The sequence below is a fragment of the Arachis hypogaea genome, chromosome 19, assembly GCF_003086295.3.
Source record: "Arachis hypogaea cultivar Tifrunner chromosome 19, arahy.Tifrunner.gnm2.J5K5, whole genome shotgun sequence".
Classification (NCBI taxonomy): Eukaryota; Viridiplantae; Streptophyta; class Magnoliopsida; order Fabales; family Fabaceae; genus Arachis; species Arachis hypogaea.
In genome coordinates this window covers 10,163,672-10,307,850 of record NC_092054.1, presented here as the reverse complement: position 1 = coordinate 10,307,850, position 144,179 = coordinate 10,163,672, and the positions used below count along the sequence as shown (strand labels likewise).

Sequence of the window (144,179 nt, the reverse complement as noted above, 5' to 3'; positions counted from 1 at the left end):
AAGCTCGTGTATATATCCATGAAGTATATATATCACAATTTTAATTTGAGCTCACAGTGATTCAATATTTTATTATGAGATTAAAAATCTTAATTAAATTCATCGTGTTATTGGTTAATTATTATTCTATTAATATTAAAATTTTGAAAAAATAATTAAATTAAAAATGTAATTTTAAAAAAATTATTATTATTATTAATCAATATACAACAATAATAATTATTAAAATTTTATATTTTTAAGGGTAAAATGCATATATAAACCAATTAGAGGCCAATATTATACATGTCTACCGAAACGAAAAATATTATAAGGATCTACCAAGTATTTTTATGTAATTCGAACGAGACCCATTCGAATTATAAAATCTAAAACTAATTCGAAGCAGTGTAATTCGAATTATGCATGGACGAAATGTTTTAGTAATTCGCATAAGGATGAAACCAACAACATGCACATGAATATAGCTCTAATTCGAAATGGACTAATTCGAATTACCACAAGTAGCAGCTCAAGGTAATTCGAATTGGTCTCATTCGAATTATCAATGAATGCCCTATAAGTGCTTGTTTGGACGCCATTATTTTGATAAAAAAAAATCTTTTTTCAATGAAAAAATATCTTTTTTTATTTTTTAGTGTGTTTGGCAAATTTCTAGTAGTAAAGTAAAAGTACTAGAAAAATAAAAAAAAAACATCTTTTTTTAAAAGATATTTTTCTCTTAAAAAAAGATGTTTTTCATGTAATAAATAAACAAAAAAGTACTTTTATATTGTTATACCCAAACATAATTAATAGATAAAAAGATCTTTTGGCATGAGATAACCAAACATAAAATTACTTTTACTTTTCCATAAGATCTTTTAAAAAAAAATAACTCAAAAAAAAATCTTTTTTTAGAAACTCATCCAAACAAGCTCTAAATATAGTTCGAATTCAGCTTCTTTTTTAATGCATGAAATATAAAATATATTTTTTAATTTTTAAATTATTAATATTTTTTAATAAATTTATTTAAATTATATCATAAAAAATATTTTATTCCATGTAAAATAATTAAAAAATAGCTTAAAAAATGTTAGAAGTACTATAAAAATTTGTAATGTCCCAATGACTTAGGTAAATACATGCATCTACTCAAATTTTAAATAAAATACTCTACATAGTCAATAATAATTTAAAAATAAAAAATAAATTTAAATGCAAATATTCATGCATGTACTCAAATTTTAAATAAAATACTCTACATAATCAATAATAATTTAAAAATTTAAAAAAAAATTATTCCATGAAAAATAATTTTAAAAAAATGGCTTAAAAGATATTAGGAGTACTATAAAAATTTGTAATGTCTGAGTGACATAGGTAAGTAGATGATAAAAATATATTTTTTTAATTTTTAAATTATTATTGACTATGTCAAGTATTTTATTTAAAGTTTGAGTACATGCATGTATTTACCTAAATCACTGGACATTACAAATTTTTATAATACTCTTAACATCTTTTAAACCATTTTTAAAATTATTTTGCATAGAATAAAATATTTTTTTGTGATATAATTTAAATAAATTTATTAAAAAATTAATAATTTAAAAATTTAAAAATATATTTTATATTCCATGCATTAAAAAAAAAGTTGAACTCAGAATTATATTTATAGAACATTCATTAGTAATTCGAATGAGACCAGTTCGAATTATCTTGCTACTTGTGGTAATTCGAATTAGTCCCCTTCGAATGAGAGTGATATTCACGTGCATGTAGTTCGTTTCACCCTCATTTGAATTACTAAAACATCTCGTCTCGAATTAGTATTGGATTTTATAATTCGAATGGGTCTCATTCGAATTACATAAAAACACTTAGTAGATCCTTGTAATATTTTTCATTTTGGTAGATATGTGTAATATTGGCCTCCAATTGGTTTATATATACATTTTGCCCTATTTTTAATGTATTATATTCATATATTCTCGAATTGGTTTATATATACATTTTGCCCTATTTTTAATGTATTATATTCATATATTCTTATCAGGGATGCTACACATATATTTAACCATGTAACCAAGTTGGCCCAACACCAAAAAAACTAATACCATTAAATAAAACGTGAAATACACGCGCCCAACACACACGAAATCGCTCTTACCCAACGCTTCTTCTCCTCCACGCTTCTTCTTCTTCTTCTTCTTCTTCTTCTTCTTCTTCTTCTTCTTCTTCTTCTTCTCACGCTCGTTTACGCACGAAGCGTCTTCTTCTTTTTCGCCTTCTTCTTCGCGTTCCTCCTTCTCCTTTTTTGCGTTCCTTCTTCTTCACGTGTTTTCTCCTTATTGTCATTCTTTTGTTGTTGTTGCTGCTGTATTTTTTTGTCTTTTTCTCCTTCTCTCTCTCGTGAAGAAGCAGTAGAAGGTGAGGAAGAAGAGTTTTGAATAGTGCAGAATAAACCAAACACAGTACTCATGGTGAACCGAACATAGTACTCATGGTGAACCAAACACAATACAATTGTATAGTACTAAGTGAACGAAACATAATCCATTATATAAAATCAAATTCAAACAACTTTCTGCAGAATGAACCAAACACAGTACTCATGGTGAACCGAACATAGTACTCATGGTAAACCGAACACAATACAATTGTATACTTATAGTACTGAGTGAACGAAACATAATCCATTATATAAAATCAAATTCAAATAATATCAATTCAATTCAATTCAGTACAACTTCGTCTATTTAATTCAATTCAAATTAGCAATTACATTCCATTCAATTCGATTCAAAATTGAATAATCCAAACTTTGTCAGTTTGATTCATTTCAAAAGAGTAATCCAAATCGCTCTCATGTTTACCAAAAAATTATGAACATCTAAACACTGAACCCTAAACCCTAAACCCTAAACACTAAAATCAGAACCTGAACACTGAATCCTGAACCCATAAACCATAAATCCTTAAAACCTAAACCCTACACCCTAAAACCTAAACCCTAAACCCTAAACCCTGAACCCGAACCCTGAACTTTGAATTCTAAACCCTGAATGCTAAATCCTAAACCCTAAACCCTAAACCCTGAACTCGAACCTGAACACTGAACTTTGAACCCTAAACCCTGAACCCTACTGTAAATCCTAAACCCCTAAAACCCTGAACCCTAAACCCTAAACCCTCAACCATGAACACGGTGAACCGAAATTAATACACGGGGCGAACCGAAAGTTTGAAACATACTGAACCCTGAACCCATAAACTAGGGGTGACAAAATGGGTCGAGCCCGTCGGGCCGATCCGCTAAACCCGCTAAAAAAGGCGGGTCGGGCTAGGATTTGGAGCCCGTCAAATTAAAAAAAAATTCGCCAAACCCGCACCGCCAAATTGGCGGGTTTTGGCGGGGCGGGGCGGGCCGGTCCGCTGGGCCGAAGATTTTTGTTTTTTTATTTTTTTATTAAATAAAAGAGTAATTACTATTATAAAATTAATAATTATAGAATTTTTAAATATTTTTTTTATTTTTTATTTTTATTCTTCTTTTAGTTATTAACTTTATTTATTTTATTTTATAATTTCGTATATATGCTCAAATTATATGAGTTATTTTTTAAAATAAAGATGATTCTATTGACACATATTATTTCGAACAATTTTATTGAAGTTAAAAATTTAAAAAAAAATAGTAAAAGAATTATATTATAATTTGACTATTTTTTATTTGTATTTGATTTTTTAATTATTATTTTTTGGTTAATTTTAATGAATTTTATTTAAAAAAAAAAGAAGCGGGCTAGCCCGCCAACTCGCCAATCCGCCATAAAGTGGGGCGGGCTAGCATTTTGAACCCATTTTAGTTGGCGGGGCGGGCCTATGCGGGACGGGGCGGGTTGGGGCGGGCCGGCCCGCTTTGCCACCCCTACCATAAACCCTAAATCCTAAAACCCTAAACCCTGAAACCCTATCATAATTCTTTTGTTGTTGTTGTATTTTTTTGTCTTTTTCTCCTTCTCTCTCTGGTGAAGAAGCAGTAAAAGGTGAGGAAGAAGAGTTTTGAATAATGCAGAATGAACCGAACACAATACTCATGGTGAACCGAACACAATACAATTGTATAATACTGAGTGAACGAAACATAATCCATTATATAAAATCAAATTCAAACAGCTTTCTGCAGAATGAACCGAACACAGTACTCATAGTGAAACAATTGTATAGTACTGAGTGAACGAAACATAATCCATTATATAAAATCAAATTCAAATAACTCTGCCTACAATTTACATATTATCAATTCAATTCAGTACACCTCCGTCCATTTAATTCAATTCAAATTAGCAATTGCATTCCATTCAATTTGATTCAAAATTGAATAATCCAAACTTTGTCAGTTTGATTCGTTTCAAAAGAGTAATCCAAATCGCTCTCCTGATTTGAAGTTGAGTCATTTATTGTTTCGATTCAGAAGTACAGATCGAAGAAGAAAACGAAGAAGAATAGGAAGAAGTTAAATGCAACCAGATCGAAATAAGAAAACGAGAAGATGAACGCGACCAGAGAAGAACGACGAAGGCAATGCAGATCAATAAGAAAGAATACGAGCAGAGAAGGAGGTTTACGTTGGAGCAGAAGGTTTACATTGAGCAAAACTTTAGGTTGCAACACGTTATATGTAGCGCGTGTATGACAAACGAGTGACGGGTGGGAGACGCGCGTGTGGAAAAAAAATTACTTGGTTAACAACCATGTAAAAAATACATGGATGCAGAGCATTTCCGTATTCTTATACAGTATACTAGTTAAAAAAAAGGTGTATTAAAAACATTAAAAAAAACATTTAAAATTAGCAGTTCCCGTGTGTTGACTCAGCCACAGCAGGTACATAGATAAAGCAGCTGAGAAGAGGAAGAAGAAGAGCGCGAGTCAGTGACTCAGTGAGTCACAAGACAATGGAAGCGCTTAAACTGTGGAACCTAACAAGCCAACCACTCAAGAGGCACTTACTTCACTCAACTACTTCAATCACCTCTTACGCATTTCGTCGAACACCTCGTACCCTCCTTCTCCGCTCCTCCTCTTCTTCTTCTTCTTCTTCAACCGCCTCTTCCTCCGCCCCCGACGTCGACAAACCCACCGGAGCTGCTTCCAGGACTGCTGGACGCAACCGCCGTGCCCCGGCGTCTCCGACCACTTCGACTTCCGATAGGGAGGCTGTTCGAGCCATTCGCTTGAGGAAGGTAAGCCTTGGCTCTTAAGTGTAATGAAGATTCTATTTTTTTCTTTTTTTATGTTTTCATTGATTTATTTTTATCTTAGGATCAGTGTTTATCTGATGCGCGAAGAAATGGTTAATGTGGAGCTGCCTTTTAGTTACATACTGTCCCTATCGATTTAATTTTAGCTGGTTGTTTAGAATTTGAGAAAAGTTTGAAACTAGAAAGGATTTATGTTTAATTATATTACATTGACACGCTCAATACTCGAATGATTATCCAAAAGAATGATGACAATGTAAAAAAGTTTTAATATTGTTGGTGTATCAAAAGTTAGCTCAATGATATGAGAAATGTCTTTCTTTTACTCTCTTTTGTTAAAAAAAAAAAATTCTTATGCTAGATTTTATTTGACTATATATATATTTTTTTTTGCCTCTTAGAGGATTTGATGGGAAATTGAATGTAAGATATCAAATATCATTGTTTGGATTGGATTCTCATTAGGGTTAGAATGGGCAACAGTTTTGAACATGATGGATCTTTATTGATGGTTGGCTTGCTAGAGGACTAAAATGCTTAATGGTTTTGGTTTGAGATTGTCTTCTTATAGGACCCTTCTTCGAGGTTGTTTTGTAGGTTGAAGAACTGAGAAGTAAAGGGCTTGATCCATATGCTTATGGATGGGAGAAAACTCACAGTGCTAATCAGCTGCAAGATATATATAGAGATCTGGGAAATGGTGAGGAAGCAAACGGTGAGAATGACCATGTATCAATTGCAGGAAGAATTGTTGCTAGAAGAGCATTCGGCAAGCTTGCTTTTTTGACACTAAGAGATGATTCTGGGACAATTCAGGTTTTCTATTGCCTTCTCTACATTCTATGTATCTTTGAACTAAATAATGTTAGAGTTTCTTATTTATTTATTTATTTTTTTAATATGTTAGTAGTGTATTTGTTCATTGTTTTCTGGTTTGAATCTTTGTACTTAGATGCAATTTTTTATTCTTAGATATGGTAGAGGTTGTATTTCTGCTTCAGAGTGAATGTTATGACAGCTGCTAACTGAAGTTGTTGAAATCAATGATTTCAGCTCTATTGTGATAAGGAGAGACTCATAGATGACCAGTTTGAACAGTTGAAAGCTCATGTTGATATTGGTGATATACTAGGTGCAAGAGGTTCAATAAAACGCACAGAGAAAGGTAAAATTCAGTAGGTGTCTTAAATAGATTTTCTTCTTCTTTAATTGAAATTTATCTAATTTTCTTCTTCCATCTATGTTATGCGTTACATAAATGGGAAGCAATTGTGAGCTTACAGTGTTTTGGACTTTTGGTCATACACATGAAAAAGCAAGCTACCAAAACTTTCAGTAGCCCATAGAATAATACTATTTGAAATATATATTGTTCCTAGTTTTATTTATACATTGTGTTTTAGATAGTTGCCTTCATTTCTTTTTCTTCTTAAGTAGTATAATAGTTTCAAAAATGTGAAAGGGGTCGGGAGTATTTTGAAATTGCCTGTTAGCCTGTTATCATTATACTTTATGATTTCTTGTTTTTCCTTTTGCAGGAGAACTTTCTGTGTGTGTCCTTTCTTTTGCAATCCTTACCAAATCTCTGCTTCCACTACCTGACAAATATCATGGCTTAACTGATATAGATAAACGCTATCGCCAAAGGTAAGATTGCATTTTAATTTGTGTTAATTCCTTCGTTTACATCTTTTAATTTATGTATATTACTTTGGGGCTACAGGAAGGGTTTGAATAGCTTTTTTATAGTTCTATTATATATTGATGCATTAAGTATTTTTTCAGAGATATTCTTTTGACTGCAATTCTTTGTACTGGGTATTTCCTCATAATTTAATCAATTTGACATCTCATTTCTTGTTAACTCAAGTTTAAATTACACAGGCCATATCAAAATCAACCACTTTATATTGTACTAGATTTTAATCTACTGTATGTGTAATATAACTTTACAAAGGAATCCAATGATGTGCTCACATGTAATTTAGTAAAATTCTACACCTCTGGTTTTTTAAGTGACTAAAATTGTTAAATGAGATATTGAGTTATCAACACATATTATATGATAGTCCAAAAATTTTTATGAGGTTGTATACATCTAAATTAACTTATCATTTATCTCATTTAGTCTCCTTTTTGCAGGGGTGATGATGAATATTTTCATCTATATTTATTTATTTTTATTTTTTAACTTTTTATCACTTCTGTTTGTTTCTTATTTTTTAGTATTTCCTGTTCCATTTTATTTCGATGATGGTCTCTAATTATCCTTCCCCACTCCGCCTGAATTGAAATTTGGCTCTTCAAATATTTTTTTCTTGTTTGTTGTGTTTAGATACGTAGATATGATTGCAAATCCAGAGGTAGCAGATGTTTTCCGCAAAAGAGCAAAGGTGGTTTAACTTCTAGAGAATTCCCCCCTCTTTATTATTTTTTATTTTATTTTATTCTTTATTGAGGATAGAGGAGAGAGGATAAGAAAACCTCAATATAGATAAAGGAACAATCAAAAAAGAAAAGAGCAAAGATCTCCAATCACTCTGCTTATCTGAGAGATCCCTCTAAGCAGACTATGTGCCTTACACTGGGTAGACACCAGAAGATGTTTAATCTTATCCCACATGACCTGCTTGTGCGCAAGCCTTCCATTAAAGATGTGAGTTATGCTCGAAAAAAATATGCCAAACAACGTCATTGGGAGAACATTGCCTTAATATTTGGCTTCCTTTAATCCTTTCTGCTAATCTGCTCTGAAAAACCAACAAATCTATTCAATAAAAACTGATAAAAAAAATTCAATTTGCCAAGTATAAACCCAACATTCATCAAAGGTACCAAAAATGAGTTTCATAGGAGACAAATTTATGGGTCCAAGGAGCTTAGCAAGCTTTTTAAATTTGAAGCCTCCATAATTTAAGTTTTGAAACAAGATTTTAAATTTTTGTTTCAGAGATTGTTAGCTCACATTCTCCTATTTGTATTAATGTGCAAATTCCATTCAATTAGGTTGTATCAGAGATACGGAGAACAATGGATTCTTTAGGTTACATTGAAGTTGAAACCCCAGTTTTGCAGGTGCGTTAATTTGAGTATATTTACACTATTTTTTCTATATGAAAGCAAACAAACGTACACAATTTATGGGGACTCTTTTAGTTGTTGATATATTTTTTTTTCTGGCTCTCATTCTCTGGTATCTTGTACATGGAGTATAGCTTCCCTGATTAGTTTCCATTGACTAGGGAGCAGCTGGGGGAGCCGAAGCCAGACCATTTATTACACATCATAATTCTCTTGGAAGGGACTTATATTTGAGAATTGCAACTGAATTACATCTGAAGAGAATGCTGGTGAGGTTTGAAATATTTTTTAGTGTAAAACTCCTTGTCTGGTATGTGTTCAAACAGAGGGGTGTACATATCTTTTTTACTTTTTATCATCTTATGAGGTAATGCTATGTTTTTATAGAGGGAGATATGTTTTGGTATTCACTCTGAATTTAGTGCATTGGAATAAGATTATTAGTCATGATCTTCCTTGTTCGTTTTTTCAATATTTTTTAGAGCATGTTTGGCTATTTTTGTATTGGTGAAATAGAAATTAGAATCTTGCTTCTTTTGCTGAATGGAAATTTCATTTAGTTTAGCTGTGAAATTCTTGGAAAACTTTTATCTTGATTATGTCAATTTGTTAATGACTTCAACTTTTTTCTTTGTCACAGGTTGGTGGATTTGAAAAGGTATATGAGATTGGGCGAATATTTAGAAATGAAGGAATTTCAACTCGTCATAATCCTGAATTTACAACAATAGAGGTAACATTTTAATCTTGTGAAGTTTGGTTTCCTCAGATATATATGATCTTGCATGTCATACTTTGCTTCCAGTTTTACATTAACAGATGTAAACTCAAGCAGAAAAAGGGTTGTCTTAGTTTGTCACTGAATGCATTTGTTTGTGATTTTGGCGGATGAAAGTTACCCTTTTAAACAATTGTTGTTTCTTTGTGTTTATATATATATATATAGTAGAAAATAATATGCCTTTTTGCTTTCCTTAGAAATAGATAAGGAGCTACTTCTCCCGGAATCAGAACCGATAAGAAAGAAATTTCACTTCACAATACAGGAACCTGTAACTTATTTTTTTTCGTCTTTTAAATATCACTCATTTCTCACTCTCCCCCTCCCTCATTCCTTGTAATTTTATATGAGAAAAGTACTTGACTAAGAAATATTTGTCATCTTCAAACAATTTAACAATTTCTGGTTATATGATAAAAAATACATTTATGCTTATCAGCTTATGTCCAAATGCAAAACAATTTTCTTTCTGTGCTTCTACTTCTATTAAGTACTTTTCTTGAATCTTAATTGAATGGACCCAATAGCAATCATAAAACACTGTTGAATCTTGTCATAGATCAACAATTATTGTTTTAAAGGAACCTTAATTTGTTTTAAGTCTTCTTTGTTACTTACAATAGGCATGCATGATGCTTCCCCTAATCTTGTTGTAGCTTAAGGTTTCAAGCTAGTTGCTTTACAAATATTATACTATATGGTATTTTGCATTCTTGTATGCCTTATAATTCTCAGTTGATCTTGAATGACATTCTGATATGTATTGATGTTAGTTGAATTTTAGATGTATGAAGCATACTCAGACTACCAAAGCATGATGAATTTGGCAGAGGAGATTGTCACTCAATGTGCCCTAGCAGTTCTTGGGAAACTTACCCTAGATTATCAGGTTGCAACTGTTCTTATTATATATAACCTTGAGTTGTGGTGCGTTATGTATGATAGATTTCTTCTCTTGTGATTTTGTTGTGAAAAACAAATCTGTTGATGCTGGTGCAATGACTCTATGCAGGGAGTTGAGATATGTCTGGAGAGACCTTGGAGGAGGGAGACCATGCACAACCTTGTTAAAGAAGTTTCCGGCATTGATTTTAGTGAATTGGGATATGATCTTGAAGTTGCAAAGAAAGTTACTCTTAGTACCCTTGGAAACAATCTTGATGCCAAGGACAAAGCTTCGATTGAAGCTTGCCAATCTGTTGGCCATCTACTTAATGAGGTTGGTTTCCCTCACCTTTAATTATCTATTTGCATCCATTTGTTTGATTCCGTTTATTTGCAAAACTTTGTCTTTTTGCAAGTAATCACACTTGTACTTTTAAGTTGATGCTCACATTCTTTCTGATTGCACTTTTGGCACTTGTTATATTATCATTTTTCTTGATATACTAACAAGTTATTTTATTTATTTATTTATTTTGGTTAGGTCTTTGAGGTTGTTGTAGAACCAAAGCTCATCCAACCTATATTTGTTTTAGACTATCCAATTGAAATATCTCCACTGGCCAAACCACACCGAAGGTATAAACATTGTAGAACATATCTAATAATTTTACTTGCTTTTATTCAATATGTTCAACCGTAAGTTCTATGAAATATTGAAATGTTAATATGTTAAAAATCATAATGGGTATAAACAAAAGATAAAGTAGGGTTCACAATTTCAGTGTTTTAATTTAAACTGAATATTAAACTATGATATCCTTTTCCTTTCTTCCAGTAGCTGATATTTTTAGAGTTGTTTATATTCATACTACTATATATTTTCTGAGATACAATGATGTGCAATTGCTTATAATAATAATGCCATAAGCAATCAGATTAAGTATGCTTCCTGTTTTAATGCTTTCCTCTATCTTACCTTTGATCCTCCATTAGATCCATAGGTTTGACTGAGAGATTTGAACTATTCATTTGTGGCCGTGAGATAGGCAATGCATTCTCGGAACTGACTGATCCTATAGATCAGGTGAGATTTGTTTGGTTTTGGTTTTCCTGCTTGATTTTATTTTATTTCACGTTCTTTCTTTTAGAGGGTAATTCAGGTGCCCTTTATATATATTAGAAAATAGGTTTCAGACTCTCCCAAGAAACTAATCTCTACAAATTATCAAAAGGCATCCTTCTTTCTAGCTCTTTCTACCATACTCTCTTTTTATACTACCTAGTAATCAGTTCTAACTTTTCTTATTTATCCTGCATTATATTTGAAGTGTAGTGACTCTTACTTTGACTGAAGTAAATTGATGAACAGTGAATGGATTTTGATATGTGTGTGTGTGTGCACGGGCGGGCATTTTCTTTTTTGCTGGTACTTGGCAGAGAGGTCGCTTAGAGGATCAAGTTAGACAACATGAAAAGAAGAGAGCTGAGGCTGCTTCAAGAAATGCCGATAAGAAGGAAGGGACGGAAAACGAGGATGACTTATATGAAGTTACTCTTGATGACGACTTTCTAACAGCTTTGGAGTATGGAATGCCTCCAGCCTCTGGAATGGTATTAGAATCTATTTTCCAGTTTTCCTGTCCTTATGTTGTTACTATCCTAGATGAGTAAGAGAATGGTTTTGTTTGACAATTTTTACCTAGAGTTTTTAAGGTTGGTACCTATTTGAAGGAAAACATTATACTATCCTCCTGGAGTAATCCATTCTTACTCCATAATACCAATCTCACCCTTGATCTGTGTTCTCCTCTCTTTTTGTCTCATCCTGCTACTGTAAAGGGTAAAAATACCATCTTCGGAGGAAGGAATTCTTCTTCTAGCAGCATGAAAGCTGAAATCTGACAATTGAAGACACTAATTATGTCCACAGCAACTAGTATTTCTCCTTTCTTAAAATCTTCTCTGGTAACAGGTCAAGTTCACAGACTCGTGTCTTAAAAGTGGAGTCATGCTTGGTTTAAATCTCAAACCCCACAAGTTTGCTTTAGATAAATAAGAGAGTTTAGTTGCGCTAACATTTGTATTTGTAATGCATGATTGGATTTGTGTAAAAACGTTCTACTACCCTGACTGTGCATACAAGTCAAATCCCATAAGTAAATAGTTCTGTAAGACCAGAATGTGATTAGTATTGCTATTACCTTTGATATCGATGTCATGTCTCTGTATTTGTGTTTTGGCAGGTTTCTGGTTTTGATGTAATTTACTGATTTCCTTTTGAATTATGCTAATATTAGTGGATTCATGCATGTGGTCGTTGATGAATCAACATGCCTGTGTATTACAACGATATAGTTAGTAATAGTAATCTTCTATTTTGTGTACAAGTTATGCTTTCCAATATCAATCTCTTGCATTATTTATGCAACAAACTCTTGCGTTTTCTTTTTCAGGGACTTGGAATTGACAGGATCGTGATGCTTTTGACAAATTCTCCCAGCATTCGAGATGTAATAGCCTTTCCAGTATTGAAAGTCCAGCAATAGTACTGGGTTGTGATGTATGCAATTAATTTTTTTTTTTAAAAAAAGTTTTCCGAAAGTGGGAGTGCTGTGAGTCACTCTAATCAAATATTGTCATAAACTGTATTTTGCATTGACCAAAGAAACAACACTGTATTTTGATTTTGCATATGCTTGCTTAAGTAAATAACTAATAATGAGTTGGTAGTGCGTCAAAATTGAGCAAAAATTTCACGACCAAGAAATGAGTTTTCCAAAGAGTTAATATTCAAAATCGTCCCTGAAAGATACCTCGTTCTCTATATGAGTCCCCGAATGATAAACTTAATCAAAATCGTCCCCGAAAGATGTCGAGGATAACCACGTTAGTCCTTCTGTCAAATCGTCCGCTGAGCTGGCTAACGTCGGGTGACGTGTACCGTTAAGTGCCCGCGTGGCACAGTAACAAAACGACGCCGTTTTGAATCAATGGCCTCCAGAAGCTGAGACGACGTCGTTTGGTCTCCAGGAGAGATTCAAAACGTTGCAACCCATGACCCCCTCTGCCAACAAGCATCTCACTCTGTTTCGCTCCAAAACTTGTCGTCTGCGTCAAGCTATGCCCTAAGCCTTCGACCCAACACTTGAAGCAGGCCATTAACCTTCGTCAACGTAGGAAGACCGGTAGCCTGGAAGAGGTATTGGTACTGAATACAGCGGTGATCGTCTCCTGGAGCAGCATTGGTAGTGGAGGAAGCCATCTCGACTTTTATAGGTAAGGATGAATCGTTTTTCTTGTTTATTGCTGATCAGTAAAGACGGTTCCCAACTTCTTTACATCCAAAGTATCCAAACCGCTCACACCACTCTAACTGCAGTTCATGGAGAATGATTGTGTTTGTGACAGTGTTTCAAGTGCATCAGAAAAAGCATAATAATCATCATCATTATCCTTGTTCACCTTTTTCTCCTCCACATTATACCTAATTTCAACAATGCTCTCAGCTTTCTTTTCTCTACCACCATCCATTTTATTTCTAACCACACTGACATTGAAAGAGTTTGATCTATTTGTAGCCCTGATCTTATTTGCAAGTTTAGAATCCTGTTTGAAACAAGCATTTGTGGATTTTCCAGGGGGAAGCCTTGGACTTGGAGTGTTTGATGCTTCCTTAGAAGGTTGATGCTCAGATCCAGCACTATTGCCATTGCCATTAGCACTATTACCCTTGCGCCTTCCGGGGACATGCTCCAGATTCACAGTTCAAAATAGTCTCATACCTTAATTTATTTGCAGCTCTGAGGCCTAAAACTCTGCTAAGAGAATCCTAGTTCCGACTCTTGAAACCTGAAAATGAAAAAGGAAAGAAGAACCGATCATTCATAATTCAAACAATAACAACAAAGAGCAGAATCTCTGATTCAATTCAGCATATCTTGAACTAAGTTCAGAGACGAAACAGAAAAATGAAAGCACTAGTGAGCACAATTTAGGCCATTAAGCAGAGAAAAAAGAGAATTTACACAGCATTACTAACAGTTTCAAATATCTAACTTCAGCTTCCAAGTTATCTATTCTCCATGCCTCCTTCTTCACCCTCCTTCAGTTTTGGAATCTTCCTTAGCACCTGCTTCAACCACTGCTTCACAGTCATTACCATCAACCCACTTAAAGTAATTACAGTGATTGTCCTTCTGCAAATTCAAAAATCAGACAAGAATACAATGAATCACACCCAATAACCAAGAAGAAGATGGAAAAACTTCAACACTTTCAAAACAACGTACCCGGTACCTTGAACATGCGTAGAATAATCTGTGTGGGTTCTCTGCTGTCCCAGATTTTTTTATCACAGCCTTCAACCCGCAGAAACATGCTTCCTCATGACTTTTCCTCCTCATTCGCATCGAAGCACTGGAACCGTTACTCTCGTGTGACCGAAGAGATATCCCACCACTACGACATCCATTTCCCGTCTCCATCCTCCCAGCCATCCAACAATTTCAGAATGCGACTTATTTATCATCGCACTTAGGATTAGGGTTCATCAAATTGAGGGACTGATTTGATTTCTTTAAACGAACTTACCTTGTCAGCAACCCCATGGTACACGTAGACCTCAGCCACCCAGGCACTTCACGGTACACGTCACCCGACGTTAGCCAGCTCAGCAGACGATTTGACGGAAGGACTAACGTGGTTATGCTCGACACCTTTCGGAGATGATTTTGATTAAATTTATCATTCAGGGACTCATATGGAGACCGAGGTATCTTTCAGGGACGATTTTAAATATTAACTCGTTTTCCAAATTTTGCCACTCAACAGATGAGTTTTATGAGGAGATTCCCCAATTGTTCAAAACCATAGTGAAGAAACCCTCCTAGTTTGAGTAGTTTCTCCATTATCCAATAAACAAGTTCCCCCAGTTGTCCAAAACCATGGTGAAGAAAGTCCCCTAGTTTCTCCATCATCCAGTTTGGCTCATCGCCCTCTCTTGATGTCTCTTTCTCGTCATTTTCTTCGAATCGGTATTCTGCTGCCACCTTCAACCTCTATCTCACATCCTTCCCTACCTATCTCCCTCGTTTTGCAGCTGCATTGTCGCCACACTATCCGTTGTCTACGCCTGTGTTTTTAAAATGTTTTTTGCTCTTTCTTTTTTTTTTTTTTTTACAAGAATGCTTTTAAAATTCTATATCTTTATTTCATCACCAACAAAAAAGTTTGACAGTACCTACCTAAGAAAAAATAAAATAAAAGAGACAATTTTGCATATCTTCCTCTTCTTTTGTTCCCTACAAATCTACACATTTCCAGCACCTATAATTCCTTCGACCTACAATCTGGTTGATTTCCAAAATTATAACGAAACCAAAGTAAACTCAAAGGTTCAATGTGAATAAAGTAAATTTGATTTCAAATATAGATTGAGAAAGAGGAAGGGTCTCAACAACGTCAAGAAGGTGGGGCTGCTCTCAAATGCACAGGAGCTCAGACTGCTCTGCTAAAAAGCGCCGCCCAATTCTCTCCCTCCGCCCTCGCTTCTGCGGTACTGCTGGCCTTGTGACGATTGTTTCTCATCCCTGATTACTTTGTGTCTCTTGTTGCAATACATTGGGTCTATTGCGCTCGACGGATTGCAACTTGCAAGAGGCTGATTGAGTGTTATTTATTGTGTTTTTTATAGGCTGATAGATTCTTAAAATCTTAATTGACAAAAATGAAAAATAAAAACAAATCCAACAAGCAACTTTGAATCCCCAAATGTCCATGTTTTATTTGAACTTCAAGCACATAGAAGATGCACTGAAAAACCAACCCAGCAATCATTTCAAGATTGTGTATGATATAGGTAGAAAATATAGGAAGTTGCATAAGCTGAGGAACTAAACTAAAATGGCTTTTTGTCACCAAAAAAGGCATAAAGTCCATACCATGAATGTTAGTAATTTAAAACTTAGACAGCAACTTTTAGTTCGGAGGCAGAAGCATCTGTATACATAGGGTGAAGGACATGACCTTCCTTGGGCTCAATATGCACCCACTTGCGACCGGTCAGTTTGTTCCTTTCAAACTTAACACATCCCTCTTTCATAGCAAAGAGAGTATGATCTTTACCGATTCCGACATAGTTCCCCGGATGAAAGCGAGTGCCGCGTTGCCGAACAATGATATTTCCCGGTATCACCCTCTGAATGAATGTTGCAAATAAATGAATCATGTCCAGATTGTTAAAGTTTTGTTCCAATTCTATGGTTATAGGTCATAAATTAATGGTCTTGCTTAAATGTTAAATAAAGCAGAATCTCATACCTCCCCACCAAATTTTTTCACTCCAAGGTTCTTGGGTTTTGAATCTCGTCCATTCTTTGTTGAACCGGCTGTCTTTTTAGTAGCCCAACGCCTGAACACAAGACTCAAACCTTCTCCAGAAACATCTAACGTAATGTGTAAAAAATTCATTAATCTAACTTCTTTGAAAGGTAACATTCCAATAACCAAAATAGCAATTATTAAGTTATACCACTAGTGCTTCTATATACAGGAACATTTGTCACGAGTTCCTTGATATTCAATCTTCTGCACAATGATGCCGCAAAATTCATGCTTTCCACGTGATATGGGCACTACTTGAGATACACACTGCATTTGCAAAGAAAGAATCACATGCTGACTAAGCTAGTCAATGATGCTTGGTGTTATAGTAACAAGTCAGTGGAAATGAATTAATTGAGGCAAGACAATACTTTAAATGAGTTGATTGTAGTGGTCCTTTGATGTCATTAGAAGTTAATATGCAGATAGAATCGTATGTAGAATAAATATATAACAGTAAAAGATTTGTTAGAAAGCAAGAACTAATGTCAATGTGTACCCAAAGAAAGAAAGTAGCTCAAAAATGAAATATAATGTATGAACCACAAAGAAGCCCCTCCCCCTTTTCAAAACTACATGAAACACCATAGAAATATCCTTTATGATCATTGCATCAATTACCCAATACACAAAGAATCATAATAAGCACAGGAACACCGTATACCACCCTAATGTCTTAAGGACATGTTTTCTAGCTATGGTAAAGGAAGCTACTTTCTAAGGTGATGCGTCTTTCTATCATTGTTTTTAAGGAGAGGCGTGGCACACAGTGGAGATTGTGACCACTCTTAAGCCATCCAGTTAACTGATGCTAGAGGAGTGTGCAGGACAAAGGAGCTTGCAGGCTGTGTCCAAAATGGTTTGGTCTCATGGGCATGTGAGAAGCTAACCGATGGCAATGGGTCATGCCGACATGGAATGACAAATTGTAACTACAGGAAACTTGAGTAACTATCTATTATAGCCAAGTAACTAACTAACTCAAAATTAACTAACATACGATAGTATTCGCCACTATATAGATAGTAGTATCTGTAGCATTGGCTTCCATGTGAAATGCTACCCATAACTCGATAAGCCAGAAAATGTGTATTGATAATTCATACCACGATATGGGGGGAATGATGCGGTGGTTTGGAAAAAAACTGAAAATGCCTTCCCAAGGTAGGAAGACGAAATAAGAAGCAAGTGTACGCAGCCAGAGAACAATTTAACTGTAGGACTCTAACCAGAAAACAATCAAGCTCAACATGCTTCATATAATCATGAAGTAGGGGTGGCAACTGAGCCTCATGGAGGCGGATACTAAACATATAAACAATTTTAAGCACTATAATTCGTAAGGAAGCCCGATGGACAAGCATTCGATGTAGCCCAAGGTTCAACAAAGTGTCCAACACAAGGAATGTAATACAGGCAACCTACTAACAAAAGGTCACACAAACATAACTTAAATTGTTGCTTCAAGACTCCCCTTCTAAGCATTACAATTTGTAAAGACTCAAAATTCATATAACAAATAATAATGTATAGTTTTTCTTCCTCAAAAATGAGGAGTAACAAACATATATCTGTTTTGAATTTGACTAACACCAAACACAATTGAACAATAAAGAAGGCCAAGCAAAGATCCAATGCAATACATGGCAGATAGAATTGCAGCAAAAGTCCTCATTTTCATTTGCCAAATTAGGGATTAGCACTCACTATCACTACCCAAAACCGAAAGAGCCATGAATGAATTGATGTGTCACAAACAAGCACCAAGTCCCATAAGAGTGCATCGTAAAAGTTGAATAGCCACAAGAGAATAAATCAAAAGAATAAAAAAAAAACAATAAATACCGAATCAAATTACACAAGTGGGAGAGAAGGCACGAATGATTTGTTAAGCGTACCAGAAATTCTCTGTGGACTGCGTCGAGAGAGGAGGGAGGGAGAGAAAACCGCCGCAAAATGCTGGAGCCGGCACTGAGAGGGTCTTCTACTCTTCTTCTCTGAGTAGTTTAAGTGTTTAACCTTTCTTCTGTGCGCTATGTTTTTTTTTTTTTCCCTTTTAATGATTTTGTTTTAAGGATTGAAAAGTGAATTTCTGAAAAAACAAAAACCACCATAATTCCATCTCCCTTGTGTGGAATAATACTCAATAATTTTTAATCAAACAAGTCAATAAATTTTAATTATTAAATTATTTATTAAACAAATCAATTTTTACGTTAAATAAAAAAAAAGAGTTAGACAAATCGATTTTTATATTACGAAAAAAGAATTTATAAAATGTATATTTTTTCTTATAAAATTAAAATAAAATGCAGTTTAATTCATTTTATCAAAATACATATAAATTAATAATACTTATTTAATTGATTCATAGTGTATGTCATTATAATTTTCTAAAATTTTATATTTTATAGAAAATGATAGAAAATGACATTTTAACAACATTTTTTTTAACCTACGAAATATAACTCAAATGATATAATCTTTCCATACTCACTTAAAATTCATCAGTTTGAGTCTCACTTCTAACCTAAAAAAAAGAAAAACATTTTTTCTTTTTAATAAATACCTCCTGAAAAAAAAAATTTTCTGGAATCACACGAACAATTTGATGACAACATTTTTTCTATTTAATAAATACTTTCTGAAAAATCTTCTACCAATACTCATTACAAGAACAAAATCCTTCTTTGAAATGGTGAAAGCGATTACGATCCCTCACAATTATCTCCCTCCCATAAATCTTAGACACCAACTTTGTTGCATTATGACAGTCTTCACAAATTCTAAGATTCTTCAAAATCCGAAGCTGAATTCCAGGACCTGTGCTAATCAAACCATAAGCCATTGCAAGTTTTTCACTGTGATAATTTACTGCACTCTCTTTTTCCTTCATATCTATGTTCTTCAGCACAACAGATACATTTGGAGTGTATCCAGCATGTTCTAGCTTTTCTCTCATCTCAGCAATCATTTCATAAATCTTTGGTGTTTCTGGGTGTTCTCTATCTCCCATTACAAATTCATGAATCGTTCCATGCACTTCAATGGAGCTGAAACCTGGCTCTTTATGAATCCCTGCATCCTTCATAGCTCTTCTTATATCAGCAACATTTTCCCATCTGTTTGATGCAGCATAGATGTTTGACATTAGGACATTGTATCCACATTTTTCGGGTTCTAATGATAGAAACTGTTTTGCAGCCCATTCACCAAGGTTCACATTTTTGTGAACTTTGCAAGCAGCAAGAAAAGATCCCAATACGGCCGAGTTTGGCCTCATAGGCATGTCCTTAATTAGTTCTTGAGCTTCTTCGAGTGATCCTGCTCGACCGAGAAGGTCTACCATACAGCCATAGTGTTCAATCTTTGGGACCAAACTGAATTCATTAACCATTCTGCAAAACAGCCTCTTCCCTTCTTGAACCAATCCGGCATGGCTACAAGCATGAATAACTGCAATGAATGTTATGTCATTAGGGATAACTCCTTGTGCTTCCATTTCAGCAAAGAGTTCCAATGCTGAATTACCATGACCATGCATTGCAAAACCAGATATCATGGCATTCCACATAGAAATATCTCGGTCGTTGGCCTCGACGAATAGTCCACAAGCTGTATCTATGTCTCCACACTTAGAATACATGTCCACCAAAGATGTTTTCAGAACCATATCTGCTTTGATTCCTTGTTTGTCTAAGTAAGAATGTATCCACTTACCCATTTCAAGTGATCCAGATTTTGCGCATAGCGAAAGGAGGCTAACCATGGTTATCTCATTTGGTTTAATTCCACATCCAGTCATCTGAGCAAATATATCAAATGCCTCATCTATACAATCAGCTTTTGCATATGCCGAAATCATGGCGCTATACATCATTAAATCTTTGTTCTTGGTGCTATTATTGAAAACAGATCGTGCACTTCTTACATCGCTGCATTTGCCATACATATCAAGAAAAGCAGTGGCTAGATTTAAAGACATGGCAATCCCATTTCTTAATGTAAAAGCATGTAACAACTTGCCTAGTTTTAGTGCTCCAGCTGCGCCGCATCCTTTGACCAAACTAAGGATTGTGATATCATTTGGAAACATACCCTCATCTAGAATTTTGATAAACAGCCTAAAACCCTCATTCAAATCATTGCAATGGATATAGGCTGCAATCATAGCAGTCCAGGAAATTATACTTGCCGCGGACAAATTGTCAAAAATTCTTCTTGCATAAGCTAAATTTGCACATTTAGCATACAAATCTATCAAAGCAGTACTTAGAGGAACACTTGGTTTCTCATAGCTCATGTTCCTTGTGACATAAGCATGAATGGCTTTACCCAATTTCATATCAGCAAGTTCTGCAATTACATGAATGATGCTTATCATTGCAATTTCACTAGGCTTCACTCCAATAGCATGCATTTCTCTCACAAGGTTCAATGCTTCATTGAGCATACCGTGGCGACTATAGTTTCGAAGCATAATACTCCAAGAAACAGCATCTCTTTTCTCAATGTCATCGAATAATTGGCATGCAGATGCGAAGTTTCCAGCCTCACTGTACATCATCATCAATGCATTGCAGACAAAAACATCACTATGAAATCCATTCTTGACCACAAAACCATGCACCTCTTGTCCTAGCAGAGCTGAAGGGACAACACAGCATGCTTTGAGAACTGATGGTATGATGAAATTGTCAATTTTGGCATCGGTTTTTCGCATATGGTTATATATTTTCACTGCATCTTCAGGGCAATTGTTCTTAATGTAAGATGTTATCAAGAAGCTGTAAAGTGCTGCATTGCTAGAGTAGGACTTAAGTGCAGGAAAAGTGAGTCTATAAGCGCAATCGGAACAGTTCTTGAGCAACTGGCAATGAAGCTGTTGTGTTTCTACAAGGTTGATGTGAAGTTCATTTTGGATTGGAGGCACCTTTGGTTTTGTCTTCTCTTTTGCTAAGACTTGAGTGAATTTCAAAGAGGCTATGGAGTGATATTCACAAGAGCTTTGGAACTTTCGAACCGAGATAGGAAGAAGTGAAGGAGCAGAACCATAGAAGTGTGAATTGCATGTAACCATCCTTGTTTAATCAAAAAAGGGACTTAAAAAGTTAACACATTTTCTCTACTTTTTCATTCATGGTTCCAAATGAAGCAAGTGATGAGACTGCTCAATCACCAAGATATATGAATATATGCTATCAGATACTTATTAAGAACAGAAAATAAAAGGTTAAAAAAAAAAAAACTCAGCAAAAGAAGAAACTTAGAAGGAAATGAAAAAAAATCTGAGATATTTTTATCAAGTAGCAGTTATGTTATGGCCAATGGATAATGAAGGAAAAGGATAAAGTAGACACATCTTATTGGTTTGTTTCTCCGTGTGGACCACGTTTTTGTTCCTATTTCATAAATTTCTTAACCCTATTTGAATTAGCATCTGAATTTCCACAAAAAAAAAAAATTTAAATAGAAATTGTGTTCACAAAAATTTAGAGCCTAGCTCATAATATATGAAGTGAATTGAATTCCTTGGTTTGGAACAAAACGATGGAGATAGATTTGATTTGCAACGAGAATGTAACAATTCATTTATATTGTTTATGTTTATTTACATCAAAGTCATTTATATTGTTTATGTTTATTTACATGTTCATGCTATTAGTGAGAAAATAAAGTTAGTGTATGTTTTATGATGTGAGTTCATGAAAAAAATAATTCTGTTATGTATCCGAAAGACCTACCAAATCGCGACAACTTAATAGAGATCTAGTATCTCGAGCAGCACCAATGACAAGTGATTGTGCAGAAGAGTTAAAAGAGATGTCTATGGCAATGAAGGAAATTGCACAAGCTATTGAACGTACAAATGCTGAAGTTTGGAAGCCTTCTGAAATAACTGAAGCAGTATGTAAATTAGGGTTGGAAAGTACCACTTTGAAGCTGTTGAATGGCTTCATCATCATCCTAATTATACTGGAATTTTTTTCACCTTGCCAGAAGATCTTCGCTTGCAATGGTTGGGTGAAAAGTTGTGTCGGTGACTTTATGATAGTGTTTAAGATCTTTGATGATCTATGGGGATATTATGGCTCTTTTTGGTTTTTCTTAAAGTAGTAATTTTTTTTTTTGTCTTTTTGAAGTGATATTTAAGATGTGTCTCTGTCTGAAGTAGACTTTTGTATGTGTTTTATTTTAAGATATAATATGTCTTGCAAGGATTATGTCTTACTTGATTTAACCATAGGATTATGTTATTTGCTGATTTTATTTTGATATTTTATTGCTGAAAGAAGATAAATCTATAATGCCAAGTCACTTCAAAAACAATCTCATGAACACAATTCAATTAAATGTATCATCATTAAATACTGGTAACTAAAGCAAAAAATTGCTCCCACCAAACCAAAGTATTTAAGAAATTTGATGTCAAAACCTAAGTAACTTTATGATTTTCATACAGTTGTCCAAGTAGTTAGTATGATACAAGTTATAAAATCTTTGATGAAGTAACTTTACAACCCATCAAGTCTTTCAAAGTAGGAGATCATATTGCATCTGCTATAACAAAGAACTCATTTCTACAAATATTTGAGCCTCATCTAGTTTACCATAACGTGTAAGAAGCTGAATCATTGAAACGCAGTGTTCCTTGGATGCTTCAACTTTATACCTTGACAGTAAATTGAAGATCCTAATTGCCTCTTCAACAAAACCAGCTTTATCACATACAGAAAGAACAGCTTCAAAAGTAAAGCGGTTCGGAGCACAACCCTTTGAAATCATGTCATCAAAGAGGTCAATTGCATCTTTATAAAATTCTTTATATACATATGCCCTTATAAGAGCAGTCCATGTCATTGAACCTTTATCAAGCACTGCATCAAATACCAAATTCGCCTTATCAATGAGTCCACAGGTACCATACATATTGATAAGTTCTGCAGAAACATAATGCACTGATGCAAAATCTCTTTTCAATACCTGCACATGAATCTCCTTACCAAGCTTTACAAGTTTTAGTTTGCTGCAAAGACTTAACATCCTCGCCATGGTAACTGTGTCCGGCCTATACTCTGTCAATTGCATTGACCTTAGGACACCAAATGCTTCAGGAAAACACCCATTTTCCACATATGCATCAAACATAGCTGTCCACAGGATCACATTCCTTCGTTCCATACCATCAAATAGGTTTCTACAATACTCAATCAAACCACACTTAGAGTACAACACCATCAACGAAGAAGCTATAGAGACATGAGGCAGAAACCAATGTTTTAAAGCATAAGCATGAATCTCCTTCCCCCGTTTCAGAGCCCTCGACTGTGCACAAACCGAAAGGATAGAAGCAACACTGACATGACTAGGCCGGAACCCTTCTCGCTGCATTCTAACCATGGACTTCACCGCCTTTTGAAACCCCCCACTCGAGACAGAACCCGCAATCAGAGCACTCCAACAACTTATACCTCTCTCTACCAAGCTAGACAAAACTCGCCTCCCCGAACCAACATCCCCACATTTACTGTACATATCAACCAATGCAGTTCGAATTCGCACTTGCTCATAGTAAAATTTCTTCTTCACTAAGTAAGCATGAGCCTCTTGACCTATCCGCAATGCGCCAAGCTCCCCAACTAAGGGAAGAACACCCATCATCAAAGCCGAATTCGGCATTATTCCTTCATCTACCATCAACCTCACATACTGCAATGCTTCAATCCGCATCCCATGGTGTGCAAAACCAGCAACCATGGCACCCCACAAAGAAACATCTCTCTCAGAACTTTCATCAAACACCCTCCGCGCAAGCTCAACTTTCCCACACCTAAAATACATTCTAACCAAACAGACCTTAATATATAAACTAGCATCAAAATAACCGTTCTTAACCAAAATGGCATGAACCTTAAACCCTTCTTGAACCGCATTTGCATCACCCAAGCTTTCAATAACATTCACAAAGCTAGACACATCCAATTCTGCTCCTCCCAATAGCGTCGTTCGCGACTTGCCCGAAACGGCGTCGTTTTGTAGTTGAAATGCAAATTTGAGTTTAGGGTTATTGGGTGGTGGTTGTTGTTGCTGTGTGATGATGGAAGGAGGAGGTTTAGAGTTGAAGGGGAGTTGGAGAGAGGTGCGGTTGGTGTTTGAAGAGAAAAGAGAAAGAGAGAGAGATGAAGTTGGAGTTGCAGCTGAGGTTGGAATTGGAACTGTGGTTTCCATGGAGACAGGATATCATTCGCCGCTGCCACCTGGAACATGGATGGTAGATCATCCAATACCACTTCTATTCAGGCTCAAAAACAAAATTAAGTAATTAGAGCTAATAGTCAATTTTTTCGTTCCTGAAAGATACTTTGATCTCTATTTTTGTTTCCAAAAGATAAAATTAATAAAAATCGTTCTCCAAAAATATCGTACATGGTCAAGTTCGTCCTTCTGTCATCTCCGTAGGTGAGTTGGCAAACGTTCGCTGACGTGGGCCGTTAATTGCCAAGGTGGCAGAGAACAAAAATGACGCCGTTTCGATAGAAGGCTCTCCTAGCCTTGAAACGTCGCCGTTTTGTCTTCAGAAGAGGGATTCAAACGTTGCAAAGCCTTACCCCCATCTCATATCAACCATCGCTCTGTGTTTCGCTCCAAAACGTATCGTCTCCCACAAGGTATGCCCTAAGCGTTTGACCCAAGTTCTGAACCACCCCAACAACGATCGTTAGTGCTGGTGGACAATTACATTAGAAAAGTTGTGGCCATTGAATACAGAGTTGATGTTATACTGGAGCAGCATTGATAGTGAAAAAAGGCATTGAGACGATGAGAGGTAAGAATTGAACTTTTTTTCATGATTTCTGACTTATTCTGTGGTGTGGTGTATTGTTACTGTGGTGGTGTTAATGTTCGTCTGATTTAAGGTAGGATTTAAGGTGACCAAAGGTTTCTTTGTATAAGTGTTATTTTACCATTTTCGTGTATAAGATTGTGTTACTTTCTATGGCTCTGTGATGGTTTTTAGTGAGGGATGTTTGAATTTAGTGATGGTTCTGTTGCTTATTTATTTTAGGTTAATGGTTGATTGGTACAAATTGGATCTATTAGCTGATAATACATAGAGAGTAGTTGTTGCTGGTCATGTTTGTTTATGGTGTTTTTGTGTTTGTTATTGTAGATGGAGGGTCCTCCCATGACGTTTGTTTTTCACCATGGCGGGTTTTTTAAAACGGGTGAGGCTGTAGACATGGTTTATGAACCTGATAATACAGAGGTATTGATGGGTGTTGAGGGAGACACACTTGATGTGTTTTTTGTAAGGGGTTACTATAAGGAGTTGGGATACATTGAGGCTGGAAACTGTTGGTGGAAAGTTCCTGGAGTTTCGATTGCATCTGGATTGAAGAAGTTGGTGACAGATGCTGACTTGCTTGAAATGTGTAAGGATTGTAGGAGGAACCAACATTTGATCAACCTATACTTTGAGGATTGCATCTCACAGCCCTGTGTAGTGAACAACATAGGGAAAGGTGTAGCTCTTCTGGAAGCAGGAAGTAGTAAGAAGAAGAAGTCCAATTCCTAGGCCAAGATGCACCACTCCCAACCTGTCAAGACTCCCACTACAATGCACCCTCAGCCCAAAAAACCAACCTCTCAGCCCATTAAGGTAGCCTCACAGCCCAGTAAGCCCAATAAGCCTTACTCTCAGCCCACCAAACCAACATATAAGCCCACTAACACTACATCTCAGCCCATAAAGATTTCCTTGCAGTCCCCAAAACTCCACCCTCAACAAACCAAAACCAACCTTCAGGGGAAGACAGTCCCACCTCATTCCAAAACATCCTCTCAACCAGCCAAGAACTCAGAAAGTAATAAGAACAAAGGAAATAGTAGTGCATGCAGAGTCACAAGATCTGGAAGATGTGTAAGAGAAGGTCCCATCCAGGAAGAAGATTATGATTCTCATGACTCATATGAGAGTACCGAAGATGAGTTGTACAAGCCTCCCAAAGTTCTAGGAGACAATTTGTACAGCAGTGACAGTGATAATGACAGCGAAAAAGGTTCACCAAGAAAGCAAAAGAAAGCTGAAGCCAGGGAGAAGCATAGGCCTCCTAAGTCCAGATTAGGGGATAAAGAAATTGACACTGATGACTCAAGCTATAAGGGTTTTGAAGATGAAGAAAGCTCTGAATCTGGTATGTTTAGGGGGTTTTAGTTGTGGTATTGATTTAATATTTGATTTGGCCAAAGTTTAACGTCATTGATGTTTTAATTTGGTAGATGTAGAAGGAGATGATGATGATCTTGGAGGTGCCTCAGATGCTGACTCATGGCACTCAGAGGATTCTAGCAAGGAGTTAGACTCTGATGAGGAGACACCAACTATTTATCCCCAATTTAATGAAAAGAACAAGTTTGAAAACCTGAAATTTGAGGTTAGTATAATATTCAAGTCAAAAGCTGAATTTATGCAAGCTACTAGGGATTACACTATCTAGTGGGGCAGAAATATTTTATTTACAAAGAATGATAGAGTTAGGGTTAGAGCTGTTTACAAGTCAGAGGATTTTTCATGGGTGGTTTATTGTGTATGTAATAGTAAAGACTTGTCATGGCAAATTAAAACTCTAGTTGATAATCACACCTGCCCTAGAAAGAGGAAAAATAGAGCTGCCACCCAAACCTGGACACTTAGTAAACTAGTACCTAAGCTTAGAAAGCACCCGACTATGAAGCATCGAGAGGTGTATGATTGGTTTGTCCGAAAATGTAATGTGTACCTCAATAGCACATACATCACCAGGGCTCTAAAAGTAACTAGAAAATTTGTGGAGGGTGATGAGATAGCACAGTGTGGGTTGGTGTGGGATTATGCAAACGAATTACTTACTAGCAATCCAGGATCTAGAGTACAAGTTGGTGTCATCCCTATGCCTGAGAGTCCTCCTCTATTTGATCGGTTCTATGTGTGTCTTGATGCTTGCAAGCGGGTTGTAAACCTTTAATTGGACTAGATGGAGCATTTCTGAAGATATTACATGAAGGACAAATACTTACTGCTTGCGGACAAGATGCTAACAATCACATCTTCGTGATTGCTTATGCGATTGTCAGTGTGACAAACAAGGATAATTGGCAATGGTTTCTAGAGCTCCTTCACAGTGATCTTGGAGACTACAGAGAGAACAAATGGTGCTTCATCTCAGACATACAGAAGGTAAGACTGAAAATGAAATTGATTCACGATAACATGTTTTAAGGACTGATTTGATTTAATGAATATTTTGTAAGGACTAATTTGATTTAATGAATACTTTGTTGGGGACTCAAATGATTTAATATCTTTTGAGGTTTGGCATTTGGTGCAGGGTTTAATCCCTGCCATACAGGAAGTGTTTCCAAGAGTTCACCATCGCTTCTGCGTGTGGCATTTGTGGCGCAATTTTTCCAAGAAGTGGGGTAGCTGTGAATTAAAAGACCTTGTGTGGGAATGTGCTCGGTCAAGGACAACAGCTGAATTTGATAGAAACATGAAGAGAGTTAAGTTGATCAACGAAAAAGCTTGGCAGCATCTTGATAAATGGTCAAAAGAGGCATGGACGAAGGCGCATTTAAGTGAGGTTCCGAAAGTGGATAATATATGCAACAACGCCTGTGAGTCATTCAATGCAAAGATCAAGCACGAAAGGAGTAAGCCTATCCTGACCCTAGCTGAAGAAATTAGAAGAATCATCATGAATAGTATGGTTGATAACAGGAAGAACTTGCAGAACTATCAAGGAATTTTTCCTCCTGTTCAGCAAAGTAGGTTGGAAGCAATGACAGTGTTGTCCCGCCATTGGGCTCCTCAGTGGTCTGGTGATGAAAAGGAAGAATTGTACGAAGTGCATGGCTGGCCAACCAATATGGTGGTTGACTTGGGCAAGCACACATGCACCTGCAGGTTTTGGCAGCTCACAGATAACAACTTTTATTTCTTCTCTCAATTAGTTAACAATGTCTTCATTCATGATAACAAATTTACTGGATCCTTTTATTTGGTTTGAAAGGAATGTCGTGTATGCATGCAATATCGGCCATACAAGACAAGAATGACAAGAGACCTGAAGAATATTGCCATGATTGGTTGAATATGGAAGCGTACAAGTGAACTTACTATTTCAATGTCAATTCGGTTAAGGGACAGGATCTATGGGAAAAAACTCCACATCCAGCATCAGTCCCACCTCCAGTGAAGCCTAAACCTAGAAGGCCGACAAAGAAGAGAAGGGACAAAAAAGAACAACCAAGTGGGTCAAACACAAAGATGAAAAGAAAATACAACCCAATTCGGTGCATGTACTGTGGTGAGGTTGGACACAACAAAAGAGGTTGTGCAAAGAAAAAGGCTGTGGATGCTGAGGAATATGCCAGGCAGATGCAGCTATAACTAGCAGTTGTTGCCCCTGCTGCAGAAGGTGCTGAACCTGAACTAAATGCTGCCTCTACTGATGCTGATAATGGTACAGAAGTAGAAGCACCTTTGTCTTCACTTCCATCACCCATCCAGTCTCCATCAGAGATTGACATCAGCCAATCCGAAAGCATCCCACCAACCCAGGATACCCAACAGGTAGTATCATCACTCCTCACTCCTAAAAAATTTCACATTTTCCTAATCATCTAACAAATTCATTTGGCACTGGATTATACAGGATCAATTGGTAGGTAGGCCACCTAAGTTACAAGTGATTAAAAGAAAAGCAAGGTTAACGTCCTCCCCTAAGCCTACTGCAACTGGATCTGTGGCTGTTTCTGCTGAGACCATTAAGGGGACAAGTTCTGGAATTACTAAGAGGCTAGCCAACTTCATGAGTTTTGTGCCTACTCCAAGCTTCAAGGCTCCAAGGAAGAATGATGACAAAGTTTGATTTGTTAGGAATGTGTTGTGGTTGACTCTTTTTGTGTATGAGACAACATTCTGTTTGTTATTTTTTTGTATGGTATTTAAGTCTAAAGACAATGTATTGTGGTGACATCAGAACCTTATAACTTTGTTGTGGAATTTTTCTATTAAGACATTGTGACAATTAGCCTTCAATGACAAGTTATTACTAAGATTACTTACTTTGTTGCTTATTTTGTTTATGGCTTAACATAATTCATATGAATAGCGACAGAGAATTTTTTGCCAAATTTTATAAAATTATCCACAATTAACAGGGAATTGCTTCCAACTTCAAATAACTACTCCCATTCAAGTAAAAAAATTCAATACACCATTACATGTTCACAGAGGATAACTGGGTTTATTTAGAAGTACATAACAAATAACAGAGTATCACAACTACTCCAAACATCAAAATCGTTGGCAGTTTCAAAGTTCTAACTTCAGCTTCCAAGCTGCCCAACCTTTATGCCACCTTCACCCTCCATTCATCATAGTCACCTTCAACCTCCATATAAGTTCCTGAATCTTTATTTTTACCACATACATCCACTGCTTCAAATTCATCATCATCAACCCACTTAAAATAATTGCAGTGACTGCCCTTCTGCAATTTTAGAAAGGAGTAAACAAAAAAAATCAAAGAACACCCAACAGCATAGAACAAGATGAAAAAACTTTAACTTCTTTTAACATCACTCACCCGGTACCTTAGACATGCATGAAACAATCTATTTGGATTCTCTGCTGTCCCAGATTTTTTAATCACAGTCTTCAGCCCATAGAAACATGATCCGTCATGAGAATTCAGCCTCCTCCTTCGCATCGAAGCACTAGATCCATGACTGTCGTGCGATGCATGCGACAAACCGCCACCACAACCACCATTTCCTATCTCCAACCAGTCAACTAGCCAAGGATTACAGCTCCTACTTAGCTCTACTGCCACCGAAAGTGTTCACGACGCTGTATTTATCGTTGAAATTGGGATTATGATTTATCCACTCCAAGGACTAATTTGACGTCTTAAACAAGACTTATCTTGTCATCCACAACATGCTACAGCTTGGCGTTTGCCACTTTGGCAGTTAACGGCCCACGTCAGCGGACGTTTGCCAACTCAGCTACGGAGATGATGGAAGGACGAACGTGACCAGGTACGGTATCTTTGGAGGACGATTTTGATTAATTTTATCTTTCGGGGACGAAAATGGAGATCGAGATATCTTTCAGAGACGATTTTGACTATTAACTCTAAATAATTATTTTGGCGAGAAAAAATAGAGTAAATTCTCATAATCGTCTCTCAGGTTTAGGTCGTTATTCAATGTGGCCGTTATTTCTATATGGCTTCGGACCCTATAGTAGTTTTTGAGAATTTTTCCAGTGATGAGTCATCACTGAAACGCTAACGTGATTACATTTTGCCATGTTGGATGGTGCCCCAACGGCTAGTTTAGCTGACACGATTTCAATTTATACTCAATTTGGTCATTCCCTCTATATTTAATTCTAAATTTCCAAATGTTTAGTAAGTTAATTTATTCTTCCTATTCATGGTTCTCTTCTCATTCTTCTTGTTGTTGTTTCTGGAGCTGAAAGTTAATATCCATGGTGGGAGCACTGGAGCTAGAAACTCTATTCGTTCACCATCCAATGGCCATTGGACGAGAACGCAAAGCAGGAGCAGAAGATCGGGAGTGCCAGAATAGTGCAGTTGTAGCTGTTGGCCGGTTCTTAGGTGGTTTGGGACAAATTCAACCTAAACAAACTATTTTTTGGTTGTCCCAATTATAATGTGAGTTATCAGTATTACTTGTGTTGTTATGATTGTTCTTACCTCACTGTTTTTCTCTTATTGTTCTTCTCTGAAGCTTGAGTATGTTATATCTTTGCTTGATTACAGACAAGTGGAAAGAGATGGTGTGAGCTTTTTATGTAGACAGATACTAGGCAGGATGAACCGCTTGAGAAACCAGAATCTTTTGGAGACAATCATAAAGTGAAGATGAACTTTGATTGGAGGCTTGGGAGGTTGGAGGAAGATGTCCGAAATTAAAAATTGGTTAACCAGTTATTGGTGTTAGTTGTGTTTGTATTAATAGTGTTGATGATTATCCTATATTGTAAATCATGAGTGAAAAGAGTTGGTGGTGGATACTCTATATTCATTGAATGAATAATATATAAAAAAATGATAATACGATTATGGTATTAAAAACTGATGAATGGTGTTTGTTGAAGGAATGTAAACTTGGGTAACTATTCAATTAATGAAAATATTAGTTTGCTAAAAAAAGGTAGCATAAGTGATTAAAAACCATAAAGTATAAGTGTATTAAGATAATAGTTCAACTCAAAATGTAAGTGTATTAAGATAATAATTCAACTTAAAACAGTCAATCACAAAACACAAAGAGAAACTAACTAACATGAGCATGGTAAATATAGTTGGCTCAAAAGAGAGGACTTCACAGCAAAACATAAAGGATCACACATCCTTGTGTAGTTATTGTCTAACGAAAAGTTTTAAACCTAAAACAGAAAGCCTTATACATATTAAGTTAAAGTTTTCAATTTTTCTTTTTTGGAGCCTTAAATCCTGGAGTTGGGACGAACTTCATGTAATTGGCAAGTCTTCTGAACTAGCACCCTGCATGGGATTCACTGGGCCAGAGATTGCTAGTAGAGAAGATCTTCTTCTTCGTGATAATTTTGAAGGCCTTTTCATTCTATAATCCTAGATGAATAAGAAATGACATTACACATAAATGACGATTCACTTGAATCACAAAAAATTTAAGAAAAGTAAATATTAGCCACCTTTTGAGAATCTTTTGCCTCGGAAGCAGTTGGTTGAGATATATCTATCTCCACAGGTTGTGCATCAGAAGTGGCTAATGCAGTGCCAGTAGGCTACACGAGAAGATTGTTTTCTCTATCACCTTGGTCACCATCATATTGAGACTACTCAACTTGCTGCTCAGATGCAGGAGCAGCTCCTTCATTTTTCTTCTTCTTATCAGCCTCAGTAGCAGCAACAGCAACAATATCAACCACCCTCGTCTTCTTGCAACCTCTCCTTGTATGTCCCTTTTCACTACAGAAGCTGCAAGTAAAAGTTTCCAACTGCCTCTTTAGATGAACATTATCTCCATTGTTACTCTGAGGCTTAGGATTAGCTTTAGGCTTTTTAGATCCTCTACCAACCTGCTCATTTGAATCCATCATTCTCTTCATCTGTAGTTTTTCAGGTTTCCTTTTTATTTTTGGTGCATGTGGCCTATTGCATTCCTCTGCATGCTCCCGTAATGGTTGTCCAGAAATCGAATTAATGTGATGATTATATGTTTTTTTGTATGACTCCATCGTTAGCCAGCAGTGACAAAAATCTTCTGGTGGCTTGTTAACTCGAGAAAGTGCAGTACATGCATGCACACAAGGAATACCTGCATATGAACAATAATCACATCAACCATGGATTTTAGTCATATACCATTAATCAGATTATTTGGAATACAAAAATAATTACTATAACAATGCAAATGACCTGTAAGCATCCAAAATTGGCAAGTGCATAATCTTTTTCCTAAATCCACCATATAATTAGTTGGGTGTCCATGCACTTCAAACTTTTTGTATCCATTATCCCCTGTCCAAATAGGCTTCCAATTCTTAGATTTTGTTCTAGCTTTCTCCAATCGACTCTTTATAATAGGTGTGAGCAACCTAATCAAACCTTAGAACCATAGTAACAAAAAAGAAAGCAGATAATACTAACCACATTCACAACACAAGCATAAAGAAAAACAATCATGTATTGCAAAAAAAAAATAAAAATAAAAATTACCTTCACTAATAGCAGAACCTCTTCCTTATGACGGAGGAGGAGACGAACGAAGAAGTGAGACCTAATTTTGATGTCTTTTGGATGCAAGAATTTCAACTTCACCAACGAAACCCTACGGTAGCAACATTGATGAAGAGAGGAGGAAGAAGAAGAGGGAGAATGAAAGTGGAGAAGACGAGTGGAGGGAGAGTGTTTGATCAAACTCGTTTAACATTCTTATTTTGACTAGAACGAGACGGTTTTTACAAAATGGGACGCCAAACCAAAACGGCAATGTTTTGGCTCCTTCCAACGTGGCAAACTCGCGGCACGTCAGCGCTTCGGTAATGACTCATCACTGGAAAGATGACCAGGGATTATTATGGTGTCCGGATTCGTATTTGGGAGACTACAATGGTGCAATTAGAATCTCAGAGACCACATTGAGTAACGACTTGAATCTCAGGGACCATTATGAAAATTTACTCAGAAAAATAACTTAATCTTAACGAACTCCTTAGATTAAATTAAAGATTTAAATACCAAACTAATGCTTCTCTATTTTAATCAAAGACAACATGATTTCTTAAAAAAAATTCAGTCTTTTATCTTATTTTTTATAAAATAACAGACAAGACAGTTCTTATATCATTTTTATTGTTAATCGCTCAAGAGTTAAAGTGAATTTTTTTTAATAAAATGTTGTTTCGTGAAAATAAATAGGATTTGGGTTGACAATTCACTCTAAATTAAAGGGAAAAAAATCCTAATCTTTTCTAATGAAGATAAATCAATCTATGACTACTTGAAAATACAAAACGTCTCTAATTACTTAAAACGTAAGATACATATCTTCTGCATGCTTTGCTTTCTAAAACTTAATCAGATAGATTGACATAGACGTTAGATTGACAATCTAATTGTAACGATGAACATATGAAAATGAACTAAAACATAAGACATATAAGTCTCTTATCCATTCTTGTTACCTCCTTTCAGGCATTATTATTTCCAGTTTTTTTTAGAAATCTTAAAATTATATTCTTCTTGTTCTTCTTCAAATATTATTTTTGTTTATGATTATCAAATTGAATTTCTAACTTGATGGCACTAATTATTTATGCAAAAGATAAGAATTTGAATTTAAATATTTGTTGGTCAGACTATCAACCCTTTTTTTTAATAAAGGAACTCAACACAATAAAGTGGAGCGATAAGAAGAGCTAAGGACACAAAAACAACAACCAAGTTAAAATAAAATCTATCCCTAATGTCATCTCCGATATTATCATCAACAACAAAAAAGATTTACACTGCTCCACACTTTATGACATATGATTGATCTGTAGAAAATTTCTTTTACACCCGCTTCCTTATTATGAAAGATCCACATGTTCTTTTCAAGCTAGAGATTCCAAATAATTGAAAAGAAACATATCAACCACTTCTTGTGCTTCTCCTTTCTAACAAAAACACATGTCCAGCTCTCAAAATGTTCCTTCAATGAACTTGGAATAGACCACAACCTCCCAAAATTAGATAGCCATGCACACCACATTTGCCAAGTAAAATCACAACTAAGAAATAAGTGGTGAATATATTCGACATCATTTTTACACAATACACATATGTTATCACCCTGATGAACGATTCCCAGCCTACATAGTCTTTCTTTAGTATTCACTCTACCTATCACAACAAACTAAATGAATAACTCCACTTTTGGTGGAACCAAGCCTTTCCATGTAGTTCTGGTGAAACTATAACTCGTTACATCCTTCGGAAGCATTTTTTACTGCAACACCTGCACAAAAGAGTTAGTAGAAAAAGCTCATTCCCTGTCAAATTTTCACACAACTCTATCATCTCTATCGTTTACTAGTTTTACAGACCTTAAAGTATCATGCAACTGATCCACTAATTCCAACTCCTATTGATATAAGTCTCACCTCTACTGGAAGTTTCAAATTCACTCTAACTCGTCCCAAAACCATAATCTCCTATAACATATCATTTTTTGTTTGAAACAGAAAAGAGCTTTGAAAAACTATCTTTTAAAGAACCATTTTGTAGCTAAATATCTTCCTAAAAGCAAATTTTTTTTCCATCACCTACCTCCATAGACAATCCAGAAATCATCTTATGTCTCACATATTGATCCTTGAACTATAGCTGACAAATATTCCTCCATGGTCCCCCTCTAACAGGTAATGTCTAATTTGATAACATCACACTGGGATCGAAACTATTACAAGAGCATACGACCTTCTTTAATAATGGACATTTTTCTTTTGAAAAACGCTACCACCACTTAATTAGAAGTGTTGTGTTCCGAACCACAGCATCACCTACCCACAATCCACCCAACTTTTTTGGAGCCTGAACCATATTTCACTTAACTAACGCCATACCATCCTGCCATCCTCCTTGCTTCACATAAATCTTCTCTGCAACGAAAATAATTTTTTTTATCACGGCCTTCAGTATCTTATACCGACTCAAATAATACATTGACAAGCTATTTATTACCGATTTAATAAAGACTAATTTACCAACTTTATTGAGCACCTTTACTTTTCACAAACTGAAGCTTCTCCTCCACCTTATCAATTATCAGCTTACAAGTCTTGACCAACTTTGAGTTCGCTCCTAGGGATATGTCAAGATATCTGACTGAAAGGTTAGCCTCCTTACATCCCGATAAGCTACATATGTTGTAAATCCATTGATGCTCATAATTGATTGAGATCAGACTAGATTTATCGAAGTTGATACTTAACTCCGATATCACCTCAAAATACCTTAGTATCCTTGCATAATTTTTGATGGTCTCCTCTTCAGGCGGGCAGAACAATATAGTGTCATCCGCAAACTGGAGATATGACGACTCTATATTATCCTTACCAACCAACAAAGGTGATATATGTCCATTTCTAATTGCCTCACCCACCATCATATGTAGTACATCAACAACAAGAACAAACAAAAATAAAGATAGTGGATCACCCTATCTCAAATCCATTTCCATCTTAAAAGATTTTGATGGTGAACCATTAATCAAAATTGACATAGAAGTTGTGCAAATACACTCATTCGCCCATGTCCTCCACCCCAACTAAAATCCATCTTCTGTAATACAATGTCCACAAAACTCTACTTTACTCTATCATATATTTTTTGGAAGTCTATTTTAATAATCGTCGCTTGTTTCTTCTTCAGCTTAAGCCATTGCACTGTTTTATACGCAATAAGTGCCCCATAATGCATTTTTTGACCGTTAATAAATGCACTTTGTATCTCCCCTACTAGTCTTGGCATCATTGATCTCATCTTCCTAACCAACACTTTAGAGGTTACCTTGTATACGCAACTCACCATACTAATCGACCGAAAGTCCTTGATCTCTTTAGCTCTAATAAACTAAGGTGCTAAAGCCACCCACGTAATATTTGAATATGGATGTAACCTGGATGTATGAAAAAAAAAATCCAACACAGCTACCGTGAACTCTGAACCAATCTCATTCCAACACTTTTTGATGAAATTCATGTTGTACCTATCACTTCTTGGAGCCTTAGATGATTAACAGTCCTACACCGCTTTCTTAACCTCCTCTATTGTCGGCATTCTCTCCAAAGCTCCAAAAATCTTCTTCATCTATTCAATTTACTAACCTATATCTAAAGTCCACAATTGGAGATCTCTCCTGATGATACATGTCCTTATAAAACTCCATGATATCAATCTTAATTATAGCTTGATTTCTTGTCAACCTGTCATTAAATACCAGCGCATCAATTCTATTGTTCCTCCTTATTGCCAATACTAAATTATGGAAGTACTTAGTATTTTTGTCCATATCCTTTGCATGCCTAGATCGCGACATCTATTTTTAGTGTACTTCTTTTCTCACATACCATTTCTCACAATAGCTTACCAATGCCTTTCTTCTTGCTTCCACTGGACCATCATAAATCCATTGCTAGCTATATCATCCATCTTCTTAATCTGATCCTCAAAGCTCTTAATTTTTTTGTCCATGTCACTAAAGTTATTCTATGTCATCTTCCCAAAGAGACAGTAAGGGCCTTCAGTTTATCTATGAATTGCACATCACTAAGACTACTTCTCCGTTCTTCCCTGACCATTCTTAGAAAACCTCACGTATAAACCAAGAATTTAAGCTTCGGAAAGGTCATGATCCACCTCTAAACTTAGTATCCTCTGCTATTACTGGATAATGATCTGATAAACCTCTAGGTTCACCTTTTACTCTAATCTTGAAAATTCCTTAATCCATTTCATACTCATCAGTGCTTTATCAATATGACTGCAAGATCGGCCTCTAAACCATGTAAACTTTCGATCATTAAGCAACAAGTCCACTAACTGCATATCTTGTATCCAAGTCTCTCATATAATATACCAGAATTTGACATAATCTAGTTATATAACTCAATTTCTCCCATATAGCAAATTTTTCAACTTTAGTATAAGTACCATATACCAAATAAAAAGCACAATTAAACTCATTTTTTAGTAAAACTTCTTCAACATACAACCATCTCTCTCATTTGTAGCAATTATTCATTCTAAATAACATATCATCCCACATTAATGACAAACCCCAAATGCACCTTCTGACCCTACATATTCCTATCCCATAACATCACTCCATCAAATATGTACTACATCAAATTTAGTCACAACCTGCATCTTAGATTCAACCAATCTTAACATATTCACTTTTTGTTTTTTTTTTAAAGTTTTTTTTATCATATTTAATTTTCCATCACTCCTTAATTCTCTAACATTTTAAGAGTTAAAAATTATTTTAAAATTTTACTACACACATTTTTATAGTTTTTAGATCTACATCTTCGTATTTTCTCTTTCTAATCAAATTTTTTTTGAATAATTTTTTGTTCTGTACTTAAAGAATAGTCATAATATTGTCTTTTTTATTGTATTTTACTATTCCTGATTCAAATGCCAATTCTCATAATTTTCTATTTTCAAACGCCAACTTGTTGTAATTAAATTGAGATTAGTTGAATACTCAGATGCAAGTTTGTTGCTAATAATTTCCACTAACTTTTTATACTCCACTATTGAATTAAGATCTTTCAAAATAAAAAAAATTAATAAAATAAAAAATTTAATAAAAATAAAAAATTCAACAGATAAATTATCTTCTTATTTTATCATTTTATTATAATTATTGTTGCATTGGGTGGTTGTCCTCCACTACCATATCTAAGCTACAGAGTACATAAAACTGCATTTGTTTATTGTCTTTTAAATACATGAACACAGACATAAATACACAAAAAGACATAAATACAAAGAAATACAAATTTTTTATTGTGTTTGGTGATATTAGACAAGATACACCAGTATAAACTAAATATCAATTTTATTCTTATATTATCACTAATAGGATAAGGATAAGAATAAATTATTAAAGATAAAAGAATAAATATTTGTGGCTTATTCAATGTATCTCAGTGTCTTATGTATGTTTGTGTGTCACCGTGTCCTTCAAAAATCTGTGTCTCAGCAAATAAATAAAAGTAAAACCCCTCCCCGGTCCCTAACCATTTACGAATTTGACCTGGCGCCCCCTCACTATTGGAAATTAACAACGTGGTTCTTAACCATTCTCTCCGTGTGACCAAAAGGACCCTCTTACCAGTACTTCCGGTTAAGAGGGTCCTTTCAGTCACACGAAGAGAATGGATAAGGACCGTGTTGTTATTTTCTAATGGTGAGGGGACCGGGGAGGGATTTTACTTAAAATTGAAAAATAAATAAAAAAAAAGCATTGTTTTAAGTTTTGCATCTAATGCATTCTGCCATATTTTACATGTGGACGGAGAGCAAACAATGTTAAACTTAATAGATTGCACGAAATTATTTACAACGAGACTTAACACAAAAGTGATAATTATTTGGGTTGATTAAGCATTATTATGTCTTGGATTTAGGGTTTTAAGAACGACATGTATGTTCTATATTGTTGAACCTAAAAAAAAAAGTTAGTTCAAGATTATTATTCCATACACCTTTTTCTAAAAAAATTAAACTGCTTTTCTTATTAGTGAAATTAAATTCATCAACCATAAGTTTAATAGTAGGGTTACACGTAGAAACTAAATATTCTTTTTAGATTTTTAGAAGTGATATTTGTTTCATCCAAATGTTTGTGATATGACGAATTAATTTTAATTTAATTTTACGTATTTTAATTTTATTTATTTAGTTACTAATTTGAATTTCATGTAAGAGAATTTAGAGTTTTCTTTATTTAACCTAAAGTTGAGTGAGTTTCTTCGATTTAATTTCCAAACCAGTGAACAAATTATATTGAGGTATTTCTTTTTTGTTGCATCAAGAAATTGAATACAAAGAGAATCATTTGATTTTTTATTCAATTTCTTGATGCAACAAGAAAGAAATACCTCAATCTAATTTGTTCACTGATTTGAAAATTAAATCGAAGAAACTCATTCAACTTTAGGTTAAATAAAGAAAACTCTAAATCATCTGACATAAAATTCAAATTAGTAACTAAATAAACAAAATTAACATATGTAAAATTAAATTAAAATTAATTCGTCATATCACGAACATTTGAATGAAATAAATACCACTTCTAAAAATCTAAAAGAATATTTAGTCTCTACGTCCTACTATTAAAATATTTAGTCCCTAACCATCTAGAAAAGGACCTGGCGCTCCCTGACCATTAGAAAATAACAACACGATCCTTATCCATTTTCTGGTGTGACCGAAAAGACCCTCTTGTCGGTTTTCGGGTAAAAAGTACCGGTAAGAGAGTTCTTTTGGTCACATGGAGAGAATGGTTAAGGACCGCGTTGTTAATTTCCAATGGTGAAGGGGCGTCAGGTCAATTTCGTAAATGGTTAAGGATCGGGGAGGGATTTTACTCAATAAATAATAGACGTGTACCACCGTATTTATGTATTAGTGTCTGTGTCCCATCAAACAAACGCAGCATAAGGATATATTTGGAATTTTAAAATTAGTACCAAAATGGAGAGGCCCATGAAGCCCACTTGACCGTTGAAACATATGGTAAGTCCATGAAGCCCATTTCACAGAACGCACCACGCCATCGTTCTCCACACTTTGCAGTTTGCACTCTTCAAACCAGAAAACACAATGGCTTCAAAATCTGGGACGTTTCTACAGCGTTACGGTTATGACTTCTTGTTGGGATCAATCGCTGCTTTCTATGTTTTCATGGTTCCCTACACTAAGGTCGAAGAAAGTTTCAACGTTCAGGTCTCTCTCTCTCCGATTATTTATTTAGTGACATGCGTTGTTTCCAATTTGAGACGCTGGATTCGGAATTGAGTGTCTTTTAGGCACCAACTCAATTGCTTGAAGTTTGTTTACACTTTAAATTCTAAATTTGTTTTTGTCTTTAAATAAAATTTTTAAACAAAGAAACTATTTTAGATTTGGTCATTTTAAGGGAAATTCGTTCTTATTGAAGCTCACCATGTTGCTTACTATTTTGCTGATTTTTTTTTTTTTCATTTTTGTCTGTGAAGGCAATGCATGATTTTCTTTATCATCGGCTTCACTTAGACAATGTAAGTTTATTAACTTGCTAGCTCAATGTGATTTAATCATTTGAAGTTTGTTGGATTTTTTACATAATTTACCATTTTCTATTTTTTTGTTTATTTCAATAGTATGATCATCTGGAATTTCCCGGGGTGGTTCCTCGCACTTTCATCGGTAAGCATTTATTTATTATTTTATTCAGCTAGTTCCATAGCTTCCTTCTCATTATGTTATATGGTTTGCACTAGTTTAATGGCTCTCTTTTTGTCATGGTATATCTATTTAATTGTGGAAATTTTGTAGGTGCTTTGTTGGTGTCTCTTGTTGCGGCTCCATTTGTGTTAGTTGTAAATTTGCTGCACTTGCCAAAGTTTTATGCTCTTGTTACAGGTGATTAGATTTCTGTCATACTTGACAATATTTGTACATCAATTCTTTTTCTTCTAGTGTATTAGTGCTCTTATTTTTTGCTCCTTCTTTATCTAATAAGTGTCTTCCCATCATCCCATGTATATCCAAAAATACAAGATAACAAAGAAATTGCAATTTTTTTTATTGTTTTAAGTTTCTTTCATTTAATTGTCAATTTTTTTACCTTCGTTTCCTCCTTTGTTTGGTTTAAATTGAAAGAAATGTTGGGAACAAACAAGATGTTCTATGCTTGAAAATAATACCTCCTTGTTTCCCTTGCATATGTGTTTAAGATAGGATTGTAAAAGTGTTTATCCTTAGTGTGTCAATTTTCGTTATTGCTTTTTTCCCCCCTGAGCATTTTTTTAGTGAATGTTCAACATTCATGTAAACAATTGATTTGATTAATGAGATGTAAATTAATATACAATCCATGACTAAGTTTATAAATATGTCCTGTTGCTTGAGAACATTTTGGGGACATCAATACAGTTCCAACTAAGTGAAGAATTGCTTTTGTGTATAGTAGAGTTGATAGGATGCCTTTTCGTTTCATTTCCCATTAATATGTTTCTTAACATCAGCTGCTGTATTGCTTCTTTTGTTATATTCTTTTCTCACGTTATAACAAAGTAAGCTAATGTTTCTTATTGATGATATCTAGTTCGGATGGCCCTAGGGAGCATTACCCTATATACACTAAGATTCTTCCGTCACAAGGTATGTTCACATCTTTTTCTTTTTCCTTTATTTATAATTTTTAAATTTAATCACATTCTTTACTACCTCTGTGGTAATGAAGGACTCTTAGTGTGAGTAAATTAATTGATGTCTTAATGAACTAGTGTTCCTTCAACTTTCCAATATCTTGCATATCCAATCAAAGTTTAAATTTCAAAAAGATGGTGGTTTAGCATGTCATTCTAAGGGTGAGTTTGGGATTGCATACTCCATCTGTTCCCTATCTTGGGCTTACCGAGTTCGTTATGCCTTTGCTCCGAACAGTTAGATTTTAAACACTTTTCAGATATAGACTATGTTGCATGTGTTCCCTAAATGATCTTCTTTGTTGTGCAGATAAGGAGTAAATTTGGGCATCAAGTAGAAGCCTTCTTTGTGATACTAACTGCCATTCAATTTCACTTCCTTTTCTATTGTACTCGTCCACTTCCTAACATTCTTGCCTTAGCTGTAGGTAACTTCTTAGCTCTTTCTTGCATGTTTGTGTATTACTTTAATCTTTTATAAGGATTAATAATAGCTGAGTGCTTGATATTTGAGAACACCATGGGACATTGAACTTCAAATGGGAAGGAAATAATTGCATTAGTATCCTGCCTGCTTTTTACTAAAAGAGATACAAGTATTCTACATAAAGAGTTCTTTGATTTTGGTCAAGGAAATAATGATTTGTTTTTAGAACAAAAAGCTTTATAAAGCTGTAGTGCATGATTTTCATGTCCATATATATCTTGGGGACTAACTTGTCTCCTTGTACATGATGGGATGGCTTGCATCTTCTTTAGAATAAAGCCTTTGGATTGCAGATGGCCTCCTTTGCTATTTTGGAACCTTTTTTTGGGTACCAATATTCAAGGTTTTATGTGGCAAGGAAGTGCAATACTTTCTTGAAAGAGCACATTGTTTTTTTGGGTAAATTTGGCTTTAGCAGAATTGTGGAGTTTTCTTGTGATGCTTCTTTAACAATGACATCTCTCATGGCATATGGGTATTTTTTGTCTTCCATTTTGGGCATTTTCCATGAGATGTTCATTTACATCTTTGCTATGGAATTTCTTATGTGCTAGTGTATGGTGTGAATTTTCTCCTGATTTTTTTTACCCAGTTAATTTGGCATATGGATACTGGCTTGAGGGGCGCTTTTATGCAGCTCTGAACTCTCTGGTATGTATGTCACATGGTTTTACTTCCGTTCCATGTGTGCTTCAGGATTTTTTTTTTTGTGAATATCAAGCTACTATGTATTTCCTTTCTCCGCTTGGACCTCATATGCATAGTTTTGTTATGCTGGAATGCTGTTTAAACATTTCATGCCAGAAATAGTTATTAATCTTGCTTTGTATGGTAAATCACCATCTTTAAAGAGAAAAGTTCAAATTCTGATGTGATCTGAATTGTGCACTGTCTGATAACAAGAGCAGATGGTTTATAGCATCAACAAGTATATTGTTCTTATTTATTATCTTTTGATGAGAATATATCATGTGGCGCAGTGTTCCTGTTCCCTCACAAGGATTTCTGATTTGCTTTGGCTAATTCTGAAATATTCTCTTGGAACTTTCTGATTGTCAGATTTTTGCTACAACCGTATTCAGATGTGACATAGTGTTACTTCTAGGCCCCCTTGGGCTACAATTCCTCTTGGTATGTTTCATTTCCTCTCCATAACTTGGTTTTGAGTTGCAGTACAGAACTCTCATTAAATTCATTTAGTCTATTCTTTGGTTTAGGTTAAGATGTCTTATGAAGCTGTCTCCTACTTGTTCTCGTTTCTGGGATAAATGTTCAACTTTTACGTATATAGAATTAAAAAGAGAAAGAAAATGAGTCTGGCTGTGACTGCATTTGTTTGATGTTGAATGCCTGATCTGTTCTCTTTTTCCAATGCTGCATCCTATATAAACAAATGAGAAGAAAAATGTAAATCTCTTACATACCAAATATGTGTTAGAGTAATTTTATGCTTCAACAATCAACAATCACGGCAGTATGTTTGCTTCTTCATGTATTTACTGGGACTTCTGATGTCAATATCTTAAGGATGAATAAAAGAGTGTGTTTCCATGTATAATGAAACTAATTTATTTCGAGTATTTTGTTATCTATTGAGTATTTTTTGAGGTTTATATTCGGTGCATTTGAAAATTTTGTTGCTTTGCTACTTATATACTCGCATATAAAAGTTGTAGGATGATTTTTAAAATATTGTATTGGGTCAACCGTATTAAAATATCGATCTTATTTGTTTTTTATATACTTAAAATGGTTCTTTGGAAAATAATGCTTGTATTTTTAGCAATTGAAATTAGTTGTTTTGTTTAATGACCTTTCTTATCCGTGTTTCTGGGCTTCACATTTTTTTATCTACTTGTTATAGAATTGCAAATTTGATCTTACAGTTCTCATCTTATGTACCATGATCAAGCCTTGTGTCTAATAACAATCATCTCTTGAAGGAAGACAAAAAAAATTTCACTATGGGGTGCTCTGAAACGTTGCACTATGATGGCCTTCTTCTGCATAGGTCAGTAAACCTTTTTTTCTTATTCTCTTATATATATGTATTTGTGATCTGCAATTTAAATAAAAGTAAAACTTATAAATGACATGTCAATGATGAATTGATGGTATTATTAAAATTTGGTTTGGGTTCCCCTCACAGGTATAACCATATTGGTTGATTCAATCATGTGGAAGAGGTTATTGTGGCCTGAATTTGAAGTCTTCTGGTTTAACTCTGTACTAAACAGGAGTTCTGAATGGGGAGTATCCTAATTCAAAGGCTTTATATTGAATACTTATTACTTTTACTTGCATTGCTGTATATTATGAAAATGTATGTTCATAATTTATAAGCAGGGTGTGGCTGATTATCTTCTGGTTCTTTCATGTTCTACCTTTTCTGAAATTCTGAATTCTGTGGCTATGTCTCACTTAAAGGATAATGAGGAGTTAGGCTAGGTGATCATACATTAATGAATGATCTTTCAATTAATTTTCTTGTAAGGTTAATTTGGCTAAAAGTGGTTTGACTGGTTTAAACTAGGGATAGCCATGTTCCTTCATATTACAATTCAAATATTTATTTATTAATTATAATTTTGGAAATGATTTCATCTTCATGTAATTGCAGTTTATATTAGTACTCTATCTTCGTTGTTAAGTACTTATTTGTTTATTTTTTCAATAATTATCAATATTTATTTATATTAAATATTATTATTACGACTGTTAAGGAAATATAATTCATTTTAACTAATTAATTATATAACTTTTCTATTTATTTAATAAATATTTTTATTTTAGTAATGCATAAAAAACTTGTTAACAACATTCATATTTGATAAATTATGATTTCCTTCACCATAATTTTGTTAGACGCATGCTTTCCACTGGTACTTCACCTCAGCACTTCCTCGTTCATTGCTTGTTGCATATCCACTTTCACTGGTAGGTCCCACATTACAAAATATCCTCATCAATTTATCATGTTGTTGCTTCATATATAGATTTGTATCTTCCCAGGAGGTGATTAGTATTTTGTAATTTTGATATCAAATTGGGGTATTCTTTTCTAAATCAAAATGTCTATTTTCTTAGTAGTCTAGAGCTGGCATTTCCCTTTGTTTAGTCTGATTTACTATGTTAAGTTTAATATTTCTCTATGATTTATGTTTGGAGTATAGATTAAAACAGAGGGATTTTGATGTCTATTTGCTTTAAAAACTTTTTTTGGTTTACTCATTGTTTGTTTTCTGTCTGTTCAAGCATCTAGTGTGTTTTAACTGAAGATAGAGATTATTTGTAATTAATATATCACTCTTTGTGGGTACATCATTTCAAAATGATACAATCCTCACAAAGATACAAAAGATATAGCTAGGTCATAAGGGGATGCTTACTTAACATAACCTTTTCCTACTAAGCGGGGTCGGCTACATGGATCCAAAGACGTTATTGCGTCGTGGTCATGCATTTAGATACGACAAAGTTTTACGTTGGTTGTTACAAGCCTAACTCAACCCTACATGAATCTGAAATTCCTTTGAATATCAGCTAGTGTCCACCATGGTTTATTCATTTTTTTATGCAATAAACCACAAGTTTAGCTACTAAAAGAGTAGATTTACATAAATTTGTTTTTGGAGAGAGACATTAATTTAGTCCCTTTGCTATTTTCTAATGAGAGAATAAATTGGTTTCAAACTTTATAACTGAGGGACTAAATTAATGTCATTGTCCTATTATTAGTTGAAAAAAAAATTGATGTCCCTCTCCATTTTTTAAGGATTAAATTTATTCAATCTGTTTGCCAAGGATTAAATTGATAGCAACCTAATATTTAAGGGGTCAAAGATGGTGTTTTAAAGTTTTTGAAGGAATTGCATATTTTCTAGAAGCATGGAAAGTCCTTTTGATAGTAATAAGCTATCAGTAAAAATCTGGATGTCGTACAAGTATTGCACACTTACATGAACTATGGCATGTATCACTTTTCTACCTTTGACTTTTCTTGCTTCAATTAAAGAAATATCAAGAACATAAAAATAAAAGGAATAGGGGTAGGCAAAAAAGATATGTTGTTTCTTCCTAAAATAACAATTTGTTTTTTGTTGCAGTTTGGTCTCATTGTAGACAGAAGGGTTCGATCTTACACTTTGCCAGTTCTTGCCTTTATTTTGCTTTATTCTAAGCTTCCCCACAAGGTAAGTCATTTGAAATCTCTGGTTTATCTGTCCCTGTCTTCCAACTGAATATGCAGCATTATTTTGATGGATACTGCAGGAGCTTCGTTTTATTATAAGTTCAGTACCAATTTTCAACTTATCAGCTTCGGTTGCAGCCAATAGAATGTAAGGTCCCTTTACTTATTTAATTTTCAGAGATCAGACAGCATCTTCGTTTATAACTTTATCCTTTTGGAGAAAACAGTAAAAAACAAGCAAAAGAAAGAATTGTCAATGAAGACTTGAAGAGTAGCTTTCCAGAGTGTGAATTTGTATTTCTTATCTGTTTTAGTATATTTTTCTTGTCAAACATATGGTATGTGCTGAACATTTGTGCTTGAAAATATATTTGTGCTCGTCGAACATATAAAGGGGAAGGAAAGAAAAGGGGATGAAGAAATGCGCAAGAGACCTGAGCTATTTTGAGGCTTGAGCTGAAATATATTTACAATCCAAATGGATATTAAATGCCAAGTGTTTTCTTCATTAAAGAATAACTAATTAGTATGTCTGTTTTCTAGGTTGCATACTTGTTTATGAATTTAGGTACTGTTGTTGACTAATAGGTGTGCTAACATGTTTCAGTTACAACAATAAGAGAAAGATGATCTGGAACTTGCTTTTCATCATTATGTTGGGGTTGTTTCTAATCAGGTTGGTTTGGTGAAATTTGGTTTCACTGAGATGGATATATCCTTCCTTCATTTACTTATTCTCTATTTTATAGTCTAGGAGGCACCATCACAACTTTCATGGCATCATACTGGAACTATCCTAGTGGTCATGCCTTAAAAAGATTGCATGCAATTGGTGAGTCTATGAGTCCTGAAACAGTGAATCTACTTGCATTTACTGCTATGTGTTCAAACTGCTCTCTGTACCTAACTTTCTTTTTTGCATAAGCAACTGTGGCAACTTCTTTCAATTTGTTAAAAGTCTTGGATCTGTTGGATCTTTTTTGATGAATCAGTACACCTTATATATATATATAGGCATTGAGCTCAATTCTATAAGCATGGCTTGTGATGCTTAAAAGATTAAAGTATGGATGGGAGAGTTACATAAAAGATTAAAGACTTATATTGCTCCATCTCACTTTGTCAGACTCTTCTTTTTTTTTTTTTTTAACATTGCAGGTTTTCATAACAATACACATGAACAGTGGATTCACATTGATACATTTTCAGCCATGAATGGAATATCTCGCTTTTGTGAAAGTGATTTCCCTTGGAGGTATAGTTTTCTTCTTGCTTACGTAGTATATGTATAGAAGTATGTACAATGCAGCTGGTTAGCTCCTGCATGGATGCAAGCAAACCTGTGTTTGACAGAAAAACTCATTTGCATTAACAAGGGATTTCTCCCACAGCTGCTCTCCCTTTGAATATATTCAGGGGCAGGGGGTAGTAGGAAAAAAGATCACGTATAGCTAGGGCTCACTTGTGTTAGTAGTTGTAAAAGAATGGCACTTTTCAAATTTTTAAAAAAAAAAAATTATGAAAGTTTAAAAGCAAAAAAAAAATAAAAGAGAAATGCTAGAGGGTCAGCAGAATTTATTATTTTTGGCTAGCAGTTAGCCAGCAATGTTTAAAAGTATGGACTAAAACTATGTTATTAGATTGCTAGACTAGAGGAATTGGGCTAATGGCTAAAAGTACTGGCCAAAAACAATAAATTTTGCTATCCCTTAAGCTTTTCTCGAAAGAAAAAAAGGAGAAAGGTGGGGCGGGGGTTCTTTTTGTGCTTTTCTCTTAAGGTAGAAAAAGTAGCTGAATAGAATTATCTTTGAAAAAAAAAATATATCATGGCAACAATTATTTATGAAAATTAACGGACACTGACTTATATTCTCCATCTTGATGATATTCTTCTTTTATTAACCAAAAAAAAAAGAGAAAAAAAAAGGTAAAGAAAGTAAACGATCCTTATCTCTAAAATTTTGTTCTGAGAAGCTACCATCAGGATTTCTCATTTTGGATAGAAGTATTGTAGAGAGAAGATAAATGATAAAGGTGAGAGGAAAGGCTATACTAAAAGAGGAGTCTCAGTCTCCTATATAATGGTCCAGCTAAAAGTTAATATGGATCTTGGACTACCCAGGCAAGGGGATACTCAAATTGGATGTGAACATTCTTTAACTCCAAGGATGACTATGGATAATAGAGTAAGTTAGGAGAAGTGGTAAGTTACTGTAACCCTAACTAGAGTAAAACTGAGGCAGTGTAACCGCCTTTGCCAGCTAGGATAGATCAGTAACTAACTTATTCCCCATATTACCCGTAGCTTCCCACAGAAGCTACTCCCATCTTGTATAGAAGCTGAACTGATTCAGCTATGAGTTAGTTAATCATAATTGTAAAATTCCCGAGATCTCTCTCTCTCTCTCTCTCTCTCTCTCTCTTATTATTGAAGGAGGTTGTTAGAATGTGCTCTTTACATGGTCTATGATGCCTATGCAGTGAACTAGAAACTAAACAAACAAATAAATGAATTATTAAAAGGAAAAAAAAGTTACTAGTATACTTCTCATATATTTAATCACTGGTTTTTTTTTTTTTTGCAACAATCAGAATATGTTGCTTTTCTTATTCTGAACTTTATTTATTATTCTCTGATGTAGGTATTCTAAAGAGGAAGAAATAAGCATGCAAGAACTTGCGCAAAGGAATTTCACTTTTCTTATAAAGTGAGTTTTGTTTTCCATACTTTGCTTCACAAGCATATAAATTATTTCACACATTCTTTGTTTATGGTAAGAAATACATGCACACTGTTGACAGAAAGCGTCAGAATTGTCTAGTGAATTAGTGCATGGTAATGAAATTGGTAAAGTTCATAAAGCCAATTATCCCGGTAGAGTATCTATTGGCAGGGATACTGTGCTGTGTGTGCATATATGCGCATTGGACCTATTGGCAGGGATACTGTGCTGTGCGTGCATATATGCGCATTGGACACTTGGATACGTTCAGCTGTAAACTTGTAAAGTTGTATTGTGTTGGTTTGGATTGGCTTATTTGATTGAAAAAGTATTTTTTTTTTCAAAAGTACTTTTATTAAATTTTAAACACATTTAGATACGTCTTTTTAAAAAAGTACTTTTGTTAAAAAAAGCAAATTATTTCTTTTTTTAAAAGTCAACAATGCATTACTTAAAAAGAAACCATAAGTAAAAGATGTTTATAATATTTGAAAGTTTTTTTAAAAAAGTCTGTCTAAATATGAAATAGTTTTTTTTTTCTTTTAAAAAAAATCTTTTTAAAAAAGATGAAAAAAATAAATACTTTTTTCAAAAGTCAATCCAAACTGACCCTAAGTTTAGGTAGTAAAAGCTTAATGTCTTAGAGATAAGAATGTCGTGATGGATGAATATACACAATACACAAAATAAGATCAGAATTAAATTCGTTAGAGAGATAGTTGTGGTACCACATGTTATGGAAAAGATGGTATAATTTGGTTATTTGATCATAGAGAGCAAAATTCTAAAGCCATACAATGAGTACAACAAATAGGGGATAGTCCAATACCAAAGGCCGAAAGAGGCAAAGAGACTGTGAAGTATGAATGAAACAATTAAGAAAGGTTTAGGTTTAAACTTTTTCTCCATTAACCTGATCAACGGTTGAACACAAAGGTGGTGTTTGATTTATTTAATTCTCCCGATATATTTGGAAAATACTCTGTTGTCGTTATTTTACTTTAGACATGTATATTTGCTAGTATGTGTAACCATGCTCCTGTTTGGAAATTAGTGTCTTAAGTTCTGGTAGGGGAAAATTTTGTCATATGTGACATGTAAGTGCACTGACATATTACCAGGAATTTTGCAAATGTCTGATCTCGTATTCTTTGATCTTTAACAGTGAACATCCTATGATCAATGGATTCAAGTGTCTATTTACTGAAGATGGATTCTCAAGAATTCACTTGAATCCGGGCTTTCCACCTGTTTTACTGGTCTGTAGTTGCTACTTGTAACCAACTCAAACATTGAATGCCTTAATACTTTTCCAAGATTAATTGTCTTTAATTCTGGCCCTTTTTCTTCAGGTTAAAAATCCCAAAGTGTTTATCCATGGAAATTTAAGGAACATGGATCTTTTCGACAAAAATTGGCCTGGCTGCTCATAATCCCTGTCTGTATCATACAAGATATCGAACTCCAAGTTTGAACGGTATTGTTTCCCTTTTTCCACTTCCCTAAAAGGATCATTAGGAAGGAGAAGAGAGTGCAAGTTTGTGTGAAGCTTATATTTTAAGATCTACTAACAATTGCATGCCTAAGCCTTTTAGTGGTTAATTGGGACTAGAAATCTAGAGTATTAACTTAATCCTTTTCTGCTTGCAGAATAGTTGATCTTGTAAGTTGTAACATTTGAGGATTGATTTCTCTAAAAATGACTGTTACCAAATTTTTGAGTCACATATGTTCATCTGTACCGCAATCTTCTTTGGCATTACTTGATGCTCTTCAGTCTTCACTGATTTGTAAATTAATTTTGAACAATTTTTGTTAGACATAATTGTTGTTCAAATTGGTGTCTATTGATATTATTCAACTACCCAGATCAACATTACCAATTACCTATTACGAAATGTAAATGATCATATTTGATCAACAACTTTTTGTTTTGATCTAGAAAGTGATTTTTTATTTGGGAAAACTAAATACTTTTATAAATAATGATTGATTTTATATTAAAGAAAATCAAGTAAGTCATATCACCATCTCGTCACCCATTCCTTCCCTCCTCTCTCCCAATACCGACGAAGAACAAATTATGTTTTAAATTTATTTTTAAATATAAAATCATTAAATAAATATTAATTTTATTATTAGTTAAATGATGTTGTATCATGTTAATAAATTATTTTATGATACGTGAAACTACTTATATTTGCATACTTTGTGACATGATATTTAATATAACATATCATCATTTTCCCAATGTAAAAAAATTAACTTTAATCATATCAATTTGAGATATATAACTTTTGAAAAATCAAATCGATAATGACTTTATCTTTCAAAAGATATTTTTAATATTAACTCATTTTTTAATATTTGTAGGGATGTTTTTTTTTTTATCATGTCTTTAGTTCGTTCAATTCCATCAGAAATCAAGAGTGAAATACCCAACTTGATCTCTATCCATTTCAAATTAGATCAAGATGACTCCTGTCAAAAAAATACACCCACGCTGGCCCCTGGCCTTGTCCGTCCTAGAAGTGAGCCATCGCGGTCCCTCCATCATATCTGTTGAATATCAGATTAGAGATATAGGCTGTATATAAGTTATTCTGAGAGATATAGGTTTTATATAAATTATTCTGTTTTGATATAATTTTTGTTTTTAGATATCTGATTCTGTTGTATCTCCTAGTATTAAGGGATTTTATTTCTGTACCTATGTATATATATATATATATATATTGACGCTGAGAGATGATTCTCTCAAGGAATTCATCCAAAACACAATCCTTGTCTCACTCCATTCGTGTATTTCAAGTTGGTATCAGAGTGGGTTCCGACCCGGCTCTGGTTTCTATTTGTTTTTCTTCTTTTCCGGCTGCAATCTCTCAGTCGTGTTCCCTTTTCCTACCAGCTGACACTATCAGCTGTGTCTCTTCGTCAGAAACTGTTTTTCTGGCCAAAACCTTGTCAAACATCAGACCCACTCCGAAACAACCCCAGAATCAGAACCAGAAAGCCAAGTTTGGCATGTCCCCAAAATTTCACCGCCGTCAACCGCCGCACGCGCCGACACGCGCCGCCCCTTTTTCCTGCGCATGGTCCTCACGCGCCTCCGCTCCAGACGCGCGTGAACGTCACGCTCCGCTGCCCAAGCTTTTTCCGGCCCTCGTTTCCCTTCTGCAGGTGTTTTCCGGCCGTTTCTGAGTGTCTGCCATCATGTCTTCTGAGGTAACCCCCGACACCAACTCCAATGGTGGCAAACCGACTGTTCTAACATTTGTTGTTTCTGGAACCGCTACAATGACCTCTGAAGAATTGATGGGTGCCAAAAATTACCTTTTTTGGACTGATTCTGTGGAACTTTGGTTCATGGGCCAAGGCTATGAAGACCACCTTACTAAATCTGTTGATGATGTTCGCGCCGCTGACAAAACCACTTGGAAGAAGATTGATGCCCAGCTATGTAATCTTATGTGGCAGACCATTGATCCACTAAAGCTGACTATGTTTCGGGCTTACAAAACTTGTAAAAAGGTGTGGGACCGTGCTAAAGCTTTATACACTAATGACATTGCAAGACTTTACCATGTTGCTAAGAAGCTGTGTAGTTTACAGTATGGAATCTTATGTTGGGGCTGTGGAAGCTGTCAAGGAAAAGTTTTCGACTCTCCTTCCCTATGTGTCTAATGCTAATGACCATCATGCTCAACAGGGAAAGCTGTTTTTGGTACTTACGTTACTTGGGTTGCCAGCTGAACTTGAATCTCTACGACAACAAATATTGGACACCTCACCCGTTCCTTCCCTTGAGGACGTATTTGCACGACTCTTGCAATCCGGCCCCTCTCTTGAGACCCATACTTTCGACCAAACTGCATTGGCATCCCAATCTTCTTCTCAAGTGTCCTTTCAAGTGCCCACTCGCGGCGGCCGTGGGGGTCGTGGTAATGGTCGTGATAATCGTACTCGCCTTAGTTGTACCTATTGCCATAGGATTGGTCATACTCAGGATAAATGTTATGCTCTCCATGGTCGTCCTACCAAGGTAGCTAATGTTGTCCAAACTAATGAGCCATCTGACGTTCACTCCGCCGCACAACCACAAGGGATATTTGTCTCTGGCAATGATTATGATGAGTTTCTCAAGTACCAAGCTTCAAAACAGGCATCTACTCCCGTTGCTTCGGTGGCCCACTCTGGTAATTCTGTTGCTTGTATCTCTCATTCCTCTTCTCTTGGACCATGGGTCCTTGACTCAGGTGCTTCTAATCACATTTCTGGTACTTCTTCTGTCCTCTCTAAACTTGAACACCCTGCATTTCTTCCTTCTATCACTTTGGCTGATGGTTCTAAAATTGGTGCTAAGGGAATAGGTCAAGCTACTCCTCTTCCTACATTACCTTTGAAATCTGTTCTTTACATGCCCAATTGTCCTTTCAATTTGATTTCTATTAGCCAACTTACTCGTTCTCTTAATTGTTCTGTTACCTTTTTTGCTGACTCCGTCATTGTGCAGGATCAAGGGACGGGACAGACGATTGATACAGGATGTGAGTCTCAAGGACTGTATCGGCTTGCCTTACCCAATACTACTGTGTCTTCTGTTGCTGCTGTTGAGTCTCCGGACGTGGTCCATTGTCACCTGGGACATCCCAGCCTCTCGAAATTAAAAGCTATGGTCCCGAGTTTATCTCGTCTTGCTACCTTAGAGTGTCAAACTTGTCATTTAGGTAAACATGTTTGTAGTTCTTTTTCAAGTCGTGTCAATACACGATCTGCGTCTCCCTTTTCTGTTATTCATTCTGATGTATGGGGACCTAGTCGTGTTACTTCTCATTCTGGTTTTCATTATTTTGTCACCTTTATTAATGACTTTTCTCGTTGCACTTGGTTATATTTAATGAAGGACAGATCTGAATTATTTGCACATTTCAAGTCTTTCTGTTCTAAAATTCAAAACCAATTCAAAACTTCAATTAAAAATTTACAAAATGATAATGCTCGTGAGTATTTTTCAGCACCCTTTTCGTCTTACTTGTCCTCCCAAGGCATTCTACATCAGTCGTCTTGTCCTCATACCCCTCAACAGAATGGTGTGGCTGAGCGTAAACATTGTCACTTGATTGAAACTGCTCGCACTCTTCTTCTCCATACTCATGTTCCCCTTAAGTTTTGGGGTGAGGCTGTTCTGACTGCATGTTATTTAATTAATCGTATGCCTTCTTCTGTTTTGCAAAATCAAGTTCCTCATTCCATTTTATTTCCTCATGAACACATTTTTTCTCTTCCACTACGAGTCTTTGGTTGTACTTGTTTCATCCATGATCTTACCCCAGGCAAAGACAAGTTAACTGCTCGCTCTATCAAATGTGTTTTCTTAGGGTACACTCGATTTCAAAAGGGTTATCGTTATTATTCTCCAGCTCTTAATCGTTTCTTCGTGTCTGCATATGTCACTTTTCTTGAGAATACCCCTTTTTTCTCTGCACCCGACATCACTTCACCTTCCATTACGGAGGTGCTTCCTGTTCCTTACTTAGATGGGCCTCCTATTCCCACAAAGCCTCTCCAGGTTTATCATCGCCGCCCACGGCATGCAGTCCAAGATAACTCATCTCCTGAACCCGTGGTTGAACCGTCCTTGGATTCTTCTTTGGGAGTTAGCAGTAGTCCTCCTATTGCTCTTAGACAAGGTACTCGTTCCACCCGTAATCCTAATCCTATTTATAATTTTCTTTGTTACCATCGTTTATCATCTTCGCACTATGATTTTACCTCCTATTTGTCTTCTGTTTCTATACCCAAAACAACAGCAGAAGCTCTTTCACATCCAGGGTGGCGCCAGGCTATAATTGAGGAGATGTCTGCCTTACATTCTACTGGTACTTGGGATCTTGTTCCATTGCCACCGGGCAAATCTACTGTGGGTTGTCGTTGGATCTATACTATTAAGGTTGGCTCAAACGGAACCATTGATCGATTAAAAGCCCGCCTTGTGGCTAAGGGCTACACTCAAATCTTTGGTTTGGACTATGGTGATACCTTCTCTCCTGTTGCGAATATGGCCTCTGTTCGTCTTTTTCTTTCTATGGTTGCCATTTGCCATTGGCCTCTTCATCAACTTGATATTAAAAATGCTTTCTTACATGGTGATCTCGAGGAGGAAGTATACATGGAGCAACCTCCCGGGTTTGTTGCTCAGGGGGAGTCTTCCGGCTTAGTATGTCATTTACGCCGATCTTTATATGGCTTGAAACAATCCCCTCGAGCTTGGTTTAGTCGCTTTAGTGCTATTATTTCTAAATTTGGCATGATTCAGAGTGAAGCAGATCATTCAGTTTTCTCCTGTCATTCTTCCTCCACGACCTCCATATATCTGGTTGTTTATGTGGATGATATTGTCATTACTGGAGATGATCATGAGGGAATCACTCAGTTAAAACAGCACTTGTTTGATCACTTTCAGACTAAGGATATGGGAAAGTTAAAATATTTCCTAGGAATTGAAGTGGCACAATCTAATGCTGGGATCTGTATCTCACAGAGAAAATATGCTCTGGATATTCTTGAAGAAACTGGAATGTTGGATTCTAGACCTGTAGATACATCAATGGATCCCAACACAAAACTTAGTCCAGATCAAGGAGAACCTCTTACAGATCCTGGTAGATATCGCAGATTAATTGGCCGATTGAATTATTTGACAGTCACTCGGCCAGATATTTCATTTGCCACAAGTATCCTAAGTCAGTTTCTTGACTCCCCATGCGATAGTCATTGGGATGCAGTTGTTAGAGTCCTTAGATATATCAAAGGTGCTCCAGGAAAAGGTTTGTTGTATGAAGATAAAGGACATAACCAGATTGTTGGATATACTGATGCAGATTGGGCAGGATCTCCATCTGATAGACGTTCTACATCTGGTTATTGTGTTTTTATTGGTGGTAACTTGATATCTTGGAAGAGTAAGAAGCAAAATGTTGTAGCAAGATCTAGTGCGGAAGCTGAATATAGAGCTATGGCACTTGCCACATGTGAACTTATATGGTTGAAGCAATTAGTTAAGGAACTTAAGTTTTGTGAGGCGAGTAAGATGGAACTGGTGTGCGATAATCAAGCTGCCTTACATATTGCTTCCAACCCTGTGTTTCATGAACGGACCAAGCACATAGAGATTGATTGCCATTTCATAAGGGAGAAGTTGCAAAGTGGGGAAATAGTAACAGCCTTTGTCAACTCCAACGATCAACTTGCAGATATTTTCACCAAAGCTCTCCGGGGTCCTCGGATACAATACATATGTAACAAGCTTGGTGCATATGATTTATATGCTCCAGCTTGAGGGGGGGTGTTGAATATTATATTAGAGATATAGGCTGTATATAAGTTATTCTGAGAGATATAGGTTTTATATAAGTTATTCTGTTTTGATATAGTTTCCGTTTTTAGATATCTGATTCTGTTGTATCTCCTAGTATTAAGGGATTTTATTTTTGTACCTATGTATATATATATATTGACGCTGAGAGATGATTCTCTCAAGGAATTCATCCAAAACACAATCATTGTCTCACTCCATTCGTGTATTTCAAGTATATCCCTTGACCAAACTTGAGGGAAAAGTCCCACTGTTGATGGCTCTCATGAGATGACGAAGAGTTCATCTTCTGGCAGAGGTACCTCTTCACTTCCGGTGGCGGCGACATGAGCGAATTACCATCGACACAGAGCTTCTGGAGCTTGTTGAGGCAGGGGTTGACGTTGAGGGTTTCAAGGTTGACGAGGTTTTCGAGGTCGTTGGGGAAGCAGCGGAGGCAGTTAAGGCGGGCGTCGAGGACCTTGAGAGAGGTGAGGTGTGAGGTGGAGCGTTGAAGGAAGAGGAATTTGTTGGAGTTCACCAATAGCTTCTTCAACTTTGTCAGTTCCAAACTAATGCTTTCTGAAAGCTACATCAGTTTATTGAAGTTGGCGTTCATCAGTTCCTCCAATAATCTGCAGTTGTCAATGGTTTTGGGAAGGTGTTCAACGAGGTTTTCAACGACATTCAAGACCTTAAGCATAAAGAGGTAGCCAATGGAGTTTGATAGACTTCTAAGCTGGTTCGAGTGTACGTCTAACACCACCAACTTCACCGCATTAGTGTCGATAACTATCACATAAGATTTTTCCGTCAAATTTGGTCAGAGAATACAATAGAGGGGCCACAATGGATCACTTTTGGGAGGACTAGGGCTGGCATGGATATATTTTTTTGACCGGAATCGTCTTGTCCTAATTTATAATAGACAAGGACTAGATTGAGTGTTTACTCCATAAATCAAACTATTTTAAATTCAATTTCAATTCTAATTTTAAAAAAACCATATTCCAATGAGATTATAAAATTGTATGTCTTATGATAAAGACTATAAAATTAATAATTAAAATTATTAAAAAATATAATATATTTAACTAAATTATTATTTATTAATTTTTTTAACATTTAACTTCACAAGCATAATAAATATTCAAATACAATTATATTAAAAATTATTAAATAATTTAATATATTTAACTAAATAATTATTTAATTATTTTTAACTACCAATTTTATATGAAAAACAACTAGAGTTTGCAAAGTTTGACCATGTTTAAGAGTTCTATGGGTTGAATGGATTTGTTATGAGCAGCGTCATCCCCTTCCTTAGTGGTGTATTGCTATCTTCAAAGCCTCAAAATCTGAAACAAAAGAAACGAATCCATTTGTGCATTATCGAAAATGCTCCTTCAACACTTTGTGTCTCTCAAAAACCCTAACACTCCTCACATTCTCTCCTCTTCCCTCTCTTATTCTTCGGCAACACTTCCCTCCGTCTTCAACCCTTCTTCTTCCACCTTCCCTCACGCGCAACTCACGTGTCCTCGCACCCTCTCTGTCACGTGCACTGCGTCCAACGCCCAAACCGTGGGTTACAGGCGAAAACCCGCTGAAGCGTGGAAAGCTATATGCAAGAGGATATCGTTGATTGAGAAGCCAGAAGTGGATTCTTCTACTGTGTTGAATCAGTGGGAGAGTAAAGGAAAATGGATCAAGAAATTGGATGTTTGTAGAGTCATCAAAGACTTGAGAAAATTCAACAAGCATAGAAGGGCACTTGAGGTATAATGCAATGTTCAAATCCTGTCTTCTTTTTTCGCTTTATGTTGAATTAATGTCTGTTGATATACCTTTCTACTTGGATATTTTAAGTTAAGCGTTTTGAAGTGAAGTGTTAGTGTTTGTTAACTGAAAAAAAAAAAGATTTTTTTTTTAATTATTTTTTAGGGTATTTAGCAAATTTTTAGTAGTAAAAATAAAAATTTTAGAAAAATCAAAAAAGTATTTTTTTTGAGAAGGTGTAATTTACATTTTTTTTAAAGATTTTTTTTTCTTAAAAAAAAAGATGTTTTTTATATAATAAATAAACAAAAAATACTTTTATATTGTTATATTATATCCAAATATAATTAATAGATAAAAATATTTTTTTACATGAGATACTTAAACATAAAATTATTTTTACTTTTTTATAAAATCTTTTAAAAAAAAATAACTCAAAAAGATTTTTAGAAGCTCACCCAAACAAGCCTTTAGTATGCTAAGTTTAACAATTGATTGATAGTATAGTTTGTTTTGTTTAACTTTATTGAGTAGCTTGATTTGTTGGGAATCTGATAATATAGATGGTATATTTTGGTAGGAATAATTCTGATCCTTGAGGTTGAATCATATACATAATGAGTTATCTGGTTATTATTCTTTTGAGTTTTTGCATGAATATGATTCTACACAGGCATTTTCAGTAGATGTATATCCACTATCCAGCTTTAATTTGCATCTGAATCGAGATATTCATGATTGTGGAGTTAAATAAGTAGCATTGCCATTGATTTTGTTGCATACATTTGGATTGTGTTGTCTTAGGACTTTTATTTCAAGGGGTTTTGGCATTTGATTTTATGATGAAACTGAAATATCTGAAATATATTCTGTCAATGTAGCCAAGTGTTCTAAGCTTAGATAGATATACAACATAGCACTTGGTAGTGTGCAGTTTGGTGATGGATTGCACAGGAATAAGATGTTATATTGTAGTTATTGTAATAGGTAATGGTAATTGGTGAATAAGTAGTATCGTATATGTATACCTATAAACGCTATCCATCTGTATATAGTTCATTCTTTTGTGAGATTAATAAAATTTCTGAGGTTATAGGATTAACTCAAACCAGGCCTTACCAGGAGGGACTTATATGTTAACCATCTTTGAACTATGGATCACTCTTAAAATAGGAGAAAGAAAAGAAATAACATTTCTTCTTCTCATTTGGCCATGCAAGAAAGTTATAGCATATTGCAAAGTTCCTACAGAACCATATGTGGTTGCAGTCTGTATCAAAGGTTTCTCAAGCAGAAGAGTAAGTGTGAGTGTAGACTTATGACTTGTGAGACTATGGATGATTGATTCCATTTAAGCTCTAAAGTCTTAGAAGTGTGCTTTTTTTAGTATTTATATAATACACATAATTATATAGGATGAATAGATATACAACCACATAATTTATTATGTAATTCATATATTACCATTTTGTAATCTTGTGCTAACCGTGATTCCAGAACTGTTGTTTGTGATCGATTATGTAATCTTCATTACCTTGTAATGTGTTAACATCAACCATGAACAGTGTTGAGAAAGTAATTTCCAAATTTTGCAGGTATATGATTGGATGGACAGAAGACCAGAGAGATATAGAATAACTCCGAGTGACATTGCAATTCAGTTAGATCTAATTGCCAAAGTTCATGGAGCTCCTAGTGCAGAAGCATTTTTTCTGAGGCTGCCTGATAAGGCAAAAAACAAGAGGACATATGGAGCCCTTTTGAATATATATGTGCATTTTCAGTTGAAGGAAAAGGCAGAATCTTTATTCGACACAATGAAGAGTAAAGGTCATGCAATTGAATCATTAACATTTAATGTAATGATGACTCTGTACATGAACTTCAAGGATTATGATCAGGTTGATATTTTGGTTTCAGAAATGATTAAGAACAACATAAAGCTGGATGCCTATTCATATAATATCTGGCTATCTTCTTGTGGATCTCAAGGATTAACAGAAAAGATGGAACAAGTGTTTGATCAGATGACAAAGGATCCTAACGTAGTTCCTAACTGTTCTACATTCACGACAATGGCTACAACTTACATTAAGATGAATCTGTTTGAAAAAGCAGAAGAGTGCATAAGAAACGCTGAGAGCAAAATCGAAGGTAGGGACAGAATACCTTATCATTATATCCTAAGTTTATATGGAAGTATTGGAAAGAAAGATGAAGTTTATCGTGTGTGGAATAACTATAAACTAAGTTTTCCCAGTATACCAAACTTGGGATACCATTCTGTTATTTCTTCCCTGGTTAGAATGGATGATATTGAGGGTGCAGAAAATCTCTATGAGCAATGGGTTTCAGCAAAAGCATTTTATGATCCTAGAATAGGAAACCTTCTCATAGGTTGGTATGTTAAGAATGGCAATACAGATAAAGCTATTAGGTTCTTTGACAGGATGAAAGAAGATGGTGGAGTTCCAAATCCAAGTACTTGGGAGCTTCTATCTATGTTGCATATTGCAGATAAAAGGGTAACTGAATCTCTGTCTTGCTTGAAAGAAGCTTTTGTGGCCAAAGGTTCAAAAAGTTGGAGACCAAACGCTACAAACTTGGACGCATTCTTTAAGCTATGTGAGGAACAAGGAGACATGGCATGCGCCGATGATTTGATCGAGTTGTTGAAGAAATCAGAATTTGTTAAAGATGAAGTTTATGCATCAATGATTGGCTTATCTGATGGTACCGTTGGCAAAGGTGAATGTTCAAGTAAGATTGATGCAGTAGATAAAACTATGGATTATAACTCGCAAATGTTGAACCAAATGGAAAGTAGTTTTTGATGCTTCCTTTATCTTTTATTAATTAATTTTTTTTCCTGTTTCTTTGTTAGATGTGGATACTGTCGTTATTTGGAGATATAAGCAAATTTAAAAATCGTTACAAAATTACGCAACAATTTCTTAATGGGTTACCACTTAGCACGGAGTATAGAAACTCCATTGTTATAGGGAAGTAAAATCTCCATTATCTGCTACAACATATCGCCATAATTATTCTGCTATAACTTCAAAGAGGATTGAAGGTTACGGAATGATCATAATAACCTATCTTTATTTTGAGTAATTCACTTGGTTTTGGCTTTTAAGAATGGGAGAAAACAAGCATTAAGCTGTGCTGTAACATGATTTCTTATGGAGAATAAGTGTATCAGCCAAAAGGGATAAAGCTCTTGACACAGCTCCTTTTCTAAATTACCTTTCAGCGCAGTAATCTTAACTCTGAACATATTTATATTTATTAGGTGCACTTTGTTTCTTTCCCCATATTCACTAAGTACTTACTATTATTTATAAATTATTTTTGGTGCTTCTGCAGTTCTGCTGTTAGACCGTTCTTTATTTATTAAATTTTTATTTGAATGATCTGGATTTAAAAAGGTAACCTGTTAATCAGGTTAATTATTTTTTTACAAGTTTTAAATTTTTTTTGTAAGTCTCAGATATTAGATTGAAGTTCAAAATAAAAAAATAGTATATAAATATTAAAAATAACATGTCTGTATAAAAAAAAAGTTATTAGACTTTAGAATTAAAATAAATAATACATAAAAAATAAGTTGAAAATTTATGTACTAAATCTAAAAAAAAAAGATATATTAAAATTTAAATAAATTTTGTTTTGTGTGAAATAAAATTATAATATTAAATATAAATACAATGATAAAAAATTTTGTGTTATATATATATATATATATATATATATATATATATATATATATATATATATATATATATATTATTTTGTGAGAAACAAAATTAAAACATTAAATATGAACAGAATGATAAAAGATTTTGTATTATATTAATTTAATTAAAAAAATATATATACAACTTAAAAAGCAAACAAACATATAATAATTTTATTTTGTGCGAAACAAAAATTCATATAATTTTTTATTAACAATTTTTTTATTGAAATATGTCATTTTACTATATTTATAATATATTATTTGGGATAATTATATTATTTTAGTTAATATATATTATTTAAAAAAATATTTAAAATTTATTATTTTGTATTAAAAATATTATTAAAAATATATTATTAGTTTTTCTTAAAATAATACTTTCTTTTCTTTGGTTCAAATACTATGACAATAAAAAAATTTTACGTAAATGCGTCTACTCAATAAATATTATATTCATTTATTTTTATATTGTATGTAAAATAAATAATTAATGTTTAAAAAAGTTAATAAAAAAAAAGAAGTATTCTTTTTTTTACCAACTCTTAGGTGAATATAGAGACTATGTTATTTGAACTATAGTTGGTTGGCAAAGAAAGAAATACTCTTAATTATATATTAAATAGAATAATTATTTATTAGGCTCATTCTTATACAAATAAATATTTCTTTTAGTTTTATATCTGATATTTTTTATACCAATTAGCTTCAAAATTTAATTATTTTTTGAATAAATTAATAAAAATAATACAAATAATTATTTAAATATAATTGTATTTTAATTTTTCATTCTATTACGTAGGATAATTTGAAATAAAAGATAATGGACTTATTGTAACTGTCATGTATTTTGTGCTTTGACTGCGCGTCATCGTCTGAGAATCATGGCGCCTTCGTGGAGATCAGGTTCTTCCACAGTTTTGCTTTTGGAGTTAGCCAACCAGCAGCGGCGACAGACAGCGTCCTCTGTTAAACGAGCGAATTAGTTTTTTTTTGTTAGTGCCGGTTTGTTTGTTCAGCCCATGACAAAAAAAAAACAATAATAAATAAATTTAATTTACCTAATCACTTTTGATAGTAGGTTAATTTTTAAAGAGTGCTGCACTCTCTACTTTACCTGGAGTACACAAACTTTCGCAAACCTCAGTTTTTCAACCCTTTTCCCTTACCATTTTGTTGCTTCTAAAACTAAAATTCATAAAAAAAACACTATAACTTATGTTTGAATGTCTATTTATGACTTTGCTTATCTACCGAAAAAACAAAATTAGCAACGAAGTTAAAACTTTTACACGGAATTGTTATTTAATCAACTAAAAATAATCCTACAATCAACTGTTACAATAAATATGGAAAAGGGTCCAAATATAAAAGATTACAATGAGGGTAATTTGGACTTAACCTACTTTTTTTATTGTAGAAGTTAGTTGGAGAGTTATCTTTAGTTGTTTACTAACAATGCTTCAAAAAATGTTTTCTTTTTCCTTCTCCCGTTTTGGTTTATAAATTAAGAATTTAATTTTGATGAATTGTCAGTGTAAAATAATTTTATACGTGTATTCAATTACGTAATATTATATCAGTAAAAATAACTACATTTCACATTAATTACGTGAATAATTATCTAAAAGAATAAATGTGACAGTACATCAAAATTAAATCCATAACTACTCCTTTTGTTTGTGAGGTTGTATATGTTCTTGTCATTGTAAGATTTGTGATGAAATTACACATTTTATACATAGTTACATAACATACACTTATATGGTTGACGGATAAGTATACTTTATGTAAACCGTTGAATCCATTGAATAATTTTTCAGCATAAGGAAATAATTCCAGCTACATCATGTTACATAGAAAAATGAAAATCGTTGAAGGAAATTGGAACATATGTATAACATTTATGATTACATTGGCCATCTAATATACTCGGTAGTTCATATTACTTATGTTTTAATGAACTACTGGAATCAACCACATGGTAAAGTTCATGTTTCATTCCATTGGGAAGCTTCCAATTAAAATGGTAAAGCAATTGAGAAAGTGACAACTCCATTTGGTGTAGCAAATGGCAATACCCACACAAATTCTCCTTCCGGCACCAATGGAATCAATTCAAAGTTTGTACCTTTGAAATCAATTGAACAACTGTCGAGTCTCTCAGGCTCAAAACTCTATGGCCTCTGCATGACTAGTCCAATATTAAATAATAGTCCGGATAATTTACCATAATAAATAAACTGATCTTGAAATTTATTAGAATATACATTTTGTAAAATGGATATTAAAATGTATTTTTTTCATAAACTTGTAAATTGCCATAAGGATCTTGCGTTTTATGAATGCACGTAATCCGCTACATGGGTATTGTAGTTTATGTTCGAAGCAAAGCATCACATAATTTGTGGTAGGAGTGTTGCGGTTTATGTGTGATTTACAAAGGTGTATAAACCACTATAAAGATCTAGCAGTTTATGCTTTAGTGTGGACTTAATTTATTTTTCATGGAGTATGAGTTATTGGATGAAACTTTTTGGTTTGCCTTTTTTATGTATGGCAGCAACATAGGTTAGGTTAGTGTTTATCTATTTATTTTTGTTCTCATTTTTTGTTTCAGACTATGCCTTCTCTAACAACGGGCTCATTCCATTGGTTAAGTTCTCTGCTATTTTGATCAAAGAAATCTCAATGATGATCCTGATTCTTTCTTCAAATTTAAGAATAATTTATTTTTATATAATATCAAATATGAAGTAAATTACAATCTTAAAATAATTAATTGCATTTATATAGATCAACCATTAAAAAATAAGACTAGTAAATTACAATCTATTATTCATTATAATTCTTTTAATTCAGATAGGACGTACTCTTTTAATTCAGGTAGTACGTATACAAAATAAAAAAAATTTAACGAATATACTTGTTGAATTTTAAATTTTAGAACTAAATTGACTATAAATTCAACAAATGTATTTCATATTTGATATTATATAAAAATAAATTGTTAACTTAATAAAAAATTAAATAACAAAAAACGTACATTTAATAAAAATATAATTTTATATTTTAAAATATTAAAAAATACATTTTAAAAATAGATCATCTAAACATATTTTTATTAATTTCAAGTTTTCAACATTTAGAAATAAGGTATCTTTTAAAAAAAATTTAAAGGTAAAAAATTGAAAATAAAAAATAAAATCTAAACCTATTCTTAACAATTCCCTTCGAAAATAATTTCTGAAAAAAGTATTATTTTCATTCATATTTGACTCCATACATTTCACAGGGACCTCCTTCTTCACTCTTGCGGTGATTTTTCATTCGCCATGGTATCCTCAAGCCCTAGAGAAGGTCGTAGCGAGGTCCACACTACCTTGAAATAAATTACAATCTTAAAATAATTAATTGTATTTATATAGATCAACTATTAAAAAATAAGACTAGTAAGTTAATCTATTATTCACTATAACTCTTTTAATTCAAAGAGTACGTACTCAGATAAAAACGTACATTTAATAAAAATATAATTTTATATTTTAAAATATTAAAACATACATTTTAAAAAAAGACCATCTAAACATATTTTTATTATTTTCAACATTTAGAAATAAGATATCTTTAAAAAAATTAAAGGTAAAAAAATTGAAAATAAAAATTATTTTTAAAAAATAAAAATAAAAAATAAAATCTAAACCTATCCTTAACAATCCCCTTCTAAAATAATTTCCGAAAAAATTATTATTTTCATTCATATTTGACTCCCTACATTTCACACAAGCAGGGACCTCCTTCCTCACTCCTGCGGTGATTTTTCATTCGCCATGGTATCCTCAAACCCTAGAGAAGGTCGTAGCAAGGTCGACACTGCCTTGAAATAAATTACAATCTTAAAATAATTAATTGTATTTATATAGATCAACTATTAAAAAATAAGACTAGTAAGTTAATCTATTATTCATTATAACTCTTTTAATTCAGGAAGTACGTACTCAGATAAAATCGTACATTTAATAAAAATATAATTTTATATTTTAAACTATTAAAAAATATATTTTAAAAATAGACCATCTAAACATATTTTTATTATTTTAAAAATAGACCATCTAAACATTTAGAAATAAGATATTTTTAAAAAAAAATTTTAAGGTAAAAAATTGAAAATAAAAATAATTTTAAAAAATAAAAATAAAAAATAAAAAATAAAAAATAAAATCTAAACCTATTCTTAACAATCCCCTTCTAAAATAATTTCTGAAAAAATTATTATTTTCATTCATATTTGACTCCCTACATTTCACACAAGCAGTGACCTCCTTCCTCACTCCTGCGGTGATTTTTTATTCGGCATGGTATCCTCAAACCCTAGAGAAAGTGGTAGCGAGGTCCACAATATCTTGAAATAAATTACGATCTTAAAATAATTAATTGTATTTATATAAATCAACTATTAAAAAATAAGACTAGTAAGTTAATCTATTATTCACTATAACTCTTTTAATTCAGGAAGTACGTATTCAGATAGAAACGTACATTTAATAAAAATATAATTTTATATTTTAAAATATTAAAAAATATATTTTAAAAATAGACCATCTAAATATATTTTTATTATTTTCCACATTTAAAAATAAGGTATCTTTTTTTAAAAAATTTAAAGGTAAAAAATTAAAAATAAAAATTATTTTTAAAAAATAAAAATAAAAAATAAAATCTAAACCTATTCTTAACAATCCCCTTCTAAAATAATTTCTGAAAAAATTATTATTTTCATTCATATTTGACTCCCTACATTTCACACAAACATGGACCTCCTTCTTTACTCCTCCGGTGATTTTTCATTCGCCGTGGTATCCTCAATCCCTAGAGAATGTAGTAGCTAGGTCCACACTGCCTTGAAATAAATTACAATCTTAAAATAATTAATTGTATTTATCTAGATCAACTATTAAAAAATAAGACTAGTAAGTTAATCTATTATTAACTGTAACTCTTTTTTTTTTGTGACTGAAATAAATTAAACAAAGAAAAACAAAAGAAACAAAACAAGGAACTGCTTAAATAGAGGGACAGTCCCGTTTAAGACTACTCTTAAACTCCTCCCAAGGTGAAAGAAGCTCCACATGCGAAAGTTGTAACTTCATCACCATCTTTGCCATAGTATCTGCCACCGTGTTTGCATCTCTCATAATCAAACGAAAGTCAACACGCCAATTCCAATGCATGATATCTCTTATTTTGAGCACCAGTGGATCAATAAACCCAAAACCATCTTGAGTAACAAGATTAAATGCTTCCACACAATCCGTCTCACAAATAACATCTCGTTGACCCACATCCCAAGCTAAGAGATATCCTCTCCAAATAGCAAACAATTCTCCTTGAAGAATACTATTACTCTCAATCATTCCCAAACACCCCCTTTGCCAGCTCCCATTACAATCTCTAATAACACAAGCAAAACCAACACTATCACCCGAACCAAAATAACTAGCATCACAATTAATCTTAAAAGTACCAATGGATGGGGGATTCCAAAAACCATTTAGAGTTGAGGGAAGGGACATACGTTGTAATTCAAAAATATTTCTAAGCTCCTTTTCTGAAGTTAATGCCAGACAAATGACTTTTTCCGGAGGCCAAGTTTCATGGGGATTAAAGATGCCGTTATTCCTTGTTCGCCATATTCACCAAAGTCCCGAAAAGAACTTGAGCGGGTGCTCTCTGCTATGATACAAGAACCAGTTCTTCAAATCCAAACGATGACAAGGAATATCCAACCTTTGCCAGACAAGCTGAGCTTTTGGACAATCCCGAATACAATGTATAACCGATTCCTGGCTAGAAAGACATCTTGGACACCTATCCGATGACGACATCCCTCTTCTAAAGCGAAAACTTGCAGTAGGAAGAGCCTCCTTAAGACACAACCAAGCCAAAAACTTATGCTTTTCCGGAACAAGCTGACGCCAAAGCCAAAGCCAATTCTCCCTCTCCTCCCAACCAAACAGCTGCTTACACAACCACAAGTAACCATTGCGTGAGTCATAGACTTTGGCAGTAGACCCACTCCAATACCAACCCACTTCCGGACCTGCTTGTTCATCTGGATTGTAAGAGAGAATATTATCTTTCAGATTTTGAGATAAAGGAGAATAAAGAGTATCCAAATGCCACCTACCAACCGACCAAATATCCTGTATCCGGAGATTCGAATCAGAAATGTGGATATAATCCATCTCATTAGATAACCGTCCTTCTCTCCTCCAGCTAGAAAACCAAAAATTCTGGTTCAAATCTCCAATACACCAAGCAAACCCATCCTTCAACACTTTCCAAGCCTTGCAAAGACACCTCCAAATGGGAGAGTCCTTGTTCTTAGGATAACTAAAACAGTCATATAGAGATGATCGGTATTTGTCATCCAATAATTGGACCCATAGCTTGTTTGGCTGCTGGAAAAAAGTCCAAACTAGCTTCCCAAGAAGAGCAATATTTACACAATAAGGATCTCTAATCCCCAAACCTCCATATTTTTTTGGAGTAACCAGTACCTTCCAACTAACAAGATTCAATCCTCTTCCATCAACTTGTCCTTTCCAAAGAAAATTCCTCATCATAGACTCCAATTTACTAATGATTCCTTTGGGAAAAATAGAGACCTGCATCTGGTACGTCGGAATAGCAGCGGCAACAGAATTAACCAAGCAGAGTCTACCAGCCCGATTGAGTAAACTCCCTTTCCAGCTTGCTAGCCTACTCCGAATCTTATCCAGGACACCATTGAAAGCTGAACGAGTCACTGGGTAACTCCAAGATACTTGCCCAAATCCTGGACAAATCTGATAGAGGATACCCCAGTGAAAACCTCTTTCCTTGTTGCAGAGATATTCTTGGAGCAAAGCGCTTTAGACTTCTCCACCACTGTAACTCTTTTAATTAAGGGAGTACGTACTCAGGTAAAATCGTACATTTAATAAAAATATAATTTTATATTTTAAAATATTAAAAAATATATTTTAAAAATAGACTATCTAAACATATTTTTATTATTTTCAACATTTAAAAATAAGGTAACTTTTAAAAAAAATTTAAAGATAAAAAATTAAAAATAAAAATTATTTTTAAAAATAAAATCTAAACCTATTCTTAACAATTCACTTCTAAAATAATTTCTGAAAAAATTATTATTTTCATTCATATTTGACTCCCTACATTTCACACAAGCAGGGACCTCCTTCCTCACTCCTTCGGTGATTTTTCATTCGCCATGGTATCCTCAAGTCCTAGAGAAGGTCGTAGCGAGATCCACATTGTCTTGAAATAAATTACAATCTTAAAATAATTAATTGTATTTATATAGATCAACTATTAAAAAATAAGACTAGTAAGTTAATCTATTATTCACTATAACTCTTTTAATTCAGGGAGTACGTACTCTGATAAAAACATACATTTAATAAAAATATAATTTTATATTTTAAAATATTAAAAAATACATTTTAAAAATAGGCCATCTAAACATATTTTTATTATTTTCCACATTTAAAAATAAGGTATCTTTTTTTTAAAAATTTAAAAGTAAAAAATTAAAAATAAAAATTATTTTTAAAAAATAAAAATAAAAAATAAAATCTAAACATATTCTTAACAATCCCCTTCTAAAATAATTTCTGAAAAAATTATTATTTTTATTCATATTTGACTCCCTACATTTCACACAAACATGGACCTCCTTCTTTACTCCTCCGATGATTTTTCATTCGCCGTGGTATCTTCAACCCCTAGAGAATGTAGTAGCGAGGTTCACACAGCCTTGAAATAAATTACAATCTTAAAATAATTAATTGTATTTATGTAGATCAATTATTAAAAAATAAGACTAGTAAGTTAATCTATTATTCACTATAACTCTTTTAATTAAGGGAGTACGTACTCAGGTAAAATCGTACATTTAATAAAAATATAATTTTATATTTTAAAATATTAAAAAATATATTTTAAAAATAGACTATCTAAACATATTTTTATTATTTTCAACATTTAGAAATAAGGTAACTTTTAAAAAAAATTAAAGGTAAAAAATTGAAAATAAAAATTATTTTTAAAAATAAAATCTAAACATATTCTTAACAATTCACTTCTAAAATAATTTCTGAAAAAATTATTATTTTTATTTATATTTGACTCCCTACATTTCACACAAGTAGGGACCTCCTTACTCACTCCTTCGGTGATTTTTCATTCGCCATGGTATCCTCAAGTCCTAGAGAAGGTCGTAGCGAGATCCACATTGCCTTAAAATAAATTACAATCTTAAAATAATTAATTATATTTATATAGATCAACTATTAAAAAATAAGACTAGTAAGTTAATCTATTATTCACTATAACTCTTTTAATTCAGGGAATACGTACTCAAATAGTATGTATTCAGTACTAAATAAAAAAATTTAACAAATTAAAAATATTTTTATTATAGACCAGCTAAATATATTTTTATTATTTTTAACATTTAGAAATTACACTATCTTTAAAAAAATTAAATATAAAAAATTAAAAATAAAAATTATTTTTAAAAAATAAAAATAAAAAACAAAATCTAAACATATTCTTAACAACCCCTTTCTCTCTTTTCCACGATGAAATGTGGGTGAAAATGGATCCTCTCAATTGTTAAAAAAATATTTTTTTGAACTAAATGGCTCAACACACAAGGCGAAAAATGCAATAAGTACAACTAAAAAGAGATGTTCTAGACATGGGTGAAACAAAGACGATGTGAAACTACGCTAAGTTTAAAGGTCTAAGTTAAAAAAATATTTAATTTAAAATCTTAAGTTAGATCTTCGTAACATAATTTATGAAAAAAATATATTTTGATATCTATTTTATAAAATATATATTCTGATAAAATTGAAAATCAAATTATTTAATTTTGGTATTACCCTAATAGTCTGCTAATACTCTTTAATAGTTAAATTTTCTCATGCTAAATTTTATTTGTTGTATTCAAACCAAATTACGAATCTACACAAACATAACACCTAAAAGACAAACACCACAGAACCTTTTGAACTGAATTTGTAGGGTGCGCCAGGCCCATGCAGTAGTGTAAGGCTTGGGCGACGCTTGACAGGCCCAGTAGCAAGCTACTGTAATGGCCCATCACCCTCAAAAGATAAATTTAATATCGTGTGAGCCAATGGCCCACATATCAGATATTAAACTGATAAGAACAGATACTACACTTGATCTTAGCGGAGAAAGGTATGCTTTAAAACGTCAACAATTCTTTCTTTTATGCTAACGCCCTACCCCTTTCCTGTACGGTCTCAACGATGTGTGACATAAGGCGAGGATGCAATAATATAAAGAAAAAGAAAAAGAAAAAGAAAACACTACCCACAAGAACAACGTAGCTCCCTGACATACAGCAATGTTGTGTTACTCGTGTTTTGTCCACTATTTCTTTCTAATTAACATTCTCTGATTCTCTTAGTTCCCTTATGATAGAGATCCACATATGAAGGAATAGATTAAGTAATATCCTATGAGGCTTTTTATGCAATTCTTCTGGCTCAGCCTTGGTTCTACACTTCTACTCATCATTTCAAGTTTTCAACAGATTTTTGTCCTGCTAAGTAAAGTGCCTAAGTGCACTGCTTCCTTCCTTAATAGCTGATATATTTCTCAATGGCGTATGGTATAGCATCGAGGACATGTATATGACTAGTGAAGTAACAATATTTTTTACAATACTAACATGTGAACACTTTAAACGGCAAAATTTAGTAAGCGAGAAATTTTGGGTAATTTACCAAAATAAAATAATGGAATTTTAATATTACCAAAATATAACTTTTGATTTTTTGATACGAAAATTCAATTTTTCAGTAGTCTATGTAATCCGTGGAAGGGGTACCACGGTTTACGTGGAAAAGGCAAATGCATAGAAACCGTGGTAGGGGTTCTACGGTTTCTGTTGGAGTGTGCAAATAGGCATAAACCGTGGAAGGGGTCCAGCGATTAATGCCTGGACCTATTTCACCTATAAATACCCACCCAGGACTTAGTGTGATGTAGAGAGTCATTTTTACTTCTTCAAAAAATGAGTGAGGAAAGTTTTTTAGTCCTAGTCTACTGCGTTTGAAAAATTAAAAAAAAAAAAAGCAAAAGGCATGGAGTTAAGTTCACTGACAAAGAACCGGCCAGTGTTTTTGTGCGTTCCACAAATACTCTGTCAGAACTAAAGACGAGCATTTTGTAAAAGGCAGGGTTGTGTGGGTCCAAGTGGGTGAAGAAGTTGTTTTACAAGATTTCGATTGCGGTTGTTTCAACTGGGGTGCAGTATGAAACATTTGTGATAGGGTCGAACGAAGACATGCAGGTTTTGTTTCATTATCGGTGAAGTTTTCCAGGGGTGAGAATACACGAGCTGTATGCCAAGTTGGAAGATGGTTTTGATAGTTCTGGTGCATCGGCACCGAATCCTCAGTCGATGACGGTGGGGGTGCATCAACTTCGATGCCTGTCGTTACAGCTGGTGGTCTGTTGGCTGAACCTCCATCTGTTCCACTAGCGGCAACTAGGTCACCTGGTTTGATTCTTAGACTGTTTGGTGAGGGTGAGCCGGATCATATTGAGAATGCGATGCGAGAGGATGATCCGGATGACGAGCCAAATCACATATTCGGAGACAGTGAGGAGGATACTCCCAGGACACCACCAGCACGCCGGGGGCCATCGAGTTCTGGTTCAGGCCAACAACCGCCACATTTCTCCACCTTGAACTTGGAAGCAATCTGGCCAGCATCTGGACATATTTCCTTTGGTTAGGGCGGACGCAGCGGTTACGATAAAGGTGTTGCAAGAAGTTACGAATGCAACGTATGGATTCAGGCCTAGCTATAAGAAGGTGTGAATGACAAAACAGAAGGCAGTTGCACAGATATATAGGAATTGGGAGAAGTCGTATGCCGAGTTGCCAAGTTGGATACTAGGGGTACAAGCCACGATGGACGCAACCGTGGCAGTGTTGAAGACTTCTCCGGTACATGTTGGTGATCACGTTGATGAGTCTACGAGTTACTTTCATCGTCTTTTCTGGACATTCCCTCCATGCATTGAAGCATTTAGACATTGCAAGCCACTAGCATTTGGGCATTGAACCCCTACCACGGTTTCTTCTCAAATGCTTCATTAACGTAAACCGTGGAACCCCTCCAACATTTTACGTGTATTTCAAATCCGTGGGACCCCTTCCACGGTTTACATAAATTTGTAGAAAATTACAAAAGTTGTATTTCCGTAACTTTGAAAACCAAATATTTTATTTTCATAAATTGCTCGATAATTAATTACTAAAAAAATATAATATTAAATTATAATGTTATTTTTTAGTATATTTAATCTTTTTTATACTTCTTTTAGTATATTTTTTATATCGTATTTTATATAAAATTTTATTTTAGTTTGTTATAATTTTTTATTATTATAATAAAAATCAATATTTATTTATTAAATTAAAAATAACATATAAAATAATATATTTTAGTATTTTTTATGAGTACTCTCAGTAATCTTATTTTGTTTACTGTTTTGAGTTTTAACTTTTTACTAATTATGTTTTTATTATTATTTATGATTAACTTTTTATTTAATTTATCATTTTCAATAGGAATAATAAACAGTGAACAAAAATTACAATAATAAATTTTATGTCAAACAAAAAAATATTCTATAATTTATTTAGTACTCTCAGTATTCTTTTATTCAGAATTATTTTGGACTATAAAATTTTATTACTTATGATTCTATTGTTATGTATGATCAGTTTTTTATTTACTTTGCCATTTTTAATAAGATCAATAATTCATATTATAACATAATTACAATAACAAATTTAATAAAAAAAATCAAAATATAAAAGAAAGTACTAAAAATTGAAAAAAAAAATTTAATATTTAAAATGATTTGAAACAAATCTAAAAAATTCTTTTGGAAAAAACCAATAATGATCATCAAAGGTAACGCACGTTGAAGTTGCTTCCAATGAACGCGCTTTTAGGTTGTAAAATCACTTTTAGATTACAAAATCACTTTTGCGTTTAGTAAAAAAAAGTTACCAAACATAAAAAAGCGTTTACCAAACACACCCTAAGTGTCTAAGCAAAAAGGGATAAGCTCTTGACACAGCTCCTTTTCTAAGTGACAAGACTCGAGTTTATGAACAAATCAATGTTTGTTACTTGTTTCTACAAGACAATCAAGTTCATATTAAGAAAATAAAACAATAAAATGCTACTCCTTCCAAATTAAACTTACGTACGATCGTGTTGGCTGAACATTATATTAATAAATAACGAAACTGTTCCAATGCCGTGTCATGCTTAATCACACAAAGACAGCTTATGCAACAATCAATTACTAGAACTCGTTTGATAGTGCTTCACATAAATCTGGTCTAGGTATAGCAGGCAAACATGTTGCAAATCAGGGGCTTCGCCAAACGCAATTAACTAAAGCCACACCCAAATACCTTATTAACGAATTACATCATAATACAGTTATTTGAATGCATTTACAAGCACAATACAAGTGCAACAAAATTGCCATCAGCGAGATTCATCATTACAAAAGCAAATCATGAACCTTGATTCACAAAAACAAGTTATAACGCCAAATGAAACCAAAAGAAACAAAATATAAAGCTTAGTAAACTTCACATAACGGACAGGAATATCTTGAGATTACACCCAGCAGTGCAGCAAAGGGGACAAACTGGAAACTGTAATTTTAACAAGTCAGTAAACAACATCCCTCACCAAGTTTAAGAAGAATGAATCGAATCGCAAGCAGCAGCACAAGCAAACGGAACCTACTTGACAAACCTACAATCAAATTGATACACCTAGTGTTTTCCATGAGTTGAATTTCGTGTGGCAAGAGAAGAGGTTCAAAGTTCAAACTCTAGCTGTGTGTTCTTAATCCTCAAAATCCCTCCCCTTCATCCCTTCTTCCCCATTAGATTAAACTCCCAAACACACCCTAAGAGAATATTGGTGGAATATCCATCTAAATATCAAGGAAATACATGGAATAATGATATGAACAACTCCTAAACTCTAGCACTGCTCAGAAAACATCAGCAATATAAAAAGCTTTATGATTTTAAAGACACTTATTGAGAATCAAATTCATTCAATGCCCTCCAGACACCCACCAAGTTGATCAAAAGGGCATTTATGATAAATCCATATCCTTATAAGCATGCGGCTTCAAAAAATTACCGATTTTAATTGGTTCAAGTTCCCCTTTGCGGTAGGTGTTTTTCTAAATCAAGCAGTGTATGACGGGCACATAGAGTGCCAACTTCAATATTCATAAGTTATTATCCGCAAGTCATCTTCAATCCATGTAGCTGCTACCTTACCATCACTTACATGCATTTCCCCATAACAATGCAGAGGCAAATGGTCTTCCAAGGCCATGCCAGAGGAGATAAACTAATTGCATACAATAATTTCATTGCAAAATGGAAAACCATGAAGTCAACTAGTCAACAAGCAAAGAAAATATATTAATTCTTCTTTAGCACTGTCTCGTACTTCCCCTCAGTAGAAATTTGTAAAGTAAAATTCACTCTGGCAACAGATATTACCAGTGCTGATTAAGGGTAACATCACAAATCCCAAGATTTCAAGTGACAAATCCCAATATGATAATCTTTGACTTTAATTACTGTTGTGCATATTACTTCTAGCTCAACAATTAGTTCACTTCAGTTCTGACCATAGCACTCTAAAGAAAGTAATCCAGCGTAATTGAACATCTTTTGGAGATATAAAAAACAAGGTACCAACTTTGATAAATCCACTAAGCCTTAACCAAACAAGTAGGCATCTTTAGCCATGGTCTCTGTCCAAATGAAAGCTAGATGGAGCAGTCTTTAACATTATCCATCAGGTAAGGTATAATTACACATCACTGCTCACTACTCTTTCCATCTCTTATTTACTTGTCCATACAGTACAAATTCAAAAACTGATAACATCCCATCCAGAGGATAACCAAGTGCTTGAAATGACACAACCATATCGAGATAAATTCCCAAACTATGGTATAGTAATTAGCAGAGGTCCTTTCTCCAAATTGTAGACATCATAACCTGCATAAGCTTCAAAGCTCATCCTATGCAGCCTCTTTAGTATATCAGATCTGTTCATAGACACGTACACTGGTGACCAGTGTGAAGCCTTTCGCCAGCCCTTGTAGAAAAAATAGAGATGCCATTTTCGAGGAAATAATATTCTCTCAGACATAAATTTACTTATATGTAGTATCATCATGTACTCAACAAAATGCAATGCCAAGAGATTTCAGATAAGTTACCTAATAATAAGAGCCGGAGCCACCTCCACCACCCATGTAACTGCTACTACCACCCACACCCCTGCCAGAATACATAGTTGAGTATGAGCTGCCTCCAACCTGCACAGGCACAATAATGGTCCATAAAGAAATGCAGACAGACAGACAGACATATATAAGATACTTCCTATTGAGAAAGGTCAGGAACATTACATCACTTCCTCGTGAAATGTAATCACCACCATAACTTGATGAGTACATCCCACCAACATCACTATTACCAAAGGAACCTGACATGGAACACACAATATGTAAGGAGTAAGGACCGCATAAACAAAATCCTAATGTTGAAAATACTGAATCAAACTATTTACAACAAAACCCACCTCCACCATAACCCATGCCTTGTCGACTGCTATACATCCCATGGGAATCCTGACTAGACATTGAACTTCTGCTGCTTCCACCATACCCCAGACTAGATCTTCCCAGCCTACATATCAGAATGTAAAGATTGAATTACAAAACCATAGCATTCAGCTTAAGAGAGGAGAAGAGCCACATTTAAGATGAAACTAACCTGTCACCGTAAGCATCTCCATATTGAGAACCACTACCACCATATTCATAGTCCAAACGAGCTCTTGATTGACGAGCACTAGTATCCGCATATCGTGAAGGAACATCATCCTAATTAGAAATAGAAATAATATTATTTACAAAGTCATTTTATTTAGAACTGAAGATTGTTCAGATTAAAGAATCAATGCTCAGAGATAATACTAACTATGGAAGCATAAGAACGTTTTGAGCCAGAGAGAGCATCATAGTCGCGGGGTCGTCCTTCACGGTAACTCATGTGTGCAGAGGGTGGCGGAGGGGGAGGCCTCTCAAATCTCCACGTAACCTCTCCTTGGTGCAGCACGAGCCGTACTTCTTGGAATATCAGAATATGCAGGACCACGGGCTGGATAATCCCTGTATGATGGACGTCTTTCAGAGGCCATCCTTGAACCATAATCTGTAGCAACTCTACTTCTAGGAGGCGGTATGTCCTCACGTCGAACATAATCTCTCTTTGTACTAACTTTAGGATATGTAGGAGCTAAAAAGAAAATGTAGCACTTAATTAATCATCAAAAGATAAAACTGTAGATACATATCTTCAAAAATACAAAACCCTGTACTACATACGAGGAGGTCTCCTCTCATAGGATCTGGCTGGAGGAGGCATAGGCCTACTTCTTACTGGCACTGACATGATAGGACGTCTATCTCTCACACTAACTGGCCTGACTGGTGGAAGACGACTTCCAATTCCCCTAACCGTGCGAGGGGGAGGAAAACTACGTGGTGCAGGTCGGCTCCATGAAGGTCTGGCCATTGTTGCAGAACCACGACCAGGGCGGTAGTCCCCACGACTGATATGTTTTCCACGGCCTCTCTGAAGTGGTCTTGACAACCTAGCCCTAACTTTTGCCTGAAAGAAGCTGAGAGCATTATAAAAAGCCCCACATAACTGTTGAAACATCCAAACATAATTAAAAGCTAAAACAGACCTTCTTGTCACCTTCACCCAACTCTGTACCGCTAATACTTTCAGCACATCTTACTGCAGCCTCATGTGTGGCAAATGTAACAAATCCATAGTCTTTCCTACGGGCAGCTGGCATGTTCCTGGCAAGTTCAATCTTTTCTAGGTCCCCAAATTTCTTAAGAAGATCCCGAACATAATCTTCATCCCATGAAGGAGAGAGTGCATCAATAAAAACAGTTTTGACCTGCAACTTAGACATACTCGATAAGTTTCCTTTGTGGAGCACGACAGGCATATTTATTGCAAAATAAAGACCACTTCAAAGCTTCTCCACTCGAAAAACACCCAAGTGATATTCAGTCAACCCATATAAGTACAGTTCAATTTGAAGCAATAACCAATTTAACAATCGAATAAGATAATTACAATGTTTATAATATAGAGATCAAAAACTCAGGCTCTTGGCATTTGAAGAAAACAGAAGTGTCTAAAAGAACCGGGAATATTTGGCACCAAAAAAAAATCACAATGGTTCCTTTAATATCCCTCATGAAACAAATGAATCTAGATTTAGAAAATACCTGTGCCATAATTTCATCACCCGGGTCAATAAAGGAATCTGCAAAGGAAACCTTTGCAGGCTTATCTACTCCAAACACAACATCTCTCTTTTGAAGTCGTTTAAATGCATCCATAGCATCTGACCGAGAGGAAAATTCCAAAAATGCAAATCCTCGGTTCTTTCCTTCATCATTACTATCTTCTACTAGTGTTATATCCTCAACATTTGTAACTCCATAATGCTTTAACTTCTCCTTTAACTGAATCATAAGTTGCATTTTATAGTCAGAGACTCATCAAACTTCTATAAAGAGGTAATCACTAGCAAATACAACTCAGGCCACGAAGGTCAGAAGGTACAAAAACTATGCCCAAAGGAATTGAACTTACAGCTTCCTTTGTCCATGTCTTGCATATGTTTCCCAAATAGAGGGTATCACTATCCTGACTTGGTGTTACACCACATTGTTTTCCGTTAATCTGAAATTGCAGTGATTAAAACATATGATTCCATACAATAACAGATTTAAATCCACTCTAACACTGAGAAGATCAACAATTACCACTGGATTTTTAAGCTCTGCTACAGCTCGTTTAGCTTGTTCCACGGTTTCAAAGCGCAGGAATGCAAATCCCTTATTTTTTCTAGTCTGAGGATTCATCATCAGCCTGACTTCAGTGACCACCCCAACTTCACTGAACACCTTCCTCAGATCATCTTCAGTAGCATCCTTGTCAAGGCCCCCAACAAATACTTCAAATTCTTTCCTCTTTTTTCTCTCCTTTACAACTTCACGGTGTTCCTCTTCCTCCACATCAACCAAATCAGCATGCTCATGCTCATCTCCAGCATGCTCCTCATCTTCTTCACCCTCAATTTCATCATGAACATCTTCAACTTCTTCCTCACCTGTGTCACCCTCTTCTTCACCGCCATTATCCTCCGCTTCTTCCTCTACTTCATCAACCACCTGATGAACCTCGTCTTGTTCAATTTCCTTCTCATCATAATCAACTGCAATATATTCCTCCGGTTCATATTCGGGATCATTATCCTCCAAATCTAACCGTTCATCTTTTTCATATTCATCTATAGACTCCTTAACCTCCTCTTCCTCGTCTGTCATAAAATAACGATTTCAGATTATCCCATCAAAGCATTCTTAACTTTTCCATCATAATTTTTGTCAATTAGGGGTTTATGAATCCTCAGCAATGCTAGTCACATGGCGCACATGTAGTATAGCAGAACGCACAAGTCAACTGAAAAACAACTTAAACCTAGAAAAAAAAATACTCACAGCACAAGCAACCCATGAACTACAACTCTCCCACAAGCTACCAAAAGGATGACTATGACCAAATTGCCAGTAACATGAAAACATATCTATCAGCCAAATGGTTTTTCTCCCAACAACCATGGAAACATAAGCCTTACAAACATTCAGCAAGCGCAGGGAAAAGAAGTGATACATAAAAATAAAAAACACTCACAATGTTTTTCCCAAAAAAAATAATAATACATAGAAGACTAAGATATTTCCAACAAAACTAATAAACAAAAAACTTGACATGCAAAGAACCCCAACACCACACTCATGACCAACTTTAAACTCAAATACAATCCAAAACCTTTAATCTTAGCCTCCCAATATAAGAATAAAAATGTACCAAAGAAATCTCATACATTTACAACTTCAGCCAATTATTTTCAAATTATGTAAAACTAACCACATATATCAAAATTTAACTAATTTTCAAAGGTATAATCTTTAATTTTAAATAATTTCGGAATTGATGATAACAAAGAAATAAAGCAGGCACTTACTTTTCGCCACAGCTGATCCATTATGCACGTGTGTTGTTGCTGCTTCTTCTACAGCTTCAGGAGCCATTTGATTCATATCAATCGCTTGTTCCTCAACAAAGGGCTTCTCCTCTTCAACAACGACAGGTTTCTCTTCAAGAACAGGGTTCACTTCGGCTTTTGGCTCATCCTCCATAATCGGCTTTTCCTCGAGCTTCCCCGCTTCCTCCACAGCTTCAGGGTTCGGCTGCTGCTGCTGCTGATTCTGCCCGGCCTTCGAGGGCCCCCGGCCTCCTCTTCCACCCCTTCTTCCCGGAGTGCCGCCACGCTTCACCGTTCTCGGAGGCATTGTTGAAAACCCTAGTTTTTACAATCGGGAAATTGATTCCCTTTATCCTTATCGGATCGGGAAAAAAAACACCCTAAACTCAAAATTCCTAATTAAACAATTGGAAAAATTATCGGTTGTCTTCAATCGACGTCAAAATCGAAACTTCAAGGGAAAATGAGTGCAGAGTATGAGAACAGCGAGGAAATTAGGAATTGAAAGGGATCAATAAAAACCCTAGTGTGCGAATCAAAGGGAAAATATGCAAAGTTGGAAAAAAAAAAACAATAAATAAAAATAACCTGGATAACAGAAACAATACGGAGTTCCAACCTGGATCCCTAGTGTTATATTTATAGTAACGATTAATTGCATTGTAACCCCATAAGTTTTGGGTTTTTTCGTTGCAGTCCTTCCTAACCTTATGTGATTTACATTTAGGGCCGTTGGGGTTAAAAATTTAATTAAGTTCTTTTAAACACATAAAAATTTAAATTAAAAATAGTTTATAAATAAATTTTTTTTTTTTTGTGATAAATTATTTTGTATTTAGAACCTTCAAATTCTACTAACAAAATAAGTAAAAAAGTTGTATTTTATTTATTTTTATCATTATTATTTGCATTTATTTTTGTGTTGGGTTAGTATACTAAAAACAAATAAATTTGAACTAAGGATTTTTCATGTTTGTGTGCGATAAAAAAATCTGGGACATTGTCAAATCAGATTACATTACTTTATTTTGATTTGATATTAGATTATCATAAAATTATAAACAAAATAAAAAGTTAAAAAATAAAAAGACAAGAATATTCTTTTATAATTAATATAAAAAGATTAAAATATCTTTTAAAAGTAACTGAAAACTTAATTTAATTTCAAAAAGAGTAAAATAAGTTTATAATAAATTTTAAAAAGACCAAAATACTCTTTTAAAATTAGAGTTATTTAATAAATTTGAAGATTAAAAATTTATATTAAATTTAAAAAATAAAAATATTCTTTTTAAAGAGTAACGTTAAAACTTAAAAGTCTAAAATATTTATTTAGTATTAATGATCTTTTTAAATGCTTTAAAAATTAGAAATTTGTCATACATATATATATATATAAGATTAATTTTGAAAAGACTAAAATATTCTTTTAAGATTATTGTTGTTTGATTAAATTATAATATTAAAATTCAAGTTTGATTTTAAAAAGATTATAATACACTTTTAGATAATTTTAAAATGAAAAAAAATACTAATTATCCAATGATGGTTGTTTTATTAATTTAAAAGAAGAAATTTGTATTTGGTTTTAATAGATCCAAATATATTATTTAGTATTTATTTTAACGTTAAATTACTTGTCAGTTTTTATAATTTCATTAAATTTTTAGTTAAATATTTATAATTTTAAAATTTTTAATTGAATTTTTACATTATTTTAAATCTATCTTGTAACTAGGTCATTTTTGTGTCAAATTCAAATAACAAAACCAACAATAATAACAAAGTCTTGTCCCACTAGGTGGGTCGGCTATATGAATCAAACGATACCATTGAACTCTATTATGTATCATGTCTATAGAGAGACCGTTTACATGTAGATCTCTTTTGACTACCTCATGGATAGTCTTTTTAGGTCTTTCTCTGCCTTTTTCCATTATCCATCTTCCATCTCATCCACCCCTCCTTACTAGTGTTTTGTCGGTCTTCTTCTCACATATCTGAACCACTTGAGACGCGATTCTACCATCTTTTCTCTTTTATATATTTATTTCTTATTCTATCCAATTGCGTATGATCACTCATCCACCTCAACATCTTCATCTCTGTCACACTTAACTTATGTTCGTGCACTCCTTTGGTTGCCTAACACTCTGTACCATAAAGTATAGCCGATTTGATAACAGTGCGTTAGAATTTACTTTTAAGTTTTAAAGGCATTTTTTTATCATATATAAAACCAAACGCACTCCGCCATTTTGACCAACCTGCTTGGATCCTATGATTTACATCCAATTCAATCTCTTTATTATCCTGTATGATACACCCAAGATACTTAAAACTCTTAACTTTTTGTAAGATGTTATCTCCAATCTTCACCTCTATATTAGGGTTTTTCCTTCGCAAGACAAACTTACATTCCATATTTTCCGTCTTGCTATGGTTTATGCGCAGACCATACACTTCTAGAGCTTCTCTCCATAACTCCAACTTCTTATTTAGGTTTTTCCTTAACTCTCCCATAAGGACGATATCATTGGTAAAAAGCATACATCATGGTACAAGCTCTTGGATATGTTTTATGAATACTTCCAAGACTAATGTGAAAAGGTATGGACTTAAGGATTATTCTTGATGTAATCCTATACCAATAGAAAATTCTTCTGTCACACCACCTTGAGTCTTCACACTAGTTGTAGCCCCATCATACATGTCTTTAATTGTACGAATATATGTAATCCTTACTATCTTCTTTTCCAAAACCTTCCATAAGACCTCCCTTTGCACCTTATCGTACACTTTTTTCAAATCAATAAACACCATATGTAGATTCTTTTTATTACTACGATACCTCTCCATCATCATTCTTAACAGGTATATCGCTTCAGTGGTAGATTTATCTGACATAAAACTAAATTGGTTCTCTGTTACTTGTATTTCTTGTCTCAACCTTCATTCTATCACCATTTCCCATAACTTCATGGTATGGCCAAGGACGGATACATGGGGGGGAGGGGGAAGTAGAGGCCTGAGCCCCCCAACTTTTAAAAAAAAAAGTAGTAGTCACTAATTAGAAGCCCAACCTAACATAAATAAAACATTAAAATTTAAATAAATCCCTAAAACTAATTCTGTTTCTTCACCTTTCCTATTTTTTTCTAATCCTTTTGTTTTCTAACACCGTAACATGCGCCGTCCTCAGTTCTCAGTGGATCGTATCACTGTGACACTGCCATTGTCCATTGCCAGTCTCTAATGAAGTCAAGGTATTTATTTTATTTTTCAATTTTTTTATATAATTACATAAAATTATTAATTAACAAAGTACATTTTTTATTATAGAATAATTTAATTTTATTTTTTTGTATTTACATAGAAAAATTATTGACCTATTTTTAAGATTTATTCTCTCTTATTTTTTTTATTTTATTTTTTAATGAAATTGATAGTGATTTAATGAAAAATTATTATTATTGATATTTTAATTAATAAAATATACTTAGACTTTATTTATTCATGTAAGTATATAATTATTTGAGTTCTTTTTTTTTCAGGTAAAAAGAAATTAGAACATTTTATGATGAAAAAGCAAAGTAAAATTGATGCAATTTTTAAGAGAAAAGTTACTGATAATGTTGGAGTTCAATCAAGCCAACCCTCTGATCCTATTTCACAAGAAGGTCAAGTAAATGAGCTCTCTAATCTTACTCAAAATACATATCAACATGAAACCAAAGTACCAAGATTAGAAAGAGATGTTGATATCTCTTTACTAGAAAGGGATCCAGGAAAGCGACGTCCAATTTGGCAGTATAATGTCAATGAACGTGATAAGATTCGTAGAGCATACATAATAGCTGGGCCATACCAACCAACAAATATTAGCTATCCAGCTTCTGATAATAACAATCACCGTCGATATTTTCAATCTTCTTGGTTTAAGAAATTTTCAAGTTGGTTAGAATATTCACCAGAAAAAGATGCTGCTTATTGTTTGCCTTGCTACTTGTTTGGTAAACATTATGGTGCTCGCAATGATGGAAAAAATGCATTTTCAGAGTTAGGATTTAGTAACTGAAAGAAAGTAAATAATGGGGTAAATTGTGCATTTGTATGTCACGAGGGTTCTATTCCTAGTTCTTCCCATAATTTGTGTGAAATCTTGTGATGATTTAATGGCTCAATCTAAGCATATAGACAAAGTTCTTGATAGGCATAGTGATGAAACTATTGCAAATAACCGTTTAAGGTTGAAGACATCTATTAATGCTATTCGATGGCTTGCATTTCAAGCATGTGCATTTAGAGGCGATGATGAAAGTCCTGAATCTTTGAATAGGGAGAATTTTATTGAGTTAATTAAGCTTTTAGCTTCCTGTAATCAGAATGTTCATAATGTTGTCCTTGAAAATGCTCATGGAAATGCTCAATATATATCTCCCAGTGTTCAAAAAGATATATTGCATATCTTTGCTAGAAAAGTGCGTGCAACAATTCGAGAAGAAATTGGTGATTCTAAATTTTGTATAATTATTAATGAAGCAAGAGATGAGTTAAAGCGAGAACAAATGTCTATAGTTTTGAGATTTGTAGACAAGCACGGTTGTGTTCAAGAAAGATTTTTTGATCTTATACATGTTTCTGATACATGTTCTTTGACATTGAAAACAGAAATTTCATCAATTCTTTCTCGTCATAATCTTGATGTCCAAAATCTGAGAAGGGTACGATGGAGCTAGTAATATGCGTGGTGAATGGAATGGATTGCAAGTTCTAGTTTTGAAAGATTGCCCTTTTGCTTATTACATTCATTGTCTTGCTCATCGATTACAATTAGCACTTGTTTCTGCAGCCAAAGAAGTTTGTTATGTTCATCAATTCTTTTCAAAACTTACACTAATTGTGAATGTTGTGACTGTTTCTCCTAAACGTCATGATCAGTTAAGGGTTGCTCAAGCAAATAATGCTGCAAACTTAATTGCCAATGATCAAATTGTGACAGGTAGTGGACTTAATCAAATTGGTACTTTGCAAAGAGCTGGAGATACTAGATGGGGTCTCATTTGAATTATGTACGTAGCTTGTTATGCATGTTTGATGCTACTTGTGAAGTTCTTGAAAAAAGCACCGAAGAAGGTAATTTCTCCACTCGTGGTGATGCTAGTGCTGTTTATGATGCTATCACATCCTTTGAATTTGTCTTTGTTTTGCATTTGATGAGAAATATTTTGGAAGTTAGTCATGATCTTTGTCAAGCTTTGCAATGAAAAAATCAAGACATATTGAATGCTTTAACTCTGGTTTCTACTACGAAGACTTTAATCCAAAGAATGAGAGAATCAAGTTGGGAGGCTTTTATAAAAGAAGTTATATTATTTTGTGAGAAACATGAAGTTGAAGTTCCTGATATGAATGCATTGCATATTCCTAGAAGAGGTCGAACTCGCAAAATTGTTGATCAAATTTCAGTAGAGCATTATTACCGTGTTAATTTATTTCTAGCTGTAATTGATACACAATTTCAAGAGCTTAATGAAAGATTCAATGATAATATGGTGAAATTTCTTACTTTAAGCTCAACTTTAGATCCCAGAGATAATTATAAGTTCTTCAGTGTCAACAAAGTATGTGAATTAGTAGAACAGTTTTATCCAGGTGACTTCAGTGACCAAGAGAAATTTCACATTAGAATGCAAGCTCAACATTATGAACTTGATGTTCCTAATCATGTTGAATTAACTAACTTGTGCACAATTTCGGAGTTATGTCAAGGATTAACGAAGACAGGAAAGTCTTTAACATATCCTTTAATTGATCGTTTGATTCGCTTGGTATTAACTCTCCCTGTTTCAACTGCTACAACTGAGAGATATTTCTCAGCTATGAATATTGTGAAGAATAGACTCAGAAACAAAATGGAAGATGAATTGCTTGCTAATTGTCTTTTGATTTACATTGAGAAGAAGATTGCTGAAAGATTTGACACAGATTCTATTATCAATGAATTTTATGATATGAAGAATCGACGTGTACCACTTCGTTAGTAAAAAGTACACTTTTTTTGCACTTTAAATATATGTTCTCTATCAGTATATTTTTGTAATGTATCTTACATTATAATTTATTTGCATATATTTTTTATATTATATATATTATTGGTCCCCCATGATAACATTCATGGATCCGTCCCTGGGTATGGCTCATAAGTTTGATCCTTCTATAGTTTCTGCAATTTTGTATATCCCTTTTATTCTTGTAGATAGGTATCAAGGTGTTCTTTCTCCGCTCATCTGGCATTTTCTTCAACCTTAAAATCTCATTAAAAAGCTTGGTTAATCAACTAACGCCTTTTTCTCCAAGACCCTTCCAAACTTCAATCGGGATATTATCGGGTCCTACTGCCCTGCCATTTTTCATCCGCTTTAGAGCTCTTTGACTTCGAAGTCTCGAATCCTTTAATAGTAGTCAAAGTTTTGATCTTCTTCCCTCGTGCATAACCGACCAAGGCTCGGAAGAGTCTTCTATCTTTCATTAAATAACTCGTAGAAGTAGTTCTTCCACCTTTCATTAATCTTCTCCTCTTGAGACAAGACCTCCCCGTCTTTATCCTTTATGCATTTAACCTTATCCAAGTCTCCGTTCTTCTTTCACGGTTCTTTGCGATTCTATATATACCTTTTTATCCTTCTTTCTAGCCTAAAGACTGGTAGAGACCCTCATATGCTCTTGTTCTTGCTTCGCTTACAGCCACTTTTGTTTCTTTCTTGGCCGCTTTTTATTTTTCTCAATTATCGACCACTCTTTAAAGTACACCTTTTTTGCCTTTATCTTTTCTTGTACCCTTGTATTCCACCACCAGGACTCTTTGTCTGTTGGTCCTATCCCTCTAAATTTACCAAAACTTTCTTTTGTTATTATTCTAATAACTTTTGCCATTTCCTCTGCGCTACCGTTCCCATCCCACTTTGCCTCTTCTTCTACTCGTCTTAGGAAGCTTCCTTGTTCTTCACCTTTCATCCACCACCATCTCGTCCTTGAGTTCTTCGTATGATTTTTTCTCAATTTTTGCTCAACTCGAAAAACCATGACAAGCATCCTATATTGTGTTGTTAAACTCACTCCCAGAATAATTTTACAATTAATGCAAAATTTTAGATCGATTCTCTTCAACAAGAAGAAGTCGATTTGAGAGCTTATCATGCCACTCTCATAGGTTATAAGATGTTCATCTCTCTTTTTAAAACATGTATTTGCAATGAGGAGATCAAAAGTTAAGAAAAAGTCCAAAATAGTTTTACCTTCGGTATTGATCATCCTAAAACCATGGCCTCCGTAAATACTTTAATATCCAGTCGCTTCTCTTTCAACATGGCTATTTAAATCTCCTCCTAAGAAAATCTTATCTCCCGAATGTATGTCTTGGACTAAACTCTCGAGATCCTCCCAAAACTTTATCTTATGTTGCTCTTCCGAACCCACTTGTAGTGCATAGGCGCTAATCACATGAAAAGTACCTCATTCCACCACAAGTTTGATAGAAATGATCCGATCTTCCACCCTCTTGACTCTCGAGATCCTCTCTCACAAGGTATGTCTTCTGTGCCAAACTCAATAGAGTTAAAATCTAATCGATCTGATCTAATTATATTAAATTTTGTACCTGACAAATAATCGTGTCAAATAGAATTTTACTGATTATACCCCGCTTTAATTAGTTTGGATATTGAAATTAAGGTTCTGCGAATCCGAATTGACTTGATTACCTTACATATTAAAAAATAAAAATATAAAATTTATATAATTTTTTCTAATTCTAATCTCACTTCAACCATCATTCACCTATTTTTTTTATTCTTTTTTTTTTCGTTGTAGAATTTTTTCCTTTTCTTTTCCCCTTTTTTTTAGAAATTTAACTCTAATTCGTTAATTAAGGGTGTTCACAAGTATGGGTAACTCAATTATCCGTCCAAAATCAATCCGATTATATTGGTTTTGGACCTAAAGAATAATCGGGTCAAATTAAACCACCTTAAACTTGACCTTAATTGGTTCAAATATTAAGATCAGTTTGGATTGACTTTTGAAAAAAGTATTTAATTTTTTCATCTTTTTAAAAACGGTCTTTTTTTTTACAAACAAAAATTATTTTACAATTGAATAGATTTTTAAAAAGAATTTTTAAATATTAAAAACGTCTTTCGCTTCTATTTTTTTTAAAAGCAAGGTATTGTTAGCTTTTAGAAAAAAGTAAATAATTTATTTTTTTAATAAAAGTATTTTTTTTAAAAGACGTGTTCAAATAAATTTTAAATTGAATAAAAGTATTTTATTTTTTTAAAATAAAAAATTAGAAGACCTGAAATTATAATTATATTCTTTTAGAGTTAATTTTAAAAATTAAAATATCTTTTAAGATTAAAGTAATTTATATTGAATTAGAAATATGATATAATTTTAAAAAATAATAAACTGTAAAAACAAATATATAAATTTAGAAAATTTGAAAAGACAATTATACTTTTGTAAAGTTAATTTTAAAATTTAAAATATCCTTTAAAATAAAGCGGTTTATTTTAAATTAAAAATATGAGGTAATTTTTAAAGAAGTAAATTACACTTTTGTTAATTTTAAAAAAGATAAAATTGCCCTTCGAGAATTAGAAATGTTAGATTATTTTAAAAATTCAAAATCTATATTTGAAGTTAAAAAGATACAATTACCCCCTTCTGAGATTAATTTTAAAATTCTAAAATATCTATTTAAAAATTAATTAAAAAGATAAAAATATTCGATTAGTATTACTGTTTTTAAAATTTAATATTAAAATATATAATTTTATACTAATTATAAAAAGATCAAAATATCTTGTTAGAATTAATGTTGTTTAATAGAATTATAATGTTGAAATTTAAATTTGACTTTAAAAAGGTTACATATATTTTTAGATAATTTTAAAATGATAAAAATATTCCTTATACAATTAAGATTGTTTTGTTGAATTTGAAAGAAGAAATTTAAATTTAGTTTTAATAGATTTACGTACAATATTTAGTATTAATTTCGAATAGTAAGAACTCTTTTAGAAGTAGATTGTTTAAATAAACGGCAAAGGCTATGGTATGGAGCACTGAGAATATCTAGAGGTATGAATATCATGTGTATGCACCTATTGGACGACATCTGTGGTGTTAGATAGGGGTGTGCATGACCCGACCCGGCCCGAAGACCCGGCCCGGTCCCGAACACTTTGGGGCTAATTTGATGTGATTTCATCGGGTCTAGGGCCGGGTATGGGTCTCAAAAGTAGACCCGGTCATTATTTCGGGTCGGGTCCGGGCCATAGTTCGGGTCACCCGAAATCGGCCCGGTGGCCCGGTCATCATACACAATTAATATTTTGTGTTATTAGTGATGGATGATGTCTATTATTATGTGAAATTTAAGTATTGTAAACCTTAATATTTTGTGTTATTAGTCATTATATATAAGACTATAAGTTAATATTTTATGTTTAAAATGCATAAGACTTTAGACTAATGCATAAACTTGTGTTACTTGTATTGATTTAAATATTTGGTGTTATTAGGTAATATTAGTATTGATTATGGTTATACTTTAATTTTAGAGAAGAGTTAGTTCTTATTATATTTTTCTAAGTGAATTTTACCATGTCAAATAATGGTTGGAATCTTAAAAATTTGGATATTTTTACTTGCTAACTTATAAGAAGGTATCAAGGTAATATAATGTTAACGGCCCGGTTTTCACCCGGTTTTTACCCGGTATAATCGTGGCCCGAAAGTGTATAGGTTTCATCGGGTCTAGGGTCGGGTTCGGGTCTAACAAATAGGCCCGGTACATATTTCGGGCCGGGTCTGGGTCACATCAAACCCGGTTTCACCCGGCCCATGCACACCCCTAGTGTTAGATATCAATACTCCTGACACAAGATGGAAAGAGAGAGGCTTTTGCAGATGTGGGGCATGAAGGGGTTCAGATAATTAGTTATTAAGTATGTTGGTAATGGAATAATAATGTTAAACAATTTTTTGGAAGAACATAGATGGTGGGCCAGTAGAATTTTTCGGCAGTGTTAGGCTATGCAAGTTGGGCCTTAATATTGAGTGAATGAAAAACGCCGGTTTTTAATTTGTTAAGAAAAAAGGGTAACAGATCCAAGTCATTCCCAACCCAACCCCCGACCCAAATTCCCCCCCCCCCCCCTCACCCTCTTCCCCCCAACCCTTCATTCTTTCATGTACTGGAATTCTCTAATAAATTTTGTGCATTAGAATTCTCTAATAATTTATTATTTATTTTGAGCTAATTTTGATATGTTCTTATTTGATAGTCAAATATATAAAAATTTATTGGTGAGTCTAAATATTATTAAGTTGTTTATGGTCACATTGAATATATATATTTGATTTATTCAAAAAAGTAGATTACTAAAACCAATTAATAACTACTTTAGAATTAATATATTTAACACTAGATTAAGAAAAAATAAATAATACATAACATGTTATATTTTTATTAATTAAATTATTATAATTTAATTTAATCTTAACAAAATAATTTAAAATTATAATTTCAATCTTATCATACACGGGTTAATACACTTGTTTATATAATAAAATAGAATAAATTATTGGCTTCTTAAAATTAATTAAGGTTAGCCTTTTAATTCATTTACATCTTAAAAAGCATGATCCATAATTCAATACAGCTAAAACAATAAAAAAGCTAAGGTAGAAATCGGAATGCATATTTTATTATGGAGCTCCTATAACTTGAATTTTTTTTTTTTTTAAATACCTTCAGTAGCGTTAGCTTTTTGTTTGGACACTCGTGGGTTTTATTCTCTGTTAACTCAGTATGTTTTTTTCCCCTTTCGTAGATCACATGTTTTCAGGCTTTCTTACATTTTATTGGACATCCAAACTCTGACCAATAATAAAAAAAAATCTATGTGCATTTCTTTGGTCCATCTCTCAAAAAAGATAAACTACATCATTAAATTAATCACTACTCTTTATTTCGGTAATGTCACCTGAAACGAATTCCAACACACTGCATCCGACTGCCACTGTCAGTCGCTTTAACTGCTGAACATTCACAACGCTGCTGGCCCCTCTTGCACGCGTTGAAAGCATACTCATTCCTCGTAGCTAGGGGTGTGCATGGGCCGGGTGAAACCGGGTTTGATGTGACCCAGATCCGACCCGAAATATATACCGGGCCTATTTGTTAGACCCGAACTCGACCCTAGACCCGATGAAACCTATACGCTTTCGGGCCACGATTATACCGGGTAAAAACCGGGTGAAAATCGGGCCGTTAACATTATATTACCTTGATACCTTCTTGTAAGTTAGCATGTAAAAATATCCAAATTTCCAAGACTCCAACCATTATTTGACATGGTAAAATTCACTTAGAAAAATATAATAAGAAGTAACTCTTCTCTAAAATTAAAGTATAACCATAATCAATACTAATATTGCCTAATAACACCAAATATTTAAATCAATACAAATAACACAAAATTATGCATTAGTCTAAAGTCTTATGCATTTTAAACATAAAATATTAACTTATAGTCTTATATATAATGACTAATAACACAAAATATTAAGGTTTACAATACTTAAATTTCACATAATAATAGCCATCATCCATCACTAATAACACAAAATATTAATTGTGTATGATGACCGGGCCATCGGGCCGATTTCGGGTGACCCGAGCTATGGCCCAGACCCGATCCGAAATAATGACCGGGTCTACTTTTGAGACCCATACCCGACCCTAGACCCGATGAAATCACATTAAATTAGCCCCTAAAGTGCTCGGGGCCGGGCCGGATCTTCGAACCGGGCCGGACCGTGCACACCCCTACACGTAGCATCTAGACATATGGATGTCTTCTAATGCCCATACCATAGAATTTGCCTAAATAAACTAGCTATAGAAAATAAAATTTTAATTTTAATTTAAAATATTTAAATATTGTATTAGTTACTTTTAAAAAGACAAAAATATATCTTATTAAGATGAATGACAAATTTATAAGTTTGAACAATCAATTCAACAACAAATTATATAATAGTTGGCTGTAATATTTAATGTCTAAAAAAATTTTTTTTCAATAATTTCAATAATTTTAATTTTTAATAAATTTTAATATTTTTTTCAATAATTTTAATTTTTTATGATAAATAATTACTTAATTTATTTTTTAATTTTGTTCTTAATCAAAAATAAATTCACTTAAAAAAATAATGTGATTAAGAATAAAATTAAAAAAATAATTGAATAATTATCTACCGTAAAAATTTGATATTATTGAAAATTAAAATTAAAAGTAAAGTTTAACTAAATTAAACATTAAAGAATTTCGATACATTAGAGACAAAAGGTACAATTTAAACTTCACTGTATCTGTATTATTTTTTTCTTTTTCTCAAAATTATGTACTAGTCATTCTACAAACATTTTATGATGAGTAAAATTATAAAAAAAATAAATTTATTTAGAATGAAAGTAATGTGATTAAGTGTAATTTACTTAGATATGATTAAAAAATAATTGAATAACTATGTACCATAAAAAATTGATATTATTGAATGATAAAATTAAAATTTATTTCTATGTATCATTTTTGTTCCAAACGTTTTCGTCCTATTTAAATCCTAACGTTTTAAAATTGTCTCAATTTTATCCCGCCGTCAATTCACAGATCCCTAAAGGCATGATAACATTAAGCCAATTATAAAATATTAGAGACTTAAATATGACAATTTAAACGTTAGGGACAACTTTAAAACTTACCTCAAATATTGAGAAAAAAACAATACTTTTCTTTTTTTTTTTTTCTGTATTGTATCCTTATTTAACACAAAAAAAAATAGGGAAAAAAACTACTCTTAAAAAGATAATTTTATCAAACTAAACCATACTAATTCAATTATGTTAATAGTCAATATTAAATAAAGGAGAGATCAAAGACCCCAACAAAAAAAAAAAAAATAGAAAGAAAGAAAGAAAGAAAGCATAAGATTAAGAGGGATCCCTCACAAGAGGAATACCATTATAATCAAAGTCCAAACTCCAAAGCTATCGTAATGTCGGGGAAATGTCAAAGACATGCATTTCAAGAAGGGGGCCTTGTCTTGACCATTATATACATGTTAAAGTTTGTATATATATATATATATAAGTGTAATAGTTGTGCTATGCACGTGATAAGATTGAAATTATAATTTTAAATTTTTTTGTTAAAATTAATTTGAATTATAATAATTTGATTAATAAAAATATAACATATTATGTATTATTTATTTTTTCTTAATCTAATATTAAATGTATTAACTCTAAAATAGTTATTAATTAGTTGTAGTAATTTATTTTTTTTAATAAATCAAATATATATACTCAATGTGACCACAAATAACCTAGTAATACTTAAACCTACCAACAAATTTTTATATGTTATTTTACTGTCAAGTAAGAACGTATCAAAATCAGCTCAAAATAAATAATAAATTATTAGAGAATTCTAATGCACAAAATTCTCTAATAAACAATAAATAATTTAAACCCACTAAAAAATAACTCAACACTTTTCTTTGATACCTGCAAAACATATATCTGAAATAATATTATATCAATGTTAGTATACAGTTTTACAATCATCGACTATATTTACTATACATGACTCCTTCTTAAAAGTTATTCTAAATATGTGTGCAGTCGAAATTTTATTTTTCTAAATTACTATAATTATGCATTATTCATTAAATGCTACTTGTAATATAATTGTAATATTGTAATATAATTATAATAAAGATATTTTTCTAAAATAAATTTAAAAGAGAGAATAGTGCTTTCATTTTGGAGGAAAAATGAATTCATGAGGAATTGACACTTCACTTTTATTAGTTGATAATGTATTAAATATTGATTTTATATAATTATAATAAAGATATTTTTCTAAATTAGTATAATCATGCATTATTCGTTAAATGTTAATTGTAATATAATTATAATAAAGATATTTTTCTAAAATAAATTTAGAAGAGAAAATAGTGATTTCATTTTAGAGGAAGCATGAATTCATGAGAAATTGACACTTCACTTTTATTAGTTGGAGGAAAAATCCAGTTTTAGTATATTTCTTGTTATTATATATTTTTCTCTAATCATATATCCACTGTTTTCTTTCCTTCGTTTCAGCATTTTGAATCTGGGTTTAACTTGTCGTAGTTCTTACTTCTCAGTCATTCTATTGGATGTAGTTGATAACTATTGAAATTCTTTGATTAACATAGGAGAAAAATATATTATTATATAATAGAATTAATATGAGTATATTTTGTTATTAAATACACAAAGTTGATGTAAAATAAAATTACACATCATAAAAAAGCAAAGAAAATAAAATTAAAATAGCAAAAACGATAAAAAGATTATTTTTACAATTTTGTTTTGTTATTTTTATGTATAGAAGATTAGAAAATAATAAATTTTTGACTAAATTAATTTTGTATTTGTTGTATTCAAATTAAATAAGTAATAAGTTATATTATTTTAATTTATTCCTTAAATTTATATGTCATATCATAAAAATCAAATCATTATACATAATTTTAAATTATGTGATACTTAAATATCTAATCAAATTAATTAGTTAATATAATTAATGCATCATAATAAATTGTATTTAATGAGTTAAACAAAATAAATTAAGAAACACTCTCAGAAGCATACTACGTTGTCTCTATCATTAAATGTAAAAAATTGATTTTTATATAATAGAATCGATAATATAATAGACGGCGAGAAAGAGAAAGACAAATATTTTAGATCTTAGGTTGTTCATTTCGATGTTGTAATGTGTGTATCACATTATTTTACTTATTCTACCCTATGGACCTTTTTGCAACTTTATTTCAGTATCAATAGAATTTCACTACCTTTTAGTAATAAATTAAAATTTAAAATAAAATTAAAAAAAGTAAAGAATATAAAATTATTGATTGAAATTTTTATTTTATTTTTTGTTATTATAACAGGTATTTTTATTTAATATATCAACACCGTACAAAATTAATCATAAAAAAAGTATAAAATATAAATAAATACACTGAATTAAGAGATAAAATTATATTTGTTATCTCATTTTTACTTTTAACAGCACAATAGAATATCATGTACTTAACATAATTTAAGATGCAAATTATAATTAATTATATTTTTTATTTTAAAATATTTAAAATTAATCTTAATATAAATAAAAATAATTTAATATATTAAATAAATTAATAGAATAATATAAGTTAACTATTTTTTTATTAATTTTGTTATTTTTTTCTGACTACCTTTAAAATTATGACTTTTTTTTTAAATTTGACCGTGAAATAAAATTAGAGTTGTTGGTCTACACCATTAAAAAAATAATACTATGTAATTACAAACATGTTCCTAAATTTTTATATGCTAAACTTAAGATTCTGTATTTCTTTGTTTATGCCATAAATAAGTATTATTTATAATGATTTGTATTGATTTAAAAGCTTAAAAATTTTTGTACGTATTAATTTTATATTTAATATTAAAACATGAAAATTTACTATGTTATTTTACTATTAATGTATGTAGTATTACATTATAAAATATAAAAATTAAAATGATTATTATATAACTTAGATGGATTGAACTAAATATAAAAATATAAAACAGAATTGTATTATTAAATTTTAGTAATTTTAATTAGTTAATAATATAAAATAAGATAGAAGTGACTATTTATAATTGAATAGTTTTGGTTGATTAGACAAAAAAATCGAAAAACACTCTAAATAAAAAGCCAAATTAACTTTAATATTAAATTCATTAATACGATTTTAATTTTATATAATAGTTAGATAATAAATTAGTAAAAGCAAATGGAAGGATGACTTTAATTAGTATTTGATAAAATATTTATTTAGAATAATTAGAAAAGTAAAAGTATGATATTATTAAAAATAATACATTTTTATGTTTAAAATACATTTAAATAAAATATTTATAAAATATAAAATTTAGAATAACATAGCTTCATGAATATTAATCATTAATCAATTATGAACTAACATAAAATTATAATATAATTTATTGACGAAAAATAATCAACAATTAATATTAATAAATATAAAAATCATCCAAATACTTTGATTAAAAGTATGAGTGGTTAATTATTATTTATTATTAATAATATTTTGTTCATAACTAAAACTAAAAATATAATTATTCAGATTTAGATTTTAGAAGAATAAACATATAAGTAATAAATAATCCATTTTATCATGCATATTATAAATTAATGAATTAAACTAACTGATATAATGAATTATAATTAATTGGTATAAATTATAATAAATTATATGATATTTAAAAAAAATAAAATGAATAAGAAGAAATTAAAAAGAAATAGAAGAGATAAAAGACTACAATAAAATAAATTACGTGTGAGAGTTTTACTTTTTTTTTTTTACAAATTTTATATCACATCCGTTTCAATAATAATAAATAAAAATACATCAACTTGATATCTAAGAGAAAATGATGAGATAAAATCATAACACAATTCTAAAATAAAAGTTTAAATTAAACCATAATATCATTGCACAACACAAATTGAAAGTAATTTGACACTATAATATACCACACAGGTAAATGACTTAAGCTTAATTACGAAATTTTTTTTATTTATGCATACATGATAACACCATGGTCTATAAATGCTTCATGGATAACATATCATATATTACTCTGAATGATGAGCACGGCAGTTGAAGAGTGTGTGGTGGTTTGTATCCACGATAGTTGATTTCTTGCGACGACGCCTCATAGGAAGAAAAAGAATTGTTGTAAAAGCTACCTAATGAAAGAGTAATTAGTAAATGAATGATATTTTCTTCTAGCATATATGGTCTTTTATAGTGGTAAAATAAAAATGGAAGGAATATAATTTTATATTTTTATATTTGGAATAGAATTTGATATTTATCGTAATAAAATTAAATAACTAATCAGTTATAATTCATGAATTTAAATAAATAAAATAAATTAAATAAAAATATTTTTAAGAATTAATCAAATCAGTTAGTTGATACAAATAATTAGTATAATTGATTTTATTTTATTTATTGAATTCAAAAAAATTAATTAAAAAATAATTGATTAAATTAATTAGTTGATATAATTAATTTATTATAATTGATTGAATTTAATAAATTAAAAAATAAATAGAAAAACATATGAGACAATGATTTTTTTTAACTAAATTAATCTGTATTTATTGTATTTAATCATTATAAGTAACAAATCATCTATGCTATTATGTACCTTATAAATTAATGAATTAAAATAATTGATATAATAAATTACAATTATTTGATTGATATGAATTATAATAAATCGTGTGATATTTAAATATCCAATCAAATCAATTAGTTGATATAATTAATTTACTGTAATAAATTGTATTCAATGAATTATAAAAAATAAATTAAGAAACACGCTCAAAAGTAGTGACGGATCTAGAAATTTTAAATAGTGGAGGTAAACATATAGCATATAAAAATAATAAAAAATATTTATAAATATATCAAAATATATAAAAAATAATTAATATAAAAATATTAAATATTAAATAATTTTTATGTAATTATTATCAATATTAATATATTGATAAATAATAATATGGTTATTAATTTATCTTTCTGTAAATTAAATATAATAATAATAATAATAATAAATAAAATTAATCAAAATATAAACAGGTTATCTTCTAATCAATAATAAAAGTGAAATATATTTTTTTATGAATTATATACAATAAATAATATTTTAAATAAATGATATTTTTTTACGTTATATTTTTTTCAATAAATGATATCACAGATAATTATCATTATCATATATTATTATTATTATTACTATTATTATTATTAAAATGATTAAAAGTATTTTTAATTGATAATTGATAAGTAGTTTAATAATGCATTAAATATTGATTTGATATAATTATAATAAAGATATATTTCTAAATTAGTATAATTATGTATTATTAAATATTAATTATAATATAATTATAATAAAGATATTTTTTATAAAATAATATAGAATAGAGAATAGAAAAGTTCATTTTGGAGGGAAAATAGAATCACGAGAGATCGACACCTTACCTTCATTAGTCGGGGAAAAACCCAGTTTTAGTGTATATATATATATATATATATATATATATATATATATATATATATATATATATATATATATATATATATATAATTTCTAAATTTAAGACATAGATCGTTTATGATAAAGGGTATTTAAAAAAAGTTGTATACCAAATCTTTTAATCTCCATTATATATTTTTTTCTAATCTCCATAATATATAATAATAGAAATATAATTGTTGTAAATTAAACGAACAATTTGTTGACCAAAGACTAGCTGATTAAGGAAGGAGGTGACATATTCAATATTTGAATGTATGATAGAGTGGGCGACGTGGATTGAAACATGTCTGATGTCTAACTTACTAATGATCCCAATCAATTTTTTTTATATGCAGTAAATCATAATTAACACTATCTAGAATGCGTACACTTCCCACCTCTCAAATACAATTCATGTTATTAAGCTGATTCTATCACTAATCGGATAATATTAACTGCATTTTGTTCCATCAAATGATCAAAATCTTGAGTATGATGAAAAATGAAAATGGTTTCGTTATTTGATGTGTCTCCAGATTTGACTTGTTTCAATAGATTGATCTTCAAAGAATCGTCCGAAGAACTCGAGAATAATAGCAATGTAAATATATACGTGTTTTGGATTCTTTTTAGAAAGATTACAAGAAATAAGCTGCATATTTGTGGTAATAAGTTAACAAAACTTGTTTATGAAACATAACATAATCTCTTAAAAATTATACCAAAGAATGGTACTTTCTATGAAAATAACATAAGCCTCAACGGTTTGAAGACAAATTTGGAGTTTTACTTCCCTAAAAACAACATAATATCTTTTCGTGAAACCATAAACACATCCCTATATAAAATTACTTCCATCAATAAATTCTGACTATTTCTTAATCCTAAAAAGGGAAAATCCAAATATTCCATGTTCGGCTATCAGTCACCATCACAAGCAAAATTCATAAAGAAGTAATATGACAAGCATCAATATAATCATAGACCAGATATTCATCGATGCAGAGACAAATAATTCAAGTACAACAATCTCCGGACCAAAACCAGAATAACAAAACTTAAGATAACAGTTTTTTCATAGTTAGAAATTCAACTAAGGCCATAAAATAGAATGGCAGAAAACAATTTAAAGCTTGTCCTCGTACTCGGAGAGGGGGGTCATTTGCTCCTTCAAACCTTTCCTCTTGCGGATATCCATGACCAGTTGTGAAGCTTGGGATCCGGACTCCAATGGATCAGAAGACATCGTGTCCCAATGATCAAAGACACACTGTGGGAAAGCTTGACCAGAAGTTGCAGCTCTCAAGGTGCTGGAGAATCCAAAGGACTCAATGACAGGGAGGTAGGCCTTGATATTGTAGAGCGGGGTACCAGGCCTCTGCATTTCCTCAAACACATGTCCACGCTTCTGGTTCAGAACACTGTAAATACCACCAAGAGCTTGTTCAGGAGCTTGGATTTCAACCAAGTAGACAGGCTCAAGAAGCCTGGGCTTGGCGGTCAACTGGGAAGCATAGAAGACTCTCCTGGCAGTAGGAATAATCTGACCACCACCTCTGTGGATAGCATCAGCATGAAGGACAACATCACAGACTTCAAAGCAGATAGCTCTCATGTTTTCTTCGGCGAGAGCACCTTCCTTTGAAGCCCACTGGAAGCCTGCAACCACGGAGTCCTTGATTTCATTCAAGTACTGGACTCCCTTACACATATCAACCACCATGTTGGGTCCAGTGGTTTCAGGGCCAAAACACCAGATTTTCTTGGCAAGATCCTTGTCCCAACCATACTCTTCAGACAAGATCTTGGAACGGACTTTGGGATCATCTCTTGGTCCAATCTTGCCATCATCAATGGCCTCTGCAAGACCATCCTCCATTGGCCTAGCTTCCATATAGAGACGGTTGTGCTTGTTGGGTGACTTGCTCATGACAGTGCGGCATGACCTCTCCAGAACAGTCTCACGGAAAGACACAACAGGGTCAGACTTGATGATCTCAGCTCCTCCCATGAAATCTTCTTGCAAGTCCTTCAAGCAAATTTCTAAATGAAGTTCACCGGCACCAGCAACAATGTGCTCTCCTGACTCCTCAATAGTACAGAGAACCATAGGATCTGATTTGGCCAACCTCTTGAGACCTTCAACAAGCTTAGGAAGATCAGATGCAACCTTACACTGAACAGCAACACGCACAACAGGTGAGACAGAAAACTTCATGGCTCGGATCGGATGGGCATCCACTTCCTTCTCATTTGTCAATGTGGCATTCTTTGTGATAAATTGATCCAAACCAACCATGGCAACTGTGTTACCACAAGGAACATCCTCCACTGTTTCCTGCCTCTTTCCCATCCAAATGACAGTCCTTTGCACACTTTTCACGTACAAGTCTTTCTTCTCACCAGGAACGTAATTTGGTCCCATAATTCTGACCTTCAGACCAGTTGACACCCTCCCAGAGAAAACACGGCCGAATGCAAAGAACCGACCCTTGTCAGATGCAGGAATCATCTTAGAGACATAAAGCATTAGAGGGCCTTCAGGATCACAGGCTCTAATTGCAGCAGCATATTGATCATCCAGCGGACCCTCGTACAAATTCTCAACACGATACTTTTGGGCCTTAGCTGGAGAGGGAAGGTGAAATATCATCATTTCCAAGAGTGCAGTACTTGCTGGGAGCCAGGTTTGCATGACACGTTTCATCAATGCTTTACCCATCAATTCCTTCTCATCAGACTTCATGGTAACTCCCAACTTCTGCAACATAGGCCAGAGTTTATCCTTCTGGTCATTCATACAAGTGTTGATTATTTGCTTGATGGGCTCATAACAGAACTGGACAAACCCACGTTTACATGTAGCACTACCAGTGTTCTTGCTGGTCCATTTCTTTGTAGCAGGATCAAAGAAGTTTTCACCCCAGAGCCTTTCCATCATCTTTGATTCATCAACACCGAATTTTGAGGCATACATTTTTGCGAAGTTCGTCAAGGTAAAAGCCCAGCCGTGCAAACCAGCAGAGAAAGCAACTGTTCCTTTCTCTGGGTATACCTGGCAATCACCAAGCAATGGATCTTCATATGTAGCCATGATCACATTGGCATTCTCAATAACCCTTGAGAAGGTCTGGTAAGCCTCCTCTCCATCCACCTGGAGCTCCAGGAAGCATCTGTCCATCTTGTTGACAGTCAGAACAGGCCTAATCCTTTCTCCAAGGGCCTGTCGCAGCACAGTTTCGGTTTGCACACAGACACCTTCGATACAATCCACCACCACTAGAGCTCCGTCAGTAATACGGAGAGCAGCAGTAACCTCTGATGAGAAATCGACATGCCCGGGTGAATCAATGAGATTGATGAGATACTCATTTCCTTGGCGTTCTCCCTTGTAATTCTTGAGGGATTCATCACTCATTTCATAGTAGAGAGAGATACCAGTAGACTTGATTGTAATACCACGCTCAGCTTCATCTGCCCGGGTATCAGTCATTCGGACATCACCTGCCACTTCTTGTGCAATAATTCCAGCAGCAGCCACCAGAGAATCGGTGAGAGTTGATTTTCCTGCATTTTGTTTCAAAAGCCATATAAAAGTGTTGTTCAATTAGATAAACCATAGAAGCTAATATAGTAACACAAAACATTACAATGCAACTCTGATAAACGGGAAAAACAGTAGTAACAGTTGTAACAAAAGCATTTGTTGATGTTAAAAAAATAAATAAATAAATGCCAGGAGCATTAATAGACTGAAATAAATGATCAAAACATTTTTCTCTATCAAATATCCAACAATAAAACGTTAAAAAGTGTCACTACATATGTTTGTGTTTGCAACAATATGTTTTAGTTAAAAACTACATTCCTTACTTTTTATAGAAAATAATATTTTAGGTAAAACAAGCCTAAAATAGAAACTCTTAGTGATTTCCGCATGAGTAATAGAATAACTTCGTAAAAAAAAAGGACAAATTTCATATATCATGAAAACAACTTTTCAACTTCATCAAACACGAAATACCAATACATGTTACATACAAATAGAGAGAACATCATGGAATCTCGAAAGTGCACTACAGAGAATGTAAACAAAACAAGGTTAACTAAAGTCTAAACAATACATACCGTGATCGACATGAGCAATCACAGACATGTTACGGATATTATGCTTGTAGTCCATAATTCGACGGAGCTCTTCAGCTGTGAACTTCACCTGTAAATACATAAAAGAAATCACACATAAGATATTAGGCAAACTCATCTGAGAAAATGAATAAACTGAACGTAAAAACACGTTAGTAATCAAGTTACCATCTTGTCTAGTCTTTATTTCCACACACAGAAAATCCTTCAAAGCTGAAATAGCAAAATCACCAAATCATTAGCTAAACAGTAAGACATCAGAGGCAAAATACAAAAGAATACATTAATTTATAGAGAAAGAAACATCAAAAAGAAATTACAGGAAAACGGAAAAAGTTGATCGTTCACTGCTGCAATCTAACAAAACATATTATACGCTTAACACAGATAACGGAACTATCCCTAGTTTCAAACACATAAGAAAAAAAAGTCATCGGTTCAAAAAGCGCGAGTAAAAATACTTTGTCAAAGGCAACATCGAAGCTCATATAGTATACCGAACCACAATCCATCACTCAAAATAGAAAAAATAAATAAATAAGAAAAAGTATTACTAATCAAAAGAGTGAAATTACAACAACAAAACCAGATCTTGAAAACTACAGAGAGCTTTTAAGAACGTCACATCGGAAAAACACAGATAACAACTGAATCAAGAGAGACAGATCAATTTAACACGCAAAACTATAATCAAAACAACTCGGAAGAGAAAAAGAACAATAATAAGAAACTCGGAATAAATCGTGTATTGAGCTAAAAGCACAGATCTGTAGAAAACCGAAGAGAGAATAAAAAAAGCAACAGAGAGAAACAACGTATACCGATCTGTTTGGATGAAACAAGTAACAGAAATAATGGAGAAATTTTGAAGGGAATAACGAACCTGAAAGAGCAAAAGGAAAAGGAGGAAGAAGAAGATAGTGTGGCGGCCAAGGGTTTACGGCTTGGCCTCTCTCTAAATTGGGTTGAAAATGAGAGAATACTAGAATAGTGTGAATTGTGAAGTGAGGCGTAAGGAGGCTAGGATAGCTAATTTAATTTGCGAGAAATGATAGAATGTGATTCCAATTTTTTTTTTTTTTTTTTTTGTCAGACACTTCTCCTATTATTGTGTTTACGTGTATAGTACATCTTTCGAATATTCTCGTTTGATATGTATATTTTTTATGTTAAATTTTGTCTTAAAAATTTTTATTTTTAATATATTTAAACACATTTAAATATCAGGGTTTTTTTTTCAGAAATAAAAAAAAAATCATATTTTTCTAAAAATCATTTTTGAACTTTAATTCTTTAAATACGATTTTTTTTAGAGCAAATTTGTCGCACCTCCGGCAAACTCTATATAAATTATAGAGTTATAGAGTTTGTCGGCGAACTCCCTTTAATTTTTCTAATCTCGCGTTTTTAATATAGATCTATAAACAATATATAGAAATACACAAAAATACACAAAGAATATTTGAGGAATTAAAGTTTAAAAATAATTTTAGAAAAATATGAATTTTTTTATTTCTGAAAAAAATCTTTAAATATCATTATATAGCAGTGTATTTAACTTTATTTTTAATATATATTTTTAAAATAAGTTTAGAAATAATATATATTATTAAAATAAAAATATTTAAATTTTTTATATAATTTAAAAATATTTTAAATTAGGGTACGAATTTGTCTTATATAAATCATTCTAAAGTAGCAAATACTTGTAATATTTAATAGACATTTTAAAAATATAAGACAAATATATGATTTAATCTAAAAAAATATGGTAATCTTTTTCATATTTATAACTTCAATTACTCAAGAGATGTATTTATTTTAGGGTTATGTATTGTTTTTTATATATTCGACAATCATAAACTTTACTTTGTTGAGTAGGTTTTTTTTTTTTTTTTTTTGTGATTCTTTGTTGAGTAGTTAATTTTAAGGGCAAATGATTTAGTTAAACCAAATGCATATGAAAATGTCTTGAATATTTCAAATCGAAAATTGCAACGTGAAAGTTCTAAACCACGTTTCTATATAAATCGAATTAAATAAATTCGATTTAACAAAAAAGGTAGTAAATCAAATCTAAATGATTCGAATTAGATGAACGTAATTTTAGTGAACGTAAATCGAATCAAATCAATTCGATTTAGGTATGAACGTAATTCGAATCAATTAGATTCGATTTATGGTTGAACGTAAATCAAATGAATTAAATTCGATTTACACATGGAACTAGCATTAGAGTAAATCGAATTTAATTGTTTCGACTTACAATGCGGGGAGGTATATAAAAACAAGCTGCTATACGAAATTTTGTAGAAGAGTGAGATTCACAATGGCTAGTGATGAGATTTTTTAGATCTTGTGCACTACAGAGGGTCCATTAAGAAGAAAACGCGATTAGGAATTAAGTTCACTGACAAGGTCCCGCTGAGTATTTTTCTCAAACCTTCAACAAGTTTTGCTGAGTTTAAGAACACTATACTCCAGAGACTAGGACTGCATGGCGTGAAACGGGTGGAGAAGTTGTTCTATCGAATTTCGATTTCCGTGTTATGCGATGATGTGAAGTATGATTCATTCATTATTAGCAGTGACGAAGATATGCATGTGCTGTATCATTGTCGCCGTCAGTTTCCTGAGGTGAGGACTCCGGAGTTGTTGGCGAAACTTGTGGATGTGGCATCTAGTTCTGGAGGCTCGAACAGGAATAACAACTCCACAGGATATGTAGCTAGCTCTATGCATTGCCTGTTGGATCATCGTCAGCAGTGCCGGTGATTGCACCCGAGCCAGACTTAGTGGCTTCACCATCGTTTGCCGTCAATCTGAATCGAAGTTGTGATGCATTAGTTGGCGAGGCTGGACCGTTGGGAGACGGTGATTTTGCGGCGCCCAGTTCTCCTCCGTGTGTTCCGGTATTCGGAGAGGTTGGAGCACCCGAATGGGTTGATGATGCATTGCAGGATGATGATGATGATGATGATGATGATGACGATGACGATGATGATGATGATGTGGAGCCTGCAACGATTGCTGCGGATGATAGCGAGGAGGAGACACCACGGACGACTCCACCTGTCGGTGGGGGAGCATCTAGTTCAAGTACTAATCAGTATCCCCCTTACTTCTCTGCTCTGGACTTGGATGCCATGGCACCTCAGGAAGATCCCTCTGTACATGTTGGCTTCGGGGCAAGAGACTCGCAAAATGCAGGAGGTGTATCTGAGTTTCAGGTCGGCCAGTAGTTTCAGGATAAGGAGGAAGTCGTGCTTAGCGTGAAGACCTATAGCATTCACCGTGGAGTTGAGTACAAGGTATTGGAGTCGGATAACCGCAAGTACTATGGCAAGTGCAAGGAGTTCGGGAGCGGGTGCGTATGGCTAATCTGGGTCAGCCTCCGCCAGCGCAAGGGGATTTGGGAGGTAAAACGGTACAATGGTCCTCACACTTGTCTAGCCACATCGATCTCTAGTGACCACGGGAAGCTTGATTATCATGTCATATCGGCTTTCATTATGCCCCTGATCAGAGCTTATGCTGCCACGTCGATTAAGGTACTGCAGAATGCTACGGAGGCACACTTTGGGTTCAGACTAACGTATAGGAGGATTTGGATGGCCAAACAGAAGGCTGTGGCACAAATTTACGGAGACAGGGATGATTCGTATAATGAGTTGCCACGATGGGTATTGGGCCTGCAGATCACTATGCCGGGCAGTGTTGCTGTGTTGAGGACGAGTCCTGTTCGACTAGGTGGGCAGTTGGATGATTCTACAACTTATTTTCATCGCTTGTTTTGGACATTCCCACCATGTGTTGAGGCATTTCAACATTGCAAGCTATTGGTTAGTGTGGACGGGACCCACCTGTACGGCAAATACGGTAGTACACTGCTTATCGCGATTGCATAGGACGGCAACTCGAACATCATCCCTATTGCCTTTGCACTTGTGGAAGGTGAAAATGCAGAGTCGTGGTCATTCTTTCTATCCCACCTTCGGGCTCATGTGACGCCTCAATCGGGCATACTTCTCATATCATATAGGCACAATGGGATAAAGGCTACGTTGGAGGCTCCTAAGGCTGATGGGGGATGGCTTCCCCCTACTGCATATAGGGCGTTCTGCATCCGTCACGTGGCGGCTAATTTTGCCCTGACTTTCAATGGAAAACATCATATCTGTCTGGCCGGAATCTAGGGAACCTCCAAAAGATCCACGACTGTAGCAGCAGCAGTGGACCAGCCAACTTGACGACATTTCTGTTTGCCACACGGCACATGCACCTGTATAGCCATGACAATGCAACGGAACCCCAACTGTACTGGCCCATGTCCTCTAACCTGGCGACATATGGCAGCCATCAGATGTGGAGGCGGGTACCTGACTTGTCCCCAAATAGCTGTGTCGATAGGAGCATCATGATATACGCACGGGCGTACCTCCTAACTGTCTCGTCATCTGCCCCCTGTGGAAGCTCACTAAACGTCTCCTCAAACCACGTGCACTTCACTGTGAACTTGTCGATGCAGTTCGCAGGAGGCAACACCCCGAGCAGCTCCTCAAACCACACCTATGGTGGTCGGCCACCCTCTATAAACCGTGGAAAGTTTGTCAGGCATCCGCTAACATACTGATCGTCAATCGGGAGACCAAGGTGGTACGCTATATCCTGTAGGGTTATCGTACACTCCCCAAACGGCATGTGGAATGTATGCGTCTCAGGACGCCATCTCTCTACGAAGGCGCTGACCAACGACCCGTCCAACCGAAACCAACTCTCGTATAATCTTGCAAGAGGGTACAGACCAGCCATCTGCAAGTAAGGAACGATCCTATCATCCAACATCATACCATGTTGTCGTCTCATGCTACTGATGCATCGATGGGGTTGCATAAGAATAGAAGATGACTTCTCACATTCGTCACAAAAACACCTCTCAATGCATCAAAATTTCTAGTTATCACAAGATTGCATGCCATCACTTTGCAAACATTTTTATCTTTCTATCCCTACAAATCTTTTATACATAGAAACACTAACCACTACATTATCATCTCCAATTTTCGTATTAACAAAAAAATTACTAATACGAGATAAAAACATATTCTTTTTATTAACAAAGATAAAAAAAACAGTAGTTAACCATGTTCATTAATCTACAGCTAGCCCTATTCTACAGTTAATGACTCACTAAACCTGACATGAACTAAATTCAAATATCTGTTTCTGGATTTATTTTATAAATCCCACACTAACAGTTCTAACTAACTACTAATTTATTTAAAAACATATTAAATATTAAAAAAATACTAACCTCGAAGTGGACGACTCCAGCAATATATGCGACTCCATCAAGTCGATACAGACGATTTGGGTCATCCTCTATGCATGCAGATTCGGTCCAACCCGGGTGGCTTTCAAAGAATCTCGAAATTGGGTGGTGGGGTGGTTCGAATCAAGTGACTTCGATTTGTTTATATAGCGAGGAAGCAAGCAAATCGAATCAACTTGATTCGAATTATGCGCGTTCCAATTGCTTGTAAATCGAAGCAAGTCAGTTCGATTTAAAGAAACATCAAATCGAATCAAGTGGATTCGATTTACGTGGGTTTTGAATTTTGTGAGCTAAATCAAATTGTGTTAATTCGATTTACGTGTTTACTAAAATCGAATTCACTTAGTTCGATTTATACATTTTCTTACCACGAACGTAATTCAAATTGGATTGATTCGATTTGCATAAAAATTCTTATCTCACTTAATTCGAATCATTTAATTTTGATTTACGTGTTTGGCTAAATCAAATTCACTCGATTCGATTTATATAGAAATTAACATTGGGACTTTGACGTTGCAATTTTTGGTTTGGGACATCCAGGACATTTTCGAATGTACTTAGTTTAACCAAGTCATTTGCCCTAATTTTAACGGATTGTTTTATTATGATTTTACTTTGCATTTTTTTATTATGTTACGTGTACATTAAATTTAGACACTAAAATTAATATTAGTATAAAATATATATTAAAATATAAATATATATTAAAAATAAATTAAATCACATATATATTTATATACAAATATATTAGTGATTGATTTTTGTGTTCGAATAATATTTTTGTTTTTTTACACTCCATTCCTTTTGGATCATTAGATGTCGAGTATCATTATTTTTTTTTTAAAGAATCTTAGCATAAATCAAGATCTAAGGTGCATGATATTTCTCAACCTAATAAACACAAAAATAAAAAATATAAAAAAGTCATGCTAATTTTTTTTTTTTTTTTACATTTCAAACTTTAAATTCCCTCCTTCTGTAACGAGAGTCTCGAACACATAATATCAAACTTGAATGAGATATGTAATAAATTATGTTTTCAAGTGCTAACTAAGGTTTTTCAAATTAATGTTGCATTTTGACATCAGAATATATTCAGAGGGTGGAGTGGAGTTGCCAAGCCAAAACTTGCCTTTGTGTTCCAACACGTATGCTCATGGTTGCGTATGGATTAAGCTGCTTTGGGTCACTCTCATCAACTTGCTATCCATATTTTTCTGCTTGTTTTTTGGGCATCAAGCATCTGTATCCTATTCATTTACCAAAGAAAGAAAAAAACAATTGGGATTGTTATTGGATTTCAATGGGCACTTACGTTTTTTTAATTTAATTATTCTATTAAGTTTTATTTTATTTTTTTTAATTAATTCTTTACGGTATAAAAGTAAATAATTAGATCTTTATGTTAAATAAAATTATGTAATTAAATTTTTACTAGTTGTTATTTTTTCAGAAAAAATTATACTAATTTTAAAATATGTTATCTTTAGAATATTTCATAATATATCTTACATTTAACACAAAAATAAATATTTAAACAAAATTGTACTTTAGAAAAATAATTATAAAGTACTTAATTGAAAGTTAAAAAAGCTTTGGTCTTCTAGTTTCATAGAACAAATTCGAGTTAAATTTTGCTTTAGTCTCTGAAATTAGTGAGTTACACTGATTTAGTTTTTTATTTTTCATTTGATATAATTTAGTCTTTCAGATTTAAAAAATGCACTAATATAGTTTCTTGCGCCGTGGTCCGAACTCAATATCATTAGTGACGTGGTTCAAATTTTGTCATATTAGATATATTAAGACAATGTCATTTAAAGATTTAAACAATTAGTATTGTTCAAAAGAGAGATGTAAAGTTTTAGTATTGTTTAAACCGGCATCATTTAGTGCTTTCTTTAACGACAAAACGCATATGACATCGTTTTAATATATTTAGCGTGGCAAAACTTGAGTCATGTCACTAAATTCTAGTGATAAAAACTACCAGGGACTATATTAGTATATTTATTTAAAGTTCAGAACTAAATCGATGTAATTCACTCATTTTAAAAATTAAAATAAGATTTAACTCTACCAAATGTTCTAACCATGGAATAGAAATTTAAAAAAAGTGATTCGAAAACTCGATTAAGGCAAGTGGATTATCTATTCTAGCAAATCTGATTAGCAAACAACTCTTTAATATTCAAGAGTCATCGAATAGATTTTGAAAAAGTTCTATTCCAAACTCTGAAACGGTATGAAGAATTTAGAAGATTGCGTTACTATGTCATGGATGATGTTTTTTTGGTGTCTATGTCATAGATGATGAAAATGAAAGAAGCACTTTTTCCTTTTTTTTTTTAAAGATTTTATCTCTTAAGTTTGTTATTGTTATTTATTTGGAAGTCTCAAAAATTTATGTCTTATTAATTTTGATATTGAATTGATGGTAGTATTTTTTAATAATATATAAAATTTGATATGTTTTTTTTAAATATAGAAATTCTAAACTTGATCTTCTAATTTGTAAAGTTTAACTTTTTTTAATATTTTTAAAACACAAAAGTGACCTTTTAATTTGTGAACTTTTACAAAATCGATTCTCTAATTTGTGAACTTTAATTTTTTTAAATTTTTAAAACACAAAATCGATTCTTTGATTTGTGAACCTTTGAAATTTAAATTCAACTTCTCTCAAATTGCACTATCAGTTTTTCTCCTCCTCTAATTCAGTGTCTCCAATTTATATTTTGAAATAAAAAAAAGTCAGCTCTATATTAATTAAAAATACACAAATTTTTCATAACTATGAATAATGCATCCAAAAAATCCATATCAAAAAAATGAGCCTTATTTATATTTGTTGCTAGTGCATCCCTTTTGTGGGAATTAGAGTCCAACCCTTTTGATTGCAATAAAATTACTACCTACCTTGACAAAAAGAAGGTATTTAATTATAAGTTTTTAAAGTATAAAGAATTAATATAAATAATAAGGATAAAGAATAATTAAATCTTTCTTTTAAAATGTCACTCTACCAAAAATAAGAAAAAGCAAATGAGTTAATATTTAAAATGAATAAATAATTATTTTTAATTATTAAAAATTTGGATGTCGACAAAACTATCACAACAAAAAAATTAAATTAAAATTATATCATAAAAATTAATTTGTCCGACAAAAATATCTAATAGTTAATTTTTTATCGAATCTATTAAAAATACATAATAAATGCCTAAATCACCCCTATAATTATTATCAACTTTTGAAAAATTCAGAAAATTATTTTCTCTTAACTCTTTTCTATCACTATTTTTAACACCACAATTATCATCGTCCTCTCCTAAAATTTGCCAATAATCACCACTATTATCATTACTATTACCATCTTTTTTTTTATATTTTTCTTACACTTTTTTAAAAAAAAGTAAAATAAAATAAAACTCTATGCTAACAATCATCAGCAGCTTATTAATATTTTAATCAAATTTTAGCAATAACAATTAAATATATCGAAGATTCAATTTGAATTATTGGCAGACCATCTATAAATATATCGAATACAATTAATCTTAACCATTTTTTACTAAAAGGCTAGAACGGGTTAAATTATAGTGGAAATAATAAAAAGAAACAAATTCACAAAAATTAGTAAAAATTAGAAAAGTGTTTTAAATTTAGCTTAAATCTCCTAAGAGCTCAAGATTTCGTATGAATTTGACAAACGTGAGTTCACTAAAAGTGCACATCAATAACATTGAGAGTTGGAGGCTCCAATGAAAAATAAAAAACAAAGAGATCCTAGAAAAGAACTAATCTAGAAATATAGAATCAGACAAAAAAAATAACGTTCTTGTTATTTGTTCTTCTTCTTCAAGCTATTAATGAGTGTTGATGTTGTGTTGGAAGTATCCATAAATACCGGTGGCAACATACCTCATATTTGCGGGTATCCAACTGACTCCATCATGTCACATAGAATTGCCAACTCGATCTCCAGCGAATAGAATATGGTGGGTAAGATTTTTATGTGGGTTGGATAGAGTGGTGGGTTGAGTCTCAATCCTACTTGACCAACTCGTATCCTATATATGTATATGTTATATATTTATATAAAAATACATTTTTAGATGTTAAACTAAAGACTTCTCACTAAATGCAAAAAATCTTTAGCCACTAAAAAAAAATATTAATTGATAATTTAATACTTATTTATTTTTTTATCATAAAAATCGGTTCTATTTTAAATTATCATCAAGTTATATAATAATATTATATCTTTTTTTGTAACCTACGAGTTAAATTGGATACCTGCAAATTAAGAATAGTAAGATTAGAGTTAGAATATTTTCAATTAAGGTATAATTGAATTTATATAAAAATTTCAACCTACAAATAGAATTAAGATTGATTTCAAATTCTATCCTATTCTACCTATTACCACCCTTACCTACAAAGAACTTCGATATTAGTGAGAATAAATTGAAAAAAACACCTGAAGTATTTATAGAATAGGAATAGTGGAATTAGTCCTTTCTTGAAAAAGACTCTTAAAAATCATATTTTGGGACCCGTACCGGAGGTGGTTTGCCCCATGTGCACTAACTCTTCTGTAATGGTCTCTGGGGTGATTGGGCCGTTCTGGGCAAACCCAATTTTAAATGCAGTCCCTATGTTAATCTTGAAGTGGGCTGGACAAGTAAAGTATAGGCCCAGATATGCACATTAACTCACTGTTAATGAAAGAAAGAAATATTTATGGATGATATGTGAACTAATTTAATTGTTTTTATTTTTCCAAAACTAATTTGAAAATCAGATAATCGAGTACTTTGAATATTAACACAAAAACAAATACAATTCAAACAATATATTATTACAATTTGGATTTAATATAAATTTTGAATCAAAGTTTATGTGATCCAACCTCATTCAGCCATCAGGAACATGTAGATAGATACTTGGATTAGCAGTAGCACCTGTCATGGTGCAATTGTTGCTAATTTTTTCTTTCTGAATTACCTGTTGACTCTACTAAAAGGGAAGGAAGATGAAGCAAGATTTATCAAGAAGAGAGTTTGGTTGATTTGAAGGTATAAACCTTAAAGGAATTAGTTGAATTGGAAGATACTACATTTAAGGGATAAATTCAAAATTTTAAATATCAGTCTTAGAAATGTAAAACGTATTAAGTTATGTTTAAATATTATGTTTTGTTTAAGATAAATATAAAAATTGAGAGATAAATTTTAAATTTTAAATTTCAGTCTTAAATAATTAAAAAAATGGAATATAAAGTGGAAATAAATTTAGAACTAAAATAACCTATAAAAAGTGGAAATAAATTTTATTCAATTTAAATAATTAAATTTAAACTCTTCAAAATTGGTTGTTGTTGTATAAAGTTTAAAATGTCACAAAAAATGTTTTTTTTTTTTTTGTCAAGTGGATTGGACAGTTCTCAATTATAGACATTACACCAATATTTCAGCTGAGATTAGAACCTGGATGCAGCATTGTATAAGATAAATAGGTGTGCCATCTGTGTTGGGCCTCTGCTGCGTCACAACAAAAATGTTTAAATTGTGGTTCACAGGAAGGCGACATTAGAGTTATCTTAGGCGGATTTTATACACTTTATTCATAGTGTCTGTGTGAAAAGAAATCAGAAAAAAAAAATCTTATTTAATCTGTGCTAAATTTAGGTACGTCGTTATTCGAATTTAATTTGTATTTTGTCTTGTCCACTAATTTGCTCCAAAAGAAAATTCCTAAACTACTATTACTAATAAATTGTCTATTAATGAAATCAATTCAAGCTAGATCAAATTTGTTTCATAAATTTACTTCTATCTATCTATAGATTATTTTGATAATTCAAATTAATTATTTATCTTAATCTTATCTTTTCTATCTTATCGAATTCTATTTAGTTTTAATTTTAAAACAAAAATATTAAATTATTAAATAATCTTTACTTTTTAGCTTTATAAATACACTGAACATAACATAATCTCAACATAATGCAAGAAAATTTTAGAATTTCACTACTATCACTCTAACTTCTACCTCCAGTGCTATAGAGTTCGAGCCACTAGCTACCACCAGTTACGCATCATGGATGATCAACCAAGCCTCCTTCGAATTTTGTTTTCGCTCTTGGTGCAATTTTGTTTCTCAGTCTTTGGAATTTTTTCTTCTTTTGTCTTTCTTTCTTTTCTTTTTAATCTTTTTCAAGCTTCGTTTGGAGTCTCCCTCTGTTACTATTTGGTTAATGGAGACGGCAATCAATTTATCTTCAGGCTCTGATTTTTTTTTTTCTTAGAAAATTGTATGACTTGTATTGCTATACATTTTTTTGCTAATTACAGAGGAATTTTGTTTCTTGTGGCTAGTTAGCTTTGTTTCCTTGGGCCTTTGAGCCCATCGATTAAAAAAGAATTATTTGTTTCTTCATATTTGACTTCATTTGAAATCCAAGAAATATCATAACGCAAGTTGACACAGATGGATGAGAGTCTGAGAGTCTGTGTCTCTTAACCATCTCTCCCGAGTTCGATACTCACTGGAGGATGGGAATAGAGCTTGCTTGCTTGGGAGGGTCGTCCACTTTGCCTCTACAGAGGATTAGTCATTAGGTTTCCGGCCTGATGGAAAGAATGAATTGATATGTGCTAAGTACAACTACATACATACGTTAATAATTGTACAACTCATAACATAATAAAACCTTTTTTTAAATGTAAAGTATTATTTTAATCTGTGATGTTTGGATAAAATTCTAATTTGATCTATAATATTTCAATCGTTCTATTTCAATTTAAAAAACTTTCAAACTTTCTATTTCAATTCCAAAAAAGCTTTAAGTTGGTTCAATGCCGTCCCACCATTGAATATTTCACAAATAATTCGCATATTGAGGAGGCAATAGCATTCGATTTTAGTATATAAGTGAAATCAATTCACTAAAGGATCATTAATATAAAAGTTTTTCTTTAATTTTAAAGTGTTGATCATTGATTGTTAGAATTTAAAGTTTTATAAAGAAAAATTTGAGGAGAAGTATTTAGAATCATTATATTTTTCTAACACATGGAAAAATATATAACGTAACTAATAACGTCCACTAATTAATGTCAAATTTGATGGTAGGACAATGTTAAACACAATGTTAAACCTATTTAAAATTTTTAGAGACAGAAATATAACCTTTAAAATGTTAAGGACCAAATTAGGATTTGATCCAAACATTGAAAATCAAAATAATACTCGATCCTAAAAACATATTAAATCACTTTTAATTCTACTACTAATAACTTTGTCATGTAGTACTAATTTAATCTCTTACTATCACAAAACAGATTAAAGTAGTTTTTTTTATTGAGAAAGCTTAAACAATTTAAATAATTTACTGTGAAATTTCTTCTGATCACCTCTTAACTATAATCAACACATAAACTCAAATGTTCACTATTAACAAAGGCCTATATATTTGAACTCAAAAGTAATAGCATCATTGAACTATACTTATGTGATGCTTATTACCCTTTTGTGTTGTTAGATATTTTCCATGAATGCCAACAATGCCCATGCACACTCCACTTCATATTATTCACCATAGAATTATTAGACTCTTCTAATCTCTTAAATTGCATCCAATCTCTCAAAACAGCCTTAAGATCTTTCACCTTAGCAAAGATGCTCCTACAACAATTAGCATGCACTGTAGTAACCTGCCTAAAATCCTTGCTATCTTGGCAAAACCCACTAAAATAAAGTGTGTCCAAGAACCTAACCCTAAGTCCCAATTTTCCAATTATGCCCTCATTGCGAATCATGTTAAGGAGCACATCTTGCTCTTTCATTCCTGTGGAGTTGTCCTTTTTGGCATACCATGTCTCAAATAAAGAGATGGTTTTGTTGTTTGATCTAGCAAAGTAGAATCCAGTGTTGATTAGTTGAATTTCTGGTGACCAACTATTGCCATTGAAATGATCTGTGCTTATTTGGAGATCCTCTGTTTCATTATTACTTAACTTGGTAAATGGATTTCTAAGCCACACTACATCTGTATCCTGTGAAAATCAATAAAATGCCAAGTATGTTACTATTTGAATTACATCAAGATTCAATAATCCTTGGAACTCACAAAAGAATAAACCATTTTTCCCGGAAACTATATATTGGGCCAATATTTCCATTTTACACATGTATCTAATAAAATAATTATTTTATATTTACTGCGTGAATGATCATTTAAAATCGATATAATTATACAAATATATAAAATATTTTATACGGTCAGTATATCAAAATTAAATTCGTATTTCTAATGTAAATATATTTTGTACAATCCTTAAAATCATCATTTATTTGAATAACTATTTAAGTTAGTATTAAAAAATAAAATATAATTATTTTTGTTAACATTATAATATATTATAAAATATTTATGTAATTTTTTTATATTAAAATAAATAAATAAAAATATAAAAAAAATAAACAAGTTCATGTATATATTTTGTATACTTCACCAAACTATAACAGAAAAATATCCCACTTGATCTCTCTATCTCTATTTTAAATTTCTCTATCAAACATAAACAATTTAATTAATGAACAGTAAAATTCATATGTAAATATTTTTATATAAAATTGATATTTAAAAATTATTAAATAATTTAATAAATTTAATTTTTAATTATTAATTTTAAATAAAGACAATTGTATATGAATCTTCACCTTACCGAATTATAATGTGTTGGTACTAATAAACAATTAAAGGTAGAATTTTGAAAAGATTCATGAGATTGATGAAATATTGAAATGTGTTTCAAACCACATGCACACATTATAATTGGGTGCCAATTCTCTTGATCCTATGGAAGGAAACCGTGGTAAACGCAGTTAGGTGCACGTAAACATTAAACAACATGGAAAAACACAACATGCATGAAATAATATGTGAAGTGATGGTGGTGTTAGACACATCCAATTATCCAAAGATCGTGTTCAGCAAATCATAAAAATAAAAATGTTTCCCTAACCCAAAGTTCTCGCATTCCACACTTGACCCTAAATATTATTTTAAATAGGTAAATTATTGATATTTTTAATATTAAGATATTAAAAATATAACTAAAATTATTAGTTAAGAAGATTATTGAGAAATAAATAAATTTTTATCCTTATTTTTTAATATTTGTAATGGGTTCGCTCTTTGTTTCTTGATGGCCTAACCGAAGGAGAATGAAAAACGGGTGATTTTATTTTAAAAAATATTAAACATTTTCTCTCACTTAAATAACTTTCCTCTATATTTCTATTCTGCCTTTCTTAAACCAATATACACATGCTGTATATTTTTTTTTCTAATTTATAATATTTATTACCTTTAATTATTTGCACACAAATAATTACAATACTACAAGTTTAATTTAGAATTAATTAAAATATTATTTTTTATTGTTGTTTAATAAAAACTAGTATAAATATTTTAAATATTATGATTCAAAATTTCAAATGGAGTAAATATATTAACAAACCTATTTAATTGATATTACATATATACGTATTAGAAAATACGTTTAGTTTTTTCTTTTTTTTGGGTAGAATCCGAGTATTTAAAATAGTTGAAATTGATGCTTGGACTTTTTCATTGAAACATAAACGACTTTTTTGGACATTGGTTAAACATGATTCCCTCACTTAATTGGTGCTTATCTCTTAAATAACACTCAATAATCCTATTCAGTTATTCCAAAGATAGGTGTAAAGTGTAAACTACTACGTTCTTGATAAAGAAAACTTCAAAGTTAAACGTATTATCTTCTTCAGTTACTCAAAGATATAAGATTCAAATAAAAATTAATAACAATTTAGGTGAGTTTATTACTCATTAAGTTATTCAAAAATAAGATTCAATGCTGCTAATTTATCTTATTTTGAAAGAAAGAATTCAATCCAATAAAATAGAGTTTATAACAAACTAGAAAAATAAAACAAATCCTATGAAATAAAGACTTTAAAAAAAAAATACTCAATAACGTATTATACTCTTAATATCTACTTTACTCCTACCATGGATACTTGAATATTAATTACATTAGATAATCAGATTAGTTCGAATTACATGTATTTTTTTAAAACATTTCTAAATCAACATAGCCATATATAAATAATGAATTTAAATTTGATTTTCCTTTAAACTTATGCTAACTGTATATAACCATATTGATCTAGCTGGGTCACGCTAATCAATAAGCTAAGTTGATTTTTTTTTTTTTTTGAAAAAAAGCCAAGAAAACTAGGTTTTTATTTTTGTTTTTACTTTTTGGTAGGAAAGCATATAAATATAAAATTTTAAAAAAAATAAACAAATCAAAACCTAATGCAACACAACAAGCATGCTATCAACTAGAACCAGCTGGTACGTTTTCATTGGAGACTACCAAATTTTGTTGTTCACAGTTAAATTCCATTCTTGGCAAGTTAATTAACACCATGGTTTTTGTTTTTTATCCGTATAAAGATTAGGTAGCAACAATTATTCAAATGAATGACTATTACTGAAATTTCTTATAGTCAACATCTGGTGATAACGCTATTTCTAGTGGTTTAAAGATTCTATATTTTTAATACTACCTAGCTAGTGCATACAATTTTTTTTTTGAAGTGCTATAAATTATCATTTGAATAGTTAAAGCAAAATATAATAATTTCTTAGGTATGATATTTCTCATTTTATTGGCTAATTCTAAAATAATTTAAATTATATTTACATCATTTCCTTCTTAATTTAAAGACCAGTAGCTTTTGCAATTTAACGAAGTTTTTTTTTTCCTGTTTTGAAAGGTCACTTTATTCTTTCATACTCTAATAGGGGAATGAAGTGTGCAAAGTAATTATTTATTTCCTTTCCTATAATTTAGAATTTTATTCTCTATAGTTGACATAAATATAATCATAATGAATTATAAATTATTTATTGAATAGCAACATTGTAAAAAGTAAAAACGCTTCTACCATTAATTCTTAATTTTGAGTCTATAATTAATGTAAAAAATTAACTATTCAGTTTTTATATTCTTTTATATTCTGTCAGTATCAACAGAAAAAATGAAAAATGATCAACTTATCCTATCTTTGAAACGAATTTAGAAATAATACATTATTAATTATTAATAATAAAAGTTGTTTAAAATATTTTACATATTAAATTACATCAACTACATAACAAAAATAATATATATATATATATATATATATATATATATATATCTTTTTTTGGATAATAATATTCTCACCAAATTCTAATAATTTATCTTGTACATGACATTTACATGCATGTTCAAGTTTTAACAATAATAATAATAATAATAATAATAATAATAATAATAATAATAATTTTTCCGGATTTCATACTAATACTAGATATATGGATTTGTCAAATTTTTTTCATTTTTAACTATATACAGAAATGGAGTGTAAACCTTGATATATATGAACCAAAAAAAGTCATTTATTTTGGTTTTTTTATTATAATTTGTATGATTGTATGAATATTTGTTAAACAACTCATTGATAAAGAATGACATTAGTAAAATAAATACAGACTAACAGGTGGCGGTGGGTGAAATTATTAGATATATCATGCATTCCATACCCAACAACACAAGAAAAATAAACGAGAAAGAAAAGAAAGGTAAGTAATAATTAGTTAAAACTTAAAAGCAGTGGGAATTGGTACATACCGTGAAGATGAAGTTGTAACCCCGTTTAAGAACATCCAATAAGAAACGAGTTCTTGTCCACATCATCTTGATAAAATCATTAGACATGTAAAGCTTCTCTCCACCAAAATCAACCCCGTCTGTTTCCAGCCTGAAGCAGTTCAACCGCATGAACCTGCACCTATCATAGGCGGTTTTGTCAACCGCCACAATCAGAAGGTTATCCACCAGAGACCTTGTTCCTTCTCCCAACCAGAAACTTCTTAAGAATATGTTAAGCATTGTGCTTTCGCCGTCAACGTTATCTTCTTCTTGCTCCACATATGCTTTGTTCACTATTGCAATTATAACCGTTTTGTTTTCCGTCGAAGCTTTTGCCAGAGCTGAATCCAGCTCGATATTATCGTGTTGTGCTTTATGGCCATCAATGGCGGTGCTCTATAAATATAGAAAATTATTGAAAATAATAACTAGGACGATAAATTCTGATTTTGATATAATCAAAAGAGTTTTTTTGGAAATTTAAACTATTTTGTCAACAGAATTGAAAATTTCTGTTTTTGACAAAATAAACTCTTCAATTATTTGATAAAATAGACTAATCCTAAACCTATAATTTTTGAAAGTTGATTTTATCTAAATTAGAACCGTCAAAATAGACTAATTCTAAAATAACAGTCAAAATTTCTTTTGTTAAAATTAAAATCTTTCGAAAATAAAAAAGACTATTTATTCAAAAACGAAATTAATTACATTTTTTAAAAAACACTTTGTTTCAAAACGTCATGAACTATATCATTTGAGACTAAATATCTTTTTTTCTAAAATGAAATTAGTCTAATTTATTTCATCTGTCAAACAAATCACATATAATACTCCAAAAGTACTCCATTCATTAGAATTGTTCTTAATCTGCAGCTTTTTTTTGTTTGTCAAAGACATTAAACCTATAAAAAGAATAGATTTTTTCTTTTGCATCTATATTAAAAAAAATCTATTAATTTGATGGAAAATGGCTGAAGAAATAGAGAAGTGCGCATACCTTAGTGCAGAGGGATTGATTGGAAGGTAAAAAGAATTGATTAGGAAAAGTGAAAGAGGAAGAAGACCAACAGTAGAGGAGAAAAAGGGCTGAGAAGAGTAGCGTTGCGACAGCGATGTTGCCAATAATGGTTTGCTTCTTAGAATTCTTATCCATCTTTTGTTGTGAGGAGTGAGAGGATAACTGAATTGGAGTGCACAAACTGGGGAGCAATATCATGTTATGTGCGTTACTCAAGAAGGCTATTTAAACAAGCAAACTTACGTAAGCCTTTTTTTTTTTTTTTTTAGAACTTTCTCATTACTTTAGTGTGTCTTTGGTTTTCTTTATAAAGTTGATTTTTATTCAAAATTTTTAAGTGAAGCAATTTATGTTTGATATTTGTTTCTACAATTGATTTTTACCACTTGTAGTGGGTGCCTAATTGTATTTAACAAACAAAAAAGTTTTCATTATTTTATTAATCTTTAAAATTTTATTAAATACAATATAGGATAAATTTTAAAATATTTTAAATAAAAATATTATAAATTAGAGTTTAATTTTGATCACTGTCAATATAAAATGTTTTATATAGGGTAAAAACTCACATACAATCGACTTCACGTGAAGTTAATAGCTGAGAGTTGTTAGATGAAAATTTAGTTAAATTAGTCAAATCATCTAACAGCTCTCAACTATCAACTTCACGTGAAGTCGACTGTACCTGAGTTTTCACCTTTATATAGTCGTCCAATTATATCCGTCCTTTTAAATATACGTTAATTGGATAAAATTATTTTACACTTATAGTGTATCAAAATTAATTTTTTAATATAAATATTCAATTACAAGTTTTCAAATTATCAATTTTATTATTTTTTAATTTCAAAAATATGTTATTGATGCTGATGTCATTATAAGGAATATAATTTTTATTTTTAGATAACATATTATAAAGAATATTAAAAAGATTTAATTATTAAAAAAAATTCTTAATAGAAAAATTATTAAAAAGAATTAATTTTTATCATTTAGAGAGAAGGACCAATATTCTTTTAGATAGATAAATATCTTTAGACAATTTTTTTATTTATTTCTTTTTTGTAAATATATTTTTTTATTCTCTATTATATTCAAGTTTTTATTTACACACTCATTATATAACAATAATTTATTGTTGTAAATTTCTAAATCTCTAATAGTGCATTAGTAAGTCTTTTTATTTAAATTTTCCTTATTTATTTTTATTTATTTAAAATGATAAGATTTGAAAATATAACACTTTTCACCTTCTTCTTATTCTAAATATATCTCTCACGTTTTAACAAGAACTATGAATAAGATTTCTTTCAAAAAAAAAAAATTACTTCTCTTAATTCTTGTAGGTAACAACAATCATTCATTTATAAATGAGAATTTTTTTCAAAAGATCATTCTTAATATTATTTCCAATTGAAATATTAAAATTAAACACTTAGATGGAAGAATTATAGTATTATGTTCTTTATAATTGTTTCTAATAATATTTATGCTCCAATTCCAAATGAGATGCTCCATGTGTGCGATCAAGAGGAGGCATGAAAAGTGCAATCAGAACAACGGATTAAGCTATTAATTATGAATTCTTCGGACTCATATTTTTATTGAAGTTCTTCTGCAACAAAAATAGCTTGAACCATATATGTATGATATAGATGATTTGAGCGTATTCAAACTATTTTTGTCAAATTAGCATAATAAATAAAGATTTGAATATAGCAAAAGTGTTTTGATAAATATTATAAATTATAGTTTAATTATTTTTTATTTTTTAATAAATATAGTGAAAGTGCTTTGGTAAATAATTTTTTTTATGTCTCATAAATAAAAATTTGAATTTAATACTTATTATTTTTATTGGCAAGTCAGCGAATTTAATAACTATATAAGTTCAGTTTGAATTTGGATCTTTTAAATTTTAAATTTTTATTTTAGAGGATAAAGTGAGATCTCTCACTATTGAATATTTTTTCTCTCATGTCTTTTTTGTCTCACCTATAAAATAAATGGTAATAGATCATACTTTATCCTCTAAAGTAAAATTCAAAATTTAGAGGATCCAAATTCGTTTAATTTATATAAACAATTTAAATAAGTATTTTAAAAAAAATTAAAATATAAGAACTTTTATTGATGTCAGCTTATTAATAAGGTATTTTGGTTTAAATTTTAGTTACAAAAATATTTATTTTAAAGTTGTAATTTTTGAATAAATTGACTCAAATTTTCTTTGAAATTTGTCACTTTCATGAATTTGTTGAGCAAGAATGTTACTTAGATTATATTTTTATTAGTTTAATGTTAATGGTAATTAATTATAATAGGAGTACATAATGATAAGTATATAAAATTTTTTACTTTTCTGTTTTTTTATTCGAAGAAATCAAAGAAACATTTGGTATACAAAAATATACATAAAAAAAGTAGAGAAATATTACAAAATATAAAGGAATGATCCTATAATTATTACAAGTAAATAATAGTGTTCTTGTACGTGGTAAATAGTAATATAATTATAATTCAGTAATCTTGATAGCAATATCAAAAAAATTATTGTGTAGTTAGTGTTCAGTGTTTTATGGTGTATGATATGTTAGGTAAAAATAGAAAATAATAATTTTGTATGTGGTAAAATGTGTGTCATGTATGTTTTGTGAAAATAGTAGTGGAGGGCCAATACTTCTAGTAGATAAAACATTGTGTGAAAATAGTGGTAAAATATTTTCAACAAAAATAAAAAATATTTTTCACAGAACAAAAAAAAAAAGTAGTACAATAAACAATGATCTCTTTTATTTTGAAGTCAAAATATTTTTTTAATGAAAATAATAAAATAATTTAAAAAAAAACAAGTCATATTTATTTGTGTTTTGGTATGTACCAATTGAAATTAATTAATATTAGTGTTATTGAACTTTATTTAAAACTAAAACTAATAATTTAATATAAGTGCAACTAATTTATAGTTTAAAACATTTTGTTTTTACAAATTATTCGAGGTTTAGCATAGCGACTTAAACCTGTTTAATAGAGTTGTAAGATTGAAGGGTAAAATAATTTTGTGTAGAAGCAAACTCATTAAGATCAGAACTTCGACACTCATAATACAAAAGTGATTCATATAAAATGTACGATCCATTGAACATGTTTTTTTTATTATAATTTTATTTATTTTATATTTTGATGACAATTTTTATCGATGGCCACAAGATACCAATAAAATGGTCGAATTTTACTTTTTTTTTAATATTCAAAATTTTAATTTTTCGAGAATAATTTATTCTCTTAAATAATTTTTTGATTGAAATATAAAATGTTATTTTCCATAAAAAATGTAGGCATCTGATATTATGATGTCAAGAAAATAAAAAGCAAGATATAGAATTATTATTATATTCCATTATTATGTTTATTGTCAAATAGCTCATGCATCCTTTTAATTTATTGGCATTAGAATTATTTCAGAAATTAAAAATTTATTTCTAGGAATATATATAATAGAACAACCCTAAGCTAATTTATTCGTGGAAATACTAAAAGTAATTTCTAACCATTTGAAAATTTTAAACAAACAAATTTTTATAATATTTAAATTTATTATTTCCTAGCATAATATTCCTTAGAATATAATTGCATGTATATTTATCAACTATTTTACATATACATAAAAAATAATCATTAAATTAATCACTCATATAAAATATATATTAAAATATAAAATATACATTAAAAATATATAAACAACACTTATTTTTTTAGTGTGTACATATAACAATTTTTATATTTGTTAACCTTAAAATAAGTGCTCACTTATTTAAAAAATACAATTTTGGAATAATTATTACTATTTGGAAATAAATTTGTTTTAATTTGACTTTGAAATATTTTATTAAAGGATTATATTTAACCTATTTTTTCTTTGAAATTGTGTATATTTGTGTTTAAATACATCTTTAAACTATATATAATTAGGTAAATATTTACATATTATTTTTATTTAAAATTAAAAATTAAAAATTAAAAATTATTAAATAATAATTTAATTAAATTTATTAAATTATTTAATAATTTTTAAATATTATTTTCATAAGAAGATAAGTGGATATGAATTTTTAATGTAATTATACATTTTTATCGTTTTTTTGTTTTGAAACTCTTTAAAGAGATTTGGCATTTTGGCTCTGATCCTTGTATTCACGGCGGTGGTTCCAACAAACTCTTCCATTTCTCGTGACTGCCAGCTCTGAATTTTGCGGCGCAAGAAATACCTTATTTTTTTTTTTACCTTTTTTTATTGAGGGAAAAAATTAATGAAAAAGTTTAGAGACAGCAATTTTATTGAAATCTGGCCAACACTTAACCAACAAAAATAAAGTAAATAATCTCACATTTTTAGATAAAATCTCACACCATTAAAATTACTAATAGTCACTAATTAATTAATAATTACAAATCACAAAATTTGTTGGCCTAGCACTCCTCAAAATTAATTATTAAATACTTTAGCAATAGATATACTCATTTCCTATTATCCTCTCCTACAAGATTACGCAAAAATATAATAAAATAAGATAAGATAAAAATGCTCTTACATGACACCCTACTACTGCTAGTGCTAGGCTTTTGGTAGAACTAGCAACTGCATATGCCAACATTCTGTTGAAATACTTTGCTATGTACTTCAAAAGTCTTCAATATAATCAATTCCAGAATGGGTTAATAAATTTACGGTGAAACCATTAAATTCTTTGACCGTTCTTCACCTTGAATTCTTTCAGCGTTGTTGAGTTACGTTACACACACAAAATTGTAACCACCTAAGAAATGCTATTGACGCTGAAATTCCAAAATTAATTTTAGTATAAGTTAGCTTTTTTCACTATAAAATTCAATATATATTTTTTTAAAGAAGGCCTGATTGAATTTATGTATAAGTTAGTTTATATATATAGAATATATTAATAGTATAGGTTTAGTACACAAATTTTTATTTCTAAAATACTTTTCAAGTTTTCATTATACATATTTAGAAATAAGATTTTTGTTATTTGTATGACTTGAATTCAAATTTTTTTTAATTAAATTATAAAAAACCTTATATTAATAGACATATTAGTATTTATTGATACATTAATATATATATATATATAAGTTAAATTGACAAAGGGCCAAACATATTTGAACAAATAGATAGATATATAAGCAAATTAATTTGAGTTGATTTAATAATTAATTTATTAATTTGTTTAAATAAGTATCAAAATTCAAATTTTAAATTGTGCATACAACAATTCATTCAAAAAACAAATTCTTATATGACCGATTAATTTTTTATCGGTTAGACCGGGAGATGCTATGTCCTATATAAAAGCAAAATTAAAATTTTAGGGCTGCCAAAGTCCCTTCCCCAGTTCCCCCTTCTCTTCAGGACTCAATTAATTATAAGTGTCACCGTTCTTTGTCATTGTCTGTGCATCTTAAGTTATTCATAAAAAATGTAGATTAAATTATAAAAAAATATTAAAATAAATTAAAAAATACATAATTTTATCCTATAATAAATCACAATATCTATGATTACTTAAACTGTTTTTTTAGTTTAATATATGTTCTAAAGACATATTTTAATAAATAAATAAATATTTTACTAAAAAAAGTCATAAAAAAGATAAAGTTTTTATATCTTTAATGATTTATTCTATCAAAATTATTTTTTTTATTATTATATTTTTAAAATATATCATTATAACATAAAATAATTAAATCCTTAATTATAAGCATGAGATATAAATAAAAAGATTCCTTGTTATTACATAAATTAAAACTATATTTTACATTTGTACTTATTTTTAATATATATTTTATATTAATAATTTATTTTAATAATTAATTTTAGTATATACACCTAATAATATAATTGAATAATATACATACACTTTTTTTTAAGATATTTTCTTATATGCCTAAATTTTCAACTACTTTGACACAAATATAAATAGTGCAATCTACTTTTTTACCTCTTATCTTTTAGACAAGTTAAACACAAATTTTGTAAACACCTTAGAATTTCTCTTTTCCTAATCGTATCAATGGTTTCAAGTTCTAATTATAAGACAGATTTGGTGTTGACGAGTCTATTAGCCCCTCTTGTTTCTTTGTACTTTTAGGATAAAAAAGGTACTTTTTTTTGTTGCAACAATAAATATTTGGCCTAAATATTTATTTTATTTTTTGAATTGTTTATTTGTGTTTCTAGAAAAAAGTTAGGTAAAAACAAGGGTAAAAAACATAAACAAGCCAAAGGGATATCAAATTTACACAAATAAGCCAAAGCAAAATCTGATTCATCAATCAACCAAAGGACATTTCTATATAGTTCGAACCAAATAGGTTCGAACTCATTTTCCAAGTAATTCGAACCAAATAGATTCGAATTACACATGTTCCCATAGCCACATAATTCGAACCACCTTGGTTCGAACTCAACCTCCATAATTCGAACCAAATAGGTTCGATTTACACGTAAATTAATTCGAACCAGCTTGGTTCGAATTACACAGACCATATTTCGTACTAGCATGGTTCGAATTAGTGAGGAGGAGAGCTGTATATATATGGTGTGAAGGTGAGTTGCTATCATAAGAGTGGGGTTACATGGCTAGTGAGGAGAGTTTCGCCGTGTTAGTTCACCACAGAGGATCCATTAAGAAGAAAACTCGTTCCGGTGTGAAGTTCACTGATAAGGATCCTCTCTGTATTATCGTCACGCCTACGACGAGGTATGAGGACCTTGTTAGCTCTGTACTGCTGAAACTCGGTCTGGAAGGTGTGAAACGGGTTAAGAAGTTTTTTTATCGATTTCCAATCACGGTGCTCCAGAACACCGTAAAGTACGATTGTTTCACAATCGGGAGTGATGAGAACTTGCAGATCATGTTTCATTGTCGCTGGCAGTTTCCAGAGGTTAGGACACCAGAACTGTTGGCAAAGTTGGTTGACGCGGTGTCTAGCTCGGGGGGTTCGAACCGGAATACCACCACTTTAGCCACGTAGCCGGTTCTAGCTCCAGACCTGCCGTTGCATCTTCCTCCGTCCTTGCGTACGAGCCACCCGTCCAATCTGTCGCCTCCCCTTCGTTCACTGTTGATCTCATCGGCAGTGTAGGCGACGAGGTCGGTGAAGGTGGGTATCTGCCGACATCTTTACAGTGTGCTGCACCGGCTGGGGTTGGAGATGGATTCTTGGATGATCCAGAGGACGATGATGTCGAGCCGGATATGATTGCTGATGACAGTGGCGATGATGTTGGAGCAAGTGAGCCTGCTGGGCCGGGCGGTGGTTCTAGCTCTGGCACGCAGCAGTACCCTCCACATTTTTCCTCTTTGGACTTGGATGCCATGAGGCAGGAGGGGGTTGCTGGGCAGCCGGCTGGATTTGGCGCTAGAGATGCTGAAGGGTCTGCAGGTCTGACAGAGTTTCAGGTTGGTCAGCAATTTCCGGATAAAGAAGAGGCCCTGTTAAGTGTCAAGACTTACAGCATTCGGTGAGGGGTACAGTACAAGATCGTGGAGTCTGACTATCGCCGGTATGTGGGCAAGTGTTCTGAGTTCGGCAATGGGTGCACATGGTTGATTCGGCTCAGTCTCCGACAGCGCAAGGGGATTTGGGAGGTCAAACGTTACAACGGACCGCATACTTGTCTCGCCACCTCCATTTCCAGCGACCACAGGAGTTTGGATTACCATGTCATATCGGCATTCATTATGCCAATGGTGAGGGCTGATGCATCCGTCAGCATCAAAGTGCTCATAAATGCCACCGCTGCACACTTTGGGTTTAGGCCGACTTACAGGAGGGTCTGGTTGGCGAAGCAGAAGGCTGTTGCCCTCATCTATGGTGACTGGGATGAGTCGTACAACGAGCTCCCAAGGTGGGTGTTAGGAGTGCAGTTGACGATGCCTGGTACTGTTGCAGTGCTAAGGACGAGCCCTGTTCGTGTCGGTGGACAGTTGAACGAGTCTCGAGCTTATTTTCACAGACTATTCTGGACCTTTCCACCATGTATCGAGGCATTCCGTCATTGCAAGCCCCTAGTTAGTATTGACGGCACCCATCTGTATGGCAAGTATGGGGGAACGTTGCTTGTCGCGATTGCACAGGACAGGAACTCCAACATACTCCTTGTTGCATTCGCATTAGTCGAGGGTGAGAATGCTGAGTCGTGGTCCTTCTTTCTCTCCCACCTACGTGAGCATGTGACACCGTAGCCGGGTCTGCTGGTTATCTCGGACAGGCATAACGGCATCAAGGCCGCCCTTGAGGCTCTTGACGGAGGCTGGTTACCTCTGTCTGCATACCGGGCATTCTGCATTCGACATGTTGCGGCAAATTTTGCCCTCACCTTCAAGGGCAAAGACGCAAGGAGGCTACTTGTGAATGCGGCGTACGCTAAGACCGAGGTCGAGTTCCAGTACTGGTTTGATATTCTTAGGACCAAAGACCCGGCGATGTGTGACTGGGCTAACCGGATTGAGTATTCCTTGTGGACACAGCATTGTGATGAGGGGCGTAGATTCGGACACATGACGACGAATATATCTGAGTGTGTGAACTCGATCCTCAAGGGTGTCAGAAACCTTCCTGTGTGCTCGCTAATCAAGGGCACATACGGAAGGTTGGCCGAATTATTTGTTCGCAAAAGGAGGGAGGCTGAGGCGCATATGGGTACCAGACAACAATTTAGTCAGCACTTGGTGAAGTGTATAGAGGCCAACTTGAAGACGGCTAGGTGCTTCACGGTAACTGTGTACGACAGGGATAACTCCGAGTTCATCGTCGCAGAGACAACTCCGACTGGTTCTTTCTCACTGGGTACCTACAGAGTCTCGCTTGCATCTCACACATGTGACTGCGGATACTTCCAGGCACTTCATTTTCTGTGTCCCCACGCACTGGCATGTTGTGCCTACTCACGGCTTACATGGGAGCCTTACGTTCACCAGGTGTATCGTCTTAGTTCGGTCTTCAGTGTATATCAGATGGGTTTCACACCTCCCATTCCGGAGGGTTTCTGGCCACCATATGACGGGCCGACTGTCATCCCTGACCCCAATAAGAGGCGTGCGAGAGAGGGTCGTCCCAGGTCCACTCGGATACGGACCAATATGGACGAGGCAGATCCGAACCGGCCAAAGAGATGTGGGCTTTGTCGGCAGCCCGGCCACACACGTCGGAGTTGCCCACAGCTCGGAGGAGCAGAGCACACACGGGGACATGATTAGGTGTATTGGTGGCTTTGGTACTTTTGTTATTTCAATTTCGCGTTTAGATTCCACTATTATTGGTTTTCTTGCTTGTAGTTGGTGACTGATAGAATTTGTTAACGTTAGTGCGATGTACTTTGAATGGGATTTTAGTTAATGAATATGTTCTGTCACCGCAGTTTTAAACGAAATGTATGTCTAATGCACACCGGCAAAAATAACTTTACGAGTTTTATTAAGACATGATGCGAAAACTATGTTCGTAACTTAAATTGCTTGCTGGAACGAATTCTGAGTAATTCGAACCAAGCTGGTTCGAATTATCAAGTTAGGGTTCAAACCAATTTGGTTCGAACTATGTTGCTTTGTTCTATACGTGTAATTCGAACCTATTTGGTTCGAATTACTTGAAAAGTGAGTTCGAACCTATTTGGTTCGAACTATATAGAAATGTCCTTTGGTTGATTGATGAATCAGATTTTGGTTTGGCTTATCTGTGTAAAATTGATCTCCCTTTGGCTTGTTTAGGTTTTTTACCCTAAAAACAAACAACTTTGATGCAATTTTTGAGATGTACTTATATATTTATCGTATCAAAACAATTTGACTGCTTCTAATTCTAATAAAAAGTATTTCTATAAAATATAAATATATCAAACATAAAATATTTTCCCACTTCAACTTGAAAAAGTACTTCTCTTTATTGTCACTGCTGATAATATTAGTGGATTTATAGAACTACTGCCTATTAATTCCTTAAAAATTGATCCAACATCTTGTAAAATTTAGACACAGAATAAATTCATTAGGATACTAAGGGTTTGTTTGATTAATGATTTTCATTAAGAAATGAAATCAGAAAATATTAAAACTAAAATACATGGTTCTGAAAATTGGACTTCAATCGAAAAAACTGGGAACCAGTCACCTAACCGATCCGGGTAACGCTAATAACCGCTTAGCAAAAAACCGGCCAAAAAACCGGTCGAACCGGCAGTTAACCGGCGAACCGGAAGAATCGTTCGGTTTTTTTGCGGTTCAATAGTTTGCAAATTCAGATGCCAAACGACGTCGTTTTGGCATTTTTTTAAAAAAAAAAAAAAGGAGAATGCCGTTTGCAAAATGTCTCCTAAGCCACTAATGACTAACCCTAATCTGATACTCCCCCCCTTTCTTCCCCTTTCCCCTAACCTAATTGAGATTCGGCGCCAGCGTCCATAGCCACCCACAGCCATCAAGGCCACCAAGGCCACCATAGCCGAGCCCGCGACCACCACCGGCCGAGCCCGCCTCCTCGTCGCCACCCACAACCATCGACAGCAGCCGCGACGACCACCGGCCGAGCCCGCCTCCTTCTGAATTTGGTAAGACTCTGTTCTTTCACCTATGCTTCTTGATTTTGATTTTCTGAGGTTCTGATCTTGTTCTGTGAGCTCGCCTGTTCTGTACTTGATTTTGGATTTTGATTTTCTGAGGTTCTGTGAGCTCGCCTGTTCTATGCTGCCTTTATGATTTTGGATTTTGATTTTCTGAAGTTCTGTGAGCTCGGCTATTCTATGCTGCCTTCTTAATTTTCATGATTGATGTTTTTTATTTTGAATATGTTTTGCATTGCTGGTTCTGCCTTCTTTATTTTGAATATATTTTGATCATGATGAATATTTTTTGCTGCTTCTGTTAGCTGCTTCTGTTTTGCATTGCTGGTTCTGTTACCTGCCTGATTTTGAATATATTTTGAATATGTTTTGCATTGCTGGTTCTGCCTTCTTTATTTTGAATATATTTTGATCATGATGAATATTTTTTGCTGCTTCTGTTTTGCATTGCTGGTTCTGTTACCTGCCTGATTTTGAATATATTTTGAATATGTTTTGCATTGCTGGTTCTGCCTTCTTTATTTTGAATATATTTTGATCATGATGAATATTTTTTTCTGCTTCTGTTAGCTGCTTCTGTTTTGCATTGCTGCTTCTGTTACCTGCCTGTTTTGCATTGCTGCTTCTGTTTGCTGTTTCATTATTTTCATCATTGCTGTTATTGATTTTGAATATGTTTTGCTGCTTCTGTTTGTTGCTTCATGATGAATATTTTGATTATTTTCATGGTTTTCTGAAGTTTTCTGGTCTTTGGTTTTCTGATTGTTATAGATGGAACAATCACAAAGTAACCCACAGCCACAAGATTCTCAAACTGGTTCATCCAGAGGTAAATCTGATCCAGCTTGGCAGTATTTTACAGTGAAGTATGACAAAAATAACAAGGCTCAATATACATGTATTTTCTGCTTGAATACTTACAATGGAAGGGGGATATATAGAATGAAATATCATCTTGCAAAGATCCCTGGACAAATTAAAGTTTGTAACAAAGTAACTGAAGATGTGGAACTTCAATTCAAAAGGCTTTTGGAGGAAAACAAAAAAAATAAGGCCGAAAAAAGAAAATATACAGCTGATTGTTATGATGTGGAAAGTGAAACACAAGCGGAAGAAGAGGGTGAAGCGCCTAATCCTGTACAACCTCCGGCTCCTGCAACAATGGGAGACAAAGGAAAGAGAAGAGCGATTGCTGCTACTCCAATTGGAAGTTATTTTAAGGAAAGGACTACGCCAGGCTCTCAACCAGCTTTGAAAAGTGTCTTGGCCAGTAAACAAGTTAAACACAAGGTTAAGTTGGGGCTTGCAAGATGGATCATTGATGCACGGATTTCATTCAATGCAATTCAATCGCCTTACTTTCAACCTGCCTTGGACGGCGTTGCTGCAATTGGACCTGGTTTCAAGGGACCGTCGTATGATGAAATGAGAGTTCATTTGCTGGCCGATCTTAAGAAGGAGTGTCAGTTGCTTGTTGAAGGTTATAGAAGCTCGTGGAAAAGGACTGGTTGTACACTGATGGCAGATGGCTGGACTGATCAAAGGCAGCGTACGTTAATTAATTTTCTAGTTTATTGTCCTGCTGGTATGTCATTTGTTAAGCATGTTGATGCTTCTGATATGATAAAAACTGCCGATACCTTGTTTAAATTGTTTGCTAAGGTTATTGAGTGGGTTGGGTCTAGTAACATTGTGCATGTGGTTACTGATAATGCTGTGAATTATGTATCTGCTGGAAAACTCATTCATGAAAAGTATCCAAATATTTTTTGGTCTCCTTGTGCTGCTCATTGCATCAATCTTATCTTGAAAGACATAGCAAGTCTTCCTCACATAGCTGACCTTGCCTCTCGTGCTTCAAAAGTGACTGTCTTTGTTTACAATCATATGATTTTCTTGTCATGGCTTAGAAAAAGAAAAGAGTGGAAAGAAATTGTTCGACCAGGAGTAACACATTTTGTTACTGTTTTCATTACTTTGAAAAGTATATATGATCATAAACAAGACTTGCAAGCATTGGTGATTGACAAATATTTCACTTCTCATAAATTATCCAAGAGTGTCAATGGGAAGATGGTTAGTTCAATTATCTTGGATAGTAAGTTTTGGGAGGATTGTTTTACTACTGTTATGCTTGTTGGTCCTCTAATTAAGTTATTGAGGCTTGTTGATGCTGATGAGAAACCTTCTCTGGGTATCGTGTATGCGGGCATGCAAAGAGCCAAAATTAATATCAAGACAATGTTTAGAAATAGGAAATCTGCATACACACCTTATACAAGTATCTTGAAAATGCGGTGGGATAAGCATTTGAAGCGTGACCTCCATGAAGCAGCATACTTTTTGAATCCAGATTACTTCTATAGTGAGGGGTTTGTTGAGAAGGCAAATATCTTGAGGTCTTTGCTTGATTTATTTGATATTGAAACTCTTTGCGATGGCTCGATTGCCGCAATGCAAGAGATACAGTTGTATCGAGATCAAAAAGGAAGTTTTGGAAGGGAAAGTGCATTGAAAGCAATTAAGAGACTTGAACCTGGTAAGTATTTATATTTCTATGTTTAATTTACTTTGAATGTTTTTTAAATATTGAATGAGAATTGATGGTTGAATTACATATTCTAGTAGGTGAATGGTGGAGGCTACATGGTGGGAGTGCTTCTAACTTGCAAAAAATAGCAATTCGTCTTCTTCATCAAACATCTTCATCATCCGGCTGCGAGAGGAACTGGAGCCTCTTTGAACAAATCCATTCAAAGAGGAGGAACCGATTAGAGCATCAAAGGCTAAGTGACATTGTTTATGTCACTTATAATCTACGCCTTCAATCTAGAATGCATCGCAAGAAGAAGAATTATGATCCAATTGACATTCAAAGCATTGACACAGTAGATTTTTGTGTAATGCCGGATGAAGGTGATCCTGAATTTACTAATGGAGACATCGAAGGCATTGAAAATTTAATTTATACGGATAATGCTATGCCTTCATATCCTATAGGTGATTGAAATAGCAAAACTTGTTTCATTTCCTCTCAATATCTGATGTAAAGTTGTAACTTTAATTTTTCTTGGTTTTCTATTTTATTTTATTAGATGGAGGAGATGTGGAACTTGATGTGGATTTCCCTAATGTTGCTGATTCTTCAAATACAGCTTCTTTTGGTGGTACTTCTGATGATGGTAGCTTTGGATTACCTGTTTATGATGGAGATGTTGGAACACTTAATGATAATTATGATTTTTGATGAGTTGCACCTTTGATTAGTTGAAAACTTGCTAGTAATTGTATCTTTTGAATGTAGAACATTATGGGTTTGTCATTATGTACTTTTATTTTTTGTTTACTTATAAACTTTGATGTTTGAAGTTGTTTGTGAACCTATAATATTAAGTAATGGATAATTTATTATGTGAAATATTAAATTTTATTAAGTTAGAGATCATTGAATTTATATACTTAAGATTATTTTAAGTTTTTTAATAATTTTATTTAATATTTAATTAAATCGGTTGAACCCCAGTTGAACCAGTGAACCATTGAACCAGTGACTTCACCGGTTTATTGACCGGTCCGGTTCTCACAACCTTGCTAAAATAAGAAAATATGTGTTCAAACCAGAAAGACTTGAGATTATTCCACATGTAATGACAAATATCAAAGCAGCAAGTTCTCTTTACTTTTCAGTAAGAGTGATTTCACTTATTATAAGGCAAAACAATACACTAATTTGTTTAAAGAAAAACCCAAAACAGAAAACAAAACAAATACAAAAGAATCATATGAACAAATAAAAGCAAAGAATTCAATTTCACAAACTCCAATTTTCAGTTACTAAGACTTTCCTTGTGTTGTTACTTGAGAAGAAGTACCACTCCCACTATACAAAGATCTTAACTGTCTACTTATCAGTTTGCTACTATGAATAGCCTGCTGAAGTTCTGCATCACTTGACCACCATTGCTCCAATCCATGAGCTTCATGGAACTTCTGCCTCTCCTTAGTAACAACAAACAGCTTCGCCGCGACCGGGCCATTCCCCGGCGGTGCAACATTCTCCTTATTAACTCCACCATCACCACCCGGATCATTATAAGAACAACAAATGTAGTCACTATTGTTTACATACAAATGAGGAACCCATTTGCCCACTCCAAAACCGGAGTTCTTGAAGCTTGATAGCCTCGGTATCCAACTCTTTAATCCTAGATTCTTGTTGGTATCTCCTTCCTCGCCGGCTCGAGATTCCTGGCCACTATAAGGAAGCATGGATTTCAGTTTCTTCCAAGCAGACTCTGCTTTTTCTCCAATGTTTCTTAAACTCATTGCTAGAGAAACCGAAGGTGGATTGAACAAATGTGTCTCAACATAGATTCCTTCTTTGGCTAATGCTTTTCCAACTTGAAGAGCGAAACCAGCACCCAATGAATGCCCTGCCACACAAACATTGCTTCCTCCGAAGGAATTCGAAGCCGATTTTAGTACCTCCAATGCCAATTTAAACCTGCAAGAGCCTTTCAAACTTTCCCAGGCAAAGAATCTAAGGTCATCTTCGATGTCTCTTCGCATTGTGGGTGATTTGAGTAGTGTTCCTCTGAGTGCTAGAACAGCTCGCGGCGCACCACTAGGCCTCATTAAGACCAAGTCGGCCATAGCTGCCGCCCGGTCCCATTCGAGTACTGCCCCGAAAATGGATCCGTCCCTTTCGTCGATGAGAGTTTGTGTGAGCTTGTACTTGAAGGGGATCCACCAATTAGGTGCTAGTGCAGTCTCTTGTGTTCTTTTTTCTTGCCTATCAAGTTCAAGCAAGTAAACTGCTTGTATAAAGCATGCAATCACTGTTCTTTTGTAATTTGAATCCTTCCTGAATTCCACAAAAGATCAATGTTTATATCATAAGATCAGATTCAAATTGGGATGAGGAACTTCAGAGTTATTGGTGACAAGACATTGCTCAAGCTCAAATCATGGTTATTAATCAAAGAGACACCATTGTTATTATTCAAAATCAAGATTGAAATTAACTTTAAAATGGAAATAAAAAAGATCCCCCATAATAGTCCAATCAACAGGGAAATTTCATATTCAGAAAAAATTCACTGCACAAAAGCAAATTTAACGTTAAGAGGCTAACACAATAATGGAAATGCCACAAATCCAGGGCGAAGAAAATTCCACTCCAAATAATTAATAATTGAAACAAATATAATAAATACTATGATAATAGGAGTGGATATATATAAATTTATTTAGCAATTCAGGAATTACCAATTTTAGATCACCAAAATCTAAAGACACCAACATTAGTTATTGGAACCCTAGTTGCAGCGCGCTTTATATAAAGTTCAAATTCATATTTTTTATTTATTTTCTAAAAGCCTGTGCTTGAAGCCATAATCTAATCCTACCAATTTAGATCTAAATTTAAATAGAATTTTGAACAAAAAAAAAAAAAAAGCAGAGTTTGAGTGAGATTGAGAGATGGGTACTGACCAAGTTGAATAGATGAGATCTCTCCAATTAAGGGTAGACAAATTCCTTGGTCCAGAGACATGAAAGGAATACGGGTGCGCTTCTTCTTCTACTTCTTCTTCTTCTTCTTCTTCCTTAGACACAACCAAGTCTTTCCTTTGTTCTTCAGCTTCTTCTTCTTTGCTTACTTGGTTCGTTGTTTCCATGATTCAATGCCGAGACAGAAAGGAGTGTTGTGGAAGTGGAAAGTTTGCAGCTTTCCTTTTCTGAAACTGGCTTTTATCATTTATTTATTTATTTATTTAATGATTTAATTTGAAAATTTGCAGCGTGTAAGTTGTAACGGTCATATTTTTTCCCTTCTAATGTCCGTTTCTATTTATTTATTTATTTTCTCTTTTATCATCATCTCTCTCCTTCTTCTTCATCCTCTCTCACACTTGGTTAAAAGTAACTGACAAAATGTTATGTTTATTTCCCTTCTATGAAAAAAAATTGAAGTCTTAATCCTTATGCCATTTTAAAGAGTTATATTTTATATTAATTTTTTTATTATAAAAAATTTTAATAATAATTTTTTAAATGTTAATGAATCAAAAATAATTTTTAATAAATTTTTAAAAATTATTTATTATTCATTTTAAATTCATAAATTTATAAAAATATAAATTTTATGAAACCAAGAATAGATTTTAAGGAGAAAGAAAGATTTCACTCAATTGAAAAGCACACACTAGCCGATTAGAAGGCTTCGAACGACAAACCCGAAAGAATCTCACCACAAGATTCACTTTGACATTGCTCCTGCTTCAGCAATTATGAAAGACATTTCACCATCTGAAGGAAGGAAGAAAGGCCAGCTTTCCTATTATATTAGGATTGATTTCTAGACACACCTTTCACTATTAGACGGACAAAAATTAGATTTTTATTTTTGTTCGTTTTGATTTTTTTTTATATTTTATTAAAATTTAACTAAGTATTTTTTTTATAGACATTTATGTTTAACAGTAATAAATGTCAACAATTTGTTATTAATAGTAAATTGAATCTATTTGATTCGATTTGCTACTGATACAATATATATAAACTAAATTGAATCCAATTAATTCGATTTATATTGAAAAAGTGTAAATCGAATCTAATTAATTCGATTTGCATAGAATCATTTAAAACATATTTATAACAAAAATCAAAATAAAATATTGGCATAATTTTAAAGTTGAAATAATTTATTAATGTGTTTTATCCTATTTTTAACATATTTTAAATATTTTGAGGATAATTTTGATAGCGAATAAATAATTTGTAAACAATTTTAGTGATTTGGTCTTTAGAAATAAAGATATATAATTTATTTAAAGATTCAAGTGAATAAAGATTAAATTTGAACTTAAATTTGACTTTGTATAATTATTTTTAGCGAATAATTAAATTAATGTGCTTGTTGCAGAAAAAGAAATTCTACTTATTATTTTTGTTAGTATGTTTTCTTGATAGCAATTATAAGAAAGGGAACAAAATAAATTCCTTTACAACAATAACAATAAGAAAGTCTTGTCCTAATAAGTGGAGTTGACCATATGGATAAATGATGTCATTGAACTCTATCATGTATTATGTCTACATAGAGACTGTTTACATTTAGATTTTTTTGACCACTTTAAAGATGGTTTTCCTAAGTCTTCTTCTATCTTTCACCCCTTATCCATCTTCCATCTCATCCACCCTTCTGACTGGATACTCTATCGGTCTTCTTCTCACATGTCCAAACCATCTGAGACGCAATTCTACCATTTTTTCACAATAGGTGCTACTCCAACTCTCTCTCTTATATCTTCGTTTCTTATTCTATTCAATCACGTATGACCACTCATCCATCTCAACATTTTCATCTCTGCCAAACTTAACTTATGTTCACCCCTTTGGCCGCCTAACACTTTGTACCATAAAGTATAGCCGGTCTGATAGCAGTAGATAGGATTTATCTTTAAGTTTTAAAGACACTTTTATATCACATATAAAACCAGACGCACTCCGCCATTTTGACCAACCTGCTTGGATCCTATGATTTACATCCTGTTGAATCTCTTCATTATCCTGTATGATGCATCCAAGATACTTAAAACTTTTAATTTTTCGTAGGATGTTTTCTCCAATCTTTACCTTTGTATTAGAGTTTTTCCTTCGGCGGCCGAACTTACCAAACACCTCCTGAATTTCTCTTCATAAATCCAACTTCTCATTTAGATTTTCCCTTGACTCTCCTATAAGGACGATATCGAAAAAAAGCATGCACCATGATACAGACTCTTGGATATGCTCTATGAGTACTTCCAAGACTAATGTGAAAAAGTATGGACTTCAGGATGATCCCTGGTGTAATCCTATAACAATAGAAAATTCTTTCGTCACACTACCTTGAGTCTTCACACTAGTTGTAGCCCCATCATACATATCTCTAACTGCACGAATATATGCGATCCTTACTCTCTTCCTTTCCAAAAACTTTCATAAGACATCCTTTGGCATCCTATCGTACGTTTTTTCCAAATCAATAAACACCATATATAGATCTCTTTTATTACTATGATACCTCTCAATCATCCTTCTTAACAGGTATATCCCTTCAGTAGTGGATCTGTCTGACATAAAATCAAATTGGATCTCTATTACTTGTGTCTCTTGTCTCAGCCTCCGTTCTATTACCCTTTTTCATAACTTCATGGTATGACTTATGAGTTTGATCCATTTATAGTTTTCGCAACTTTGTATATCCCCCTTATTCTTGTAGATAGGTACCAAGGTACTCTTTCTCCACTCATCTGGCATCTTCTTTGATCTTAAAATCTCATTAAAAAATTTGGTTAACCAATTGATGCGTTTCTCTTCAAGGCTCTTCCAAATTTCAATCGGAATATTATCGGGTCCTACTGCCATTTCATTTTTCATCCGCTTTAGAGCTTCTTGTACTTCGAAATCTCGAATCCTTCTTCCCTCATGCATAACCGACCAAGGGTTAGAAGAGTCTTATGTCCTTCATTAAACAACTCGTAGAAGTAGCTCTTCCACCTTTCATTGATATTCTTTTCTTGAACCAAAACCTCTCAGTCTTTGTCCTTTATGCACTTAACCTGATCCAAGTCTCTCGTTCTTTTTTCATGGCTCTTTGCAATTCTATATATATATTTTTCTCCTTTCTTTGTGCCTAAAGACTAGTAGAGACCCTCATATGCTCTTATTCTTATTTCACTTACAGCTACTTTTGTCTCTTTCTTAACCTCCTTATATTTTTCTCAATTATCTGCATTGCGGCACAAAGACCACTCCTTAAAGCACTTCCTTTTTGCCTTTATCTTTTCTTATATACTCGCATTCCACCACCAGGACTCCTTATCTCTTGGTCCTATCCCTCTAGATTCACCAAAACTTTCTTTTGCGGTTCTTCTAATAACTTCTGCCATCTCCTTCCACATCTCCTCCGCACTTCCATCTCCATCCCACTTTGCCTCTTCTCCTACCCGTCTTAAGAATCTTCTTTGTTCATCACCTTTCATCCGCCACCACCTCGTCTTTGGATTCCTCATCTTTGTGAAAATTCATGAACAACATCCTATGTTGTATTGTTAAATTCTCTTCCAGAATAATTTTACAATTAATGCAAAATTTTCGGTTAACTCTCCTCAACAAAAAGAAGTCGATTTGAGAGCTTGTCATACCACTCTTATAGGTTATAAGATGTTTGTCTCTCTTTTTAAAACATGTATTTGCGATGAGAAGGTAAAAGATTGAGGAAAAGTCCAAAATAGTTTTACCTTCGATATTGACCACCCCAAAACCATGGCCTCCATGAATACTTCCATACGCAGTCACTTTTCTTTCAACATAGCCATTTAAATCTCCTTTTAAAAAAATCTTATCTCCTGAAGGCATGTCTTGGACCAAACTCTCTAGATCCTCCCAAAATCTTATCTTGTATTGCTCGTCTGAACCCACTTGCGGTGCATAAGCGCTAATTACATGAAAAGTACCTCCTTCCACCACAAGTTTGATAGAGATGATCCGATCTCCCACCCTCTTGACATCCACTACGTCCTTCTTCACTACTTATCCACAATAATACATACCTCATTCCTATTCTTCACCTTTCCTGTATACTAAAGTTTGAACTCGGAAATATCCAACTCCCTAACCTTCGCACCGACTCATCTTATTTCTTGTAGGCACATGATGTTAATCTTTCTCCTTGTCATGATGTCCACCACCTCCATAGATTTTCCTATTAAAGTGCCTATGTTCCATGTCCCATGTCCTAAATCTCAACCTTCTTCTGTCGCTCCAACATTTATCTTTATCTTTTTCTTTGTGAATTAGCTTATTTATCCTCGTTCGTTCACGAAAATGCGAGAATCCTTGCTCATTTAACACTACACCCGGGCACCGATGCAGCGGCTCTTGCTCCTTTGACACTGTACGCAAGCCATATAGTGCGTTGTTTTCGGGTAACGACCTAGCTTTAGCACAATAACGTCTTTGGTCCATGTAATGAAGATTCGACTAAATTTTTATGTTCACTGTCGAAGGTCTAACAACCCTCCTCCTTTATGTATATAACTAATAAAATTTTTGAGAAAAAAAAGCCACTCATAAATGATGCATTAAGTAAAATAACTTTAAATTTTATTTCATGTAAATTATTGAATTAGTGATGATGATGATAAGTATTATGAACCTAAAAATTAATTAAAAAATAAATAAATTTTACAAGAATTTTTTTTTTAACCAAAGATAGAGATACTCGAACCTGCAACTTCTTAAATGAGTATGGAAAAACTATGTCATTTGAAGTGTATCTCATTGGCTTACAAGAATAATTTTCGTACCCTATTGTTTATGTTTATAGATATATCCCTTGTTATTTATACCAAATTTCTATATTGTTTCATTATAGTATTGGTGTTTAACTTTAAATGTTCCTGCATTGTTTTTATAGAATTTCTATGCTGATTTAAAAATTTTCTATATTATTTTCATAGAATTTAATTTTATATAAATTAAATTAAAATTAAAAAAATGAAGAAAACAATAACTTCTGTGTAAATATTTTTTATTTTACGTTTCGTTCAAACACCAAAATTTTCAAACAAGTTTGCACAAATGTTAGAATTTACATACAAACGATGGTCAAAATATATCATTTGTATCAATAATTAAACACCATTTACACATTTGTCTTTTGGCATTTGTATCTAATTAAAGAAATAATATAAACAGGTAAAAGTCGTTAAAAAGGTTAACATCATGCTATAGTGAAGAGGAAAAATAAAGATATGGAGATTTTCTTTGATAGATAGATATATCTATCTAGGAGAATGTTTTATTTTATTTTTATTAATTTTTAAAAATAGATTATACACTCCTCTTGATTCTCTTCACACAAAAATCTCTTCATAGTAAAATTGTCCTTGATGTTAATGCATAAGACCCCAAAATGAAAATAGAGAGTATACATGTACATTTACAGGGGCAGCAAAGATGTATAACAGAACCCGTTGATATAAAGGTTAAAACATCAATAACTGCAGCAAATAACAATCAAAACAAAGATTGCAGCAAAAAAATTGTCCTAATTATCTTTACCATTTAAATAGACACTCAAATTTCATGTTGTAACTTACACAAAAGGAAAAAAAAAGGGGGGGGGGGGGTGTGGGACTATAGGTATACTTTACATCAGTATAAATTACAGCTACAATTAGACTAGGTAAATAATGCAGTTAGGTTGAGAATTAACAGGAATGGATATAAATATGAAAGATAAATACATTAAAAGACAATCACAGAAAACTAAGTCTGCGTTCATGGCAATACTTCCCAAGGTGATAACGTATGCACACACAAATAACAATTTAAGGACACTTCCTTTGGATATATGAAGCTCCATGCTCTTCATACCTGTGACAAGTGCATTAAAACAGTTTATTGTTGACAATCATGGTCTTTAATGGAAAATTTGGATGTGTAATTTGACAACTATGTTTTCGTAATGACAAAAGTGATGAAGAGAATGAAAACGACAAAAAACAACAAAGCCTTATTCCACTAGGTGAAGTCAGCTACATAGATCAAATGATACTATTGATCCCTATGATATATCATGTCGACATAAGAGAAAGAAGGCAACAAGATAAGGAATGTGAAATATAAGGGCAGCCCGGTGTATAAGCAAGGCATCCTAACCTGATGCATTGTTAGTGGCTAATTCTAAGGTTTGAATCCATGACAATGAGATCACATATGACGACTAAACCGTTGTTCATGGTTCCCCTTAAGGTAATGTAAAATTTATGCAGAGTCACAAGAAGTTGGGCAAGCAATGGACACTTACTCGGACTTGGAGAACCACATTTGCTGGAAGGAGCCAAGAGAAGCCAATATGCTACCCCCTATCCAAACACTGCACAAAATCATCAAGAAACATGACTTAGAGGATACAGTATCAATGATGCATGAACAATCATCGCATTCTCATATAAAATCATAATCCAAGTCAGCCCCTAACTGATTTCCAAACCTAGTAACTAGACCACATAATGTATCCTGAAGGGCAGCTCGGCATACGATGATTGGAGTTTAAAAGCAATTTCATCCAGTGTTCATGGCGAAATGTGATCATCACACATGCAGAAAGAAACGCCAAAAGAGTTCACACAACTCAAAAACGCCATCCCTGAACAGGCTCACATTAGGTCTTTAACAGGCTGGCATTGTAGATCAATCTTCAGCTAATATAGTGATTCGCTGATGCACCCAATAATTAATATATAATTCAAAATAACTATAGTAGTAACCTCAAGATCAAATCATACCACCAATTTTCCTATTATAGTTATACTAGACATCGTGTGAACCATTTTCTCAATCTTTAGAAGTGTATTTACAGATATCAAACCAATGATCAAGGAGCATGGAAATATGTACAGTAGTTAATCAAGCATCATACGCAACTGTTG

At 32.8% G+C, this 144,179-nt stretch overlaps 12 protein-coding genes, 1 non-coding gene and 1 pseudogene across 19 annotated transcripts in view; 4 read left to right on the top strand and 10 right to left on the bottom strand.

Annotated features, from left to right (window-relative positions):
• The first annotated feature begins 4,809 nt into the window (after positions 1-4,809).
• Positions 4,810-12,690, top strand: LOC112776513 (lysine--tRNA ligase, chloroplastic/mitochondrial). The gene is made up of 14 exons (XM_025820700.3): positions 4,810-5,234; positions 5,850-6,068; positions 6,306-6,417; positions 6,791-6,899; positions 7,588-7,645; positions 8,259-8,327; positions 8,495-8,602; positions 8,974-9,066; positions 9,899-10,003; positions 10,127-10,333; positions 10,541-10,635; positions 10,993-11,083; positions 11,437-11,610; positions 12,453-12,690. The coding sequence occupies exons 1-14, from the start codon at positions 4,947-4,949 to the stop codon at positions 12,543-12,545; spliced, it is 1,821 nt and encodes a 606-aa protein (XP_025676485.1). The 5' UTR covers positions 4,810-4,946; the 3' UTR covers positions 12,546-12,690.
• LOC140182073 (uncharacterized) lies at positions 12,631-14,624 on the bottom strand. Its single transcript, XM_072228164.1, has 3 exons — positions 14,289-14,624; positions 14,039-14,195; positions 12,631-13,848 (listed from the first exon to the last, which is right to left on the bottom strand). Exons 1-2 carry the CDS (start codon positions 14,493-14,495, stop codon positions 14,094-14,096), a joined length of 309 nt encoding a protein of 102 aa, XP_072084265.1. The 5' UTR covers positions 14,496-14,624; the 3' UTR covers positions 12,631-13,848; positions 14,039-14,093.
• A 1,131-nt stretch (positions 14,625-15,755) lies between these two features.
• LOC112775858 (uncharacterized) lies at positions 15,756-18,493 on the bottom strand. Of its 3 annotated transcripts, none has more exons than XM_025819756.2 (4): positions 18,279-18,493; positions 16,529-16,647; positions 16,318-16,442; positions 15,756-16,195 (listed from the first exon to the last, which is right to left on the bottom strand). In XM_025819756.2, the coding sequence occupies exons 2-4, from the start codon at positions 16,608-16,610 to the stop codon at positions 15,962-15,964; spliced, it is 441 nt and encodes a 146-aa protein (XP_025675541.1). In that variant the 5' UTR covers positions 16,611-16,647; positions 18,279-18,493; the 3' UTR covers positions 15,756-15,961. The 3 variants fall into 3 exon arrangements, with proteins under 3 accessions (XP_025675541.1, XP_025675543.1, XP_072084264.1); XM_025819758.3 differs by having other exon boundaries at positions 16,529-16,674; positions 18,279-18,414; XM_072228163.1 differs by lacking the exon at positions 18,279-18,493 and having other exon boundaries at positions 15,756-15,810; positions 15,939-16,195.
• A 494-nt stretch (positions 18,494-18,987) lies between these two features.
• On the bottom strand, positions 18,988-22,443 carry LOC114925910 (pentatricopeptide repeat-containing protein At2g02980, chloroplastic). The gene is made up of 2 exons (XM_072228162.1): positions 22,314-22,443; positions 18,988-21,461 (listed from the first exon to the last, which is right to left on the bottom strand). The coding sequence occupies exon 2, from the start codon at positions 21,458-21,460 to the stop codon at positions 19,037-19,039; it is 2,424 nt and encodes an 807-aa protein (XP_072084263.1). The 5' UTR covers position 21,461; positions 22,314-22,443; the 3' UTR covers positions 18,988-19,036.
• A 359-nt stretch (positions 22,444-22,802) lies between these two features.
• On the bottom strand, positions 22,803-24,682 carry LOC112777871 (pentatricopeptide repeat-containing protein At1g71460, chloroplastic). Of its 2 annotated transcripts, none has more exons than XM_029295577.2 (2): positions 23,365-24,682; positions 22,803-23,258 (listed from the first exon to the last, which is right to left on the bottom strand). In XM_029295577.2, the coding sequence occupies exons 1-2, from the start codon at positions 24,607-24,609 to the stop codon at positions 23,238-23,240; spliced, it is 1,266 nt and encodes a 421-aa protein (XP_029151410.1). In that variant the 5' UTR covers positions 24,610-24,682; the 3' UTR covers positions 22,803-23,237. The 2 variants fall into 2 exon arrangements, with proteins under 2 accessions (XP_029151410.1, XP_029151409.1); XM_029295576.2 differs by having other exon boundaries at positions 23,385-24,682.
• Positions 24,683-40,247: 15,565 nt separating this feature from the next.
• On the top strand, positions 40,248-54,236 carry LOC112776335 (dol-P-Man:Man(7)GlcNAc(2)-PP-Dol alpha-1,6-mannosyltransferase). 3 transcript variants are annotated; one of them, XM_072228161.1, is made up of 20 exons: positions 40,248-40,445; positions 40,718-40,759; positions 40,862-40,907; positions 41,037-41,123; positions 41,809-41,864; positions 42,222-42,339; positions 42,991-43,049; positions 43,458-43,529; positions 44,346-44,409; positions 44,548-44,651; positions 45,264-45,335; positions 46,505-46,591; positions 46,671-46,738; positions 47,198-47,266; positions 47,340-47,422; positions 47,749-47,845; positions 49,233-49,298; positions 50,479-50,572; positions 50,666-50,790; positions 53,827-54,236. In XM_072228161.1, exons 1-19 carry the CDS (start codon positions 40,323-40,325, stop codon positions 50,744-50,746), a joined length of 1,488 nt encoding a protein of 495 aa, XP_072084262.1. In that variant the 5' UTR covers positions 40,248-40,322; the 3' UTR covers positions 50,747-50,790; positions 53,827-54,236. The 3 variants fall into 3 exon arrangements, with proteins under 3 accessions (XP_072084262.1, XP_025676250.1, XP_025676249.1); XM_025820465.3 differs by lacking the exon at positions 53,827-54,236 and adding an exon at positions 50,964-51,038; XM_025820464.3 differs by lacking the exon at positions 53,827-54,236 and having other exon boundaries at positions 50,666-51,038.
• Positions 54,237-57,896: 3,660 nt separating this feature from the next.
• On the top strand, positions 57,897-61,388 carry LOC112777507 (pentatricopeptide repeat-containing protein At1g02150). The gene is made up of 2 exons (XM_025821896.2): positions 57,897-58,449; positions 60,045-61,388. Exons 1-2 carry the CDS (start codon positions 58,069-58,071, stop codon positions 61,281-61,283), a joined length of 1,620 nt encoding a protein of 539 aa, XP_025677681.1. The 5' UTR covers positions 57,897-58,068; the 3' UTR covers positions 61,284-61,388.
• A 9,892-nt stretch (positions 61,389-71,280) lies between these two features.
• Positions 71,281-71,468, bottom strand: LOC112781863 (U2 spliceosomal RNA). Its single transcript, XR_003192615.1, has one exon. It is a non-coding gene; the product is annotated as a U2 spliceosomal RNA (small nuclear RNA).
• A 4,570-nt stretch (positions 71,469-76,038) lies between these two features.
• On the bottom strand, positions 76,039-81,130 carry LOC112779423 (uncharacterized; annotated as a pseudogene).
• Positions 81,131-84,689: 3,559 nt separating this feature from the next.
• LOC112777870 (uncharacterized) lies at positions 84,690-85,581 on the top strand. The gene is made up of 2 exons (XM_025822254.1): positions 84,690-85,164; positions 85,238-85,581. The coding sequence occupies exons 1-2, from the start codon at positions 84,690-84,692 to the stop codon at positions 85,579-85,581; spliced, it is 819 nt and encodes a 272-aa protein (XP_025678039.1).
• A 14,175-nt stretch (positions 85,582-99,756) lies between these two features.
• LOC112779888 (elongation factor 2) lies at positions 99,757-104,105 on the bottom strand. 2 transcript variants are annotated; one of them, XM_025824246.2, is made up of 4 exons: positions 103,818-104,105; positions 103,103-103,147; positions 102,917-103,004; positions 99,757-102,355 (listed from the first exon to the last, which is right to left on the bottom strand). In XM_025824246.2, the coding sequence occupies exons 2-4, from the start codon at positions 103,103-103,105 to the stop codon at positions 99,915-99,917; spliced, it is 2,532 nt and encodes an 843-aa protein (XP_025680031.1). In that variant the 5' UTR covers positions 103,106-103,147; positions 103,818-104,105; the 3' UTR covers positions 99,757-99,914. The 2 variants fall into 2 exon arrangements, with proteins under 2 accessions (XP_025680031.1, XP_025680030.1); XM_025824245.2 differs by lacking the exons at positions 103,103-103,147; positions 103,818-104,105 and having other exon boundaries at positions 102,917-103,016.
• Positions 104,106-115,620: 11,515 nt separating this feature from the next.
• LOC112780018 (uncharacterized protein At1g28695) lies at positions 115,621-121,336 on the bottom strand. Its single transcript, XM_025824366.3, has 3 exons — positions 121,035-121,336; positions 120,014-120,430; positions 115,621-116,335 (listed from the first exon to the last, which is right to left on the bottom strand). The coding sequence occupies exons 1-3, from the start codon at positions 121,251-121,253 to the stop codon at positions 115,802-115,804; spliced, it is 1,170 nt and encodes a 389-aa protein (XP_025680151.1). The 5' UTR covers positions 121,254-121,336; the 3' UTR covers positions 115,621-115,801.
• A 14,006-nt stretch (positions 121,337-135,342) lies between these two features.
• LOC112779319 (GDSL esterase/lipase At4g10955) lies at positions 135,343-138,046 on the bottom strand. The gene is made up of 2 exons (XM_025823563.3): positions 137,188-138,046; positions 135,343-136,558 (listed from the first exon to the last, which is right to left on the bottom strand). Exons 1-2 carry the CDS (start codon positions 137,370-137,372, stop codon positions 135,529-135,531), a joined length of 1,215 nt encoding a protein of 404 aa, XP_025679348.1. The 5' UTR covers positions 137,373-138,046; the 3' UTR covers positions 135,343-135,528.
• A 4,727-nt stretch (positions 138,047-142,773) lies between these two features.
• LOC112776518 (actin-related protein 4) overlaps positions 142,774-144,179 on the bottom strand; it is an 11,413-nt gene continuing 10,007 nt past the window's right edge. Inside the window, exons 19-20 of the mRNA XM_025820705.3 lie at positions 143,555-143,623; positions 142,774-143,121 (exon numbers count right to left, since the gene is read on the bottom strand). Of these exons, the coding sequence (XP_025676490.1) occupies positions 143,076-143,121; positions 143,555-143,623 (115 nt within the window). The 3' untranslated portion in view covers positions 142,774-143,075. The remainder of the gene's footprint in view (positions 143,122-143,554; positions 143,624-144,179) is intronic.

Bases quoted from the DNA above. Each gene is read 5' to 3' on its own strand.
- LOC112779888 (XM_025824245.2), bottom strand. From the start codon at position 103,016: ATGTATTTACAGGTGAAGTTCACAGCTGAAGAGCTCCGTCGAATTATG. The intron at 102,356-102,916 runs GTATGTATTGTT...AACAAAATGCAG, and splicing joins GATTGCTCATGTCGATCACG to GAAAATCAACTCTCACCGAT.
- LOC112777871 (XM_029295576.2), bottom strand. From the start codon at position 24,609: ATGGAAACCACAGTTCCAATTCCAACCTCAGCTGCAACTCCAACTTCA. The intron at 23,259-23,384 runs GTAAGGAGATTC...TATTTGATGCAG, and splicing joins ACTAAAACTTGTAAAGCTTG to TGCTTGATAAAGGTTCAATG.
- LOC140182073 (XM_072228164.1), bottom strand. From the start codon at position 14,495: ATGGCTGGGAGGATGGAGACGGGAAATGGATGTCGTAGTGGTGGGATA. The intron at 14,196-14,288 runs GTACGTTGTTTT...TTGAATTTGCAG, and splicing joins ACGCATGTTCAAGGTACCGG to AAGGACAATCACTGTAATTA.
- LOC112777870 (XM_025822254.1), top strand. From the start codon at position 84,690: ATGGCTCAATCTAAGCATATAGACAAAGTTCTTGATAGGCATAGTGAT. The intron at 85,165-85,237 runs GTTCTTTGACAT...AAATCTGAGAAG, and splicing joins TATACATGTTTCTGATACAT to GGTACGATGGAGCTAGTAAT.
- LOC112777507 (XM_025821896.2), top strand. From the start codon at position 58,069: ATGCTCCTTCAACACTTTGTGTCTCTCAAAAACCCTAACACTCCTCAC. The intron at 58,450-60,044 runs GTATAATGCAAT...CAAATTTTGCAG, and splicing joins AGCATAGAAGGGCACTTGAG to GTATATGATTGGATGGACAG.
- LOC112779319 (XM_025823563.3), bottom strand. From the start codon at position 137,372: ATGGAAACAACGAACCAAGTAAGCAAAGAAGAAGAAGCTGAAGAACAA. The intron at 136,559-137,187 runs GTCAGTACCCAT...TGTGGAATTCAG, and splicing joins GATCTCATCTATTCAACTTG to GAAGGATTCAAATTACAAAA.
- LOC112780018 (XM_025824366.3), bottom strand. From the start codon at position 121,253: ATGATATTGCTCCCCAGTTTGTGCACTCCAATTCAGTTATCCTCTCAC. The intron at 120,431-121,034 runs GTATGCGCACTT...CTATATTTATAG, and splicing joins ATCAATCCCTCTGCACTAAG to AGCACCGCCATTGATGGCCA. The intron at 116,336-120,013 runs GTATGTACCAAT...TGATTTTCACAG, and splicing joins GTTACAACTTCATCTTCACG to GATACAGATGTAGTGTGGCT.
- LOC114925910 (XM_072228162.1), bottom strand. From the start codon at position 21,460: ATGGTTACATGCAATTCACACTTCTATGGTTCTGCTCCTTCACTTCTT.
- LOC112776513 (XM_025820700.3), top strand. From the start codon at position 4,947: ATGGAAGCGCTTAAACTGTGGAACCTAACAAGCCAACCACTCAAGAGG. The intron at 5,235-5,849 runs GTAAGCCTTGGC...GTTGTTTTGTAG, and splicing joins GAGCCATTCGCTTGAGGAAG to GTTGAAGAACTGAGAAGTAA. The intron at 11,084-11,436 runs GTGAGATTTGTT...GGTACTTGGCAG, and splicing joins TGACTGATCCTATAGATCAG to AGAGGTCGCTTAGAGGATCA.
- LOC112775858 (XM_025819756.2), bottom strand. From the start codon at position 16,610: ATGAATTTTGCGGCATCATTGTGCAGAAGATTGAATATCAAGGAACTC. The intron at 16,443-16,528 runs GTATAACTTAAT...ACATTACGTTAG, and splicing joins TGTATATAGAAGCACTAGTG to ATGTTTCTGGAGAAGGTTTG. The intron at 16,196-16,317 runs GTATGAGATTCT...ACATTCATTCAG, and splicing joins TGAAAAAATTTGGTGGGGAG to AGGGTGATACCGGGAAATAT.
- LOC112776335 (XM_072228161.1), top strand. From the start codon at position 40,323: ATGGCTTCAAAATCTGGGACGTTTCTACAGCGTTACGGTTATGACTTC. The intron at 41,865-42,221 runs GTATGTTCACAT...TTTGTTGTGCAG, and splicing joins TAAGATTCTTCCGTCACAAG to ATAAGGAGTAAATTTGGGCA. The intron at 50,573-50,665 runs GTCTGTAGTTGC...CTTTTTCTTCAG, and splicing joins GCTTTCCACCTGTTTTACTG to GTTAAAAATCCCAAAGTGTT.